Raw genomic sequence first — 144,179 nt, 5'->3', positions numbered from 1 at the left:
CAATATATATATATATATATATATATATATATACAGGTTGAGTATCCCATCCCAATATATATATATATATATATATATATATATATATATATACAGGTTGAGTATCCCATATCCAAATATTCCGAAATACGGAATATTCCGAAATACGGACTTTTTTGAGTGAGAGTGAAATAATGAAACCTTTGTTTTTTGATGGCTCAATGTACACAAACTTTGTTTAATACACAGTTATTAAAAATATTGTATTAAATGACCTTCAGGCTGTGTGTATAAGGTGTATATGAAACATAAATGAATTGTGTGAATGTACACACACTTTGTTTAATGCACAAAGTTATAAAAAATATTGGCTAAAATTACCTTCAGGCTGTGTGTATAAGGTGTATATGTAACATAAATGCATTCTGTGCTTAGCTTTAGGTCCCATCACCATGATATCTCATTGTGGTATGCAATTATTCCAAAATACGGAAAAATCTGATATCCAAAATACCTCTGGTCCCAAGCATTTTGTATAAGGGAGACTCAACCTGTATATATATATATATATATAGCTGGTTCAGGCGGCACTCGTAGGAGTTTTTCAAAGGAAAAAAATACTCAGACTATGCAGTCACTGCATAGTCTGAGTATTTTTTTCCTTTGAAAAATTCCTACGAGTGCCGCCTGAACCAGCTATATACTATTACTTTTGGAGGGCGCCAAGGTGGATGTTGTCTGTAACGTTGAGTGCCGGGCATTTGTCTGCATATATATATATATATATATATATATATATATATAAAAGAAATCCAGAGGTCTTGGTTATATATATCTGCAGAAATATGGCAAAGCCAACAGGCCTCGACAAGGCTCCCCTGATGCTGGTGGTCCCTAGTACTATATCTGAACCCAGGGTGCAGAACCACACAAACCGACACAGGCCAGCCACCCCAGGGCAGCACACATATAAGAGGGTAAAGTGTTACTATGTGTTAATTAAAGGGAAAGCAGAATCTATATACAAAAAGTGATACATTAGTGTCGGCGTAATTAAAAGAAATAAAGGATTAATAAAAGTGTTAAAGGGGGTGCTAAATAAATATTATAGTGTGCTACCCCACAGCAGCCTGGCCAGTCCAATCCAGAGGGAACCACACCCTAGAACCATCCTCAGTCCTACTACTACTACTACTACTACTACTACTACTACTAATAATAATAATAACAACAGCCCTTATGGGTCATATAATATAATGCCATAAGATAATGGCACATAACAAATATATCCAAATTGAGAGCTAACTTACCTGGAGCCACCCCTAGGATCTCCACGTGGCACTGTAAGAACCAGCATGCCCTCCAAACACTGGTCCCATCTATGCCTCTCATACTAGCAAAACAGAATACAAGTTGCTCATATCAATTTGACAATATACTTCAGGTGCTGGAAAGGGAGTGGTAATTCTAAGCAAGAATCAAAAATAAGAATTTACTTACCGATAATTCTATTTCTCGTAGTCCGTAGTGGATGCTGAGAACTCCGTAAGGACCATGGGGAATAGCGGCTCCGCAGGAGACTGGGCACAAAAGTAAAGCTTTAGGACTACCTGGTGTGCACTGGCTCCTCCCCCTATGACCCTCCTCCAAGCCTCAGTTAGGATACTGTGCCCGGACGAGCGAACACAATAAGGAAGGATTCATGAATCCCGGGTAAGACTCATACCAGCCACACCAATCACACCGTACAACCTGTGATCTGAACCCAGTTAACAGCATGATAACAGAGGAGCCTCTGGAAGATGGCTCACAACAACAATAACCCGATTTAGTTAACAATAACTATGTACAAGTATTGCAGACAATCCGCACTTGGGATGGGCGCCCAGCATCCACTACGGACTACGAGAAATAGAATTATCGGTAAGTAAATTCTTATTTTCTCTGACGTCCTAGTGGATGCTGAGAACTCCGTAAGGACCATGGGGATTATACCAAAGCTCCCAAACGGGCGGGAGAGTGCGGATGACTCTGCAGCACCGAATGAGAGAACTCCAGGTCCTCCTCAGCCAGGGTATCAAATTTGTAGAATTTAGCAAACGTGTTTGCCCCTGACCAAGTAGCTGCTCGGCAAAGCTGCAAAGCCGAGACCCCTCGGGCAGCCGCCCAAGATGAGCCCATCTTCCTTGTGGAATGGGCTTTTACAGATTTTGGCTGTGGCAGGCCTGCCACAGAATGTGCAAGCTGAATTGTACTACAAATCAAACGAGCAATAGTCTGCTTAGAAGCAGGAGCACCCAGCTTGTTGGGTGCATACAGGATAAACAGCGAGTCAGATTTTCTGACTCCAGCCGTCCTGGAAACATATATTTTCAGGGCCCTGACTACGTCCAGCAACTTGGAGTCCTCCAAGTCCCTAGTAGCCGCAGGTACCACAATAGGCTGGTTCAGGTGAAACGCTGAAACCACCTTAGGGAGAAATTGAGGACGAGTCCTCAATTCTGCCCTGTCCGTATGAAAAATAAGGTAAGGGCTTTTATAGGATAAAGCCGCCAATTCTGACACACGCCTGGCCGAAGCCAAGGCCAACAGCATTACCACTTTCCATGTGAGATATTTTAAGTCCACCGTGGTGAGTGGTTCAAACCAATGTGATTTTTGGAACCCCAAAACTACATTGAGATCCCAAGGTGCCACTGGAGGCACAAAAGGAGGCTGTATATGCAGTACCCCCTTGACAAACGTCTGAACTTCAGGAACTGAAGCCAGTTCTTTCTGGAAGAAAATCGACAGGGCCGAAATTTGAACCTTAATGGACCCCAATTTTAGGCCCATAGACACTCCTGTTTGCAGGAAATGCAGGAATCGACCCAGTTGAAATTCCTCTGTAGGGGCCTTCCTGGCCTCGCACCACGCAACATATTTACGCCAAATGCGGTGATAATGCTTTGCGGTTACATCCTTCCTGGCTTTGATCAGGGTAGGGATGACTTCATCCGGAATGCCTTTTTCCTTCAGGATCCGGCGTTCAACCGCCATGCCGTCAAACGCAGCCGCGGTAAGTCTTGGAACAGACAGGGTCCTTGCTGGAGCAGGTCCCTTCTTAGAGGTAGAGGCCACGGGTCCTCTGTGAGCATCTCTTGAAGTTCCGGGTACCAAGTCCTTCTTGGCCAATCCGGAGCCACGAGTATAGTTCTTACTCCTCTCCGTCTTATAATTCTCAGTACCTTGGGTATGAGAGGCAGAGGAGGGAACACATACACTGACTGGTACACCCACGGTGTTACCAGAGCGTCCACAGCTATTGCCTGAGGGTCCCTTGACCTGGCGCAGTACCTGTCTAGTTTTTTGTTGAGGCGGGACGCCATCATGTCCACCTTTGGTTTTTCCCAACGGTTCACAATCATGTGGAAGACTTCTGGGTGAAGTCCCCACTCTCCCGGGTGGAGGTCGTGCCTGCTGAGGAAGTCTGCTTCCCAGTTGTCCACTCCCGGAATGAACACTGCTGACAGTGCTATCACATGATTTTCCGCCCAGCGAAGAATCCTTGCAGCTTCTGCCATTGCCCTCCTGCTTCTTGTGCCGCCCTGTCTGTTTACGTGGGCGACTGCCGTGATGTTGTCTGACTGGATCAGCACCGGCTGACCTTGAAGCAGGGGTCTTGCTAGGCTTAGAGCATTGTAAATGGCCCTTAGCTCCAGGATATTTATGTGAAGTGATGTCTCCAGGCTTGACCACAAGCCCTGGAAATTCCTTCCCTGTGTGACTGCTCCCCAGCCTCGCAGGCTGGCATCCGTGGTCACCAGGACCCAGTCCTGAATGCCGAATCTGCGGCCCTCTAGAAGATGAGCACTCTGTAACCACCACAGGAGAGACACCCTTGTCTTTGGTGACAGGGTTATCCGCTGATGCATCTGAAGATGCGATCCGGACCATTTGTCCAGCAGGTCCCACTGGAAAGTTCTTGCGTGGAATCTGCCGAATGGGATTGCTTCGTAGGAAGCCACCATTTTCCCCAGGACCCTTGTGCATTGATGCACTGAGACTTGGCCTGGTTTTAGGAGGTTTCTGACTAGCTCGGATAACTCCCTGGCTTTCTCCTCCGGGAGAAACACCTTTTTCTGGACTGTGTCCAGGATCATCCCTAGGAATAGAAGACGTGTCGTCGGGAACAGCTGCGATTTTGGAATATTGAGAATCCAACCGTGCTGCCGCAACACTACCTGAGATAGTGCTACCCCGACTTCCAACTGTTCCCTGGATCTTGCCCTTATCAGGAGATCGTCCAAGTAAGGGATAACTAAAACTCCCTTCCTTCGAAGGAGTATCATCATTTCGGCCATTACTTTGGTAAAGACCCGGGGTGCCGTGGACAATCCAAACGGCAGCGTCTGAAACTGATAGTGACAGTTCTGTACCACAAACCTGAGGTACCGTTGGTGAGAAGGGTAAATTGGGACATGGAGGTAAGCATCCTTGATGTCCAGAGACACCATATAATCCCCTTCTTCCAGGTTCGCAATCACTGCTCTGAGTGACTCCATCTTGAATTTGAACCTCTGTATGTAAGTGTTCAAGGATTTTAGATTTAAAATAGGTCACACCGAGCCGTCCGGCTTCGGTACCACAAACAGCGTGGAATAATACCCCTTTCCCTGTTGCAGGAGGGGTACCTTGATTATCACCTGCTGGGTGAAGGATCCAGGGGTCCACTTGTGAGTGAGCCCACTGCGCGCTGAAATTCTTGAGACGGGCCCCCACCGTGCCTGAGTCCGCTTGTAAAGCCCCAGCGTCATGCTGAGGACTTGGCAGAGGCGGGAGAGGGCTTCTGTTCCTGGGAACTGGCTGTTTGCTGCAGCCTTTTCCCTCTCCCTCTGCCACGGGGCAGAAATGAGGAGCCTTTTGCTCGCTTGCCCTTATGGGGCCGAAAGGATTGCGCCTGATAATACGGCGTCTTCTTATGTTGAGAGGCTACCTGGGGTAAAAATGTGGATTTTCCAGCAGTTGCCGTGGACACCAGGTCTGATAGACCTACCCCAAATAACTCTTCCCCTTTATAAGGCAATAGTTCCATATGCCTTTTGGAATCCGCATCACCTGACCACTGCGGCGTCCATAACCCTCTTCTGGCAGAAATGGACAGCGCACTTGCTCTTGATGCCAGTCAGCAGATATCCCTCTGTGCATCACGCATATATAGAAATGCATCTTTTAAATGCTCTATAGTCAGTAATATACTGTCCCTGTCTAGGGTATCAATATTGTCCGTCAGGGAATCCGACCAAGCCTCCCCAGCACTGCACATCCATGCTGAGGCGATTGCTGGTCGCAGTATAACTCCCGTGTGAGTGTATATACATTTTAGGATATTCTCCTGCTTTCTGTCAGCAGGTTCCTTAAGGGCGGCCGTCTCAGGAGAGGGTAGTGCCACCTGTTTAGACAAGCGTGTGAGCGCTTATCCACCCTAGGGGGTGTTTCCCAACGTGCCCTATCCTCTGGCGGGAAAGGGTATGATGCCAATAACCTTTTAGGAATTATCAGTTTTTTATCGGGGGAAACCCACGCTTCATCACACACTTCATTTAATTCCTCAGATGCAGGAAAAACTACAGGCAGTTTTTTCTCACCAAACATAATACCCTTTTTAGTGGTACTTGTATTATCAGAAATATGTAAAACATTTTTCATTGCCTCAATCATGTAACGTGTGGCCCTACTGGAAGTCACATTCGTCTCTTCATCGTCGACACTGGAGTCCGTATCCGTGTCGGCGTCTGTGTCTGCCATCTGAGGTAGCGGGCGTTTTAGAGCCCCTGATGGCCTTTGAGACGCCTGGACAGGCACAAGCTGAGTAGCCGGCTGCCTCATGTCATCAACCGTCTTTTGTAAAGAGCTGACACTGTCACGTAATTCCTTCCATAAGCCCATCCACTCAGGTGTCGACTCCCTAGGGGGTGACATCTCTATTACAGGCAATTGCTCCGCCTCCACATCATTTTCCTCCTCAAACATGTCGACAACATCGTACCGACACACAGCACACACACAGGGAATGCTCTGATAGAGGACAGGACCCCACTAGCCCTTTGGGGAAACAGAGGGAGAGTATGCCAGCACACACCAGAGCGCTATATATATATATAGGGATACCACTATATAATGTGTTTTCCCCTTATAGCTGCTGATATTATCAAACTGCGCCAAATTAGTGCCCCCCCTCTCTTTTTTACCCTTTTCTGTAGTGCAGGACTGCAGGGGAGAGTCAGGGAGACGTCCTTCCAGCGGAGCTGTGAGGGAAAATGGCGCCCGTGTGCTGAGGAGATAGGCTCCGCCCCCTTCTCGGCGGACTTTTCTCCCGCGTTTTGCTATATTCTGGCAGGGGTTAAAATACATCCATATAGCCCTGGGGGTTATATGTGATGTATTTTCGCCAGCCAAGGTGTTTTTATTGCTGCTCAGGGCGCCCCCCCCTAGCGCCCTGCACCCTCAGTGACCGGAGTGTGAAGTGTGCCTGAGGAGCAATGGCGCACAGCTGCAGTGCTGTGCGCTACCTTGTTGAAGACTGATGTCTTCTGCCGCCGATTTTCCGGACCTCTTCTTGCTTCTGGCTCTGTAAGGGGGCCGGCGGCGCGGCTCTGGGACCGGACTCCGAGGCTGGGCCTGTGTTCGGTCCCTCTGGAGCTAATGGTGTCCAGTAGCCTAAGAAGCCCAAGCTGGCTGCAAGCAGGCAGGTTCGCTTCTTCTCCCCTTAGTCCCTCGATGCAGTGAGCCTGTTGCCAGCAGGTCTCACTGAAAATAAGAAACCTAAAACTAACTTTTTCTAAGAAGATCAGGAGAGCCCCCTAGATTGCACCCTGCTCGGTCGGGCACAAAAATCTAACTGAGGCTTGGAGGAGGGTCATAGGGGGAGGAGCCAGTGCACACCAGGTAGTCCTAAAGCTTTACTTTTGTGCCCAGTCTCCTGCGGAGCCGCTATTCCCCATGGTCCTTACGGAGTTCCCAGCATCCACTAGGACGTCAGAGAAATGGGGATTAACACCCGGTGCCCCCAGCACACCAAACTATACTGGTAACATGACTTGAAAAACTATATCTATATAATAGAAATCCAGAGGTCTTAGTTACATATATCTGCAGAAATATGGCAAAGCCACCAGACCTCAACAAGGCTCCTCTGATGTTGGTGGTCTCTTTTAGATTTTAATATTACCCAATAAGGTCATATGTTATATTTACTCTTGAGGTGAGTACCTACGATACAATGTGCACCCACCGATGCGTCAGACACTCCTCGGGCCGACATATTGGGCAGCCATACACAAGGAGGGATCCGGTGCACGACCGCCTCCCCCCCTGCATAGCCACTTCCCCTGATCTTCTGAACATGCAGTAAGCAACAGGTGACCCCACGGGAACGTACCATGCACGATATCGTGTATACACATGGAACAATTGGTAGTCCTAGCGACTGAGAACCCCCCGATCGTTGGACAAATTGCTCCACGTGTATGCACCTTTAATGAGACAACAAAGAGACAATCCCTTTCTTTCTTCTTTAATTTTAATTATATCTATTGCCTCAGGCAGCACCCCTACATTAATTATAGTTATGTGTCTCATAACTACTGTCCTGGAAACATTGAAGTGGTACCTACTGGTGCAGAAGTATTGTGTCCCTTCCTCCTTACCCTTATTTGATTACTCTATGGCTGAGAAAGAATGTCTTGCTATAAAATGTGCATCAGACACACTTCAGTATTACTTATCTGTAGTGTTCTTTATGCTCTCTTGAGTGATTACATTCCATGAAAGATGGGAATCCAAGACTTGTGAGATGGTTCCTGACCCTCCAGATCATTTTTTATTTTTTTTCAAATCCGACACCGGCTGGGATGACTTAACGCAGACTTTTTTTATCCTGAGGAAACTCACTAGCGCACACAGAGAGTGGGATTCTCAGTACCCAGAAACCACCTAACAGACAATTTAGAAAAAAAAAAATTGCCCTGCCCCACAGACGGCATTTGAAACCCCTGCCCCTGACAGCTGTATGCCATGATTCGCGGGTTGGTGGTGAGGGGGCGGCCAATATGACATGATTGTCATATAACTGCGTCATATAGCCTCACCCCCTTACCACAGACCCGCAAATTGCGGCATAATGTCATGGGGCGGGGCCTAATGATGAAACGTGCCTGTGCATCAATGACTTCCTGCTGCTGCAGCATGCTCCCTCATCCCTCAAAATGTATGTGTAACACCCTGAGGTATTTAAAATATACAGTACACTCCTGTTAATTGTAATGCATATAACAAGCTAATGCTAATTATTCAAGATGTTTATGTACAGCTGACGATTCCTCACAGAGCGAAACATGACGTTAGTTCCCTCACAGAGGGATCTATAATTGATAAACTGTTCCCCATCACAAGGGGAAGTTGGAGCTAGCCACTGCGCTGGGACTGTCTGGAGAGCATGTTTCAGCACGCGGCAGGCAGTTAGACCAAGCCGCAGACAGGGGAGCTAAAGGACAAGAGGGGACAGCCTGGCGGCGCGGACAGGGACGGAGCGGTGGGACTGCTCACGGCTGGACGTCGAGAAGAGACACGCGGTGGCTGCTGGGAGAAGAAAATATACGTTATGGTAAGAACTTACCGTTGATAACGGTATTTCTCCTATGTTCACAGGTTTCCACAGGATAACATTGGGATATGATGAAGCGACAGTGGATTGGCACCAAACGATCACAAGCTTTCTGGCCTCCCAGAACGCACCGGGCTCATCCATATAATCCCGCCCACTGACTCAGTCAAATCAGTTGTTTCCAAAGCATTTAGGCAGGAGCATTATGTAGAACCCTATTCAGGCGAAAAACACACATGCACGCTCTTCCATGCAAAAGGGAAGAGTTTAGTGACTATAAAGATTCTCAGATCAGGTGCGTCAGGGTGGGATCCCTGTGGAAACCTGTGGACAAAGGAGAAATACCGTTATCAACGGTAAGTTCTTACCATAACGTATATTTCTACGGCAAGGTCCACAGGTTATCCACAGGATAACATTGGGACTTCCCAAAGCAATTTTTAGTGGTGGGGACGCTCCTGATTATTAGGAGAACCTTACACCCAAATTGAGCATCATGAGAGGCAAAGATATCCCAGTCATAATGTCTGATCGAATGTGTTTATTGGAAGCCATGTGGCTGCCTTACATATCTGTTCTGCTCAAGCACAATATTGTGCTACCCATGAAAGACCTTCCTTACATGTAGAGTGAGCAGAGACATTAGCCGGGGCAGGGAGATCAGCTTAAGAATATGATTCTGAAATCGTCATTCGAAGCCATCTTGCTAGCGTAGGTTTAGTAGCAGTCCATTTCCTCTTGCGAAAACCGTAAAGGATGAAAAGAGAATTTGTCTTTCGAATGGCACTGGTACGATCCATGTAGATACTGTACTTAATGCTCGGACTACGTCCAGCAACGCATCTCCCGCAGAAAATCCAGATTCCTGAAAACCGGGACCCTAATATCTTCATTAAGGTGGAATATAGATCACCCCTTAGGAAGATATCCAGACCTAGTTCTGAGAACTACTTTATCTGGATAACATCAGAAAAGGAGATTAACATGACAGTACTCCTAAATCTGACACTCTTCTAGCTGATGCCATAGTCAGACGAACGAGAACTTTAGCTGTCAACCATTTAAAATCCACTTCACTTAGTTGTTTAAACAGAGCAACTTGACATGCTTTGAGGACTAAATTTAGATTCCCTGATCCTGTAGTAGGAAAAAGGGAAGGTTGAATGCGCAGCATTCCCTGAGAAAAAGTGCGCACATCCTGCAATTTGGCCTTTTTCTTTCGGAACCATACAGTCAAAGCTGACACTTGTATTTCCAAGGAAGCCACCGTTAAACCTTTATCTATTCCTGGAAAACAAATAAGGTCAGTGCGCTACTTCCCTCCACATTCAATAAAGTACATAGTGGTAGAAATTTCTTTGATCTGTTGAAAAGTGCACACAATTTCCACAAGTAGACCTGGGGATGGCTGCTCAGTCCTTCAAGGTGCCACTAGGTTTAGTGACAAGAAAATCTGGAAAAAAGGAAAGGGGACAAGCGCCTGATGGTGCAACAACTTCACACTTAGTTTAGTGACTCGACAACACTTATATAAGTAATCTGCGTACCAGATGAGGGATTTTCTAAGATAGACACTCCTGAGGAAGCCTTGTAAGGTGGAACGCATAGAGGACCTTTCCTAATTACCTCCAGACGTGGGCACTCACTGTGGACATACCCCGGACTGCCTTACACACTGCCTATTTGTTCAGATAAGCTTTTTTTATTCTTTGTTTATTTTACCTTCTTGGTTTTTATACAAAAAATTAAACACCTTTTCAATAAGTTGGCACTATCCTCGCTTTTATTGTGGGAATTGTGAATACTCGTGAAATACACCACAACCGAGGTCAGCTGCACCTGGAAAAGACCCCTTATATGCTTGATTATTTCCTTTGTCTGGTACGCATATTACAAATTGAAGTACGAAATCAGGGCCAGTTCTGGCGCTCTGTGCGCCCCGGGCGGCAATAGGGGGCGTGGCTTCGCACGGGGGGCGTGGTCATTTACGCCCCCTGTACAGACTGAAATGATGTGAGGTGCGCGATGACGTCATCGCGCACCGCACAGCAAAGGTACTCTCCACGAAGGAAGTGTCTAGTTCCCTTCGTGGAGAGGACCTTTGCTGTGCGGTGCACGATGACGTCATCGCGCACCGCACAGTAAAGGCCCTCTCCACGAAGGGAAACTAGACGCATACGCGTCTAGTTTCCCTTCACAGCGGCAGCGGGGGGGCAGCAGGGGGCACACAGCAGCAGCGGATCTTGCCCTGGAAGGCGGCGCCCCGGGCAAAAGTCCTGCTTGCCCGTGGCAAGATCCGCTACTGTACGAAATATCTGCTGTATTGCACAAGTTGATAATGCACTATGTGGAGTGTATTTTATGCTTGTTGATTTCAGATCCCTTTGTGCTGTAAACAACAAATTGGAGGATAAAGACCCCTTGTGATATGCTTGACTATCTCAACTATTTGGTACGCATAATACCTATTGAGGTGTTGAATATCCATTGAATTTAACACGCTAATACTGCACTATGAGAGGCGTATGTTATGTTTGCTGACCTTAGATCCCTTATGCTGTGAGCAACAGACTGAAGACCAAAGTTACAGTATTTGATGTGCATAATAGAAAATCCCTCATCTGGTACGCAGATTACCTATATAAGTGTTGTCGAGTCACTAAACTAAGTGTGAAGTTATTGCACCATCAGGCGCTTGTCCCCTTTCCTTTTTTCTTTATCTATTCCTGTTTGAAGGAATGCTAAACCCCTGGAAACTCTGCAAGATTTCGGGTCCATACCTCTTTAATTGCACCAATGCATATAAACTTGCCATATTTGGTGAAAAATACAAGTCAAGTGTAGCCCCTACTTAATTAATTGCTAAAAGTATGTGTATTTACTGTATATTAATTAATAATATAGCTGCATGTATTAGAATATGCATAATGTGTGTGTATTTATGGTGTTTAACGAAAATAAGAATTTACTCACCGGTAATTCTATTTCTCATAGTCCGTAGTGGATGCTGGGAACTCCGTAAGGACCATGGGGAATAGCGGGCTCCGAAGGAGGCTGGGCACTCTAGAAAGAATTATGACTACCTGGTGTGCACTGGCTCCTCCCACTATGACCCTCCTCCAAGCCTCAGTTAGGACACTGTGCCCGGACGAGCTGACATAATAAGGAAGGATTTTGAATCCCGGGTAAGACTCATACCAGCCACACCCATCACACCGTACAACTCGTGATACTATATCCAGTTTTACAGCATGAAAACAACAGAGCCTCTCAACAGATGGCTCAACAATAACCCTTTAGTTAACAATAACTATTTACAAGTATTGCAGACAATCCGCACTTGGGATGGGCGCCCAGCATCCACTACGGACTACGAGAAATAGAATTACCGGTGAGTAAATTCTTATTTTCTCTGACGTCCTAGTGGATGCTGGGAACTCCGTAAGGACCATGGGGATTATACCAAAACTCCCAAACGGGCGGGAGAGTGCGGGTGACTCTGCAGCACCGAATGAGAGAACTCCAGGTCCTCCTCAGCCAGGGTATCAAATTTGTAAAATTTTGCAAACGTGTTTGCCCCTGACCAAGTAGCAGCTCGGCAAAGTTGTAAAGCCGAGACCCCTCGGGCAGCCGCCCAAGATGAGCCCACCTTCCTTGTGGAATGGGCATTTACAGATTTTGGCTGTGGCAGGCCTGCCACAGAATGTGCAAGCTGAATTGTACTACAAATTCCGCGAGCAATAGTCTGCTTAGAAGCAGGAGCACCCAGCTTGTTGGGTGCATACAGGATAAACAGCGAGTCAGATTTTCTGACTCCAGCCGTCCTGGAAACATGTATTTTCAGGGCCCTGACAACGTCTAGCAACTTGGAGTCCTCCAAATCCCTAGTAGCCGCAGGCACCACAATAGGCTGGTTCAGGTGAAACGCTGACACCACCTTAGGGAGAAACTGGGGACGAGTCCTCAATTCTGCCCTATCCATATGGAAAATCAGATAAGGGCTTTTACATGATAAAGCCGCCAATTCTGACACTCGCCTGGCTGAAGCCAAGGCCAATAACATGACCACTTTCCACGTGAGATATTTCAGATCCACGGTTTTTAGTGGCTCAAACCAATGTGATTTTAAGAAACTCAACACCACGTTGAGATCCCAAGGTGCCACAGGAGGCACAAACGGGGGCTGAATATGCAGCACTCCTTTCACAAATGTCTGAACTTCAGGTACTGAAGCTAGTTCTTTTTGAAAGAAAATCGACAGAGCCGAGATCTGTACTTTAATGGAGCCTAGTTTTAGGCCCATATTCACTCCTGCTTGCAGGAAATGCAGAAATCGACCTAGTTGAAATTCCTCTGTTGGGGCCTTTTGGCCTCGCACCATGCAACATATTTCCGCCATATGCGGTGATAATGATTTGCCGTAACATCTTTCCTGGCTTTAATAAGCGTAGGAATGACTTCCTCCGGAATGCCCTTTTCCTTCAGGATCCGGCGTTCAACCGCCATGCCGTCAAACGCAGCCGCGGTAAGTCTTGGAACAGACAGGGCCCCTGCTGTAGCAGGTCTTGTCTGAGCGGCAGAGGCCACGGGTCCTCTGAGATCATCTCTTGAAGTTCCGGGTACCACGCTCGTCTTGGCCAATCCGGAACCACGAGAATTGTGTTTACTCCTCGCTTTCTTATTATTCTCAATACCTTTGGTATGAGAGGCAGAGGAGGGAACACATAAACCGACTGGTACACCCACGGTGTCACTAGAGCGTCCACAGCTATCGCCTGAGGGTCCCTTGACCTGGCGCAATATCTTTTTAACTTTTTGTTGAGGCGGGACGCCATCATGTCCACCTGTGGTTTTTCCCAACGATTTACCAGCATCTGGAAGACTTCTGGATGAAGTCCCCACTCTCCCGGGTGGAGGTCGTGTCTGCTGAGGAAGTCTGCTTCCCAGTTGTCCACTCCCGGAATGAACACTGCTGACAGTGCTAGTACATGATTCTCCGCCCATCGGAGAATTCTTGTGGCTTCTGCCATTGCCATCCTGCTTCTTGTGCCGCCCTGTCGATTTACATGGGCGACTGCCGTGATGTTGTCTGACTGGATCAGCACCGGCTGGTGTAGGAGCAGGGATTTTGCTTGACTTAGGGCATTGTAAATGGCCCTTAGTTCCAGAATATTTATGTGAAGGGAAGTCTCCTGACTCGACCATAGTCCTTGGAAGTTTCTTCCCCGTGTGACTGCCCCCCAGCCTCGAAGGCTGGCATCCGTGGTCACCAGGACCCAGTCCTGTATGCCGAACCTGCGGCCCTCTAGAAGATGGGCACTCTGCAGCCACCACAGTAGAGACACCCTGGTTCTTGGAGACAGGGTTATTAAGCGATGCATCTGAAGATGCGATCCGGACCATTTGTCCAACAGGTCCCACTGAAAGATTCTGGCATGGAACCTGCCGAAGGGAATTGCTTCGTAAGAAGCTACCATCTTTCCCAGGACTCGCGTGCAGTGATGCACCGATACCTGTTTTGGTTTCAGGAGGTCTCTGACTAGAGATGACAACTCCCTGGCTTTCTCCTCCGGGAGAAACACTTTTTTCTGGACTGTATCCAGAATCATACCCAGGAACAGTAGACGTGTCGTCGGAACCAGCTGTGACTTTGGGATATTCAGAATCCAGCCGTGCTGGTGCAGCACTTCCTGAGATAGTGCTACTCCCACCAACAACTGTTCCTTGGACCTCGCCTTTATTAGGAGATCGTCCAAGTATGGGATAATTAAAACTCCCTTTTTTCGAAGGAGTATCATCATGTCCGCCATAACCTTGGTAAATACCCTCGGTGCCGTGGACAGTCCAAACGGCAGCGTCTGGAATTGGTAATGGCAATCCTGTACCACAAATCTGAGGTACTCCTGGTGAGGATGGTAAATGGGGACATGCAGGTAAGCATCCTTGATGTCCAGGGATACCATGTAATCCCCCTCGTCCAGGCTTGCAATAACCGCCCTGAGCGATTCCATCTTGAACTTGAATTTTTTTATGAATGTGTTCAAGGATTTCAAATTTAGAATGGGTCTCACCGAACCGTCTGGTTTCGGCACCACAAATAGTGTGGAATAGTAACCCCGGCCTTGTTGAAGTAGGGGTACCTTGATTATCACCTGCTGGGAATACAGCTTGTGAATTGCCGTTAGCACCGCCTCCCTGTCTGAGGGAGCAATCGGCAAGGCAGATTTTAGGAACCGGTGGGGTGGAGACGCCTCGAATTCCAGTTTGTACCCTTGAGATACTATTTGAAGGATCCAGGGATCCACCTGTGAGCGAGCCCACTGATCGCTGAAATTCTTGAGGCGGCCCCCCACCGTACCTGGCTCCGCCTGTGGAGCCCCACCGTCATGCGGCGGACTTGGAAGAAGAAGCGGGGGAGGACTTTTGCTCCTGGGAACCTGCTGTTTGTTGCAGCCTTTTTCCCCTACCTCTGCCTCTGGACAGAAAAGACCCGCCTTTTCCACGCTTGTTTTTCTGGGTCCGAAAGGACTGAACCTGATAAAACGGCGCCTTCTTAGGCTGTGAGGGGACATGGGGTAAAAATGCTGACTTCCCAGACGTTGCTGTGGAAACTAGGTCCGAGAGACCATCCCCAAATAATTCCTCACCCTTATAAGGCAAAATTTCCATGTGCCTTTTAGAATCTGCATCTCCTGTCCACTGGCGAGTCCATAAGCCTCTCCTAGCAGAAATGGACAATGTACTTACTTTTGATGCCAGCCGGCAGATTTCCCTCTGTGCATCTCTCATATATAAGACTGAGTCTTTGATATGGTCTATGGTTAACAGGATCGTGTCTCTGTCTAGTGTGTCAATATTCTCTGACAGTTTATCTGACCACGCAGCGGCAGCACTGCACATCCAAGCTGACGCAATAGCTGGCCTAAGTATAATGCCTGAGTGTGTATATACAGACTTCAGGATCGCCTCCTGCTTTCTATCAGCAGGTTCCTTGAGGGCGGCCGTATCCGGAGACGGTAGTGCCACCTTTTTAGACAAACGTGTGAGCGCTTTATCCACCCTAGGGGGTTTCCCAACGTGACCTATCCTCTGGCGGGAAAGGGAACGCCATTAGTACCTTCTTAGGAATTACCAATTTTTTATCAGGGAAAGCCCACGCTTCCTCACACACTTCGTTTAATTCATCTGATGGGGGAAAAACTACGGGTAGTTTTTTCTCCCCAAACATAATACTCTTTTTAGTGGTACCTGTATTTATCTCAGAAATGTGTAACACCTCTTTCATTGCCTCAATCATGCAGTGAATGGCCTTAGTGGGCATCAGGTTAGACTCATCGTCGACACTGGTGTCAGTATCCGTGTCGACATCTGCGTCTACGGTCTGAGGTAGCGTGCGTTTCAGAGCCCCTGATGACCTTTGAGACGCCTGGACAGGCACGAGCTGAGAAGTCGGCTGTCCCACATTTGGCATGTCGTCAAATTTCTTATGTAAAGAGTCTATACGTGCACTCATTTCTTTCCATAAGCTCATCCACTCAGGTGTCTGCCCCGCAGGGGGTGACATCCCTCCTAAAGGCATCTGCTCCGTCTCCACATCATTATCCTTATCAAACATGTCGACACAGCCGTACCGACACACCGCACACACACTGGGAATGCTCTAACAGAGGACAGGACCCACAAAAGCCCTTTGGGGGGACAGAGTGAGAGTATGCCAGCACACACCAGAGCGCTATATAATGCAGGGACTAACTGAGTTATGTCCCCTATAGCTGCTTTTTCTATAATAACTGTATACTGCGCCTAAATTTAGTGCCCCCCCCTCTCTTTTTTACCCTTTTCTGTAGTGTAGACTGCAGGGGAGAGTCAGGGAGCTTCCTTCCAGCGGAGCTGTGAGGGAGAAATGGCGCCAGTGTGCTGAGGGAGATAGCTCCGCCCCTTTTCGCCGGACTATTCTCCCGCTTTTTCCTATATTCTGGCAGGGGTATTTTCCACATATATAGCCTCTGGGGCTATATATTGTGGTATTTTTGCCAGCCAAGGTGTTATTGTTGCTTCTCAGGGCGCCCCCCCCCCCAGCGCCCTGCACCCTCAGTGACCGGAGTGTGAAGTGTGTGTGAGGAGCAATGGCGCACAGCTGCAGTGCTGTGCGCTACCTTGGTGAAGACTGATGTCTTCTGCCGCCGACTTTCCGGACCTCTTCTTGCTTCTGGCTCTGTAAGGGGGACGGCGGCGCGGCTCCGGGACCGAACACCAAGCACTGGGCCTGCGGTCGATCCCTCTGGAGCTAATGGTGTCCAGTAGCCTAAGAAGCCCAATCCGGCTGCAAGCAGGTGAGTTCGCTTCTTCTCCCCTTAGTCCCTCGCTGCAGTGAGCCTGTTGCCAGCAGGTCTCACTGAAAATAAAAAACCTAATTTCTATACTTTCTCTCTAAAGGCTCAGGAGAGCCCCAAGTGTGCATCCAACCTCGGCCGGGCACAAAATCTAACTGAGGCTTGGAGGAGGGTCATAGTGGGAGGAGCCAGTGCACACCAGGTAGTCATAATTCTTTCTAGAGTGCCCAGCCTCCTTCGGAGCCCGCTATTCCCCATGGTCCTTACGGAGTTCCCAGCATCCACTAGGACGTCAGAGAAATAGCAGTTTGTAGATTATATTTATTGAGGACTAAAGTGGTTGTCACTGGGAGATAATAAGGAGAAGCTTCTGGAGCACCGCGCGGGGAAGAGGACCAAGTGCAAGGGGAGAAACGTCTGGATCACCGCACGGGGAGAGAAGAACCGCGGTCCAAGCCGAGGTGACCAGTAAGCAGGAGAGCGAGCTGGAGCGCGAGTGGCAGAGGGGATAAAAGAGAGCCGGCGGCGGGTAAGGAGGACGGTTGACCCCTGCTGGTGAAGAGGACGGAGAGTCCGCGGCTGACGGAAAAAAGGACGAGCGGCAACGGGACACAGAGCTCGTCAGCGGCAGATAGAAATATAGCCGCTAGGTCTGGAGGAGAGAGGGACGGACTGGCCACAGGTCTGTGTGTGGCTAGTGTGCAGCCAACGTCGGAGGAGAGGGACAAGCAGCGAGGCGACGGGGAGATCAGTAACCTAACCCTGAGGTTGTCGCCTTTAAAGTAAAGCTGAGAGCCCTCACCTTGTAGACAGCGTGGAAAAACAGGTCAGCCAAAGTATCCTTCTCCCGAAACAGGTCAGCCAAAGTATCCTCCTCCCGTAGTGTGGAGCCCCTGCTGAGTGACAAGTGCAGACACATTGAGGGGCGGAGAGGCAGCATAAGGAGGCGGGGTACTATAGTTAAATGATGATGTCACCAGCCTTAGCCTTCCTTTCTTCATATAAAAGACTAATGATCCACACTTGAACTGCTGCAAGTAATAGACTAGAGAGCTGGGGGAGTATATTGGGGGAAGCACTTCCCGATAATATTAATAAGCAGAAGAAGTGAAGAGAGAGTGCGAGGTTCACCTGTGTTACATATTACCCAGCACTTCTAGACCCTGCAGAGCAGATTGCAATTGACTGAGTAATGTCGCCGGTTAGTGACCCCCAATAGTAACATATTGATAAGAGAGTAGAATAAGACTGTATGGTGGAGAGTGGAGCCTTTTATTGTAGCGCTAGACATTAAGCTCCAAAGATCAGACTTTCGGGCATATAAATATGTAGCCTTGCCAGAAGTAGTTATCCAAGGTCAATAATATATATTGAGGAGTTGAGCTATAAAGCACTGGCAATTAAGGAAAGGAAGATTTATCGTGGGGGAGTTTGAGTCTACTGTGGTTCGTCAACTCTGTTGCTTTATAGCCATATTAGTATATGTATATCGTTTATTGTGCTGCTGCAAGGAGAAACATTTGAACTTATCTTATACATATAAGTCTAGAAGAGTGAGCGGAGAGACCCGGATTGTTTGCAGTGAGAGAAGGAATAACATCAGAGGATCGGAAAAGGCGTAACCTCTACTGGATGTAAAGTATATTCATCTGTTTGCTGCAGTTTCACATTACCTTCAACTTATTCAACTTACTGTGTGAAATAATCTAGGAACTATCATTTCATTGCTAGTATTGCATTGCTACTCATGTATGTTCAAGAGGTACTCGAACACCACCACCGCCCTTTTCTCAACTAACTGTTCAAATGGAATAAAGGGAACAATACAAACTGCTGGCAATATTTCATATCAATTAGTTAGGAAGAGACATAACTAATTATAATTCTCGTTGTTCATTATTCTTGAAGTAAGGGAATATTAATTAATACTAGAAGTGCACTACTTTATTGAGAGTACCCGGGTCACTCTGGCGCTCAGAAGCGTCAATTTTTTGGAAATAACTTTTTGTGTCTTGTATGTGTCCTGTATATGCTGCAGAGTCCTGTATATGCTGCAAGACAACATCCACCCTAGATAAGGACTCTAACCCCTCAATTAGGTTACCTGACCATGTAGCAATGGCTTTAGTGATCCACGCACATGCAATAGTGGGTCTTTGGGCCACCCCAGCAGCTGTATACAATGATTTGAGTGTAGTCTCAATTTTACGATCAGCCGTGTCTTTCAGGGAGGCTGCACCAGGAACAGGCAATACAATTTTACGTGACAGTCTAGAGACTGATGCGTCCACTATCGGTGGAGTTTCCCATTTTTTCCTATCCTCCAGAGGAAAAGGAAAAGATGAGAATAACCTTTTAGGGATCTGAAACTTCTTATCAGGATTAACCCACGGTTCTTCAAACAGGGTATTCAATTCCTTTGACACAGGAAAAGTAACTGAGGACTCCTGTTTTATATTAAAATAAGACTCCTCACACTCCTCTGACACCTTATCAGGAATATGCAGAACATCTCTGATAACCTCTATGAGTACCTCTATTCCCTGTGACAGAGCTGCTTCCACCCCTTCCCCTCTGAATCCACCTCCCCCTCCTCCATGTCTGATCTGTCAGTGTCAGAGTCAGACTGTAGGATATGGGCCAGAGATCGCTTTTGTGGACAAATGGGAGGGGATTGAGACGCTGTTTTGGGGACTGAGGGGGACATGTACTAAGCAGTGATAAAAGTGGAGAAGTGAGCCAGTGGAGAAGTTACCCATGGCAACCAATCAGCTGCTCTGTATGTGTTTATAGTATGCAAATTATAAATGTTACGTCAATGCTGATTGGTTGTCATGGGCAACTTCTCCACTGGCTCACTTCTCCACTTTTATCACTGCTTAGTACATGTCCCCCTGAGTCTCTTTTCATAAACTCATTCACAGTCTGTTTTAAGTATTGCGTCTCTCATTGCAGACCAATTTTGTAGAAAGAGTGGAGATCATTCTTTTAAGAGAATTAACCCACTCCGGTTCAGCCCCGCTACTCTGTGAACCCTGAGTACCCAGTAGTGAGAGCTCTGGCGAAGAGGAACACTCCGCTGTACAAGAAACACACTCTTTGCCTGACATAAAGTAAATGTGACAGCACACACACAGAGGAAAAGGTTAAGCACAAGTAACCCACAAAGAGCCCTTCAGGAAGACACAGAGTTGTTTGGAGCCAGCCCCCACTGCACCCTTACTGCTAATGCCAAGTTTAGCCGGGTCGCAGACTAAGTACCCCGATAGGGGACTAAGGGGTACATTTATTAAGCAGTGATAAGAGTGGAGAAGTGAGCCAGTGGAGAAGTTGCCCATGGCAACCAATCAGCACTGAAGTAACATCTATAATTTGCATACTATGAAATGATACAGAGCTGCTGATTGGTTGATGGGGAAATTTCTTCACTGGCTCACATCTCCACTCTTATCACTGCTTAGTAAATGTTCCCCTTAGTACACTAATAGTCCACCTGGTACCGCTGAGGAAACTTGGGAGTCACACCGGAGGAGCTGCGCGTCCCTGTCAGTCAGTGTCTGTGTCCACTGCAGAGGGAAAATGGCGCTGGGGAGCTACTGGATCCTCTCATAGTGAAGCCCCGCCCCTTCAATGGCGCGCTGTCTTCCCGCTTTTTTATACTGGCTGATGTCATTCTTGTGCTTAAATTGGAGTAGAATTGTTTTAAGGCTGTGTTGCCAGTATGGGTACTGTGTAAGTGTACTGAGACGCAGTTGTGTACTGTATCTGGAGATGCATTCCGCTCCAGTTAGAAGCCGTGCATCTCCGTGCCCTCATGCCGCCATAATGGCCGGCGACCCGCTAACCAGGACGACGGCTCAGTACTCACCACTCTTCATTCTTTTGGCTCTGTTAGGGGTGGTGGCGTGCTGTGGTAATGTACACTCGCCATGGTGGGGCTTGCGAATAGTTCCCTCAGGAGCTCAGTGTCCTGTAAGCGGGGAACAGGACCATTAACCCTTCAAAAGGTTGGGCCGTTCCCCCCACCCTGAGTCTCACGAAGCAAGCAGGCTGGTGCCAACCAGCCCTGCCTGAAAATAACAAACATAGAAAATAAATGCAGAAAACTCTTCAGGAGCTTCCTTCAGCGTGACCGGCTCCTCCGGGCACATTTTCTAAACTGAGTCTGGTAGGAGGGGCAGTAGAGGGAGGAGCCAGCGCACACTACCAATTTCTTAATGTGCCCAAGGCTCCTAGTGGACGCGGTTATACCCCATGGTACTAAATGGACCCCAGTATCCTCTAGGACGTAAGAGAAAATAGCTTTAGGTCCACCATAAATCATAGGGTTCTCCATTTGGTTCCTTATTGGACTCCATATTAGTAACTGCTGGTGCCTACACACACTGAAAGATATGAACGTTATCTCGTTCATTAATGAACGAGATCGTTCATATCTTTCACTGGTATAGACCAGTATATAGGGCCCATTACTCCTACAGTGCAATGAGAATAGGCTGATCATGCCGGAGCTGACGTCACACACCCTCCCTGAAAATGCTTGGGAACGCCTGAAACAGGCAGTAACCATCCCCAAATGCTCACTTCCTGTCAATCAGCCTGCGTTCGCCTAGCGATCAGAAAGACGCAGGATTTTTTTAGTTTGGCATCGCGCCTGCGCATTACGATCCGTTCGTATGCGCAGTCGTTTGATTATCATCTGCTGTGTGAATTCGTACAACAGCGATCAGGTGTGAATCAGGCCCATTGTCACTTGCGCCCAATGTCTTACTTGCATCCACCATAAATTAGTTACAGTACAGTAGCTTTCATGAACTAAAGCTGGGTACACACGGTGCGATTTCTTGCATTATATCACACACTATCTGGCCAGAGTGCGATATAGTGCTCTATATGCTATATCTTATGGTGGGTACACACGGTGCGATTTCTTGCATTATATCACACACTATCTGGCCAGAGTGCGATATAGTGCTCTATATGCTATATCTTATGGTGGGTACACACGGTGCGATTTCTTGCATTATATCACACACTATCTGGCCAGAGTGCGATATAGTGCTCTATATGCTATATCTTATGGTGGGTACACACGGTGCGATTTCTTGCATTATATCACACACTATCTGGCCAGAGTGCGATATAGTGCTCTATATGCTATATCTTATGGTGGGTGCACACGGTGCGATTTCTTGCATTATATCACACACTATCTGGCCAGAGTGCGATATAGTGCTCTATATGCTATATCTTATGGTGGGTACACACGGTGCGATTTCTTGCATTATATCACACACTATCTGGCCAGAGTGCGATATAGTGCTCTATATGCTATATCTTATGGTGGGTGCACACGGTGCGATTTCTTGCATTATATCACACACTATCTGGCCAGAGTGCGATATAGTGCTCTATATGCTATATCTTATGGTGGGTACACACGGTGCGAATTCTTGCATTATATCGCACACTATCTGGCCAGAGTGCGATATAGTGCTCTATATGCTATATCTTATGGTGGGTACACACGGTGCAATTTTTTGCACTATATTGCACACTATCTGGCCAGAGTGCGATATAATGCACTATATCGCACCGTGTGTATGCACTATATTGTACGCTATATTGCGCTATGCGTGCTCCCGCGGGTCGTATCCAATGTTCTATGTCGGATGAATATGCAGCTCAATTTTGGCTAGATAGTACACCATCTAGTGCATATCGTACCGTGTGTATGTAACGTACGATATTGTATCTGTTTCGCGTCATCACAGTTACTCAGACCACCCTAAAGCCCCCCCAAGCCCTGCCCATTATGCAAATAAAGTAAGAAGCCATATCTTATGCTATATCTTATGGTGGGTACACACTAGGTGATTTTGAAAACAATATTGCTAATTTTTACCCACCTTAGCGATACTGTTTACAATATCGTCCAGTGTGTATGCTGCTACGATGGCCGATGCGCGCTACCGGGGGTCGTTAACGACCCCCTGCTGTCGCCAGTACTTAATCGTCCGTTGCTGCATGTTCGGGTCGGCTGCAGCATGATGTCACTATTCGATATTGTGTGTATGCACTATGTCAGCGGCCTGACCCGGGAGGGGAAAACTATGTGATATTGCTCATGGAGCGTATTGCATAGTGTGTACCCACCATTATGCTAAATCCTTTTGTGATAAATCTTATGCTATATCTTACCGTGTGTATGCACTATTTTGATTGTTCAGAAGCTCAGAGAATTTCAAGAGTAATGGTGGGTACACACGGAACGATTAGAGCCATGATGTGGGCGTTCCCGATCATTTGGAACAATACATCGTGTACATCGTTCTGTGTGTATGCCCGATACCGATGGCAATGAGCGCAGCCGCGGGTCGCGAACGACAGCCCCAGATCTTTTGAACATGCAAGAAGATCTGGGGCTGTCATTAGCGATGCCATGCTGCCGAAAGCAGCATGGTCCCCGATGTGCCCCCCCCTCGCTGTTAGACGCTGCCAGCATCAGCAAGTGTCTATGCACTTGCAGAAGCTGGCCCCCCACTGGGCACGATGTGTCATTCAGTGACACATCGTGGGGTGTGTATGGACTTTATTAGTGTAAGATATCTTGACATAGCCAAAATCTTACATAAGATTGTAATGCACAGTAGTGTCCACAAGGTGGCAAAATAGCATCAGAATTATGAACTTCATGCGTCTACCAAATAAAACTTATCAGAGAGATGTTTCCTTTTTGTTTTGTTAGTGATTTATTATTTATTTATTACCAGTTATTTATATAGCGCACACATATTTTGCAGCGCTTTTCAGAGAATGTTTGGCCATTCACATCGGTCTCTGCCCCAGTGGAGCTTACAATCCAAGGGTTAAAGTGAGCCAGAACGGGGCGGAACTGCGTTCCGTCAGTTCCACTCTGAGACGGAACGCAGTTCCGCCTCCTACGGCTCACCTAACCCGCTGTGTGCTGCCGCCGCAGGGAGATGCCGGGCATCCGCTGAGATTGTGTTACCAGCGGGCGCCCGGCTCTCTCTCCACAGTGGCAGCCGGAGGCAGGAGCTCACTACTACTACTCGGTGCGCGCTATGGGAGAGACGTCATAACGTCACAGCGGTCGGACGCGGGAGCGGGTCTTGGTGAGTATGGTGTTTTGTTTTGTTTTTAACTTATGTGTGTGTATCTACTGGGGACAAGCTACAGGGGGGCAAGCTACTGGGGGTTAACTACAAGGGGGCAAGCTACTGGGGGTCTAACTACTGGGGGCAAGCTACTGAGGGAAAACTACAAGTGGGCAAGCTACTGGGGGGCTAACTACTGGGGGGCACATTACTACCAGGGACACAATACTACTGGGGGCATAACTACAGGGAGAATATACAAACTCCGCACAGTTAGGGCCATGGTGGGAATCAAACCCATGACCTCAGTGTTGTAAGGCAGTAATACTAACCATTACACCATCCCTACTGCCCCAGATTCTCAGTTGCCAATAACTTTGGTGGTAATTCAGTTGATCGCAGCAGCAAATTTGTTAGTAGTTGGGCAAAACCATGTGCACTGCAGGGGAGGCAGATATAACATGTGCAGAGAGAGTTAGATTTGGGTGGGTTATATTGTTTCTGTGCAGTGTAAATACTGTCTGTTTATTTTTACACTGCAATTTAGATTTCAGTTTGAACACACCACACCCAAATCTAACTCTCTCTGCACATGTTACATCTAGCAGCTTTGCACACGCTAAATTGCGAACGAAAGATTCGCAATATTGCGAAAAGACTTCTCTGTGCAGTTTCTGAGTAGCTCGAGACTTACTCTTCCAGTGCGATCAGTTCAGTGCTTGTCGTTCCTGGTTTGACGTCACAAACACACACAGCGTTCGCCCAGACACTCCTCCGTTTCTCCAGCCACTCCCGCATTTTTCCCAGAAACGGTAGCGTTTTTTCAAACACTCCCATAAGACGGCCTGTTTCCGCCCAGAAACACCAACTTCCTGTCAATCACATTACGATCACCAGAACGAAGAAAAAACCTCGTAATGCCGTGAGTAAAATACCTAACTGCATAGCAAATTTACTTGGCGCAGTCGCAGTGCGAACATTGCGCATGCGCAGTTAGCGGAAAATCGCTGCGATGCGAAGAAAATTACAGAGTGAACAACTCGGAATGACCACCATGGTTTTGGCCAACTGCTAACAAATTTGCTGCTGTGATCAACTCTGAATTACCCCCTTTGTGTGGATTAAACAGCACGCTGGTCAGATAATGGGGATATGGTTGGGTATGAGAAGTACAGGGTTGTGTGATTCAATAGTAATAGGTCTGTGTATAGTGATAAGCATAGGTGCTTAGGCATATATAGAAATGAATAATGGAAATATTTATTGAAATGGTGATTAGTAAAATAAAATAAAGACAATGGCAGAAAAATAAAACAAGGACATAACAATTCTAAAACTCAGCGATGTTATCTACTAATCATCTGCAGGCCTCTAACTGAAAGTAAAAGTAAAATGTTAAAGACAACAAATATATCACAAAACAGTAAGAAAATGTTGAGGAACCCAGAACTTAATTATTAAGTAATTAAAAAAAGAAAAAATAAGATTTTACTTACCGGTAAATCTATTTCTCGTAGTCCGTAGTGGATGCTGGGGACTCCGTAAGGACCATGGGGATAGACGGGCTCCGCAGGAGACATGGGCACTTTAAGAAAGAATTTAGGTTCTGGTGTGCACTGGCTCCTCCCTCTATGCCCCTCCTCGAGTCCTCAGTTAGAGAAACTGTGCCCAGAAGAGCTGATAGTACAAGGAAAGGATTTTGGTAATCCAGGGCAAGATTCATACCAGCCACACCAATCACACCGTATAACAAGTGAAAACAACCAGTTAACAGTATGATAAACAACAGAGCATCAGGTCAACACTGATGCAACCATAACATAACCCTTATTGAAGCAATAACTATATACAAGTATTGCAGAAGAATTCCGCACTTGGGACGGGCGCCCAGCATCCACTACGGACTACGAGAAACAGATTTACCGGTAAGTAAAATCTTATTTTCTCTAACGTCCTAGTGGATGCTGGGGACTCCGTAAGGACCATGGGGATTATACCAAAGCTCCCAAACGGGCGGGAGAGTGCGGATGACTCTGCAGCACCGATTGAGCAAACACAAGGTCCTCCTCAGCTAGGGTATCAAACTTGTAGAACTTTGCAAAAGTGTTTGAACCAAGTAGCCGCACGGCAAAGCTGTAATGCCGAGACCCCTCGGGCAGCCGCCCAAGAAGAGCCCACCTTCCTAGTGGAATGGGCCTTAACTGATTTTGGCAGCGGCAATCCAGCCGCAGAATGAGCCTGCTGAATCGTGTTACAGATCCAGTGAGCAATAGTTTGCTTTGAAGCAGGAGCACCAAGCTTGTTGGAAGCATACAGGATAAACAACGACTCTGTTTTTCTGACCCTAGCCATTCTGGCTACATAAACCTTCAAAGCCCTGACCACATCAAGTAACTCGGAATCCTCCAAGTCAGTAGTAGCCACAGGCACCACAATAGGTTGGTTTATATGAAAAGATGAAACCACTTTCGGCAGAAATTGTGGACGAGTCCGCAATTGTGCTCTATCCGCATGGAAAACCAGATAGGGGCTTTTATGTGACAAAACCGCCAACTCTGACACACGCCTAGCCGAAGCCAAGGCTAATAGCATGTTCCACGTGAGATATTTCAACTCCACCGTTTTGAGTGGTTCATACCAGTGGGATTTCAGGAAACTCAACACCACGTTAAGATCCCAAGGTGCCACTGGAGGCACAAAAGGGGGCTGAATATGCAGCACTCCCTTTACAAACGTCTGAACTTCAAACTTCAGGTAGAGAAGCCAACTCTTTTTGAAAGAAAATGGATAGGGCTGAAATCTGTACCTTAATGGAACCCAATTTTAGGCCCAAATTCACTCCAGACTGTAGGAAGTGAAGGCAACGGCCCAGCTGGAATTCCTCCGTAGGAGCACTCCTGGCCTCACACCAAGCAACATATTTTCGCCATATACGATGATAATGTTGAGCTGTCACGTCCTTCCTAGCCTTTATCAGCGTAGGAATGACCTCATCCGGAATGCCTTTCTCTGCTAGGATCCGGCGTTCAACCGCCATGCCGTCAAACGCAGCCGCGGTAAGTCTTGGAACAGACAGGGCCCCTGTTGCAACAAGTCCTGTCTTAGAGGAAGAGGCCACGGGTCCTCTGTGAGCATTTCTTGCAGATCTGGATACCTTCTTGGCCAATCTGGAACAATGAGTATTGTTCTCACTCCTCTTTTTCTTATTATCCTCAGCACCTTGGGTATGAGAGGAAGAGCAGGAAATACATAGACCGACTGGAACACCCACGGTTTCACCAGGGCGTCTACAGCTATCGCCTGAGGGTCTCTTGACCTGGCGCAATACCTCTGTAGCTTTTTGTTGAGGCGGGATGCCATCATGTCCACCTGTGGCAGTTCCCACCGACTTGTAATCTGTGCGAAGACTTCCTGATGAAGTCCCCACTCTCCCGAGTGGAGGTCGTGTCTGCTGAGGAAGTCTGATTCCCAGTTGTCCACTCCCGGGATGAACACTGCTGACAGTGCGCTTACGTGATTCTCCGCCCAGCGAAGAATTCTGGTGGCTTCCGCCATCGCCACTCTGCTCCTTGTGCCGCCTTGGCGGTTTACATGAGCCACTGCGGTGATGTTGTCTGACTGAATCAGAACCGGTTGGTCACGAAGCAGGGTCTCCGCTTGACGTAGGGCGTTGTATATGGCCCTTAGTTCCAGGATGTTGATGTGAAGGCAAGTCTCTTGACTTGACCACAGACCTTGGAAATTTCTTCCCTGTGTGACTGCACCCCAACCTCGGAGGCTAGCGTCCGTGGTCACCAGGACCCAGTCCTGAATGCCGAATCTGCGGCCCTCGAGAAGGTGAGCGCTCTGCAGCCACCACAGGAGTGATACCCTGGCCCTAGGGGATAGGGTGATTAACCGATGCATCTGAAGATGTGATCCGGACCATTTGTCCAGTAAGTCCCATTGAAAAGTCCTCGCATGGAACCTGCCGAAGGGAATGGCCTCGTATGATGCCACCATCTTTCCCAGGACACGAGTGCAGTGATGCACTGACACCTGTTTTGGTTTTAATAGGTTCCTGACCAGTGTCATGAGTTCCTGAGCTTTCTCCATCGGGAGATAAACCCTTTTCTGGTCTGTGTCTAGAATCATGCCCAGGAAAGGCAGACGAGTCGTAGGAACCAACTGCGACTTTGGAATATTTAGAATCCAGCCGTGTTGCCGTCACACTTCCAGAGAAAGTGCTACGCTGATCAGCAACTGCTCTCTTGATCTCGCTTTTATGAGGAGATCGTCCAAGTATGGGATAATTGTGACTCCTTGCTTCCGCAGGAGTACCATCATCTCCGCCATTACCTTGGTAAATATTCTCGGTGCCGTGGAGAGACCAAACGGCAACGTCTAAAATTGGTAATGACAATCCTGTACCACAAATCTGAGGTACGCCTGATGAGGTGGATAAATGGGGACATGAAGGTAGGCATCCTTTATGTCCAGAGACACCATAAAATCCCCCCCTTCCAGGCTTGCGATGACCGCTCTCAGCGATTCCATCTTGAACTTGAACCTTTTCAGGTATATGTTCAGGGATTTTAAATTCAATATGGGTCTGACCGAACCGTCCGGTTTCGGGACTACAAACATGGTCGAATAATAACCCCTTCCTTGTTGAAGGAGGGGAACCTTGACCACCACTTGTTGAAGATACAATTTGTGAATTGCAGTTAACACTATTTCCCTCTCGTGGGGGGAAGCTGGCAGGGCCGATTTGAGGTATCGGTGCGGGGGCATCTCCTCGAATTCCAGCTTGTATCCCTGAGACACAATATCTATTGCCCAGGGATCCAACTGGGAGTGAACCCACTTGTGGCTGAAATTTCGAAGACGTGCCCCCACCGGGCCTAGCTCCGCTTGTGGAGCCCCAGCGTCATGCGGTGGATTTTGTAGAGGCCGGGGAGGACTTCTGTTCCTGGGAACTAGCTGTGTTGTGCAGCTTCTTTCCTCTGCCCCTGCCTCTGGAAAGAAAGGACGCACCTCGGACTTTCTTGTTTTTCTGTGATCGAAAGGACTGCATTTGATAATACGGTGCTCTCTTAGGCTGTGAGGAAACATATGGCAAAAATTTTTACTTTCCAGCAGTAGCTGTGGAGACCAGGTCCGAGAGACCCTCCCCAAACAATTCCTCACCCTTGTAAGGTAAAACCTCCATATGCCTTTTTGAGTCGGCATCACCTGTCCATTGCCGAGTCCACAGGACCCTTCTGGCAGAAATCGACATAGCATTTATTCTAGAACCCAGTAGACTAATGTCTCTTTGAGCATCTCTCATATATAGGACAGCGTCTTTAATATGCCCCAGGGTCAATAATATAGTATCCTTGTCTAAGGTATCAAGTTCCTCAGACAGGGTGTCCGTCCACGCTGCTACAGCACTACACACCCAGGCCGACGCGATCGCCGGCCTCAGTAAGGTACCTGAATGTGTATAAATGGACTTCAGGGTACCCTCCTGTTTTCTATCTGCAGCATCTTTGAGGGTAGCCGTATCCTGTGACGGCAGGGCTACCTTCTTGGATAAGCGTGTTAAAGCTTTGTCCACCCTAGGGGAGGATTCCCAGCGTAACCTGAACGTTGGCGGGAAAGGATACGCCATATGAATCCTTTTGAAAATCTGCAGTTTTTTATCTGGAGATTCCCAGATTTATCTGGAGATTCCCAAGCCTTTTCACATTTAGCTCGTGTGAGGGGGGAAAGGTTACCTCCGGCTTCTTTTCCCCATACATATGCACCCTCTTGTCAGGGACTGGGGTTTCCTCTGTGATGTGCAACACATCCTTAATTGCTATAATCATATAATGGATGGATTTAGCCAATTTTGGCTGTAATTTTGCATCATCGTAATCGACACTGGAGTCAGAATCCATGTCGGTATCTGTGTCAACAATTTGGGATAGTGGGCGCTTCTGAGACCCTGTCGGCCTCTGCTATATAGGATCAGGCATGGGTTGGGACCCTGACTGTCCTGAGGCTTCAGCTTTTTCTAACCTTTTATGTAAGGAATTAACATTATCATTTAAAACCTTCCACATATCCATCCAATCAGGTGTCGGCGCCGTCGGCGGAGACACCACATTCATTTGCTCCCGCTCTGCTTCCACATAGCCTTCCTCATCAGACATGTCGACACACAAGCGTACCGACACACCACACACACAGGGAATGCCCTTTTTGAAGACAGTTCCCCCACAAGGCCCTTTGGAGAGACAGAGAGAGAGTATGCCAGCACACACCCCAGCGCTATAACCCAGGAATAACACAGTAACTTAATGTTAACCCAGTAGCTGCTGTTTATATTGTTTTTGCGCCTAATTTATGTGCCCCCCCTCTCTTTTTACCCTCTTCTACCGTGAATCTGCAGGGGAGAGCCCGGGGAGCTTCCTCTCAGCGGAGCTGTGGAGAAAAAATGGCGCTGGTGAGTGCTGAGGAAGAAGCCCCGCCCCCTCGACGGCGGGCTTCTGTCCCGCTTAAATATGCATTTTCTTGGCGGGGGCTCATACATATATACAGTGCCCAACTGTATATATGTTTACTTTTGCCAAAAAGAGGTCCCAAATGCTGCCCAGGGCGCAACCCCCCCGCGCCCTGCACCCTTACAGTGACCGGGGTATGTGAGGTGTGGGAGCAATGGCGCACAGCTGCAGTGCTGTGCGTTACCTCAGTGAAGAACGGAGTCTTCTGCCGCCGATTTGAAGTCTGCTTGCTTCTCATACTCACCCGGCTTCTGTCTTCCGGCTCTGCGAGGGGGACGGCGGCGCGGCTCTGGGATCGGACGGCGAGGGTGAGATCCTGCGTACGATCCCTCTGGAGCTAATGGTGTCCAGTAGCCTAAGAAGCAGGACCTAGCTTCAGAGAGTAGGGCTGCTTCTCTCCCCTCTGTCCCACGATGCAGGGAGTCTGTTGCCAGCAGAGCTCCCTGAAAATAAAAAACCTAACAAAATACTTTCTCTCAGCGAACTCAGGAGAACTCACTGAAAAGCACCCAGCTCGTCTGGGCACAGTATCAAACTGAGGTCTGGAGGAGGGACATAGAGGGAGGAGCCAGTGCACACCAGAACCTAAATTCTTTCTTAAAGTGCCCATGTCTCCTGTGGAGCCCGTCTATCCCCATGGTCCTTACGGAGTCCCCAGCATCCACTAGGACGTTAGAGAAACCAATAAAATGATAAGAAAATCTGAGATAAAAACAGAAACTGGGAAGAAGTTGTGTAAAGGTGGTGAGAATGAGGTCTCGCCACAGCAGGTCACATGACTTCAGTGGAAGTAAGTAAATTTTAGTAGATTATGGCCTAGATTTATCAAGCCTTGGAGAGGAATAAATAGCACGGTGATAAAGTACCAACCAATCAGCTCCTAACTGCCATGTCACATGCTGTGTTTGAAAAATGACAGGAGCTGATTGGTTGGTACTTTATCACCGTGTTATATATCACTATCCAAGGCTTGATAAATCTGGGCCTTGTTATTGTACAAAAAAGTACCAAACCTAAGGGAAAGTCTCTTGGCCTGATTCAACGATGGACGCAGGAGACACATTGCTGTGTGTAAATATGCTAATGCTGTAGGAGCATTGGCGTTTCTATAATGGGTGCAATGTGTGTGGTGCACACGGGCGCCTGGGTCCAGGGGGGGCCCCACACCGCACACATTGCACCCATATTTTAGTACTCACCTCTCCGGAGTCCAGCAGCCGCCTCCGTCCAGCACAAAATCGACTCCAAAATGGCCACGGCGCATGCACACTTTAAATTTTTGTCTCCGGAACATGGCGGATGCCATGTTTGCGGAGACCTGCGCATGCGCAGTAGGCTCCGGCGCAGTGTTGGAGCCTACAGCGCCGTGGAGAGGAGGGGGCCCACCCGGAGTCTGCACACGGGCCCCCTCCTCGCTGTAGACGCCCCTGTGTAGGAGGTGTTTTATGTAAATAGACGCTGCCTGCTGGCTTCTATGATCTGCTGCTGCGTCCGAGGATGCAGCATTGGATCACTACACAAACACATCCGCCATCTGAGTGACCCTCAGCTTACTCAGAATGACCGGTGTTTTCACACTACTGGGGCCAGTGACGCTGCATCGGAAGACGCAGACCCTGGCTAAGGCACACATACAAAACAGGGCTGACACCACCCCCTCCCCGATCCCAAATGGCAGCAGACTGTCACTCATCTGACATCTGCAGCCTCACTGCATCCGACTACTCAGAACCCATTCTGCACATGCACAGTACGGGTCCTGCACAGTAAAACAAACCTCTGGGATGTATGGAAACTATTGGGCGGCCATTGCTGGGGAGGCTACAGCAGCACAACGGCATCTACAGATGGCATTAGCTGCAGAAGCTTGGTAAATCTGACAGCATCGCATCCCCTATAGAAACCTATGAGGGTGGTGGCTGCTGCAGATTCTCCTCCATATATGGGGGTGATACTAAATATTTGCGGATATCCAAACAGGTGTTTTTCAGGGAATATGTCACAAATATTTTAGACATTGGGGGTGATTCTGAGTTGATCGCAGCAGGAACTTTGTTAGCAGTTGGGCAAAACCATGTGCACTGCAGGGGGGGGGGGGCAGATATAGCATGTGCAGAGAGAGTTAGATTTGGGTGGGTTATTTTGTTTCTGTGCAGGGTAAATACTGGCTGCTTTATTTTTACACTGCAATTTAGATTGCAGATTGAACACACCCCACCCAAATCTAACTCTCTCTGCACATGTTATATCTGCCCCACCTGCAGTGCACATGGTTTTGCCCAACTGCTAACAAAGTTCCTGCTGCGATCAACTCAGAATTACCCCCATTGTGCGATGGGAGAAAAAAACTTGGTACATAGGGGGTAATTCTGAGTTGATCGCAGCAGGAACTTTGTTAGCAGTTGGGCAAAACCATGTGCACTGCAGGGGAGGCAGATATAACATGTGCAGAGAGAGTTAGATTTGGGTGGGTTATATTGTTTCTGTGCAGGGTAAATACTGGCTGCTTTATTTTTATGATGCAATTTGGATTGCAGATTGAACACACCCCACCCAAATCTAACTCTCACTGCACATGTTATATCTGGGGGGGGGGGGGGGGTGTTAAGAAGCACACAGGCTTCTATTCGGCAATTCTATCTAAAGACATGCTGCCCACCGCATCTAAGCCATACTTGCCTACCTGACCCCCTCCATGAGGGAGAAAATGCTCTGTTCCTGGACTTTCCTGGTAATGTATGATTGCCATCACCTGTGGTGAGCTGGGTAAGACCCCTTTTCCACTAGCTCAAAAAACACGGGTAAATGCACGGGGGCGCGCATTTACCCGTGTTTTTGGCAAGTGGAAAAGGGTAAACCCGGATCAAGTGACCCGTGAATCCTACCCGGCTATTTACCTGGGTAGGACACGGGAATGATCCGGGTAGGGTGTAGTGTAAACGGGAGCCGTGTCGATGCGACACGGCTCCCGTTTACACTGTATGGATGGGCGGCGCTGGGAGATCATGTGATCTCCCTGCGCCGCCCCTGCCGTGTAGCTAGAAGCGTCACCAACCCGGCATATGCCGGGTTGTGACTGCTAATGGGAAAGGGACCGAGCACGGGTCGCAGCAGGGGGCAGCTCCCGTGTCAGGCTCCCGGCTGCGACCCGTGCTCGTAGGTGTAAAAGGGGTATAATTGATAAGAAAGGTGTTTCACCACAGGTGATGGCAATCATACATTACCAGGAAAGTCCAGGAACAGAGCATTTTCTCCCTCATGGAGGGGGTCAGGTAGGCAAGTATGATTCTAAGCCCTGGAATGTATCGCATTCCCGGAACTTGGTGCATATGCGGTAAGTGTCCAAACTTTGAAAAAACTGCATTTTCAGAGGTTTAACTACAAAATAAACTGTATAACCTTATATAACAGCTAGATGCAGGCTTATGGGAAGAAGCCCGGGTCCAGGTGGTATATAACACAGTATATCCATTCCTAGTGGGGAGATGCTCAGCGTGAGAGTGCCCATAAGCTGCTGACACTTGTATAAATATTTAGGTTTCCTCTCTGCTACCCCCAGCGCGGAGCCCGGAGGAGAGAGTGCAACCCGCGGCCAGCTGCCAAGTGCTAGTTGTGACTGCTGCTGCCCGGCTGCTGGGAGAGGGCTGCAGCCTGTGAGCGCCCAGCACACCACACCGGCCATGTGCAGCAGCCTGTGAGCGCCCACCACACCGTCCATATGCATGTGCCCCCCGTGCAGCAGCCTGTGAGCGCCCACCACACCGGCCATGTGCATGTGGCCCCCATGCAACTGGGAGAGGGCTGCAGTAACCCCTGAGCTGCCTGTGCACTGTGCGACAGAGTAATGCTGCCAGTGAGACCAGCATCAGCAGACGGCTTTGTGATGGGGCTGCTGTATATAATGCACGTTCTATATACCCCGGCTGCATGTGTGCCCAGCGTGAGTGTGGGTGCCCCGGTGGGCGCAGGACGTGGGCTCCGGCGGTGCAGGGGTTACAGCTCACCACTATCACACATTACTGCACTTTCTTTGTACGTTTCCGCATTGTCACCATTTCCGCTCCCCCTTCCTTTTCCAAAAAGCACAAACTTTGCTGCTGCGCCTAGCCCTCCGACCATGGATGACCCCGAAGCGGCGGAGCAGCCCCGGGCACCCCAGTCCGCCCTCAGAGCCATCATCCCGGGGAAGGAGTTCCTGAGCTCTCGCAAAGGGCAGCTGCTGCTGGCAGAGTGGGTAAGAGCACAATCATCAGAGGTGGTCCTGCGTCCCTCACATGATGGTTATAGCCTATGGATGATCTGTACTGTAGGAGCCCTATACTGTCCCTCACCCCTACACCCTGTCCTTTCATCCAGGTATCCTCTCCCTTACACTCTGTCCCTTTATCCAGTGACCCCCTACCCCTACAGCCTTCATCTGGAGAGACTCACACCTCTACACTGTCCTTTCATCCAAAGCCCCTCACCCATATAACCTGTCCCTCCATCCAGAGACCTCCACTGCTACACCCTGTCCCTTCATCTAGGGACCACGACCCTACATCCCATCCTTTTATCCAGAGACTCCAACCCTTACACCCTGTCCCTTCATCCAGGACCTCTTATTCCTAAACTCTATCCCTTAATTCAGTGAGCCTCACCCCTACACCCTGTCTATTCATCCATGTGTACTCTCCCTTATACTCCTTTCACATCCCAAAAATAACCTGGTATCGACCTGGCATATTGCCGGGTTGACGCGGGTCAGTGTGCAATGTGAAAGGGGCCTTGGAGAATTCCCTGGTCGCCTGACCCGGTAATTCAACCTGGGTTATAAGAAGGGTTATTCCCGGGTTGCATATCTGTGTCAGTGGCAGTGTAAATGGGTTCCTGGGTTGAATGCGACCCGTGACCCGTTCACCACGTAGGGAGAGGTGGAGCGGAGAAGAGCTCATTTCCCAGCGCCCGCTTCCGGCTCTGCCCCCCGCCGCTATGGCAACCGACCCGGCATATTGCCGGGTCGGGAAGCCTGCCGTTAGGGTCCAATGCTGGATCCCACCCGGAAAGGACCCATTTTCAATTCCCGGGTGGGATCCGACACTGGAGATATGAAAGAGGCACTACACTCTATCCATTTATCCAGTGACCCCCCCACCCCAACAGCACGTCTCTTCATCCGGAGACTCCTACCTCTACCCTGTCCTTTCATCCAAAGCCCCTCACCCCTATACCCTGTCCCTTCATCCAGGGTCCTACTCTGTGACCCTATCCCTTCATCCAGAGACCCCCACAGTGGGCCTGCGCACTGCAGTAAGTGGAGTTTACAGTAGAGTCAGTGGGCTGGAGAGGCGCAGCTACTTACTATTGCTGCGCCCGTCAAACTATGTGACAGGCAGGCTGAGGAAGCGCAGCAGCTGGCGTTAAAGAGGACAGCATCACCCAATGCATCTCCTACTGCCTGTCACTCACTGCCTCTCCCCAGCATCCACTACTGCCTGTCACTGCCTCTCCCCAATGTCACCCACTGCCTTTCCCCAGCATCACCTACTTCCCATCACCCACTGGCTCTCTCCAGTGTCTCCTACTGCCTGTCGCCAATTGACTGTCACCCACTGCCTCTCCCCAGTGTCACCTACTACTTTTCCCCAGCGTCACCCACTGCCTCTCTCCAGCGTCACCCACTGCCTCTCCTCAGCGTCACCCATGACCCATCACCACTGCCTGTCACCCACTGCCTCTCATTAGTGTCTCCTACTGCCTGACACCCACTGCCTCGCTTCCGCATATCACCCACTGCCTCTGCCCTGTGTTTCTCCAGTGTCACCCACTGCCTTTCCCCAGCATCACCTAGTGTGTATCACCCACTTCCCATCACACACTGCCTCTCCCCAGCATCACCTACCGCTTGTCACCTGCTGCCTCTCCCCTAGTGCTGGCACTGCCCCCACCCTGCACCCTGTCCCTTCATCAATAGACCCCACCACTTCTCCCAACCGTGTATCCAGGAACCCCCACCCTACATCTTGAGACCCTAAACCTTCACCCTGGCCCTGTACCCAGGAACCCCGACCCAAACACCTTGTGACCCTGTCCCTTCATCCAGCCCCCCCCCCCCCGCTATACTCTCTCCATCTAGAGACCCTCAGTCCTACATCCTGTCCTTTTATCCAGGTACCCTCCCCACTACACCTTGTCCTTTCTTCCAGATACCCTCACCAATACACCCTGTCCCTTCAACAAGTGACCCCCACACCCTACTCCCTGTGCCTTCATGGAGACCTGCACCCCTACACCCTGTCCCATCATCCAGGGATCATCGCCCCTACACCTTGTGCCTTTATTTAGGGAGTCTCAATCCTACATCCTGTTCGTTCATTTATTCAGGGACCCTCACCCCTATACCTTGTCCTGTCATCTAGGGACCCTCTCCCATACACTTTATCCCTTCATCCAGATATTCTCACCTCTGCACCGTGATCCTGCATCCAGTTACACCCCATTCCTTGTCTTAGAGACCCTCACCTCATGGTTGAGGCTAGATCCAAGTGGCCTAAGGGACCTTTTCCATCAGGGGGAGGAGCCACTACACAAGGGGGAGGAGCTAGGCCAGCGGGACAGTTGCTCTACTATCCCCGCCACCAACTATTACCTTTAGTAATTAGGTGACGAGCGAAGTGGAGCGCAGCGAGTCACCGAGCCCGAAGCGTGGCAAGCCCGCGAGGGTACTTTTCGGGTACCCTGTTCGGCCGTAGCTCCTCCCCCTTGTTACGTGTCTCCTCCCCTAGGTACGTCACAAGGTCCCTTCTCCCACTCCGATATAGAACCAACCCTCACCTCATCCCTACACAATGTTCCTTCATCCAGAGACCCTCACCTCATCCCTACACCCTGTTTCTTCATCCAGAGACCCTCACCTCATCCCTACACCGTTTCTTCATCCAGAAACACGCTCACACTCATAGCAGTACCCAGTCTGGCAATCTCCTTTCCTCACTCTCCTGAGTTCTCACATTCCTGCATCCTCAGAATCATTTGCCCTCACTTTTACCCCGCACCGTCCTGTGTCAATCTCATTAACCTTTTGTAGCTTCTCCTCTGCTGTCCTGTCTCTTCAATCCCTATATCCCCTTCATCCTGACGGCATCAGGTATATGCTGTATCCCCTTATCAATGATCTGTAGTCCTCTCTTCCCTGCAACTGCCTAGCACCTAGCCTCATTTTACCCCCCAGCCATAATACAATCACCAAGTGACCGGGGGAGGGGGTGATTACTCCTTCAAGATGGAAAATAGTGCATTTCCCTTTTATGATGCGTGGTTAACTTCAAGACTCCAGGGATAGGGGACTAGATAATGAATAACCACACCCAGTGCTGTTATAAAAATCCAGATGTTAAATTTAAAGGGACAGCAGGCATAATTATTATGAGATTGTGATCTACTGCATGGGCACCTTTTAGCAATAGGTATCTGTGTTTACTGCTGAAGAGTATGTAGTCTTGTCCAGTTGTTTACAGTTGGGGCAGGATTTAGTGCAGCGTATGGTTTGTATGAGTAGCCTGGGATATGTGAATAAATTGTATAATACGTTCTGTGCCACAGAGTGCAATTCACAGATGGATGGTTCTGCAGAGCAGCTGCAGCTGTTCTGCAAAAATATGCTAATGCCTGGTAGGGACGTTAGAAGGGAACAGGCCTCCTGTCGGCACCACAGATCTAAAGTGCTGCGTCTTAGGACACAGCATCAGATCAGCTGCAAAACCATCAGCCATAAGCCAACCCTGAGATCACTCAGATTGGCCCTTGCGAGTCTGTAGTTGTGGCCAGGAAGACACAGACCCTGGCGTTGCCATCCCAGAAAATTGGGCAATTTTTGGCAAGGTTATCCAGTGCCGACCCCAAACCGCCAATTAATCAGGCTGCAGCTCAAAAGCCACGTGCGCTTTTGAAGGACTCGTTCTGCTCATGTGCAGTCCCACAAACATCGGAGATGTGCATAAACCATCGGGTTTACGTGTATCTCTGAATCCGTCAAACAGTGCGCTGTTTCTGCATCTGTAAAACCATGCACCTTAATCAATAAGCAGAATTGTACTTCTTTCACATGTATGGTAACAGCTGACTGCATGCAGCTGGCTAATGATGTGTCCGGTCGGTTTTAAAAGGCAGCTATTATCAACTGTGGATGTGTGGTTTTTTTTGGTTAAAATATCAATTCCGCTCAGACTGCATATTTTTTTTGTGTAAAATCATAACTAAAATCTTATCCCAAAACTTTTTTTCCAGGCACATCCAAGATATGCAAAAGTCCCCTAATGTCTTTCTTCATATGGAACATGCAGGGGAACGGAGACCAACAATTTGCATGTACAGAGTATACAAGACCCAAGTTATTCTGGACTGGGTCTTAGGCTGGGTGGAGAGCATAGTTGCCTACCCTCCTTCTACAGGAGACTCCCTGAAATATCAGCAATCTCCATGAATAGATCAGCAATCTCCTTGCTTACACCTTACCCCCATTATATAGCTGTTACATTCTTGGGGAAAAATGAAAAAAGAGATACATACATTCAGATGGGTTCATCAGTGCCATTTCTCTGCATTATAAGGCACAAAGATCCCTATGGCTACATGCATTTTAAATAAGGTTTCTCGTGGCCACTTACAGTATATGGAACCTCTTGCAAAACTCAATACACTAAAAAATCCTGAAAATATCAGGGTCTTTCAACCAGGGTCTTTCAACCAGCACACGTCCGAGCGGATAGGTGTTACTTTCACAATCTCCCTGAAAGGCTTTTTCAAAAGTAGGCAGGAATAGTACAGATTATGCAATATATTGTTTATACAGCTGGAGAACAATATATAGCCAAGTGCAGCGGCGGGTGTGTACAGTAAGAGGGCCTTATTCAATTAAATTGTTTCCTGCACCCCTTGCTGGTCGTTTATGCTAAAGAGTGTCTAGTGGAGCGATTCAATTGTTGCTTGGATCAGACGCCGGGAGGAAAAGTGACATTCAGCAGAGAGCAGACAGGATAACTCCCCCAAACTTAAAAAACTAATACTGATTTTAGACAACAGCACAGCTACAAGTTTGTAAAAGGCATTTATTTATTTTTCACTTATGTGCTGTGTGTGTCAGCCTTGGCTACAGGCCACAGGACCCGCAGTGATTAAGGGTGCTGATGTATCATTGGTTCCGCCAATTGCTTAGGCCAGTGAGGAGCTCGTCAGGGATGGCGTCACACAATGGGTTCGTGACCTGAATCAACAGCGACCAATGTACAGTATTTGTGTATTTATCTCCCATCCATTCCACAAATCATTTTATGGAATTATCATTGCAATTGGAAGCAAAACTCACAATTCTAGCTCGTTCCTATTTCATTTTGTTGGATGATTTCATTGTGCTGCATGGTTTAAGCTAGAGAGAGTTTTTCAGAATACAAAATCAAATCTCATTAAAGACCTTCTCTGTAAAATAATAATGATGGCAGACGTCTAAGGGGTATATTTACTAAGGTGCAAGTTTTTTTTAGACGTGGAGATGTTGCTCGTACCAACCAATCATATTCTAGCTATTATCTTCTAGAAGCATCTGGATAAATGTTAAGTGGAATCTGATTGGCTGCTATGGGTAACATCTCTTCTAAAAAACCCTCACACCTTAGTAAATATACCCGAGTGGTATTCAAAAATACTTCATTTGATATAAGCCTCTAGAATAATAGATGCAGAACTCTTTGCTGTATGCAACTAAAACTTCTGCTTTTATTAGTATTTTAGAGGATGGTTTTAATCCTTTGTCTGGCAGCTGAGCGTGGGGAGAGGGGTGGGGAACCTTGCTCCTAGTTACTCACATATTGCAACACTTGTAGGCTGGCCTGGAAATGTTTAGGGTGGTAACACCATCTGGGACCCTCAGTATTTAGCCTGATGTGATGTCAGATTACAAAAAGTACATTTGCAAGTGTGTATCGTGTGTGTTGTTTGCTGCTGGGAAAAATAGATTTGCAAACATTTCCGGTATTGTTTGCAGGTGGTTTCCTTCCTGACGTTCATCTGTTACGTTGCATCGTCCGCCGTGAGCCTCATGACGGTGCCCCTCATAGAGTTCCTGTGGGGTCTCTTCACATTTTTTGCCTATTCCACTAAACTGAATGAGCAGCTGAAGGGGATTTTGTGGCCTCTGCTGGTAAGTGGCGAAGTCATTAAGGACATCTAGGAGTTCCCATAATGCAATCTGATTTTGTTTTCTCAAACACAACACAAGTCTGAGGTAATTGAACGCACTAGGAACTATAGCACACACGGGATACGGTCGTTAGGTCGACCACTATTGGTCGAGATGCAGTAGGTCGACAGGGTTGCTAGGTCGACATGATATATAGGTCGACATGAGTTTTAAATAAAAAAAATACAACTTTTTCATACTTTACGATCTACGTGGACTACAATTGGGAACGTAATCTGTGCCGAGCGCAACGGTAGCGGAGCGAGGCACCTTGCCGGATCGCTCGCCATGTGAGGGGACATGGTGCACTAATTGGGCTTCCCGGTCACTCTACGAAGAAAACGACACCAAAAAAATGAAAAAAAACTCATGACGACCTTTTTTCATGTTGACCTATCACATGTCGACCTAGCAACCCTGTCGACCTACTGCATGTCGACCAATAGTGGTCAACCTAATGACTGTCGACCTAAGTGTGGTCGACCCAATGACCCATACCTGCACACGCCACATTAGCTTCCGTATCTGTGTCTACCCCCTAAAAACACTCCCAGGTTGGACGCGTGCATGGCACCCACTTACTGCGTACAATTGACCAGCAGACAGTAACTCCTCCAGATTATTCCAGAAGTACCTCAGATAGGTCACTGGATAATGCAGCAATCCTTTAAAAGCAAAGCCAGGTTGGTTTTGCTTTTTAAATGATTGCCTCTTTAAAAATTGGGGCTAATTCGCTAGACTCATGCTATGAAATAAGGCCCTAAATGTTACAGCTAGTGTTTATTAGATGTGACATACTTTGGGAGTGATGTTCCCTATAGAACAGCCCCATCTTTAAATTAAAATGCAGTTGTAACTAACATTTTTGTCTCTCTCCTAGGACTTCATTCGCTGTGTCTCTGCTGCCATTATATATTTTGTAATATCACTTGTGGCTTTGTCAAAGTATTCCTGTGGCGCGTCCAAAGCAGCTGCGGTGAGTGATAAATCCACCCTTCTTCTGGAGTTTTGTGTTCGGTATGTGGCCATATATTACACAGGGTCTGATCCAAACAGAATACATGTGATTTGTAAGATATATAACTGAGTAAAGGGAAACTTGATTTTGCACGTTCTGGGGGTTTTAAAAATCTGTGTCGTTCGTATCTCATATTCCATGCAATTCATATGGTTCAACTGGCAAACAGGACAAACATCCACCAGAGCGCTTATGTAGTGTAATACACAGTATCTAAGCAACTACAGGAGCTGCACAAAAACAGGCACTGCAAAATCTTGATCTGTGCATGACCTGAGCATTTTAAATAACAGAAATAACCCTCTTCTGTGTCATATGTATATTTTTTAAACAAGCCCTTGTGGAAAAATGGTTACATAAAGTAATTCATAATAAGTTGCTCACTGCATGCTGCCATATATTACTGGAAAAGTCCAAGTCACTGACTTATATCAATAAATTATTATTACCATGTACATACAACTATCAGATTCCACCACTTGATCACTCATATAAGTAAGTGGATTCATTGCGGTCAAACAAGTACCATAAAGACAGAGTTGAACTAAACTGGCCTTAAATACGCCTGCATTGCATGCACAAAACAGAATGCAGATTTACACCTGTATGCTGTATATGTTGTGGCATCTCTCCGGTCAGATTATCACTAGCCATAGGCTTACATTACCAGGGCGCATGCACACTGATCCCGGGTGCTGATGATCTGTCTGAAATCAGGTGGAATTATGCATACGTGTGAAGCTGCCCGCTTTGCACATGCAATCTTTAGCAATGCAAATGCAGGAGAAGGTGCATAGCACCTCCTTCCTGCATTTGCGATCTGTGCACTGCGATCGCATCGAAGTTCTGGATGAACATTGCGACGACATAAGCAATCCTTACTGAATTAGGCCCTATGTCTGGATACGACTCGGCATGGCATATTTTTGTGTGCGTTTGGCTCCTGCGCAGCACATTGGGAAAACACGGTAGATTAACCTGCAAACTAACTCGCACTGAACTCTGCATAAAAAACCCCATCAGTCCCAATCAGAACAACAAACACAGTTATTACGGCTGATAATAACAGATTCCATGAAATAAAACCTTTTAGAAATGCTTTGTGTTGACCCAGAGAAAGGACACACAACCGTCCAGCATATGTGACTAGGTGAGGCAAAGAGGCTCCAGCTATCATCATCCGACAAAGCCCTAAAGAGGAAATATATACTGTATGTTTATTCCAGCCTATGGTTCTCCTGTAGCAATACATCTTATGTTACCCTCTCTCTGTTCCTCAGGTGCTAGGATTTATTGCAACCATTGTGTATGCCATAGATTTCTACCTGATCTTCAATGACCTCATAAAGTTTCTAAAGAAGGGGGAATCAGAAGAGACTGAACCTCAACAACAGAAGTCAGATGGTACGTATGAGGGCTTAGGGCAAATCGCGCCCCCCCCCACCCCTTCAGTTTCAGCCCGCAGCTCCACAGAGCCTAAATGTACTCCTCTAATGGGTCCTACACACTGGCCGCTTACACTGAAAGATATGAACGAGATATCGTTCATATATTTGTGTATCCACCAACGAAGAACGATGTGCAGCCCCGCACTCGTTCATCGTTGGTGCCGGCTCGTTTATGCATGCAAGTCATTATGGACAATCTCGTCCATATTAGCATGCAGGGCCACGGGGGCCCACGTCACCCCCGCCGCCGCCAGTTTGGCTGTCAACCGTATTGGCCATCATGCACCTTGGCCGCCAATCGGCCTGTGTGTAGAGCTCTTAAGTTATCCAGCCCCATTGTATTCCTATGCAGGCAGCTGTGGGCACGGGGGCAGCAGATCCTCAGGAAGAGGACAATTCCTCATGAGGGTTGTCTGTATAAGTCAGGGGTGGCCAGACTTTATGAGTCGGTGATCTACTTTGAAAGCTGAAAAGCTTTTGTTATCTACCCATGTGGGATAATTGCTCACGCTGCAGGCGTGCGCCCCAAAAAGGGGGCGTAGCCTTGCTACATAGGGTGAAATCACACATTGGCCCCCACAGGTATAAACCTCAAACACATATCTCCATTGGCCCGCACAGGTAAAAACCTCAAACACATATGTGCCAGATACACATATGCCCCCAGTGCCAGATATGCCCCCACAGTGCCATGTGCCCACAGTGCCAGATATACTTACTTTAGCTGGCTGGATCCCCGCTGGCTGGATCCTGCTCCCGTGCCTGCTTCTGTCCTGCTGCCGCCGGTGCTGACTGGATCAAACCAGATCCAGCAGGCGCACAGGCTCCTCACATCGCGTTCCCAATCATGCATTGCGCGGGTGCGCGGCTGACGTCATGACGTCACCTGCGCAATGCATCATTGGGAACGCTCCGGACTCAGGCGGCAAGTCACATTTGGATCACGATCTACCGGCGAGAGCTCCGCGATCTAAGGGTAGATCACGATCGACGGTTTGACCGCCTCTGGTATAAGTATTACACTATGTATATAGGGAAGGCAGCACCCTATCCTAATGGTAGGGGGTCTCTGTTCTGAACAGATTTTGTTTCTGCCTTTATAGGTCACAGAACCCCTTGATGACTTGTAATATCACCCTTACATACATCTAGAACTACATTGCCCCATATTTAAAGTGGAAGTGTCGCTACAACCGCTTAATTAAAAACTCCTCTTTCTCTCTCTCACATACAAAGCTCTCACCCTCACCCTTCGCCTTACATCTTCAGCCTCATTTCCTCACGCACTCCCTCCGCCCATCTTGGCATTGCTCCTCCCTGATCACCACTTCCCATTCTGGAGATACTCCTGGCTGCTCCTAGCAACTGGAGTGCCCTTTTTCCTTGCACCATTACACTTTCATCCTGCCTCCCACCCATCAAGTGTGGTATTACACCTGTTTTCTCCAACGTCCTAGTGGATACTGGGGTGACATTAGTACCATCGTGGAGTGTAGATCAGGTCCATTGGAGCCTGGCACTTTAAGAAATCATTAGTGTGTGCTGGCTCCTCCCCTCTATGCCCCTCCTAGCAGACTCAGTTTAGAAAAATGTGCCCAAGGAGCCAGGTGCATTCTCTGGAGCTCCAGAGAGTTTTCTTCATACTTTATGTTAGTTAGTTTATTATTTTCAGACCGCACTGGTTGGCAACCAGTCTGCCTGCATCGTGGGACATAGGGGGGGGGACCGAACCAACTTAATATAGAGTTAATGGTTCGTATCCCCGCTGACCGGACACTGAGCTCCTGAGGCGCTATTTCTCATGCCCCAGGGTGTGAGCCCACGCCGATATCTCAGGCGACAGCAGGTAAGTCTACCTATCTGCCGTCTGCTGCACCTCCTGCTGGACGTCCCTACCCTGGGACCTCCCTGCAGTCCTTTCGTGTGGCAAAATTCAGAGGCAGAGCCAGAGGTGCGTCCAATGCTGCTAAAGGAACTCGCGGTAAGTCCCGTGCACCAGCAGCTGCTGGAGCTCTGGACCAGGCCTCCGGCTCCTCATCCACAAAGCCCTCCGCGTGATGGTTGGCCTCAGCAGCAAGAAGACTTCCAGGTAGGTGCTCACCTTCAGCACTTCGCCCAAATGTGGGCAAAGTTCTGCCGGGATCCTTGGGTGAGGGAGCTCATATCCCAAGGAGACCAACTGGAATTTCAGGAACTACCTCCTCTCAGATTCTTCAAGCTGGCCTTACCAGCTTCACCTGTAGCAAGAGTTACCTTGCAAAAAGCAATTCAAAAACTGCTATCCACAGGAGTTATTGTTCCAGTACCTCCTCCGCTGCAAACAAAGGGATTTTACTCAAGTCTCTTTGTGGTTCCGAAGCCGGACAGCTCGGCACGGCCGATCTTGAACCTCAGATCCCTGAACCCATATCTTCGAGTGTTCAAATTCAAGATGGTATCCCTAAGGGCAGTGATCTCCGGTCTGGAGGAGAGGGAGTTCCTGGTATCTCTGGATATCAAGGATGCATATCTTCATATCGCAATATGGCCACCCCATCAGGCTTACCTTCGGTTCGCTGTACTGGATCAACACTTCCAGTTCCAGGCCTTACCCTTTGGTCTCTCCACAGCACCAAAGTTATTCACAAAAGTCATGGCGGAGATGATGCTGCAATTGCGCAAGATGGGAGTGAACTTAGTCCCATACGTGGACGATCTCCTGACTAAGGCGATATCCAGGGAACAACTGCTACACAGCATCGACTTGACAACTCGTCTGCTTACGGATCACGGATGGATCTTAAATTTCCAGAAATCTCACCTGGAACCATCTCAGAGAATTTAATTCCTGGGAATGATCCTGGACACGGTATCTCAGAAGGGGGTGTAGTATGGTATGCCGGCAGTCGGGCTCCCGGCGACCAGCATACCGGCGCCGGGAGCCCGACCGCCGGCATACCGACAGTGTGGCGAGCGCAAATGAGCCCCTTGCGGGCTCGCCACGCTGCGGGCACGGTGGCGCGCTATGCTATGCGCGCCACGCTATTGTATTCTCCCTCCAGGGGGATCATGGACCCCCACAAGGGAGAATAAGTGTCGGCATGCCGGCTGTCGGGATCCCGGCGCCGGTATACTGTGCGCCGGGATCCCGACAGCCGGCATACTGAAGACCACTCCTCAGAAGGTATTCCTTCCAATGGACAAAGTCTTGACTGTCCAGGCTATGATCCGCTCGGTGCTCAGGCCCCCCAAAATCTTGATTAATCTTTGCATTCGATTGCTGGGCAAGATGGTAGCCTCCTACGAGGCAATACAGTACAGCAGGTTTCATGCGCATCCGTTCCAGCTTGATCTGCTGGACAAGTGGTCAGGTTCTCACCTGCACATGCACCAGAGTATAACTCTCTTACCAAAAGCACGGATCTCCCTGTTGTGGTGGATACAAGTCTCTCACCTTGTGGAGGGTCGGTCTTTCAGCACCCAGTCTTAGACCATACTGACAACGGATGCCAGACTCAGGGGTTAGGGTGCTGTGACCCAGGGGGCCCAGGTCCAGGGGAAGTGGTTGAGTCATGAATCTGCTCTTCCCATAAATGTACTGGAACTCAGGGCAATTTACAATTCTCTTCTGCAAGCCGCCTATCTCCTTCGGAATCAAGTCATCCAGGTGCAGTCGGACAACGCCACGGCGGTGGCGTACATCAACCGACAGGGAGGAACAAGAAGGGCCGCCATGCGAGAGGTGTCAAGAATACTCCTCTGGGCAGAAGCCAATGCAAGCACCATCTCAGCCATATTCATTCCAGGAGTGGACAACTGGGAAGCGGACTTCCTCAGCAGGCACAGCCTCCATCCGGGGAAATGGGGCCTTCACCCTCAGGTGTTCCAACAACTGGTGGGGCTGTCCGCAGATAGACCTGATGGCTTCTCGTCTCAACAAGAAGCTCCTTTGTTACTGTTCCAGAACGAGGGATACGCAGGCTGCAGCAGTGGACACTCTGATAGCGCAGTGGAACTACCAGTTTGTATACCTGTTCCCTCCAATCTCTCTCATTCCAAGAGTTCTAAAAAGACTCAAAAGGGAAAGAGTTCAGGCAATTCTAATTGCCCCGGATTGGCCTCCTGACCATGTCTCTGGAGGAATACTGGCCTCTGCCGCTACTCAAGGACCGTTCATCTATCCAGACTTACTGCTGCCACGTTTGACGGCTTGGAAGTTGAGAGGGAGATCTTAATTAGAAAAGGTCTCCCATCCAAGGTTATTTCCACTATGGTCCAGGCCCGTAAGGTGGTCACATCCAAACATTACCACCGTATCTGGAAGAAATAGGTCTCGTGGTGCGAGGGTAGAAAATATCCTCCCGCGGAATTTCAACGTGGCCATTTTCTGCTTTTCCTGCAAGCAGATGTGTATAAGGGCCTCCGGTTAGGCTCCATCAGAGTTCAGATTTTGTCTCTCTCTATCTTCTTCCAGGAACAACTAGCTGTAGTACCAGAAGTACAGACTTTCCTAAAGGATGTTCTTCACATTCAGCCACCCTTTGTCCCTCCCACGGCTCCGTGGGATCTCAATGTGATCTTGACCTTTCTCCAGTCGGACTGGTTTGAACCCTTACACAGGTAGACTTGAAATATCTAACGTGGAAGACAGTCACATTGCCGGCTTTAGCCTCTACAAGACATGCATCAAAATTGGGGGCCTTATCCTGTAAGAGCCCATATTTGATATTTCATGAGGATAGGGCGGAGCTCAGGACTCACCCGCAGTTTTTGCCAAAAGTGGTATCGGCTTTTCACATTAATCAACAGATAGTGGTTCCGGTACTATCTGAGACATGGGTTGCTCCAAAGTCCTTGGACGTTGTGAGGGCTTTGAGGATTTACGAGAGGACAGCTCGTCACAGGAAGTCTGACTCCCTTTTTGTCCTTTATGATGCTACCAAAATTGGTCGTCCTGCTTCTAAGCCAGTCCATTGCTCGTTGTCTCAGGTTGACCATTCAACAAGCCTATTCTCTGGCAGCATTACCATTGCCGAATTCTACCCAGGCCCACTCCACAAAGGTCAGTGGGTGCTTCCTGGGCGGCTGCCCAGGGGGTTTCGGCCTTACAGTTATGCCGTGCAGCTACCTGGTCTGGTTCGAACACGTTCGTAAAGTTATATAGGTTCGACACCTTGGCCAGAGATGACCTTCATTTTAGTCAGGCGGTTTTACAGGGGTCTCAGCACTCTCCCACCCGTTCTGGGAGCTTTGGGACTTCCCCATGGTACTAATGTCACTCTGTATCCACTATGACGTTAGAGAAAATAGAAAATGTAATACCTACCGGTAATTCCTTTTCTCGTAGTCCGTAGTGGATACTGTGCACCCGCCTCAGTGCTTCGAGTTCCTGCTTACCTGGTTGTGTTTTTGGTTGGGTCTGCTGTCCCTGTTCCATGTTTGGTTAGCGTTGCTATCCTTTATTATAGTTAGCGTTGCTTTCCTCTGTTATGGTTAGCTCTGCTATCTTTGTTATTGTTGTGTGTTGGTTCGTTACCTCACCGCTTTTTGTGTTTTTATATCCTTCTCTCAAAGTATGTCCATCGCCTCGGGCACAGTTTTCCTAGACCGAGTCTGCTAGGAGGGGCACAGAGGGGAGGAGCCAGCACACACTAATTGATTACTTAAAGTGCCAGGCTCCAATGGACCCAATCTATACCCCCTCCCCCCACCGTACTAATGTCACCCCAGAATCCACTACAGACTGCAAGAAAAGGAATTACCGCAGGTATTAAATTCCTATTTTTCTCCCTTCTAGTTTACCAAACCCCCTGCTAATTTTGCAGTCAATGCTATCTTCTCCCTATTGTGTACACCCATATCTGCTACAGAGTGTAAAGGCCCGTATTCACGGGCAGATGTGGGAGACATGTGTGCTGAGCGAACCGCTCAGCACACATCTCTCCCTCCGCTCAGCGTGGTGTGTGCGGAACGTGCGGGGGGGGGGGGGCGCTCATTTCACCCAGCGGGTGAAATGAGCGACTTGCTAGATTGGCCTGCATGCAGGCAAGTCTAGCACCAGCGATAGTGATGCGCGGGGCTGCGCATCGCTATCACTGTGGGGAGTACACACGGAGCGATCTTGCTTAAAATCTAAGCAATCTAGTCAGATTGCTTAGATTATCGCTCCGTGAGTACCCCCCTTAAGCTCCTATGAATAAGGACATCTCCCCCTTGATTTCGCTACAGAATTATTTCACTTTAAATATGTATCTATGTGAATTTATATACTGTCTGTATTAGTTTGCACTTCTGAATCCGGGTGGTCTTCAGTATGCCGGCGGTCGGGCTCCCGGCGACCAGCATACCGGCGCCGGGAGCCCGACAGCCGGCATACCGACACTTATTCTCCCTCGTGGGGGTCCACGACCTCCCTGGAGGGAGAATAAAATAGTGTAGCGCGCCACCGTGCCCGTAGCGTGGCGAGCGAGCCCGCAAGGGGCTCATTTGCGCTCGCCACACTGTCGGTAAGCCGGCGGTCATGCTCCCGGCACCGGTATGTTGGTCGCCGGGAGCCCGACCGCCGGTATATCGTAGTGAACCCCTGTATCCTGTTGTCAGTTTTATCCCCTTCTGTGGCGCAACAGAACCCTTGTGGTACCTTGTAAATTAAAAAAATTAGAATATGGGAAAATGGTTGTAATACAAGTCATCCCGCAGCAGCATGTAATAATTTACAGTAGTGGGCAAGTGGAATCCTAATGTACGTTGTAGTAATGACATCAGAACTCACTGCTTATATGTGTTTATTTACATCACTGTATACTGTAAGTAGAATTTACAACAACTGCAGTCTTATACTAAGGAGGTACTAATCTTATGGGAGCAGAGTAATACTCCTGTACTAAATATAACCAGTAATGTGGAATCCTCTCCAGTCTGTGCCACATTTTGCTAATGTGAGGGCAGCAGGCTACATAGAGGAAATGATGTCAGGATGAAGCCACTGCAGAGCCTACAGCATAACAGGAAGTATTACAAAGATGGGCTGTGTCAGCATTTATCTATTCTCTGTGGACTATTCATAAATACTGGCTGCTTTTGCTTGCAGCCCATACATGCTGGGCAGTTTTATTGTTACACTGCAATTTAAATTTGTGTTGATACTTGCACATCTAAATCTATCTGCACGTTACATCTGCCCAACCTGCAGTGCATGGAATCACCAAGGTGCAAAGTTACAGGCCCTGCTTGAGCGGGTGTAGGATGATTGATAGACACCACATGTTAGACAGACATTAGGTCAACAGGTCGATATGAAAAATGGTAGACACCATTTGTTTTTTGTATTTTTGTGGTTTGTGTGGATAGTTTTGTCATCTGCAACCCCCAATTGGAGAAAGGCGTCGCACACCACACTTCGGGGTCAGTGGCTCGCTGCATTTGCCACAAAGTTTTTAACCAACTCTATGCCGACATGGATAGAGAAGGTATAAAGTCCAAAAACATGTAAAAAAACAAACAAAAAAACCCTGTCTACCTTTATGTCGACCATTTTCATGTCGACCTTTTTACCCTGTCTACCTAATGTCTGTCTAACATATAGGGCGGTATTCAAATGATATATCACGCCCAGTCTCCCATCTAAAGTGATCCCCGTTGTAGCACATGTAACGCAGCTAAATCTGAATACTATGGGCGCAATGCCCATAGTATTCAGGTTTAGCTGCGTAATGGGGTTGGGTGCCCTCGCTAGCGCAGGGGTAGCAAGCTGAAATGATTATACCACGCCCGTCAGCCGAAACAGAACAGGTGTGTAAGGCGGTGAAAAGAATTGAATACCGCCTATGGTGTCTATCTAACTAGACACGGTCTATCATCCAGATACCGCTTGAGCACCTTAGGAATAATATAGAACATATTACTCAGCAGCGGAGAAGCTATTCTGGTATATTGCTGTAGAATACATGTTAGTCACTATTGCACTTTTTTTATTTTGTGCGTGTCCAGACCTCAGCATAGATGATACCATTAAGAATGTGTTGCAGTGAACTAGACAAGTTGTGTTGGGGACAACTTCTTGCCCTAGAGGCACATATCTCATTATACAGTAAAAGCTTTGGCAAAGAATATGCATAGAGTATGATAAAGCGAGTGTCCCTTAAATATTTTTGGCCTTAAATATTTTTGGCTCCAGCCATTAGTCCTGTATCAAATCAGACAGATCACTTTTTTTTTTTCTTTTAACAATCATGTGACTCACCCAACGACTAACTTTGTATTTCTTCCCCAGATGAGGATTTTGACTCAGATTCTGACTGATGGGTTTTGTTTGTAACTCACCATTGAGAAGACAGTGACCATTCTCCAGGACAACAGGTGAACATCTTTCCATCATGACTACCCCTGTGGATACTTGCGGTCAAGACAAAAGCGCAAAGTAACCTATTATACCCATTGAGGGAAGAGTGGATAAACTTTATATAACATTTTATAAAATTAAGAGGAGACCCAATCTATCATTAGACTGTGGATGTCATTCATTGCTATTTCTGCAGATGAGCTTCCAGTAAGGTGTTATAGTCTGTACTTTATTAGGTAGTACAGTAATTCCAATGCCATCCTCAGCAGCTGATTCAGATACAAGATGCTTAGAGAACGGATTAGAACAGTAACAGCGCCCTCTTGTGGCAAATGTGCAGAAAAGCAGTACATACTCCTCTCCAATACCTTGTATATGTTGGCTAGGCATTTTTTGGTTATAAAGGATGAGAAAAGGTGGACTCTTATTATTCAGGATCGTTAAGTGGGGAGTTTTTAAATAAAATATCAGTTACCAAACGTGTTATACTAAGGATTCTAAAAAGATTCTCTACACTACGGATAACAATTGTGCTGACACGCAAGTAGTGATCCAAACATATATAGGAAAGTTCACGTCGGACAACAAGTGCATTTTGGAGATCAGTAAATAAATCACTTGGGATTGGAATACTCCGAAACCTCTTAGGAATGAATCTTCACGGAGGTCAGGAAAAATGAGGCAACGCGAAGGTGTCGTAGCGTGTTCCAGGGATAGAACGTCGTGACAACACAAATTCCAGGCGGAAAGCATTGCCGATCCGAGATGGGACCAATAACTTTTATTTTTTATTTGCAGAGCATCTCTCTACTTAGCAATAAAGTGCCTTGTGTTTACTTACATTGTTTGAGGCGATTATTGCATGTAAATAAATATGTACAATAAAAGAAAACCCTTCACACAATTTTACTATATCCATTTATTAAACAATATGCACTTGGAAAACAAGAAAAGCCTGTAAATATTGGTGATTCCATAAGGAAGATCTCATTAGATACAAAAATACAGCTTTTAAACACTTAAATCGAAAGAAAGTCATCTATAAGACGAAAGTGCCATCAGATGTTACTAGTGCTATTAAGATCATTCACACTCGAGGAGGTTAGGACAACAGAGGAATAGAAGCCAGAAAATTGTTACGTTGGGCGTACATACAGGTTACTAGTACACAGAAGTGGCTCTTCCTAAGCTGCCCACACGCTGCCATATCTGCAGCAGGTGGAACCCAGATACAGGTTAATGATCAGATTAAAAAAAAAACACAAAATGGTTGTCTGTGTTTGGTCACCATGTAACCACATTACTAGGCCCCAAGAGTTCTGTGGCTACTCGTACACAGTTCCTAACAATTGCATCTTCGTTTGCTCACCCATGTGTGGTCACTTGTCATTCTGCTCTCTGGGCAATGGAGCAGGATACAATATAGGAGCCTATGTAGCTGCTTTTCACGGCATTAACATTCGCAGGAACGTACCATCACATGCACGGATAGGGGCTCTGAAAGGAGCTCGTCCCTGTGATGTGTAAAGAAGTGATCGCAAAAGCCTCATTTCACTTCAATATTGTGAGCCAGGACCGTCTGTGGACCACACGTGTTATGTGCTGTGCAATTCCGGAGCTTGGTAAATCAGTGAGCACTGCAGCCCCCATAGAAATCTACAGGAGCTGCATTTGCGGGCAGAGAATGGAGAAAGATATTGAAGATGTGTGCTGCGATACCCCAATAGTACATCTGGGGGATACTTAATATTTGCAGGTAGCCCCTGTCAACTGGTGTTTATGGGGAATAACCCACAAATATTTAATAAATAGGCCCCATAAAGAGCAAAAACGAATGTACTAAATCCAGAATTATAAACACTCTAAATTTAGTAAAATAATAGAAAAAGCAAATCAATTTATCTTATCACCACTTGTGAGGGTGGGGCAGGGGCATCAGGTGACATCACAAGAAACATAAGGGACAATGAGGGGCTCAGGCCTAAACTGTGGCGTACAACTGTATTCATTTCATAGAAACAGAAGATCAAACCCAAACCTCTGGCCAATCAGTATTACCATTGTAAGATTACACATTATAAAAAAGCCTAATAAACACCCAGCAAATCTGTCAGCATTTTCACAGGAAAAGATGCATTTGATCTTTTATTACATATTATTGTTACAAGTCTCTCACTATTGTAGCACACAGAACAGTACACACATCCGGTCTTACTTAATGTACAACACATACACAAATGTGTGATGACTGACAAGTGCAGGTCGAGACGAAGGCACACAAGGTGAGACAATTACAAAACACGCAAGAGAAGACGACGACCACAGCCGACACGGAGCATAAGGACTACAACCCAAGAGACACGTACCTTCATAGACACAAAGGCCCTCATTCCGAGTTGTTCGCTCGCAAGGCGATTATAGCAGAGTTACACACGCTAAGCCGCCGCCTACTGGGAGTGAATCTAAACATCTTAAATGTGCGACCGATGTATTCGCAATATTGCGATCAAAACCGAGTTAGCAGTTTCTGAGTAACTCCAGACTTACTCTGCCTGTGCGATCAATTCAGTGCTTTTCGGTCCCGGCTGACGTCATAAACACACCCAGCGTTCGCCCAAGCACTCCCACCGTTTCTCCAGACACGCCTGCGTTTTTTCCGGAAACGGTAGCGTTTCCTGCCACACGCCCCTAAAACGCCGTACATCCGCCCAGTAACACCCATTTCCTGTCAATCACAATGCGTTCTCCGGAGCGACGAAAAAGCCGTGAGTAAAATTACTTTCTTCTTAGTAAAGTTACTTGACGCATGCGCAGTGCGAACATTACGCATGCGCACTAAGAGTATTCTCACTGCGATGCGATGAAAAATACCGAGCGAACAACTCGGAATGAGGGCCAAAGTCCGATTAATAATTGCCTTCATGTAAGCACCATGTAACATGCGGCTGTGTCTGTGTTAGCGCTTCCCCCAATCTAGTCTTGGTAGAAGTAGACACGTCTACTGTAAAGAGAGTACCGATTCACTATTACTGGTAATGCTGGAATGGAAGATAAAAGGGATGGAACTAGTGACTTGTTACAGACAGACACGCTTCCTAGAAAGTACTGTATTATTGCTAGACCAGCGTGGTGTCACTACACACAGGCTCCTCCCCACTGTGCACGGATTGCAGCAAGGACACGCCTAATATGGATCATTGATCCCTGCGACGACCTGCATGCAACCCCATTGGCTGAATTTAACAGTCTGTCAATGGTATAAAAACAATACATCATATTTCTATACTGGTTAATGGGCAGCATGCTGTCTACATGTAAAAAGCAGGAGGGTTCCCAGTATTTGCCATATGTCAGTAAAGCTCTGCTCATTCCTACCAAGGTCAGCTCTTTCCATTCAAGTAGTGTATGTCCCAATACATGGCCGGCTGCCGGCATGAGAGAGTAAAGCATAGCTGAATCCAGGCGGTTAATGAATGAAAGACCAGAATCCAAACGATTCCTAGTCTGGAACAATGTTCAGTTCATCAGCTTCCGACAGACAGAATTTTCAGTTTTGCGCAGAAAGACTCTTTCATTCTGGTGAAGTACCTGCAGCTATGACGTTCTACTACTCAGGGATAGGCAACTATTCTAGAATTGCTGACGGAGGCTTTCAGAGCTTCTCCGGTAGCAAAGCCAATGACTTCAACTGAAATACAATGATTAGGTCCATAAGTCCTCATCTAGGGGGTTTATTTACGAAGCAACCCAGCACCTCCAATCATGCTTATGCCGGATATTAAAAAGGACCAAGCTTTTACCGGGATGCGGTTACGTTGCCAGTGGCCGGGAGCCCAGTGATTAGCATACCAACGCCGGGATTCCGAACACTCGCAATACCGCCAGCCGGAATCACGGCTATTTCCTCTCATGGGTGTCCACGACACCCATAGAGTGGGTGTAGAACCTGTGGCGAGTGCAGCGACCACTGAGCCCGCAAGGAGCTTTCGTTGCGCTCAGCCCCCTGCCGGCATTCTGGGAATCCGGCGCCTGTATGCCGACGGCCAGTATCCTGGCCACCGGCAACGTATACCCAACGCCATTTACCACCAAGACACAGCTAGTAAAAGCACTGCCCTTTTAAACATTGGGAATAAACCTGATCTGAAGCATAGGGCTTTATTTATTTATCAGGTTTTTTTTCTTATAGTGCAGCAAATTCCGTTGCACTTTACAATACCTTACAGTCCAACACTTTGTAAATAAACTCCCTAATCTGTGTTACTTGCACCCTCATGCTCAGACTACATACGTATTACCAGAAATAAAAGGGAGAAGTAGAACTTCAGTTTCCACATTACTGGCATATTATATATTAGTCAGTGATTGATTTAGTTTCCGGTGGCTCAGAAAGAACCATAATTCACTCCCAAAAAATAGCTGTAAATGTTATTATTGCATTTATATAACGTCAGAGAAACTCTATGGGAGTTATATAAGACATAATAAAACAATTGTGTGGACCCAGCAGATGGAATGTGTAGTGTTAAAGGGGGGGGGGGGGGGGGGGGGGGGAGGTGTGGCAGGATACGGGGGCAGTGAGGATGCTGAATGGTTAGTGTTATGAGGGAGGAAGAGAAGGGTGAACGTGGTAATACATGACAGGACAATATGAGCAGGTAGAGGTTAGTGTGGATGAAGTTAGTTTTAGTGTTAGAACAAGAGTGGGTAATGCAAGATTTAATACAATGTCATACACCTAAGATGCACAATAATGCTCCATTGACAGAAAGTAGATTTACGGCTGAAATGGTTTTCTACATGTGCGTCAAACATCCATTGGACAGATCAAGTACAGGTCGAGTATCTCATATCCAAATATTCCGAAATACGGAATATTCCGAAATACGGACTTTTTTGAGTGAGAGATGGTGAAACCTTTGTTTTCTGATGGCTCAATGTACACAAACTTTGTTTAATACACAAAGTTCTTAAAAATATTGTATTAAATGACCTTCAGGCTGTGTGTATAAGGTGTATATGAAACATAATTGAATTGTGTGAATGTACACACACTTTTTTTAGTGCACAAAGTTATTAAAAATATTGGCTAAAATGACCTTCAGGCTGTGTGTATAAGGTGTATATGTAACATAAATGCATTCTGTGCTTAGACTTGGGTCCCATCACCATAATATCTCATTATGGTATGCAATTATTCCAAAATACGGAAAAATCCGATATCCAAAATACCCCTGGTCCCAAGCATTTTGGATAAGGGATACTCAACCTGTAAATGCAAATGCATACATGTCTCCAATACCAGGGATTGAGGTTAGCTAATTTAATACCCCTTTCAAGCCAAAATCCCAGTTCCGAGATAGAATAATAAACACTGCTGCTTCAACCCATGTTGATACCCCTTTCACACCGAGGCAAGGACCCCTTATTGGGGCAGATTCATTTGTTTATGTGCCCCCTGTTGGGCATCTTTAGCAATGGGAGTCTATCAGAGCTGTTCAAAAGTTGCTCCGATTAGACGCCTATTGCTAGTCTGCTGCAGGTAATGGGCATCTATCGGAGCAACAATTGAATAGCTCCGATAGATGCCCATTCCTTTACACGGCCAGCAGGTGGTGCAAGCCACAACTAAATTGAGCTCCTTTTAACATAACCCAGGAATTTCCCTTTCATACTGCAACGTATCCATCTCAAACCCAGGAACAAACAAACAATGGTCAAGACCAGGGCCACAGAGCCTCGGCACAAAACCTAGGTTCACACCGACACATGACCTGGGGTTTTCCCGGGTCCATGCTCGGCCTGAAAGGGGTATAAGAATACGCACCCCAACAATCAGTATCTACAGACCAATATCAGAATATGTCACCAAATGTCCAAGGTCACCTTGTTACAGGTACCAGCAGCTGCTAGTTTTACCACGTTCTCTGTTTTCATTCTTACAAGACGCAAGTAAAATACCCATTTAAATCAAAGTTCTGATTCTAGGGTAACAGATTGTATAAAATGCTGATTTTTCATTACAGATTATTCCACTGTAGACATCACTCTTATCCAGAAAGGTACCAGAGAGTATGTTGTGTATGGTAAGCTGATGTACAGGAGACTGAGGCAGGGTTATCTATGGAAAAGAGTGCAGCAGGGACTGTAGCCTGCCTGTTACATTCTACATTAGGGGCAACTCACTAGCTATTTAGTGAGTACGGAAACTGCTTATACTGTAGATGCTAAATACAAACAAAAACCAAGTTGCGCTCAACAATCAGAATGGATGCATTTATTATAAAATTTGTAAAATACAGCAATTCTCCCGGGAGTACAATAATTATAAATGAACAGTCATAAAATATATACGGTACAGAATCACTGTGTCCTAATGTATTTAATTTTGCAAATATTATGAAATAATTATAACAATATGGCCACAAACAGTATGATGTATTGAGCAGTAGTGGTAGTAATTACACTCTTTTAAACACCATATAGGTCTGTATGCTGGTAACAACTCACTTGTTGTATAAAGGTCCCCAGACAGTCCTTATTCCATGCGAGCATATATTGGTTTCCAAATTTTTTTATATAGAAAAAGGTTATCCTTGTGAAAAATGTTAGGCACTCGGGTGCATATAAAAGGTTGAAAGATGAATATTGTCCACTGAAACACAGATCGCTGTAGCGGTGTTTGGCAGGTGTACCCTTCTATTCATTGAAGTCCAGATTATTCTGAGCCCACACAGGAGATTGGTTCCTGACGGCCGCTACACTGCACAGCTACATCACCGTGCTGACGCTCAGGTGTCGGGGTTCCGGTGCCTTTCTGACACAGCCGGTGGATTATCAAAGCGAGTCCGTATTGAAGCTGGGCCAGGAGACGCAACTCCGACATCACCATTCAAAGTGGCGCTGCTTTTCACACACGGCCAGGGGAACATATCTGTGGCTCCAACAGTCCCGTGTCTACATCAGGTGAATTGGAGGGAGGCTCAGTCGGAGCTGCCCGTGGGAGGCAAGCACATCCTTTTTTGGGTGAGAACACATGCACACCGTGTCACAGAGTTCACATCTAGCCATCTGGGTCTTACAGCCTGTGCACGGCTATATTCCACTCTAAACCCGACGGCTATCTCAGACACCGCTCTCCCCTCCCCCGTGCGGGGGTAAAAACGGCTGGCTGTAGAAACATCACTCCGGGCTCTCCCTGCCAAACACCGCTACAGCGATCTGTGTTTCAGTGGACAATATTCATCTTTCAACCTTTTATATGCACCTGAGTGCCTAACATTTTTCACAAGGATAACCTTTTTCTATATAAAAAAATTTGGAAACCAATATATGCTCGCATGGAATAAGGACTGTCTGGGGACCTTTATACAACAAGTGAGTTGTTACCAGCATACAGACCTATATGGTGTTTAAAAGAGTGTAATTACTACCACTACTGCTCAATACATCATACTGTTTGTGGCCATATTGTTATAATTATTTCATAATATTTGCAAAATTAAATACATTAGGACACAGTGATTCTGTACCGTATATATTTTATGACTGTTCATTTATAATTATTGTACTCCCGGGAGAATTGCTGTATTTTACAAATTTTATAATAAATGCATCCATTCTGATTGTTGAGCGCAACTTGGTTTTTGTTTGTATTTAGTGCTTTTTGGAGGGATTGGCATTCCCTCTCCAAGTCGCTGCTGACAGTCATATACATCACTACTCACCGAGCGCACAGCTTTATTACCTTTGTTATACTGTAGATGCGGCTGTATACTGCATGGAACAAAAGTTTAAAGCACAGCATTTAAAATAAATAAAAGAAAAAAAAATAAGACGGTGATACTACGATAATAAGGCTGCCTATCAAACATAAGGGATCATGATAACATATGGGACAGTATGGGCAATCCTTGGACTGTACCTGTACAAACGGTTCTGTGCACAATGCCTGGAAACGCAGCAGGAGCGGATGCAATGCGAGTAGTTGGCGTTGCATCATCTTGCATGAAATCATAACTATGCACGCTCAGCAGATGGGCCAGGTCTACGCACACGTGCACACTTACTCCTGCATAGGTGTTCGAACACCAGCTGAGCACAGTAAGAACATGTTCACAGACCGCGGCAAAGATGCTGTATTGCTTGCAAGTCGTTTATTTGCACGAAGCTGCATCTTAGTCGCAAGGCGACGCACAAAACAGATTCACAGTACTGCACTGATTCATTTAATTTGAAACGCTTTTATATCTGTGTCTCTGAATCTGAATACGAAGTGCTACGTTGCAGCAGCAGCTACAACTTTTCTGCATGCCCAGTTCCGTTGTGCTTTGTATGCAGACTCAGTCACATACAGATGTGGCACATATGAAATTAATCCGTGAAGTGGCTTTGTCGCATTGCTTAGTGATTAAGACGCACACCGGCATCACAAACATGCCCAGCGTGGCTCACTCTCGCAAAGGCATGTCATGCTGGATGGCATATTGAGTCTAGATGTACGAGGACACATCTGTAGGTCAGTCCCCATCGCTAGGAAACAGCTTGTTTGTGAACGCTTCACTGACACTGCTGAGCGTTGCTTGGTCATGTACACATATTATACCTTGTCTTCATGTCCCCCCCCCCCCCCTTTAAGTGAAAGGAAGCAGTTTCTAACATCGTGGGAGGTTAATGCCATTTTGGAAAGTGTGTGTGGGGGGGGGGGTTGGAGTGAAGTTAAAAATAAGTGGTACATGAGCATATGCTACATTTACCTGGCATAACTCTGGTGCACGGCACTTCAATTGGGACTGGCGTGTAATTGTGGAATATTTGTTTTTCTTTCTTTTTTAAATAAATGCAGTTTGTGCCTTACCCCTTAGATGGAAATTAGAGCATAAAATGTAGATGGACAGTACGAGTATGGCAGCCATACTGCAATTAGAAACATATTTACAGATAGCAGAAATTTGCAGTGTTTTCAGTATTGCAACATCCGACATGCTGCAGAACACCTGTGATGGGCAACTGCCGGCGCGCTGCAGGACACCTGTGATATGCAAACAGCTGGCGCGCTGCTGGACACCTGTGATATGCAAACACTGGAAAAGGGACGGCTTGACAACCAAGTGAGCCAAGTATGCACTCGCAGCTGTCCATATAAAGAGGAGCTCAGCGGCATCAATGTTCCCTCCGTAGGGGGCGCCGGCAGTAGATTATATGCTTGGGAGTCTTTTAAATGAGCTGCTATTGGTTTGGATTCTGTATACTTAAAGATATGGCAGAGTATATGGAATGGTGCTGGGATATTCGGTTCAATAAACTGCCAAAAGAAAAACTAGGAGCTATGTGCAACTACAGATATACTGCACAAGAGAAATTATATTGTTAATCATATGCACTTCCCAAGAAATACAGATATTGCGCTTTGTGCAGGGAATACTCCACACACTGTAACTGTAGTGAAGTGAACAGCGCATGTCATCTTTACATCCCGTATATATATCAACTTCTCACTGTTAGATTTGATTATTCTTCATAGGCAGACCATGGGGTCTATTCAATTATTGTCTGATCCTCTCCAACGGAGAGGATCCGACACTTCAGTATTCAATCTGCGGGCATTTCCGACAGGTTTTTGCCCGTTTCCGACAATGGCGATCCAACTTTTTTAAAGTCGTATCGGCATTGTCAGAAACGGGACAAAAACCTGTCAGAAACGCCCACAAGTTATCCGCGACTAATCCGCCGATCCACGTGTTTTCCGACAAGTCAGAATTCTGACTTGTCGGGAAAAACTTCACTGGACTTGAATAGGTCGAATCCAGATTCGACCTAAAAAAAAAAAAAAGTCGGGAAGTGCAGTTTTTCCGACAAGTCGGGAATTCCGACAAGAATTGAATAGACCCCTATGGGGGAAATTCAATTAGTCATGCTAATTTACTGCAGGCTTACTGATCCCCCGGGGCTATCCAATTAATTCTGAATGCTGCCCGCCGACAACAGTTATCAAGGATTTTTTTTCAGGACCTCCGCAATCTCAAAAAAAAAAAAAAAAAAAAAAAATCCGTTAACAATCATGTTTTCATGATGCCAACAGTGTTAACACCTAGGTAAGTGAACTTATCACGGATTCTGCGCGTTAACGCACGAAAACAGAGAATTTAACGGGTGCAAAAAATGGGCTTTAATTGAATAAGCTGAAGCTAAAAAGTCCCAACAAGCTGGAGGCTACCCCCGTTTTCGAACAGGTAAAATTTTTGTGGATAATTGAATTCCCCCTAAGTATTATTTCAGCAATTAATTCCCTTCAGCAAAGTTAAAACTTAGTTAAAATATTGCTTCAAAACTCAGAACTAGCGTTAGATTCTCAGTCCATAGTGTTACATATTGCATACGTATAGTGGCGTCATATTGCTTACATCACTGTTACAAGAATGACATCAGATGTGAATACAATTACATTTCCATTAACTAAAACAAAAAGGAAAAATACATTTCAATATTATACACAAGCTACTTAGGACTTTCAAATTAAAAATAATTTAAATATTAAATGTGGAAAATTACCAGAGGTAACCGTTTTTACTTCATAACCCAAATTTCTTAGCCCAAAGAGACTGCCAAAACAATTTCTGCCACATTTATAAAATATCCAAAATCTTATTAGATGAAAAAAAAAAATATATCAATTAAGAAAATCCAAAATGATTAAATTTAAATAGTAGAAGACAGACGATTAAAATGAATGATTAAAACATTTTTTAAATAAGAATTGTACAAACCTCAAGACAGTTAACATTTTTCCTCTGGGGGTAATTAATGTGCTAGGCAATGCTCTCTTCATAGAACCAAGGCCACAGTCACTTCATAAATCCTATTTGATCCCACGTAGTTTTTTGTGTGTGTTTTTTTGGTCAATTGTCTATTAAAAACATTCCATAGCAGGTTATATAGGACACTAACTTCCTGATGTGGCTCCTCCGCAGAAGTTTGTGACCCTACTCTCCCTTACAGAAAGAAATATGGAATGTGAAGAACGGTACAGGAATGTTGGGACATTTCAAGGTTCTGAAATCCCATTTCTCTTCTAACCCACTTGGAATGAGCTAAAACATTGCTCTGCCTTCCTGCCACCTTACAGGTCAAGCAGTTTCCAAATCAAGCCCAGCCACGTAAAAAGGAAAATCCCTATTTTCTCTGAGCTGCTCAAGCATCCAAACGCTGAATCTCAGGGCGGCTGTCTACGTCGCGAGACTCGCTGCGCGCTCTCATGTAGTCACTGGACTGACGCATGTTCTGGGATCGCCTGCCAAACTTCCATTTCCTGAGCGCCAAGTAGGTGTTCACAGAATAGGAAATGGTGGACAAAAAGCCGAAAACCTACAAATAGAAAAGGAAAATCTGTAATTAGAAAAGGGTGCTAGAATTCAGGTATCCCTCTATTTCTCGCCATCTGCAACACCCCTAAACATACTTAGTATGCCACATGTTTAATGCTACACACTACCAAATTGCCTGCTTCTAGAAAAAGCCCACTTCTGGCACCAATAGTTCCATTATGTAAAAATAAGATTTTAAACCTACCGGTAAATCTATTTCTCCTAGCCCGTAGAGGATGCTGGGGACTCCTAAGGACCATGGGGTATAGACGGGCTCCGCAGGAGATAGGGCACTTAAAAAGAACTTTGACTATGGGTGTGCACTGGCTCCTCCCTCTATGCCCCTCCTCCAGACCTCAGAGAACTGTGCACAGAGGAGATGGACAATACAAGGCAGGATTTAGCAATCCAAGGGCAAGATTCATACCAGCCCACACAAATCATACCATGTAACCTGGAACATACATAACCAGTTAACAGTATGAACAAACGACAGTAACAGTCCAAGACCGATGTCAACTGTAAAATAACAACTATATACAAGTCTTGCAGAGTTTCCGCACTGGGACGGGTGCCCAGCATCCTCTACGGACTAGGAGAAATAGATTTACCGGTAGGTTTAAAATCTTATTTTCTCTTACGTCCTAGAGGATGCTGGGGACTCCGTAAGGACCATGGGGTTTATACCAAAGCATCCAATCGGGCGGGAGAGTGCGTATGACTCTGCAGCACCGACTGAGCAAACGCTAGGTCCTCATCAGCCAGGGCATCAAACTTGTAGATTTTAGCAAAAGTGTTTGACCCCGACCAAGTCGCCGCTCGGCAAAGTTGTAATGCCGAGACGCCTCGGGCAGCCGCCCAAGAAGAGCCCACCTTCCTAGTGGAATGGGCCTTAACCGAATTTGGTAACGGCAATCCAGCCGTAGAGTGAGCCTGCTGAATCGTATTACAGATCCAGCGAGCAATAGTCTGCTTCGAAGCAGGAGCGCCAATCTTATTGGCCGCATACAGGACAAACAGAGCCTCTGTTTTCCTAATTCTAGCCGTCCTGGCTACATAAATTTTTAAGGCCCTGACTACGTCCAGGGATCTGGAATCCTCCAGGTCACTTGTAGCCACAGGCACCACAATAGGTTGATTCATATGGAACGAAGAAACCACTTTAGGCAAAAATTGCGGACGTGTCCTCAATTCAGCTCGATCCACATGAAAAATCAAGTAGGGGCTCGTGTGACAAAGCCGCCAATTCTGACACCCGCCTTGCTGATGCTAAGGCCAACAACATGACCACCTTCCAGGTAAGAAATTTTAACTCAACCTTGTTAAGCGGTTCAAACCAGTGTGATTTTAGGAACTGCAACACCACGTTGAGGTCCCATGGTGCCACTGGAGGCACAAAAGGGGGCTGGATGTGCATCACTCCCTTTACAAACGTCTGGACTTCTGGAAGAGAAGCCAATTCCTTTTGAAAGAGAATTGAGAGGGCCGAAATCTGTACCTTAACAGAGCCTAATTTCAGGCCCATATCCACTCCTGTCTGTAGGAAGTGGAGAAGACGACCCAGATGAAAATCTTCCGTAGGTGCATTCTTGGTCTCACACCAAGACACATACTTTCGCCAGATACGGTGATAATGTTTTATCGTCACCTCCTTCCTAGCCTTTATTAAAGTAGGGATGACCTCTTCCGGAATCCCCTTTTTCGCTAGGATTCGGCGTTCAACCGCCATGCCGTCAAACGTAACCGCGGTAAGTCTTGAAATACACAGGGCCCCTGCTGCAACAGGTCTTCCCTCAGAGGAAGAGGCCAGGGATCTCCTGTGAGCATCTCTTGTAGATCCGAGTACCAGGCCCTTCGAGGCCAGTCTGGGACAACGAGTATCGTTCGTACTTTTCTTCGTCTTATGATCCTCAACACTTTTGTGATGAGAGGAAGAGGAGGAAACACGTAGACCAATTTGAACACCCACGGTGTTACCAGAGAGTCTACTGCTACTGCCTGAGGGTCCCGAGACCTGGCGCAATACCTCCGAAGTTTTTTGTTGAAGCGTGACTCCATCATGTCTATTTGAGGAGTTCCCCAAAGATGCGTTACGTCTGCAAAGACTTCTTGATGAAGTCCCCACTCTCCTGGATGGAGATCGTGTCTGCTGAGGAAGTCTGCTTCCCAGTTGTCCACTCCCGGAATGAAGACAGCTGATAGAGCACTTACATGATTTTCCGCCCAGCGAAGGATCCTTGTGGCTTCCGCCATCGCGACTCTGCTTCTTGTCCCGCCTTGGCGGTTCACATGAGCCACTGCTGTGACATTGTCTGATTGAATCAGAACCGGTAGGTTTTGAAGAAAACTCTCCGCTTGTCGAAGGCCGTTGTAAATGGCCCTGAGTTCCAACACATTGATGTGTAGACAGGACTCCTGGTCTGACCAAAGACCCTGAAATTTTTTTCCCTGTGTGACCGCTCCCCATCCTCGAAGGCTCGCGTCCGTGGTAACCAGGATCCAATCCTGAATTCCGAACCTGCGACCCTCCAGGAGGTGAGCACTTTGCAACCACCACAGGAGGGACACTCTGGTCCCTGGGGACAGAGTTATTTTCCGATGTAAGTGCAGATGAGACCCGGACCACTTGTCCAGAAGGTCCCATTGAAAAGTCCTTGCATGGAACCTTCTGAAGGGAATGGCCTCGTAGGCCGCCACCATTTTCCCCAGAACTCGAGTGCATTGGTGAACTGACACCCTTTTCGGTTTTAGCAGGTCTCTGACCATGTTCTGGATGTCTTGGGCTCTCTCTATTGGGAGGAAGACCTTCATTTGTTCCGTATCCAGTATCATACCTAGGAACGGTAGTCGAGTTGTCGGAATCAACTGCGACTTCGGTAGATTTAGAATCCAACCGTGTTGCTGGAGCACTCTCAGAGAGAGCGCCACACTGCTCAGCAATTTCTCCCTTGATCTCGCTTTTATAAGGAGATCGTCCAAGTATCGGATAATTGTGACTCCATTGTTGCGCAGAACCACCATCATTTCCGCCATTATCTTGGTGAAAATCCTCGGGGCCGTGGAGAGTCCAAACGGCAACGTCTGAAATTGGTAATGACAATCCTGTACAGCGAATCTCAGGTATTCCTGATGGGGGGCATATATGGGGACATGAAGGTACGCATCCTTTATGTCCAGAGACACCATAAACTCCCCTCCTCCATGTTGGCTATTATCGCTCTGAGAGATTCCATTTTGAATTTGAATCTTTTTATGTACAGGTTTAGGGATTTCAGATTCAAAATAGGTCTGGCCGAACCATCCGGTTTCGGGACCACAAATAGGGTTGAGTAGTAACCTCTTCCCTGCTGGTGCAGGGGAACCTTGATTATCACTTGCTGTATACACAGCGTTTGAATTGCAGCTAACACTATATCCCTTTCCGATGTGGAAGCTGGTAGGGCCGATTTGAAAAATCGGCGCGGGGGCACCTCCTTGAATTCCAATTTGTAGCCCTGGGAAACTATTTCCAACACCCAGGGATTCAGGTCCGAACTGACCCAGGTCTGACTGAAAAGTCGAAGACGTGCCCCCACCGGTGCGGACTCCCTCAGGGGAGCCCCAGCGTCATGCTGTGGGTTTTGGAGCAGCCGGAGAGGGTTTTTGTTCCAAGGCACCTGCCGAAGCAGGTGCTCTCTTGCCTCTGCCCTTACCTCTTGCGAGGAAAGAGGATCCCCGACCTCTTTTGGACTTGTGCGACCGAAAGGACTGCATTTGATAGGGTGTTACTTTCTTTTGCTGTTGGGGAATAGATGGTAAAAAATTAGATTTACCTACTGTAGCTGTGGAAACCAGGTCCGTCAGCCCATCCCCAAACAATACATCACCCTTATAGGGTAGTACTTCCATATGTTTTTTTGAATCCGCATCACCCGTCCTTTGGAGAGTCCATAAGGATATTCTCGCTGAGATAGACATGGCATTGGCCCTAGAAGCCAGCAATCCAATGTCCCTTTGAGCATCCCTCATAAATAAGACTGCGTCTTTAATATGGGCTAGAGTTAGGAATATAGTATCCTTATCCATATTATCAAATTGATCTGTCAGCTCATCTGTCCAAGCTGCAATTGCGCTACACACCCATGCCGACGCAATTGTCGGTCTTAGCACAGCACCCGTATGAGAATAAATACACTTTAAGGTAGTTTCTTGCCTGCGATCTGCAGGGTCCTTAAGGGCTGCTGTGTCAGGAGACGGTAGCGGCCATTTCTTGGACAAGCACGTCAGGGCCTTGTCCACAGTGGGGGGTGATTCCCAAATCTCCCTGTCCTGCTTAGGGAAGGGGTATGCCATATAAATTCTTTTGGGGATCTGCGGTCTCTTATCCGGAGTCTCCCAAGCTTTTCCAAAGAATTCATTTAATTCATGAGATGTGGGAAAGTGAATAATCTGTTTCTTTTCCTTAAACATGTGTACCCTTGTGTCGGGGACCGAGGGTTCATCCACAATATGCAACACATCCCTTATTGCCACAATCATACACTGAATGGTTTTAGTCACCCTAGGGTGCAATTTTACTTCGTCATAGTCGACACTGGAATCAGAATCCGTGTCGGTAGTATTGTCTTGTGTTAGGGGATGCTTTTGAGACCCCGACGGGCCCTGTGAGTCGGTCCAATCCGAGGATTGACCCCCTGATGTCCCCCCTAATTCAGCCTTATCAAGCCTTTTATGTAAAGATGCCACCCTTGCATTCAACATATGCCACATGTCCATCCAATCTGGAGTCGGCACAACCGACGGGGACACACCACTCATTTGCTCCACCTCCTCCTTGGAGAAGCCTTCCGCCTCAGACATGTCGACACACGTACCGACCCCCCCCCCCCCCCCCCCCCCCCCCACACACACACACACACACACACACACACACAGGGATTAACCTATAAGGGGACAAAACCCCAACCAGGTCCTAAGGAGAGACATAGAGAGAGTATGCCAGCACACACCAGCGCTTAAAAACACTGGAAAAAATATGTCCAGATAGCGCTTTTTTATATATAATATGCCAATTCCCACTCACTGCGTCGCTAATGTGCCCCCCTCCTCTTTTTCCAAGCCTGTGAAGTTCAGCAGGGCAGAGACCAGGGAGCCAGCGTTTTCCTCATACAGCTTCTGTGGAGAAAATGGCGCTGGTTAGTGCTGATGATCGAGCCCCGCCCACCCGACGGCGGGCTTCGGTCCCAGTGATTTTTCAATAAAATGGCGGGGGATCATAGATTTACTGCCCCCGCAGCCTAATCAAACTGTATTTGGCCAAATGTGAGGTTTATTGCTGCCCAGATCGCCCCCCCCCCTGCGCCCTGCACCCTTCAGTGCTGCTGTGTGTGTGTGTGTGTGTGACTGGGAGCAATGGCGCGCAGCTTACCGCTGCGCGCCTTACCTCATGAAGATCTGATGTCTTCTGCCGCCTAAGATGTCTTCTGCCTTCTCTATCCGGCTTCTATCTTCGGCATCTGTGAGGAGGACGGCGGCGCGGCTCCGGAACGAACCCCAGGTGAGACCTGTGTTCTGACTCCCTCTGGAGCTAATGGTGTCCAGTAGCCTTAGAAGCAGTGCCCAACTTGACAAGCCAGCTCTGCTTCTCTCTCCTCGGTCCCACGATGCAGGGAGCCTGTTGCCAACAGGACTCCCTGAAAATAAAAAACCTAACAAAATTCTTTTTCAGCAGAAAACTCTTTGGAGAGCTCTCTGCAGTGCACCCATTCTCCTCTGGGCACAAGATCTAACTGAGGTCTGGAGGAGGGGCATAGAGGGAGGAGCCAGTGCACACCCATAGTCAAAGGTTTTTTTAGGTGCCCTATCTCTTGCGGAGCCCGTCTATACCCCATGGTCCTTACAGAGTCCCCAGCATCCTCTAGGATGTAAGAGAAAGGTGTGGTTTCACTATAAAACGGAGTGCATATCATGTACGGCAACTTGGTCTTCCTGGCTAGATCATTAAGGTGCTTCTTCTCTAGTCACCCAAGTGCATATATCTTCCATGACGTGAAACACACATAGCCAAAGTCTGTTGGACACAAGTTTAAATTTTGCACGTAATTTGTTTTTGCACAGTCACGACCAGACAAATGGCAGGTCCAAAATGCTAATTTTTAGATAATGCACAGAAATACCAGATGTGACTTAACATATTAATCATGCATAACTTAATTCTAATAATGCAACATCAGATTGAAAGAAATCACTAGCAGGGTCCCCTCATTAATCACCTCCTACCCACTACCAACAGCGGCACCAAACAGTGCTTCTTATTGGGTATTGTGACTGTTGATGCAGCAATGGTAATAAACCTTGTAGCCCATGTTCTGCAATGTTTTATACTGTAAACATTCATGTTTCTTTCATAGTTTATGTACTTTATAAGTTGCTGCGAAACCCTTGTGGCGGATATAAATGGATAATACTATTAGTATTAATAAAATAAAATATGTATTTTTTTATTCATATTCAATACACTAAACAGCCACTAGATGGCAGCAGAGATCACTGTATACAACACATTAGAATGCAGCTGTTACACCGGAAATCTCACTGCAGCTGTTGCCAAGTAACAGAACACTTCCAGAGAGTCTAATTAACTCTTTAAGCACTGAACTCCTCAAATATAAAAGTCACAATGTTTGAAATGAGAAATCCATTTTAATACCTAGATAGCAATCTGGGGTAAGACAAACAGCAGCAGATGATGATGGGTGCTATGATTTGGGAAAAGCTGGATGACAGAAAAGTGCTGTAATCTACAAATTGTACAGCAAAGAACGAAAGGACAATAACAAAAATAAAACGGGGTGGGTTTGGTCAGAAGACGACACAAGATGGGTTAAACAAGAATTCCACTTTCTCTTTTCATTGGAAAAAATACAAAAAGAGCGATTTTCTTACCGCTGCAGAAATTTCCGCCCCAGATTGGTGGTTCAGCGAGGCCAAAATTACAGAGGCAATGAAGAAAAACAGAGCGCTCAGCCCAGTGTTCACCAGATCCTAAAAACACAAGCACATAACAGACAGATGACAATCATTTATCCAGCGCAGCAGAACTTGTGCAGCCCATTGGCCAGGCCTGCGTTACAGCGTTCCCCGTTAACGTGGCAGTACTGGGATAGAGCCGCCTCAGGCTGGAAGCGTATTCGGACAGCGTTAAAAGACATTTGTACCTCCCACTGGGTAACCCAAAGTAGTACAGTTACAGTTCTGTGCACTTCTGCAGATTATGACGTGACAGGTACAGACTGCAGCCAGCAAATGTAAGTGGCAAGTACCTTCTAAAGGACATGCCTCTTTTAAAACCAGTAGCTTCCATTAAATATATGAGCACTTGCCCATGTGACCTGGTAGGCGCAAGCTTTAGTTTAGAAGATACAGCACGGGCTGTCTTCCTGTGGAGTCATCCTGCCTATAGTCCAACACCCAGGGTAACACAACTGAGCTATCAGGCGCAGAGAAGCCAATACAAGCCGGCAGCCTGGGGATGATGTTACTATGGAGACAGATGCTGTAGATAATGTACGCATAGGATGAGGGGCAAAATATGAAATACTTCTTAATCATGCACAGGTGACTGGGTACACACCAGGTCAGATGTAGAATCGTCCCATTGGCTGTGCAGCACATCCAATGTGATGATTCGATGAACGACATCTTGGGGGCACACACTATACAACGTGGATGAGAGATCGTTCCGATCCTCATCAGGACGATATATCGTACAATTCATCTTATAGGGCATGATTCAATTTAGTGAGAGTTGAATAGCGCTGAGAATTAGGTCCAGGCGCTATTCAATACAGCGCAGTGGTAAGTCGGAGAATGCCCATTCTCTCGGACTAAACAGGGTGTTTTAATCGGAAGAACGCACACATTCTCCAATTTAAGTGCCCGGCACGATGCTGTTTTCGGCACGCTAAGGGCAGAAATCAGCATCGCGCCGGCACTTTTGTCGGATTTCTGCTCGCACCCCCCGAGGATGCAAGAACTCCAGCCGTTGGGTGTCACATGGAGCCATATTGAATAGCGCCGGGAGCTAATTCCCGGCGCTATTCAGCTGTCACTGAATTGAATTGTGCCCAATGTGTGTACCCAGCTTGAGGGCAGAGCTGCACTTGTAAAACCAGCAACTGACATGTCCTGTACAGTACGCATGGAGCCAGCTACAATACGGAAGTATATCGCAGCTTACAGAGACTTTGATGGATCTCACTTTATTTTATGAGAGCTCGCACCCAGCAACGGGTGCACAAGAGAGATATGGACAGCTATTAACTATGTGGAGGAGATGGGTCTGCTTTGAATAATGACTGTTCTTAAAGTAACATTGTCAACTAACTTGACTTGGATGCACTGCAGCCACTTCGAAAGTTTATAAACTCCTCATTTTAAGAATATGCAGAATTTACAAAACAGATTATGCGGAGGGAACAGGAGTCAGAGTGGGAACGAGACTATTGCACAATGCCAGCAGTTTCACACGTCATTAAATTCCCCACTACACACAGCAGTTTACGGTCAGCTCCTGTGTAACGTTATCTGAAAGGCAGGCCCCCAGTGGAATGAGGACAGATGTCTTCCATTACCCTCATTAATAAGCAGGGACTATAAACTCCGCCAGGCCTACAACAAACCCAGCAACGGTATTTATAGGGTGCAAAGTTTAAATGAAAAAATAGTACTGCACCCACATGCCTGCATATTATACAGAAGAGGGGTGCATCAATGCATGGGGTTTTAAGAGAGCTCTAAATTGCCACAATTCACCCATAAGTGACAGGGGTGTAAATCTCAGCAGAAGACTCTAAATACAGCCCAATATCAAAGGAGCGCCTCACCTGAGCGAATGTGTGGCATAGGGCAGCGCCAGTGATGTCACGGCAACTGAATGACACAGGCACTGAACTGTAACGCTAGCTAAATCAATGACCTTCTACAGCGCACTCTCTTTAAACAGAGTGCGTTCAAGTCTGGAAACAGTCCCTGTTACGCCAAGCATCCCTGTAATATAGTATGCTATGTACTGTATGAGCGTACAAACAGGACTCCACGGTGTTTCCACAGAGCATTAACTGCTCTCAGCACTGAAGGCCCCAGTATTGATGCAAAAGGAATGCTTGTAAAGAGTGTGTAACCCGTCACTTACATTATTCTTGGACTATCAGCATTAAAATGCAGTAAGACACTTGGTTAGTGGGCATTAAAACAATGCCCATGTGCATTACACGATTAGATTTTATACACTGCACGGACGTCAGTGTAACATTGAACAAAGCACCTTGCCTACATGCTTAATTTCTGAAGACTTTCTTCCCTTCCAGTTCCTTGCGCATAGCACATGTGTGAGCCGGTCAGTCTGGCCAGATTCGGACTACGCAAGTGTGGTCTTACCTGCTCGCACCTACGCGAAAGGCCAACCATCCAATTTGGGACTGTACATGTTTGTAAGTAAAGCTTTGTTTGTGCTGTAGTGCCAGGTCCGGGCAGCTGGTAAAGGCACATAACACCATCAAGAGATGCTATTATGTAACAGATTACCAATCCCGCACAGCCCCCATTGCTACGTAATGGGGGTTGCAGGAATAGGACAGCCAAAATTTAAAAGGCTCTGTGCTTTTCAGCTTACTAGACAGGGAGAAAGGAAAATTCTTCCCGTCTCCAGCAAAAATGTGCAGAAAAAAAATGGAGCCACAATCACAAACCTCTGTAAGGAGTAACGTCAGGGCAGAGGTGACAAATATCATGTGATTGTTCCAACAGAATTTCCTCAAAAGTAAACATCACAGGCACATGTGACTGATAATCTCAGCGTATCGTAATCCCCCTGGGAGTGTAGTGAGAGCGCTCCAAACACATTACAGAACATACCAATGCTCTGGTGAGTATTACTACCGATTGCACTGCTTCCTCATCACAGTGGATGCACCTCTGGTCCTGTGCTCCCCACATTCACTCTGTATCTAATGCATGTTACACACTGTATACTGGGCCGGGTTCAAATGTGCGCTCCGCCCTCCCGGCCGCGATTGTGCCCGCTGGCGGTATTACATAGTTACATAGTCAGTGAGGTTGAAAAGATGCAAAATGCCCATCGGGTTCAACCTGTATTCTGCATTAATCTGTTTATTTTATAATGTGCATGCTGAAGTAATGGTTTAGTACAGATTTACAGCAATGATTCCTACCACTCCCAGATAATTTTAATGTCAATATGCTAAAGCCCTTGATACGTTTTCCTGTTAGAAATTTGTCCAATCCGTTTTTAAATGCATTTATAGAGTCTACCATTACTACTTCCTCCGGCAGTGAGTTCCAAATCTTTATTCCCCTTACAGAGAAGAACCCTTTCCTACGTTGCGTACGGAATTTTCTCTCTTCTAGCCTCAGTGAGTGCCCACGCGTCCTATACAGAGTTTTTTTAATTAATAAATCAGTTGCTAGCTCCGTGTAATGACCCTTTACATATTTGAAGATATTAATAATGTCTCCTCTTTTCTAGTGAATACATATTCTAATGTTACTGCTGACGAGCGCGACAAGATCATTTCAGCTCGCTACCCCCGGAGGTAGCGAGCTGAAATGCGTGTAAAGAGACCAGTTTGTTTAGCCGGATTTAGGTGCTTTGCGCGCCTAAACCAGACTGTACTGGGCGCAATAGGACAAAAACGGCGGACATTTGAATATCACCTCCCTATCTCCAGTCACTTTAGACGGGAGATAGGGGGTGAATTAACATTTGAATCCGGCCCACTGTTTCTATGACACCTATCCAGAACTCACATCTCTCACTCATGACACTGCAAAGACTTTAATCCAAACATTCCTTATTTCCAGCACAGATTATGGCAATAGGCTCCTCACTAGTCTTCCCCTAATCGGACTAAGGGTGTATGAATTAGCTCCGTTATTTTCGCCTAGGCAAAAATCTGATCTATTCGTTATTTTCAGGGCAAATGGGGACTCGCCCTATGCAATAGCAGTATCGGATTTTCACCTAGGTGAAAAATGCAGCAGGGGCGGTAAACACGTGGATTGGCGAATCCACAGGTTTTCTGTCGAAAACACGGCCCATTTTTTGCCAATGCCACTTAAAAATAATAAGAATTTACTTACCGATAATTCTATTTCTCGGAGTCCATAGTGGATGCTGGGGTTCCTGAAAGGACCATGGGGAATAGCGGCTCCGCAGGAGACAGGGCACAAAAAGTAAAGCTTTAGGATCAGGTGGTGTGCACTGGCTCCTCCCCCTATGACCCTCCTCCAAGCCTCAGTTAGGTACTGTGCCCGGACGAGCGTACACAATAAGGAAGGATTTATGAATCCCGGGTAAGACTCATACCAGCCACACCAATCACACTGTACAACCTGTGATCTGAACCCAGTTAACAGTATGATAACAGCGGAGCCTCTGAAAAGATGGCTCACAACAATAATAACCCGATTTTTGTAACTATGTACAAGTAATGCAGATAATCCGCACTTGGGATGGGCGCCCAGCATCCACTACGGACTCCGAGAAATAGAATTATCGGTAAGTAAATTCTTATTTTCTCTATCGTCCTAGTGGATGCTGGGGTTCCTGAAAGGACCATGGGGATTATACCAAAGCTCCCAAACGGGCGGGAGAGTGCGGATGACTCTGCAGCACCGAATGAGAGAACTCCAGGTCCTCCTTAGCCAGGGTATCAAATTTGTAGGATTTTACAAACGTGTTTGCCCCTGACTAAATAGCCGCTCGGCAAAGTTGTAAAGCCGAGACCCCTCGGGCAGCCAGTTTGTTGGGTGCATACAGGATAACAGCAAGTCAGTTTTCCTGACTCCAGCCGTCCTGGAACCTATATTTTCAGGGCCCTGACCTCATCTAGCAACTTGGAGTCCTCCAAGTCCCTAGTAGGCGCAAGACACCACAATAAGCTGGTTCAGGTGAAACACTGACACCACCTTAGGGAGAGAACTGGGGACGAGTCCGCAGCTCTGCCCTGTCCGAATGGACAAACAGATATGGGCTTTTTTGAGAAAAAAACCACCAATTTGACACTCGCCTGGTCCAGGCCAGGTCCAAGAGCATGTTCACTTTTCATGTGAGATGCTTCAAATCCACAGATTTGACTGGTTTTAAACCAATGTGTTTTGAGGAATCCCAGAACTACGTTGAGATCCCACAGTGCCACTGGAGGCACAAAAGGGGGTTGTATATGCAATACTCCCTTGACAAACTTCTGGACTTCAGGAACTGAAGCCAATTCTTTCTGGAAGAAAAATCGACAGGGCCGAAATTTGAACCTTAATGGACCCCAATTTGAGGCCCATAGACACTCCTGTTTGCAAGAAATGCAGGAATCGACCGAGTTGAAATTTCTTCGTGGGGCCTTCCTGGCCTCACACCACGCAACATATTTTCGCCACATGTGGTGATAATGTTGTGCGGTCACCTCCTTTCTGGCTTTGACCAGGGTAGGAATGACCTCTTCCTGAATGCCTTTTCCCTTAGGATCCGGCGTTCCACCGCCATGCCGTCAAACGCAGCTGCGGTAAGTCTTGGAACAGACATGGTACTTGCTGAAACAAGTCCCTTCTTAGCGGCAGAGGCCATAAGTCCTCTGTGAGCATCTCTTGAAGTTCCGGGTACCAAGTCCTTCTTGGCCAATCCGGAGCCATGAGTATAGTTCTTACTCCTCTACGTCTTATAATTCTCAGTACCGTAGGTATGAAAAGCAGAGGATGGAACACATACACCGACTGGTACACCCACGGTGTTACCAGAACGTCCACAGCTATTGCCTGAGGGTCTCTTAACCTGGCGCAATACCTGTCCCGTTTTTTGTTCAGACGGGACGCCATCATGTCCACCTTTGGTAATTCCCAACGGTTTACAATTATGTGGAAAACTTCCCCATGAAGTTCCCACTCTGCCGGGTGGAGGTCGTGCCTACTGAGGAAGTCTGCTTCCCAGTTTCCATTCCCGGAATGAAACACTGCTGACAGTGTTATCACATGATTTTCCGCCCAGCGAAAAGTCCTTGCAGTTTTTGCCACTGCCCTCCTGCTTCTTGTGCCGCCCTGTCTATTTACGTGGGCGACTGCCGTGATGTTTTATCCCACTGGATCAATACCGGCTGACCTTGAAGCAGAGGTCTTGCTAAGCTTAGAGCATTATAAATTTACCCTTAGCTATATTTATGTGGAGAAAAATCTCCAGACTTGATCACACTCCCTGGAAATTTTTTCCTTGTGTGACTGCTCCCCAGCCTCTCGGGCTGGCCTCCGTGGTCACCAACATCCAAAACTGAATGCCGAATCTGCGGCCCTCTAGAAGATGAGCACTCTGTAACCACCACAGGAGAGACACCCTTGTCCTTGGATATAGGGTTATCCGCTGATGCATCTGAAGATGCGATCCGGACCATTTGTCCAGCAGATCCCACTGAAAAGTTCTTGCATGAAATCTGCCGACTGGAATTGCTTCGAAGGAAGTCACCATTTTTTTTTACCATGGCCCTTGTGCAATGATGCACTGATTTTAGGAGGTTCCTGACTAGCTCGGATAACTCCCTGGCTTTCTCTTCCGGGAGAAACACCTTTTTCTGGACTGTGTCCAGAATCATCCCTAAGCACAGGAGACTTGTTGTCGGGATCAGCTGCGATTTTGGAATATTTAGAATCCACTCCTGCTGTTGTAACAGTATCCGAGATAGTGCTACTCCGACCTCCAACTGTTCCCTGGACTTTGCCCTTATCAGGAGATCGTCCAAGTAAGGGATAATTAAGACGCCTTTTCTTCGAAGAAGAACCATCATTTCGGCCATTACCTTGGTAAAGACCCGGGGTGCCGTAGACAATCCAAACGGCAGCGTCTGAAACTGATAGTGACAGTTCTGTACCACGAACCTGAGGTACCCTTAGTGATAAGGGCAAATTTGGGACATGGAGGTAAGCATCCCTGATGTCTCGGGACACCAGATAGTCCCCTTCTTCCCGGTTCGTTATCACTGCTCTGAGTGACTCCATCTTGATTTGAACCTTTGTAAGTGTTCAAATTTTTTTAGATTTAGAATAGGTCTCACCTAGCCTTCTGGCTTCAGTACCACAATATAGTGTGGAATAATACCCCCTTTTCTTGTTGTAGGAGGGGTAATTTAATTATCACCTGCTGGGAATACAGCTCGTGAATTTTTTCCCATACTGCCTCCTTGTCGGAGGGAGACCTTGGTAAAGCAGACTTCAGGAGCCTGCGCAGGGGAAACGTCTCGACATTCCAAACTGTACCCCTGGGATACTACTTGTAGGATCCAGGGGTCCTGTACGGTCTCAGCGTCATGCTGAGAGCTTGTCAGAAGCGGTGGAACGCTTCTGTTCCTGGGAATGGGCTGCCTGCTGCAGTCTTCTTCCCTTTCCTCTATCCCTGGGCAGATATGACTCTTATAGGGACGAAAGGACTGAAGCTGAAAAGACGGTGTCTTTTTCTGCAGAGATGTGACTTAGGGTAAAAACGGTGGATTTTCCAGCAGTTGCCGTGGCCACCAGGTCCGATGGACCGACCCCAAATAACTCCTCTTCCTTTATACGGCAATACACCCTTGTGCCGTTTGGAATCTGCATCACCTGACCACTGTCGTGTCCATAAACATCTTCTGGCAGATATGGACATCGCACTTACTCTTGATGCCAGAGTGCAAATATCCCTCTGTGCATCTCGCATATATAGAAATACATCCTTTAAATGCTCTATAGTCAATAAAATACTGTCCCTGTCAAGGGTATCAATATTTTTAGTCAGGGAATCCGACCAAGCCACCCCAGCTCTGCACATCCAGGCTGAGGCGATCGCTGGTCGCAGTATAACACCAGTATGTGTGTATATACTTTTTATGATATTTTTCCAGCCTCCTGTCAGCTGGCTCCTTGAGGACGGCCCTATCTATAGACGGTACCGCCACTTGTTCTGATAAGCGTGTGAGCGCCTTATCCACCCTAAGGGGTGTTTCCCAACGCGCCCTAACTTCTGGCGGGAAAGGGTATACCGCCCATATTTTCTATCGGGGGGAACCCACGCATCATCACACACTTCATTTAATTTATCTGATTCAGGAAAAACTACGGTAGTTTTTTCACATCCCACATAATACCCTCTTTTGTGGTACTTGTAGTATCAGAAATATGTAACACCTCCTTCATTGCCCTTAACGTGTGGCCCTAATAAGGAATACGTTTGTTTATTCACCGTCGACACTGGATTCAGTGTCCCTGTCTGTGTCTGTGTCGACCGACTAAAGTAAACGGGCGTTTTAAAAACCCCTGACGGTGTTTTTGAGACGTCTGGACCGGTACTAATTGTTTGTCGGCCGTCTCATGTCGTCAACCGACCTTGGCGCGTGTTGACATTATTACGTAATTCCCTAAATAAGCCATCCATTCCGGTGTCGACTCCCTAGAGAGTGACATCACCATTACAGGCAATTGCTCCGCCTCCTCACCAACATCGTCCTCATACATGTCGACACACACGTACCGACACACAGCACACACACAGGGAATGCTCTGATAGAGGACAGGACCCACTAGCCCTTTGGAGAGACAGAGGGAGAGTTTGCCAGCACACACCAAAAACGCTATAATTATATAGGGACAACCTTATATAAGTGTTTTCCCTTATAGCATCTTTTTTATATATTTCTAACGCCAAATTAGTGCCCCCCCTCTCTGTTTTAACCCTGTTTCTGTAGTGCAGTGCAGGGGAGAGCCTGGGAGCCTTCCCTCCAGCCTTTCTGTGAGGGAAAATGGCGCTGTGTGCTGAGGAGATAGGCCCCGCCCCTTTTTCGGCGGCCTCGTCTCCCGCTCTTAACGGATTCTGGCAGGGGTTAAATATCTCCATATAGCCCCCGGAGGGTATATGTGAGGTATTTTTAGCCAAAAAAGGTTTTCATTTGCCTCCCAGGGCGCCCCCCTCCCAGCGCCCTGCACCCTCAGTGACTGCCGTGTGAAGTGTGCTGAGAGGAAAATGGCGCACAGCTGCAGTGCTGTGCGCTACCTTAAGAAGACTGAGGAGTCTTCTGCCGCCGATTCTGGACCTCTTCTCGTTTCAGCATCTGCAAGGGGGCCGGCGGCGAGGCTCCGGTGACCATCCAGGCTGTACCTGTGATCGTCCCTCTGGAGCTAATGTCCAGTAGCCAAGAAGCCAATCCATCCTGCACGCAGGTGAGTTCACTTCTTCTCCCCTAAGTCCCTCGTTGCAGTGATCCTGTTGCCAGCAGGACTCACTGTAAAATAAAAAACCTAAGCTAAACTTTTCTAAGCAGCTCTTTAGGAGAGCCACCTAGATTGCACCCTTCTCGGCCGGGCACAAAAATCTAACTGAGGCATGGAGGAGGGTCATAGGGGGAGGAGCCAGTGCACACCACCTGATCCTAAAGCTTTACTTTTTGTGCCCTGTCTCCTGCGGAGCCGCTATTCCCCATGGTCCTTTCAGGAACCCCAGCATCCACTAGGACGATAGAGAAAACAAGGTGAAAAGGCATTGGCGAAAATGCCTTCAAACCGGACGAAAAACGGCCCTAATTGAATATTCAGTGGGGCATTAGCTCCAAAATGATATGAACCAACTGCATACCCCCCTAAACAGCTAAACAGATCGTGTACAAAACGTTCTACTGCTGCGCCGCGCTGTAAATCACCACATTGTTATCTTTATTGTACCAAGCTGAATATTAAATACACAAAAGTACACCAACATACAGTATAGCTCTTCTCACTTTATCTACCAGCACAGATCTGCGTCACAGCCACACCCATCACCTGCTCTAATTAATGGTTACAGGACATTTTCCAGACTGCACTGGCTCTGTGGAAATCGCTCCCTCACACAATAACCCATTCCTCTGGTCTCCAAGCCTTCCCTGAACACTCACCTCTACAGGCAGATCCCCAAATAAACTATTTTAACCATTTATCTCCCCTATACACAGTCCACACAACTATATGCATGTTCTCTTTCTACACTCACATCCTGCTGACCTCAGGCCAACGGGTTCACTACGATATGCCGGCGGTCGTGCTCCCGGCGACCAGCGCCGGGAGCCCGACCGCCGGCTTACCGACATTGTGGCGAGCGCAAATGAGCCCCTTGCGGGCTCGCTACGCGCACCAAGCTATTTTATTCTCCCTCCAGGGGGGGTCGTGGACCCCCACGAGGGAGAATAAGTGTCGGTATGCCGGCTGTCGGGATCCCGGCGCCGGTATACTGTGCGCCGGGATCCCGTCAGTCGGCATACTGAAGACCACCCCAGGCGAACAATGCAGCTGTAAGAGACAGGTCTGTAGTGTATGTAGCAGTGCCCTGTATGCTGGGACGTATGGTTAATTGTATGTATAAGCCAGCAAATGGCACTGTCAGGTGCTGTGTATTTTCACTTGTAGCCTCATTTAAATATAAATATGGAATTCTCTTTCTCCACATGGCACTAGGAAATGATGGGGGTAGGGGGGACGACACTGTTTTCGAGCTGCTTGACTAAAAACCTTGAGGACGAATTGATGCATGGGTGATTCTAGGCAATTCCTCACAATTCCTCCTCAATTAATTATAGGTGATTCCCTAACAGCAGAACGATGTAAGCGAGTTAGGGTGTAAGGAGTCCGGAGCTTCTCCAGGTACCCTTATCTTGGTGATGTACAGCTTTGTAAGTCAGTAGGCCATTCTCGCAACGGGACAGGTTAGGCAACAGCCTGGCTATACAATGGTACTGCTGGGAGACCCAGGCAGAGGGCGCTGCAGTAGTTCATGCATAAGGCTTTACAAATACATGCCCCTGCACAAACCTGGAAACAGCCCCCAAATTACAGCACATTGCACTCTGCTAACAATGGCAGCCTGTATAACAGTGGCAGAAACACATGGAAAGGAGGCCACACGATAAAAGGAAAGTGGTGAAAGTTACACCAATACTGACATGGGCAAACGCTTGTGTGTAAGTCACTGCATGAAACACGGTTCAGAATTAGAAAGCATTGTTCAAAGTAGATATATGCACACCGGGCGTGAGTAAAATACTGGGAAGACAGGGGAAAAAAAAAAAAAAAAAGATGAACTAGGGAATAAACGAATGGCAGATGCTCCACACAGCGGACAAGGATGCTCAGACACTCACCGTCAGGATCCAGTTGATGTGAGGGACTCTCTCATGCAGGGACAGGCTGAACATAAGCAGTAGGACGCCGGTCACCACAAATGCGCTACAGCTGACAAACTCGAAGAAGTACAAGCCCTCACAGGGCGAGCACTCCATTATGGTCTCAATGCAGATGAAAGCCAGCAGAGCTAGGATCTGTAGTAGATAAAACAAGATATACAGCTGTTATGGAGGACTTATAACATAAGAGCTAAAGAGAATAGAGGGTCACTGTTAACAAATGGAGTTTGTAGGTTATATACACACAGGTACATGTGTGGAAGTATTTGTGATCAATGCGACAAAGTTGAAGTAATTCGCACAGTGGATGGCGCCCCTACCTCACACCTGCTACAGTAACTCACACTATCCTGCACCATACAGGTGAAAGTAACACAGTGGATGGCGCCCCTACCTCACACCTGCTACAGTAACTCACACTATCCTGCACCATACAGGTGAAAGTAACACAGTGGATGGCGCCCCTACCTCACACCTGCTACAGTAACTCACACTATCCTGCACCATACAGGTGAAAGTAACACAGTGGATGGCGCCCCTACCTCACACCTGCTACAGTAACTCACACTATCCTGCACCATACAGGTGAAAGTAACACAGTGGATGGCGCCCCTACCTCACACCTGCTACAGTAACTCACACTATCCTGCACCATACAGGTGAAAGTAACACAGTGGATGGCGCCCCTACCTCACACCTGCTACAGTAACTCACACTATCCTGCACCATACAGGTGAAAGTAACACAGTGGATGGCGCCCCTACCTCACACCTGCTACAGTATGGAGCAGCGAGGGGGGGGGGGGGACACAACACTAGGGGACCCGGACGGGTGCAGCCTAGTGCTTTTGCCAACCCTGGTGATATGCACCTTAAGAAGACAAAAAACCAAAACAAAAACAAAAAAAACAACAACTAGAAAATATAGGATTTTAATACCTACCGGTAAATCCTTTTTTCTTAGTCTGTAGAGGATGCTGGGGAAGCTTCAAGAACCATGGGGGGATAGACGGAATCCGCAGGAGACATGGGCACACTATAAGACTTTGAATGGGTGCGAACTGGTTCCTCCCTCTATGCCCCTCCTCCAGACTCCAGTTATAGGAACTATGCCCAGGGAGACGGACATTTCGAGGAAAAGGATTTATTTAATTATTTTAAACTAAGGTGAGATGCATACCAGCTCACACCACTAACACACCGTACAACATGGCATTCAACAACGCATGCAACGGCATGACCAACAACAGTCACAGATTGACTAAACAACGCAACATGAGCGTAACAATAAGCAAACTGCAGATACAGCCCGCACTGGGACGGGCGCCCAGCATCCTCTACGGACTAAGAGAAAAGGATTTACCGGTAGGTATTAAAATCCTATTTTCTCATACGTCCTGGAGGATGCTGGGGATGCTTCAAGAACCATGGGGTTTATACCAAAGCTCTAGAACTGACGGGAGAGTGCGGATGACTCTGCAGCACCGATTGACCACACAAGTAGTCCTCCTCAGCCAGGGTATCAAACTTGTAAAACTTCGCAAAGGTGTTTGAACCCGACCAAGTAGCAGCTCGGCAAAGTTGTAACGCCGAGACTCCCTGGGCAGCCGCCCAGGATGAGCCCACCTTCCTGGTAGAATGGGCTTTCACAGATTTCGGTAACGGCAATCCTGCCGTAGAATGAGCCTGCTGAATCGTATTACAAATCCAGCGCGCAATAGTCTGCTTAGAAGCAGGAGCCCCAATCTTGTTGGGAGTCCACAGGACAAACAGAGCCTCTGTTTTCCTAATCTGCGCCGTTCTGGCGACATAGATCTTCAAAGCTCTGACCACATCAAGAGACTTTGACTCCGCCAAGGCGTCAGTAGCCACTGGCACCACAATTGGCTGGTTAACATGAAATGATGAAACCACTTTTGGCAGAAATTGCTGACGAGTTCTCAACTCCGCTCTATCAGCATGGAAAATCAAATTGGGGCTTTTGTGAAACAAAGCCGCCAACTCAGACACTCACCTTGCAGACGCCAAGGCCAACAACATGACCACTTTCCAAGTAAGGAATTTTAACTCAACCTTGCGCAAAGGTTCTAACCAATGTGATTGCAAGAATTGCAACACCACATTAAGGTCCCATGGTGCCACTGGGGGCACAAAGGGAGGTTGAATGTGCAGCACGCCTTTTACGAAGGTCTGAACTTCTGGAAGGGAGGCCAATTATTTTTGAAAAAAGATCGACAAGGCCGAAATCTGTACTTCAATAGAGCCTAACTTTAGGCCAGCATCCACACCTGCTTGTAGGAAATGGAGCAACCGCCGCAGGTGAAATTCTTCCGTAGGAGCCTTCTTGGATTCACACCAAGACACATATTTTCTCCAAATACGGTGGTAATGCTTTGCCGTTACTTCTTTTCTAGCCTGAAGAAGTGTAGGAATTACTTCACTGGGAATACCCTTTCAGGCTAGGATTTGGCGCTCAACCGCCACGCCGTAAAACGCAGCCGTGGTAAGTCCTGATACACGCACGGCCCCTGTTGCAACAGGTCCTCCCGAAGAGGAAGAGGCCAGGGATCTTCTATGAGCAACTCCTGCAGATCTGGATACCAGGCCCTTTTTGGCCAATCTGGAACAATGAGGATCGCCTAAACCCTTATTCTTCTGATCACCTTTGGAATGAGTGGAAGTGGAGGGAACACATAGACCGACTGAAACACCAACGGTGTCACTAGGGCGTCCACCGCTATCGCCTGAGGGTCCCTTGACCTGGAACAATATCTCTGAAGTTTCTTGTTGAGGCGGGACGCCATCATGTCCACCTGAGGAACTCCCCAAAGACTTGTCACTTCTGCATAGACCTCTTGAGGAAGACCCCACTCTCCTGGATGGAGATCGTGTCTGCTGAGGAAGTCTGCTTCCACAGTTGTCCACTCCTGGAATGAAGACCGCTGCCAGAGCGCTGGCATGTCTTTCCGCCCAGCGTAGAATCTTCGTGGCCTCGGCCATCGCCGCTCTGCTCTTTGTTCCGCCTTGGCGGTTTATGTACGCCACTGCTGTCACGTTGTCTGACTGAATCAAGACCGGCAGACCTCGAAGATGTTGTTCCGCTTGCAGTATGCCGTTGTGGATGGCTCTTAATTCCAGAATGTTTATGTGTAGACAAGCTTCCTGACTTGACCAATTTCCCTGAAAGTTTCTTCCCTGTGTGACTGCTCCCCAGCCTCGGAGGCTTGCATCCGTGGTCACCAGGATCCAATCCTGATTCCCGAACCTGCGTCCCTACAGAAGGTGAGAACTGTGCAGCCACCACAGAAGGGAAATTCTTGTACTGGGAGATAGAATTATTTTCTGGTGCATGTCCAGGTGAGACCCGGACCACTGGTCCAGCAGGTTCCACTGAAACATATGGAACCTGCCATACAAAATGGCCTCGTAGGCCGCCACCATCTTCCCCAGCAACCGAGTGCAGTGAAGAACTGACACCTTTGCTAGTTTCAGAATCTGCTTTACCATGTTCTGTATTTCCGGAGCTTTTTCCACTGGAAGAAAAACTCTGCAATTCTGTATCCAGAATCATACCCAGGAACGACAGCCATGTCGTTGGATCCAACTGTGATTTTGGCAAATTTAGGAGCCAGTGTTGTTGCAGAATAGTCAGTGAAAGAGCAACATTCTTCAACAATTTCTCCTTGGACCTCGCCTTTATGAGGAGATCGTCCAAGTACGGGATAATTGTGATTCCCTGCTTTCGCAGGAGAACCATAATTTCCGCTATTACTTTGGTGAAAATCCTCGGAGCCGTGGACAGACCAAACGGCAACGTCTGAAATTCGTAATGACAATCCTGCACAGCAAATCTCAGGTAAGCCTGATGTGGATGATATATGGGGACATGTAAGTAGGCATCTTTTATGTCGACCGACACCATAAAATCCCCCTTCTTCAGACTGGAGATCACTGCTCGTAGAGACTCCATCTTGAACTTGAATTTTTTTTAGAAAGAAATTGAGGGATTTTAGGTTTAGAATCGGTCTGACTGAGCCATCCGGCTTCGGAACCATGAACAGGCTCGAATAAAAACCTTCCCCCTGTTGAGACGGGGGTACCGTGACAATCACTTGATTTTGACACAACTTTAGTATCACAGCGCTTACTATCTCCCTTTCTGGAAGAGAAGCTGGCAAGGCCGATTTGAAAAATCGGTGAGGGGGCACGTCTTGAAACTCTAACTTGTACCCTTGGGTTACTATGTCTACTATCCAAGGATCCAGGTCCGAGTGCACCCAGAACTGACTGAAGAGTTGGAGACGTGCCCCCACTGGAGCGGACTCCCACAGAGGAGCCCCAGCATCATGCGGTGGATTTGGTAGAAGCCGGAGAGGACTTCTGCTCCTGGGAACTTGCCACAGCCTGTGACCTCTTTCCCCTTCCTCTTCCTCTCGCAGCAAGGAAGGAGGACCCACGTCCTTTTTTGAATTTGTTGGGCCAAAGGACTGCATCTGATAGTGAGGCGATTTCTTCTGCTGTGCATGAACATAAGGTAAAAAAGATGACTTACCCGCGGTGGCCTTAGAGACTAGGTCAGTGAGGCCGTCACCAAACAAGACCTTACCGTTAAACGGTAGAGACTCCATCGCCTTCTTAGAGTCAGCATCAGCATTCCATTGATGAATCCACCATGCTCTCCTTGCTGAGACTGCCATGGCATTGGCCCTTGATCCCAAAAGACCAATATCCCTTACAGCTTCTTTCAAATATGCTGCAGCGTCCTTGATGTGACCCAAAGTCAAAATCACACTATCCCTGTCTAGGGTATCTACCTCAGAGGACAAGTTATCTGCCCACTTTTCAATAGCGCTACTCACCCATGCCGAAGCAACGGCCGGCCTGAGTAGCGACCCTGTAGGGACATAAATGGATTTCAGGGTATTTTCCTGCTTACGATCCGCCGGAACCTTTAGGGCTGCCGTGTCAGGGGACGGAAGCACTACCTTTTTGGATAGATGCGATAAAGCTTTGTCTACCGTGGGAATTGACTCCCACCTTTTCCTGTCCCCAGAGGGGAACGGATATGCCATTGGAATCTTTTGGAAACATGTATCTTTTTGTCAGGATTTTCCCAAGCTTTTTTAAAAAGTGCGTTCAGTTCATGAGAGGGAGGAAACGTTACCTCTACCTTTTTTCCTTTAAACATACAGACCAGGGTATCAGGAACTGCAGGGTCCTCAGTGATATGTAATACGTCTTTTATCGCCACAATCATGTACTGAATACTCTTAGCCAGTTTCGGATGTAATCTGGCATCACTATAGTCGACACTGAAATCAGAGTCCGTGTCGGTATCTGTATCTGCTATCTGGGTAAATGCACGTTTCTGTGACCCCGAAGGGGTCTGGGCCTGTGACAAAGCATCTTCCATGGATTTCCTCCATGTCTGGTTCTTAGACTCAGATTTATCAAATCTCTTAGCCAACTTAGTCACATTTGCGTTTAAAACACTTAACATATTGACCCAATCATCCGTCGGCGGTGCCGACACTGTCACTCTCACAGAACTGTCTGTCCCCACACCAGCCTCCTCCTGGGAAGAGCATTCAGCCTCAGACATGTCGAGACACACACGTACCGACAGCCACAACCACACTGGGGCTATAGGAGACAGACCCACAATAAAGCCTGCCAGAGAGACACAGAGAGAGATCTGCCAGCTCACACCCAGCGCCTATCCCGGTACTGAAGTCAGTAACAAGACTGCCCAGACCTGCTAGCGCTTTTTACATATATAATAAATCACCAATCACTAGTGCCCCCCCCCTTTTGCACCCAGTTACTTGTACAGCAGTGTGGAGGTCAGGGCCAGCGTCTCTGCAGCCTTCTGTGAAGAGAAAAATGGCGCGGGTCAGAGCTGTGCGGCTAAGCCCCGCCCACTATATGGCGCGATTCAGTCCCGCTCAAAAAATCTTTATACTGGCGGGGTCCCTTAACAAGTGCCTGGGCACTGTTATATCCTATGCCAGTGCTGTTTGAGGTCCCCTTGCGCCCTGCACCCTGCAGTGCCGTGATCAGTGTGGGATCATGGTGTGCAGCGCGGCAGCTGCGCTGTACCAAAAACACCGTCTTCTGCCGTCACTGAAGTCTTCTGATCTTCTCATACTCACCCGGCTTCAATCTTCTGGCTCTGTGAGGGGGGGTGACGGTGCGGCTCCGGGAACAAGCAGCTAGGCGTACCAAATGATCGAACCCTCTGGAGCTTATGGTGTCCAGTAGCCTAAGAAGCAGAGCCCTTGAACTCTTAAGAAGTAGGTCTGCTTCTCTCCCCTCAGTCCCACGATGCAGGGAGCCTGTTGCCAGCAGGTCTCCCTGAAAATAATAAACCTAACAAAGTATTTTCCCTGAGAAACTCTGGAGAGCTCCCCAGTGTGCATCCAGTCTCGCTGGGCACAGAATCTAACTGGAGGAGGGGCATAGAGGGAGGAGCCAGTTCTCACCCATTCAAAGTCTTATAGTGTGCCCATGTCTCCTGCGGATCCCGTCTACACCCCCCATGGTTCTTGAATCATCCCCAGCATCCTCTAGGACGTATAAGAAATGTCTTGCGCAGAGCTATTCAATTCAACGCAATTGCTGTCCCAGACTAGAAGATATATCCTCACACCCCTCCAGGGGTGCAAGCAGAAAATCAGACTAAACTAGATCCACAATACAGTTTGGTGATCTAGCCCTGCACAAACAGCATCGCGACGAGGCAGTTTAGTCAGAGAATGCCCGTACTCGTGACTAAACACCCTGTTTAGTCCGGGCATTCTCTGACTTAGCATTGCGCTGAATTGAATAGCTGCAGGAGCTCCCTCCCTGCACTATTCAATCCACGATAAATTGTATTGACCCGAATGACTTTCTGCACACTTTCTAAGGACATACTGAAAACCATACTAGTGACACTCTCCACTATAAACCACACTGCAATCCTTGTCAGAAAGGTCATCATATCCAACAAGGTATCTTCCAGTCATATCAATAAGCACAAAAATAAAAAGGAGATTTTTCACATGGCTGAGTAATAACTGTGGCAACAGAGAATGTGAAAACCTAAAAGGGGCAGATTCAATTGTGGCACGTGCCCCTCCCCCTTGCTGTCTAAACAGATGTGCGTCTGGAGCTATTCAGACACCAATTAGCATTTAATGTGACTGAGACTCTAAAATGCCCAAATGAGAGCTTTAAAGTCTGGGCGGATTTCTGCTCTTCATCTCAGGAAGGCGCAAACAGAAATAATGGGCCACTGCGGAACTGGCACAAATAACTGAATAGGTCACTTTAGATGGGAGCTGCGGACACAGTCTGTAAATGGCACTTAGTAGCCTATTAACTGCTACGGGCAACTTCACTTCATCTCTCTCCAAGACTTGATAAATCTCCCCCTTAGTTACTACACAACGTTCAGCTGGCCCCTCATTTAAATAATATGCTCCAATTGAGGCACGTGGGCTGAACCAATGACGGCACTGGCTAACATTCACTAGGATCCAGCGCCTTGTGTATTAGGAAGAGGCTACAGTCTCAAAGGTTAGCTCAGCTCATAAGATGACTGCCTCCAGCACAACTTCCTGTGGCAACCGCTCTCTACCAGCATCACTATCCAAAATGATAGGGGAGTGATAAATTGCACAGTGATAAAGCACCAATCAGCCCCTAACTGACATGTTTCAAACACAGCCTGTAGCATGGCAGTTAGGAGCTGATTGGCTGGTACTTTATCACTGTGCAATTTATCACTCCAAGGCTTGATAAATCTGGGCCTGTATGTGCAGCGATAATTAAATCTATATTATGCAATAAAGTCAAAACTTACATGCAAACCCACACGTGGAAGATCTTGTACGACACATTGGTTTATTTTACCAGGTAAACACCATACAGTTTGAACGCAATACATTCTGTATACATTGGTGGCATTTATGACTGCAGTATATGCAATTGGGATTTCAGGCAACCATGCCACAGAACTAGTCTCGAACATTTATTTTTATAAAATAAAAAGGTTCCTCACTTGTGCGTTTCCACTGATCTGAGCCCCACGCAACCCAGCCTTTTTTTCACAGTGGACAGGGAAATAAAGACCTGTGTCATTTAGCTGAACGCCACAGGTGAAGGATCTGTGTCCCAAAGCCCTCGCGTGCCCACTGCTGTTGTAAAGCACGTACACCAGGCATGTCAAAACTACGGCCCTCCATCTGTTGTGAAACTACATATCCCAGCATGCCCTGACACAGTTTTGCTGTCAGAGAATGCTAAAGCGGTGTCAGGGCATGCTGGGATGTGTAGTTTCAGCTGGAGGGCCGCAGTTTGGACATGCCTGACATACACACTTCTAATGGGCTCCAGATGAAGGTTACCCCAATATTGTGAAAACAGCAAATTTCTACTGAAAAATGGAATGAATAGAAACCTAATGACTTGTATTAGAACAGAATTAATCAGTTAATTGGTAGTAAGTTTGCATAAAGTATTATTAATATCCACATGAAATGGCGTGGGATGTAGTTATGACCCCGGTGATCAGGATCCAGACAGTGAGCATACATACCCCGGTATCCCAGCCGACAGAACGCAGCCAGGGGACCCTGGACAATTCCCACTCGTGGGTGTCCACGACATCCATAGAGTGGGAATAAAACCTGCAGCGAGCACAGCAATCCACTGAATCCGCCAGGGGCTTCATTGCGCTCTGCATTCTGTCGGCTGGTATCCCAGCGTCGGTATGCTGACTGCTGGGAACCCGACCACCGGTCACTCATACCCAACCCGTCAAATTTAAATGAATGCAAAATCGAATACTCCAATGTCGCTTTAACAAGTGCACCCAGCGCCCACACACACAGGGGGGAGCCATTTTCATGACAATGCAGCCAATCAGCTCACTGGGTGCTAGCCCGCACAGTAGCGTCCTTCGTTCCTGAGGAATGGAAATGGCTGCACCCTGTGCGAGCTGGCGACAGATGCACTTTGAGGATGAATCTGAGAAAAGCACATCTTCTGCAAACTGGATGTCACGAGCCCAGCCTACCCACAAATGTATTTTTAGCTCCAATAAACATTTCCAGCCTAAGCATCAAACACAAGACAAAAATGCACATTTGCCTCACGAGGCGTCCGGCATAAACATGCTGACACTTCACAACTGCTGCTGAGGCAGCCATACAAGCACCCTATGTAAGAGACAGTACCTGCTCAGACTTTGGGGCGCTACAAAACGCAAACTGCTATGGATTTTAAATACTCCCCTTCAATAAGTGTTAACTTATGAAGCACTGGGCATGAATCAATTTGAAGAGAGTTGAATAGCGCCGGAATTAGTTGCCGGGGCTACATAATACAATGCAGTGGCAAGTCAGAGAATGCCCGCTCTCCCAAACTAAAGAGTGTGTTTTGTCGGGAGAACTGTCATTCTCCCCTTTAAGTGCCTGGTGCGACGCTGTTTCTGCTGCCCTAAGGGCAGAAATCAGCATTGCGCCACCGCTTTTGTCAGATCTCGGCTCGCACCCCTGCGGGGTGCAAGAAGAAATCCTATCATCGGGTGTCACAAGGCGCTGTATTGAATAGCCCCGGGAGCTAATTCCCAGCGCTATTCAACTCTCTTCTAATTGAATCATGACCTGGTAAGTAATGAAAGAAATAATTATGTAACCAGCAGCATATGGGTGATTGTAAGGGATCCGGTCTGAAGATCGACACTGCCTAGGTCGACAATGTTTAGGTCAACCACCATAGGTCGACAGTCACTAGGCCGACAGGGTCTGAAGGTCAATAGGGTTTCTAGGTCGACAGGTCAAAAGGTTGACATGAGTTTCACATTATTTTATTATTTTTTTGAACTTTTTCATACTTAACGATCCACGTGGACTACGATTGGAACGGTAATCCGTGCCGAGCGAAGCGGCAGCGGAGCAAGGCAACTTGCCCGAAGCATGACGAGCGAAGCGAGCCATGTGAGGGGACATGGTGCACTAATTGGGCTTCCCGGTCACTGTACGGAGGAAACTATACAAAAAAAAAAAAAAACCCATGAAAAACTCATGTCGACCTTTTGATCTGTCGACCTAGAAACCCTGTCGTCCTAGTGACTGTCGACCTATAGTGGTCGACCTAGACACTCTCGATTTGATGATCCACACCTGATTGTAACACATATTTACTCAACACTGAAAAATAGGTACATTTACAGGGACTGATCATTACCACCTCAGACTGACTTCAAAATTAGGGACAGTCGACAACTACACAATAGGAAGAGGATTAACCACCACCACTAAAGGGCCGTATGTACGAAGTTACGCAGCGCCGCAGCCCCTGGTGCCGTATTCAGTTATCACAAAGGAGCAGAATGGACCTCTGCCACCCCAGCAACCCCTCCCACCAGGCTGCCTATACAAACACAAGCCAAACAGCTTCACAGTCATTCTTAGGAACAAAAGTCTCTGTGGTTTTCTAACAATTATTCTATCTGCGGTCATGTCAGGAGACATCCGAGAACCCACAGCTCTGAACTCTCTCCCAGGTGTGTCACCATCTAGTCCCTCTGTGGTGAAACCACTCCAGAGACGTTCTTTCACTCCACTCACTGTTACATTAACCCCTTCCTTCCATGACTTTCAGGAATCACAGCGATCCAGAGTATCAGGATTTTTTTATTTTTTTTTACAGCAATGCTAGCCAATAAGTTTCTTTTTGAGAAATCCAGACAAAACAAACTGGTGCTAGCCGGTCATCCTTCAGGTCAGTTATGTGGAGGAGGACAGAGTTGCGCTGCTGTTTGTCCACATAGTTAATGATTGGCAGCAGCCAGCAACCTGGAAAAGCTGAAAAGGTTTCGATCTGTGGTCAAGACATTTTTCAGCTAAAACTAAAGTGATTTTAGCACCTTTCCAAAAGCAACAGAGATACAGATGCTCCCATACCTCAAACTGGTTTATGTATCCTGTTTAAGGAGAGAAAGGCATGGGGGGGGGGGGGGGGGGGTTCACTCAGTAAGACTTTCTTTAACATTAAAAGGCCGTAGCCCTCTCCTCTCCCCAGCATCACATTATACCGCAGATAATGGTGACTGAATGTGGCATGGTAAAACTCCCACTCATTAACAGCTCAATATTCTTAGGATCTAAGGGCCTAATTCAGACCTGATCGCTGGGCAGCGATTTTTGCTATCCTGTGATCAGGTAGTCGCCGCCTACAGAGGGAGGGTTTTTTGTATGTGCTGGTGTAGTTTGTGCAGTCTCTGCACAGGCCAAGACTTACTCTCCCGCTGCGATGATCAGGGCCCGAGCTGACATCATGAATCCTCCCACAAAACGCCGTGTCCCTCCTGCGTTTTTTCCGGACACTCCCTAGAAACGGTCAGTTGCCACCCACAAACGCCCTCTTCCTGTCAATCTTCTTGCGTTCGCCGGTGCGATCGGATTTCTTGCACCATCCCGTCGCTCCCCATCGCACCTGCGCATTGCGGTGCATACGCAGTTCAGACCTGATCGCCCGCTGTGCAAAAATGCACAGCAGCGATCAGGTCTGAATTACCCCCTAAATTGTGGAGCATTGTCTGAAATGGAAAATCCTGGACTCCCATGTTGCAACGGCATTCAGATATAAGCATATATAGCATACTCCTGTAAGAAGCTGAATGTGTCATACCTTTGAGATGTTGGTTACGAGGGGGCTCCGACTGTATATGTAAAGGGAGCCGGGAAAAGATATCTCTTAACGCCGGTTTGAATTCATGTTATACCCGTTATACAGCCCAAATAACCCTGCTGAGATATCCTGGATCGTGGTACAGAGTAAAGGGGTCAACCCGGGTGGAGCGCCTGGCCGGTTAGCGAGCAGTGTCGGAAAGGAGATGGGGCAAGCTGCAGTTTTAATGGTCCAAACCCAGGTTTTAGGACCCAGATCACCACAAAAGCCGCTGACTGGAGCTTCCTGGGTGCTGGCAGATGATATCACCAGAAAGCAGCCAGAGCAGCACCCAAACCACTATACCAAGTGCACAATGCTGTCCTTCCTCACCCCTGCCGATTGCAGATGACTTAACCAATTCAGGCGATAAGGAAAGCTTCCGCGTTGATGACACTGTATACCTGACCATTATGACACCACTCAGGAGGCTGGTGCCGGAACACAGACAGCCGACATCTTGAAGATTAGTATCAGGGTTAGGGCCCGAGGGAGGGGGGAATTAGCCGTAGCCGCTAACCCCCAGAAAGTTAGCCCTAGCCGCCATCCCCGGAAGGTTAGGGTAGGGTAAGAATACAGGATCTCAGGAGCAACAAATAGCTTTCCTGGAACACCCTGCACAGCCACCAGCCCTACCCTACCCTACCAAGATCACACTTCTAACCAAACCCCTAACCCTTATTACCTATACAATAGAGGGCCTTACTATGACCCCAGTGCATCTCCAGCAAGCCCACAAAGCGCAGAATACACTGTTTATTTCCTTAATGTAGCCTTTTCTTAATGGGCCAAAGGTACAGTATCATGTTTTAATTGTTTGGCATTCTTGAAACAATTTTTGTAAACCTGCTGGAAAGCGGAATTTGCATGGCTTTTACGAAGCCTTTGTTATTTTATGTGCAAGTACTTTCTTAGAAATATAACACACAATTGCCCTTATTTATCAATTAGTGATAAATTTCACTGTGAGTGACAAATTGCACCAGCCAATCTGCTCCTAACTGTCATTTTTCAAACCCAGCCTGTGACATGGAAGTTAGGAGCGGATTGGCTGGTGCAATTTATCACTCACAGTGAAATTTATCACTCATTGATAAAATAAGAATTTACTTACCGATAATTCTATTTCTCGGAGTCCGTAGTGGATGCTGGGGTTCCTGAAAGGACCATGGGGAATAGCGGCTCCGCAGGAGACAGGGCACAAAAAGTAAAGCTTTAGGATCAGGTGGTGTGCACTGGCTCCTCCCCCTATGACCCTCCTCCAAGCCTCAGTTAGGTACTGTGCCCGGACGAGCGTACACAATAAGGAAGGATTTATGAATCCCGGGTAAGACTCATACCAGCCACACCAATCACACTGTACAACCTGTGATCTGAACCCAGTTAACAGTATGATAACAGCGGAGCCTCTGAAAGGATGGCTCACAACAATAATAACCCGATTTTTGTAACTATGTACAAGTAATGCAGATAATCCGCACTTGGGATGGGCGCCCAGCATCCACTACGGACTCCGAGAAATAGAATTATCGGTAAGTAAATTCTTATTTTCTCTATCGTCCTAGTGGATGCTGGGGTTCCTGAAAGGACCATGGGGATTATACCAAAGCTCCCAAACGGGCGGGAGAGTGCGGATGACTCTGCAGCACCGAATGAGAGAACTCCAGGTCCTCCTTAGCCAGGGTATCAAATTTGTAGGATTTTACAAACGTGTTTGCCCCTGACTAAATAGCCGCTCGGCAAAGTTGTAAAGCCGAGACCCCTCGGGCAGCCGCCCAAGATGAGCCCACCTTCCTTGTGGAATGGGCATTTACATATTTTGGCTGTGGCAGGCCTGCCACAGAATGTGCAAGCTGAATTGTATTACACATCCAACTAGCAAAAGTCTGCTTAAAAGCAAGAGCACCCAGTTTGTTGGGTGCATACAGGATAACAGCAAGTCAGTTTTCCTGACTCCAGCCGTCCTGGAACCTATATTTTCAGGGCCCTGACCACATCTAGCAACTTGGAGTCCTCCAAGTCCCTAGTAGGCGCAAGACACCCCAATAAGCTGGTTCAGGTGAAACACTGACACCACCTTAGGGAGAGAACTGGGGACGAGTCCGCAGCTCTGCCCTGTCCGAATGGACAAACAGATATGGGCTTTTTTGAGAAAAAAAACCACCAATTTGACACTCGCCTGGTCCAGGCCAGGTCCAAGAGCATGTTCACTTTTCATGTGAGATGCTTCAAATCCACAGATTTGACTGGTTTTAAACCAATGTGTTTTGAGGAATCCCAGAACTACGTTGAGATCCCACAGTGCCACTGGAGGCACAAAAGGGGGTTGTATATGCAATACTCCCTTGACAAACTTCTGGACTTCAGGAACTGAAGCCAATTCTTTCTGGAAGAAAAATCGACAGGGCCGAAATTTGAACCTTAATGGACCCCAATTTGAGGCCCATAGACACTCCTGTTTGCAAGAAATGCAGGAATCGACCGAGTTGAAATTTCTTCGTGGGGCCTTCCTGGCCTCACACCACGCAACATATTTTCGCCACATGTGGTGATAATGTTGTGCGGTCACCTCCTTTCTGGCTTTGACCAGGGTAGGAATGACCTCTTCCTGAATGCCTTTTCCCTTAGGATCCGGCGTTCCACCGCCATGCCGTCAAACGCAGCTGCGGTAAGTCTTGGAACAGACATGGTACTTGCTGAAACAAGTCCCTTCTTAGCGGCAGAGGCCATAAGTCCTCTGTGAGCATCTCTTGAAGTTCCGGGTACCAAGTCCTTCTTGGCCAATCCGGAGCCATGAGTATAGTTCTTACTCCTCTACGTCTTATAATTCTCAGTACCTTAGGTATGAAAAGCAGAGGATGGAACACATACACCGACTGGTACACCCACGGTGTTACCAGAACGTCCACAGCTATTGCCTGAGGGTCTCTTAACCTGGCGCAATACCTGTCCCGTTTTTTGTTCAGACGGGACGCCATCATGTCCACCTTTGGTAATTCCCAACGGTTTACAATTATGTGGAAAACTTCCCCATGAAGTTCCCACTCTGCCGGGTGGAGGTCGTGCCTACTGAGGAAGTCTGCTTCCCAGTTTCCATTCCCGGAATGAAACACTGCTGACAGTGCTATCACATGATTTTCCGCCCAGCGAAAAGTCCTTGCAGTTTTTGCCACTGCCCTCCTGCTTCTTGTGCCGCCCTGTCTATTTACGTGGGCGACTGCCGTGATGTTTTATCCCACTGGATCAATACCGGCTGACCTTGAAGCAGAGGTCTTGCTAAGCTTAGAGCATTATAATTTTACCCTTAGCTATATTTATGTGGAGAAAAATCTCCAGACTTGATCACACTCCCTGGAAATTTTTTCCTTGTGTGACTGCTCCCCAGCCTCTCGGGCTGGCCTCCGTGGTCACCAACATCCAAAACTGAATGCCGAATCTGCGGCCCTCTAGAAGATGAGCACTCTGTAACCACCACAGGAGAGACACCCTTGTCCTTGGATATAGGGTTATCCGCTGATGCATCTGAAGATGCGATCCGGACCATTTGTCCAGCAGATCCCACTGAAAAGTTCTTGCATGAAATCTGCCGACTGGAATTGCTTCGAAGGAAGTCACCATTTTTTTACCATGGCCCTTGTGCAATGATGCACTGATTTTAGGAGGTTCCTGACTAGCTCGGATAACTCCCTGGCTTTCTCTTCCGGGAGAAACACCTTTTTCTGGACTGTGTCCAGAATCATCCCTAAGCACAGGAGACTTGTTGTCGGGATCAGCTGCGATTTTGGAATATTTAGAATCCACCCGTGCTGTTGTAGCAGTATCCGAGATAGTGCTACTCCGACCTCCAACTGTTCCCTGGACTTTGCCCTTATCAGGAGATCGTCCAAGTAAGGGATAATTAAGACGCCTTTTCTTCGAAGAAGAACCATCATTTCGGCCATTACCTTGGTAAAGACCCGGGGTGCCGTAGACAATCCAAACGGCAGCGTCTGAAACTGATAGTGACAGTTCTGTACCACGAACCTGAGGTACCCTTAGTGATAAGAGCAAATTTGGGACATGGAGGTAAGCATCCCTGATGTCTCGGGACACCAGATAGTCCCCTTCTTCCCGGTTCGTTATCACTGCTCTGAGTGACTCCATCTTGATTTGAACCTTTGTAAGTGTTCAAATTTTTTTAGATTTAGAATAGGTCTCACCTAGCCTTCTGGCTTCAGTACTACAATATAGTGTGGAATAATACCCCTTTTCTTGTTGTAGGAGGGGTAATTTAATTATCACCTGCTGGGAATACAGCTCGTGAATTTTTTCCCATACTGCCTCCTTGTCGGAGGGAGACCTTGGTAAAGCAGACTTCAGGAGCCTGCGCAGGGGAAACGTCTCGACATTCCAATCTGTACCCCTGGGATACTACTTGTAGGATCCAGGGGTCCTGTACGGTCTCAGCGTCATGCTGAGAGCTTGTCAGAAGCGGTGGAACGCTTCTGTTCCTGGGAATGGGCTGCCTGCTGCAGTCTTCTTCCCTTTCCTCTATCCCTGGGCAGATATGACTCTTATAGGGACGAAAGGACTGAAGCTGAAAAGACGGTGTCTTTTTCTGCAGAGATGTGACTTAGGGTAAAAACGGTGGATTTTCCAGCAGTTGCCGTGGCCACCAGGTCCGATGGACCGACCCCAAATAACTCCTCTTCCTTTATACGGCAATACACCTTTGTGCCGTTTGGAATCTGCATCACCTGACCACTGTCGTGTCCATAAACATCTTCTGGCAGATATGGACATCGCACTTACTCTTGATGCCAGAGTGCAAATATCCCTCTGTGCATCTCGCATATATAGAAATACATCCTTTAAATGCTCTATAGTCAATAAAATACTGTCCCTGTCAAGGGTATCAATATTTTTAGTCAGGGAATCCGACCAAGCCACCCCAGCTCTGCACATCCAGGCTGAGGCGATCGCTGGTCGCAGTATAACACCAGTATGTGTGTATATACTTTTTATGATATTTTTCCAGCCTCCTGTCAGCTGGCTCCTTGAGGACGGCCCTATCTATAGACGGTACCGCCACTTGTTCTGATAAGCGTGTGAGCGCCTTATCCACCCTAAGGGGTGTTTCCCAACGCGCCCTAACTTCTGGCGGGAAAGGGTATACCGCCCATATTTTCTATCGGGGGGAACCCACGCATCATCACACACTTCATTTAATTTATCTGATTCAGGAAAAACTACGGTAGTTTTTTCACATCCCACATAATACCCTCTTTTGTGGTACTTGTAGTATCAGAAATATGTAACACCTCCTTCATTGCCCTTAACGTGTGGCCCTAATAAGGAATACGTTTGTTTATTCACCGTCGACACTGGATTCAGTGTCCCTGTCTGTGTCTGTGTCGACCGACTAAAGTAAACGGGCGTTTTAAAACCCCTGACGGTGTTTTTGAGACGTCTGGACCGGTACTAATTGTTTGTCGGCCGTCTCATGTCGTCAACCGACCTTGGCGCGTGTTGACATTATCACGTAATTCCCTAAATAAGCCATCCATTCCGGTGTCGACTCCCTAGAGAGTGACATCACCATTACAGGCAATTGCTCCGCCTCCTCACCAACATCGTCCTCATACATGTCGACACACACGTACCGACACACAGCACACACACAGGGAATGCTCTGATAGAGGACAGGACCTACTAGCCCTTTGGAGAGACAGAGGGAGAGTTTGCCAGCACACACCAAAAACGCTATAATTATATAGGGACAACCTTATATAAGTGTTTTCCCTTATAGCATCTTTTTTATATATTTCTAACGCCAAATTAGTGCCCCCCCTCTCTGTTTTAACCCTGTTTCTGTAGTGCAGTGCAGGGGAGAGCCTGGGAGCCTTCCCTCCAGCCTTTCTGTGAGGGAAAATGGCGCTGTGTGCTGAGGAGATAGGCCCCGCCCCTTTTTCGGCGGCCTCGTCTCCCGCTCTTAACGGATTCTGGCAGGGGTTAAATATCTCCATATAGCCTCCGGAGGCTATATGTGAGGTATTTTTAGCCAAAATAGGTATTCATTTGCCTCCCAGGGCGCCCCCCTCCCAGCGCCCTGCACCCTCAGTGACTGCCGTGTGAAGTGTGCTGAGAGGAAAATGGCGCACAGCTGCAGTGCTGTGCGCTACCTTAAGAAGACTGAGGAGTCTTCTGCCGCCGATTCTGGACCTTCTTCTCGTTTCAGCATCTGCAAGGGGGCCGGCGGCGAGGCTCCGGTGACCATCCAGGCTGTACCTGTGATCGTCCCTCTGGAGCTAATGTCCAGTAGCCAAAGAAGCCAATCCATCCTGCACGCAGGTGAGTTCACTTCTTCTCCCCTAAGTCCCTCGTTGCAGTGATCCTGTTGCCAGCAGGACTCACTGTAAAATAAAAAACCTAAAACTAAACTTTTCTAAGCAGCTCTTTAGGAGAGCCACCTAGATTGCACCCTTCTCGGCCGGGCACAAAAATCTAACTGAGGCTTGGAGGAGGGTCATAGGGGGAGGAGCCAGTGCACACCACCTGATCCTAAAGCTTTACTTTTTGTGCCCTGTCTCCTGCGGAGCCGCTATTCCCCATGGTCCTTTCAGGAACCCCAGCATCCACTAGGACGATAGAGAAATAAGGGCAATTATATGATACCCTAGACCTACTACAGCCACCTCAGAATGATACATAAATACCCTCATGGCAACTCCATCACACACACATTCACAGCCCTGTCCTAGGCACCTCCCTCTCACACAAAGCTACTGTTGCACTGTCTCGCCATTGTCAGCCAGAATCAGGGTAGATGCTAGATCCAAGTTTTCCCAGTGTCATTTTTATCTCCTCCATGGCACTGGCCATTTTGTTGAGGACACTTCTATGAAGATCCTTGTTTGCAGCCACACAGGCAGTCCCCTCTCTGTCTGGGCCTGGTACCGCAGTCCCCCCCTGAATTACCGTACATTGGGGGGGGGAATTACAATGTGCACGACGGACACAGAATAAGATGGCACCAAGTCAGGAACCACTCTCTGCCCGATCTAAAGACTTAAGGGGTCAAAGAGCCAGCAGAACACCTAAATGCCCTGGATGAAAATGGAAAGTATTTGAGCCATTCCTGTAAGTACATAACAGCAGAGAGAGGAGGGAAGGCAACTGTGCTGTAAACAAGCTAGCATAAACAACGGTCCAAAGCTTCTCTGGCCAGTACTTGTCACGTGACTGTGGTTGTCAAGCAAAGTCACATGACACTTTGTAATATGAGCAGCCACTGAACGAGAGCTTGTACATCATCGGCCAATATAGGAGCTGTGAAAAAAAGTGCATATGTGCCATGGTGTTTTATTGACATAAGCAGTAAAATAATAAATGGATTGCAGCGCGAAATTAAAGTGTGTGTTTAGAATCAACTTAGGAAACCATTTTTTTAAATGCAAAGTTTCTTCTTTTTTTCACATCCAAGCTGCCAAACTTCTGGAAACAGCAGCAGTTTCTATAAATGTGCCCCAGTATATATAGACTAGCCGCAGATGGACAGACAAGCGGAGGTCTGTTCACAAGGAAACAAGTGTGAAGATTATGACAACATAATTACAGGTTTCCTTCCTACACCGATAAGAACATATGCTGTATATGGTAATAGCTTGATCTAGCAAAGATGTCCATAACTAGGCTCCTCAGATACACACATGGGGCATAAGTAGAGATAGAAGAAAATAAGGGAGTCATGTACACCTGGAACCAACCATGTTGCAATCAAAGGGGTGTCAACGCATTTATTATTTACTGCATACATACAGACTGCTTTTACATGCAGTTAACAAATACTGGGCTACTTTGCTGCTACTCTGAAATTTAGAATTAAGCCAGGACATGCCCTTTCCAAATAAAATCTGCACCTTACCCACAGTGCAACATGTTTTTCCAAAGGTGCACAGTTGCTCCTAACCAGGCATAAGCCCCTTTATACGCAGGGTTTATGCACACAATCAGTTCGCCGACACAAATTAGCAGAGATGACCTCTGAGATTAGTGATCCCTATAGTGACCCGCCATATGCACGAACTCTCAGCATGTACAGTTTACGTAGGTGAAATTTGTATAGTTTGAGGAACGTTAATATTTATTTTACGTCCATTGCATACAAAACGCAGACTTTTCATGCGTTGCCCAACAGCGCATCTAGTCAACAGAAACCGCTAGTCAAGATTTTAGGAAAATTAAGCTTTTGGGTCTATTAAATCAAGTTAGGTATATTGGGGGGGGGGGGGGGGGGGTATGAGATTGGGGAATTATTTTTTAATAGACCAGACAAGTTGCTTAATTTTCTCATATTCTGGTAGATATTCCTCAGCAGAGTTTACGAAAGGGCAGTGAAGGTTAATTACAAGGCCCACGCCTCTTAACGCCAATGTAAACTTGCCAGTGATGTTGAAATAGAGGGTTTGCATTTATGAGACCAAATAGTTTTTTTGCTGTAACAAAACTCTCTCTAGATTTTCAGACTCCAAAGTAAACAAATCTTTGAGGCAAGAAAGATATTTGCCGACTATCCGGCTGCTCCTGGTCATTCTTACTATAAAATATGTCATATTGTTCCAAGAATGGGAACCGATCACGCTGGCTCCTGAATTCTATATTATTATGTCTTGCCCTGACCTACCCTCTAATCTAACAGAGAAATTATAGCATGGAGCTGCGTGAAACACTTAAAGTGTCCCCATTTAGCACACAAAGCAGAGGCAGCCATCTTTCAGGAGAACGCAGCATTTCCATTCACCAGGAAATTGTGACACGTTTCTCCTCAGGCCTCAATGATATCCCCAACTGGTGAACGAATGGTCGGTGTCTCATGTACGCTCAGCCCACAAAACATCTGCACTTTTAGTGTTGAAGTGAAAGGTAAAAATGTCACTTTATCTTTAAAGCAATTAATTATTTGCCTATAGAACAAAGACATGTCCCCTCCCACTCCACTACTAATGCTACATATATTGGCCCAGATTTATCAAGCTTTGGAGAGTGATAAATTGCACGGTGATATAGTACCAACGAATCAGCTCCTAACTGTCATATTTTAAACACAGCCTGTAACATGGCGGTTAGGAGCTGATTTATCACCGTGCAATTTATCACTCTCCAAGGCTTGATAAATCTGGGCCTAAGGACGGCCCGAGATGTATTTAGTACATTTACGGGGGAGGATTCAATTCAGCTCGTGTTGGCGCAGGATGGGGAGCGAGTGATCCAATAGAGGCGTGTCTGGACCGTTTGTGTGGAGGGCCACGGCAGCTGTGTGACGTCACAGGCAGCCACTGTGACCCAAAATATTATAATCAGTGGCGTAACTACTGCCCCCGCAGTCCTCGCGGTGGCTTGGGGGCGAGGGGCTGCGGGGGCGCCACTGACTTTGCACAGATTGACATGCGGACGAGTGTCCGCATGTCAATCTGCGGTCTCCTTCCCTCCGCTGCTGTAAGGAGGGACACGGAGCGCACAGCGCGCGCCTCTCCCGTGTCCCTCCTGGCTCTCCGGCCGGTCTAATAAAGGAAGTGCCATTCGTGAGCTCCGATTGGCTCACGAACCGGCACTTCCTTTATTAGACCGGCCGGAGAGCCAGGAGGGACACGGGAGAGGCGCGCGCTGTGCGCTCCGTGTCCCTCCAACACAAAGGAGCGGGGGGTGGGGGGTTTTGGGGGGTGGAGCAGGCACTGTGGGGGAATATCTGGCACTGGGGGCATATACCTGGCACTGGGGGGAGCAGGCACTGAGGGGGCATATGTGGCACTGTGGGGGAATATTTGGCACTGCGGGGAGCAGGCACTGAGGGGGCATATGTGGCACTGGGGGGGGGGGTATATTTGGCACTGGGGGCATGTACCTGGCACTGTGGGGAAATATCTGGCACTGGGGGCATATACCTGGCACTGTGGGGGAATATCTGGCACTGGGGGCATATGTGGCACTGGGAGCACGGCCCTAGCAACAAGCACTACCCCCTAGCAACGAGCATGACACCCAGTGCATGAAACCCCTGGCAACGAGCATGACACCCAGTGCATGAAACCCCTGGCAACGAGCATGACACCCTGAGCATGAAAACCCCTGGCACCATGCATGGAACCAAGAGCATGAAACCGCTGGCAACGAGCATGACACCCAGTGCATGAAACCCCTGGCAACGAGCATGACACCCTGAGCATGAAAACCCCTGGCACCGTGCATGGAACCAAGAGCATGAAACCCCTGGCAACGAGCAGGTAATTTAAAAGTAATTAGAAGCCTTACTGTAGAACTTAATGTGTAATGGGCATTACGGTGTGTGGCATAATGTATCACGGACATTGCGGTGTGTGTCATAATGTGTCAGGCATTACGGTGTGTTGTATACTATATCACGGGCATTGTGGTATGTGGTATAATGTCTCAGGATCATTGTGGTGTGTGTCATACTGTGTCACAGACATTGTATGTGCTATAATGTATCAGGGGCATTGCAGTGTGTAGCATAATGTATAACGGGCATTGCGATTCCTGTCATAATGTGTCACAGGCATTACGGTGTGTGGCATAGTGTGTCGGGGGCATTACAGTGTGTGCATATTGTGTCATGTGCATTATTGTGTGTGGCATAATGGCTAAGGCCATTGCATTATGTGGAATAATGTATACTGGGCATTACTATAAGGAGGAAAAATGACAAATAATGTAAGGGGCATGAATCAGGATTATTTTTCTTTCCTGTGGTGGCCAACGTCTGGGCGTGCAGGTTGCAAAACTGGGGTATAAGGTAGTCTTTTCCTGCAATGCCACGCCCATTTCAACGAAGCCACACACCCTTTTTGGTGGCGCGCGCATATTTGTCCCTTTACTAGTGCCAATTATGGGGGGTATGGGGGGGGGGGGGGGGTGCGCCAAAGAATTTTTTGGCTTGGGGGAGAAAAATTTCTAGTTACGCCACTGATTATGGTCCACCGTCTGCCTCGGAAGGGGGATAATATTATCAAGCAAGCACTTTGCTGCTTAGCTTGATAATATTTGCACATTAGCAGGGGATGGGGGGGGGGCTTGCATGTTAGTGTAATGAGTTGTAATTGTGCAAATAGTCGTACAACTAATTCTGAATTAGGGCCAAATTATCTTAGTCTCATCTTTGTCTGAATTCCCAGGAATTGCACATGGATGGGGTTGACATTATCCAGGGTTCTTGCCTATTAATATATGTAGACATATTCTGGAAATTCAGCACAAGATTAGTCCATGGTTCGTCAGGAAGAGAAGGAAACCGGGCGCTCGCTCAAAGATGGATCCAACAACACATTCCTCAGTCTGGGCTGCTCTTCCCCTCGTTCAACCACAAGCCCATGTATTCCTGGAACGTTGGGCCTGTGTCTCTCCTCCAGCTGCTGGAGCACTTAGGTCAGACTTGTCTATATGTGCAGTGTGCAGGCAGCGACTTCCTGTCACAGCAGCGATGGACAAGTGGTTCAGTGGCAACTGCCATGATTATACTAGCTTAATTGCAACATTTACTTAATGCATTTTGGCACAGAAGCAACTGGCAAGAGGCATGTTTGCTCCTGGTGTAATTACATGTTGATACGTCTTGTGGCTGTGTAAAGACATGCACTTGTCACACACCTGAATTACAATTACTATTTATAGCTTACTTAATAAACACTAGTCAGTGGTAAATATAGTTTAATGCACTATTATGGGCTAGATGCATCATCGATTAGAGAGTGATAAAGTTGACAGTGAAAAAGTACCAGCCAATCAGGTCCTAACTGCCATGTCACAGACTGTGTTTGCAAAATGGCAGTTAGGAGCTGATTGGCTGGCACTTTTTCACTTTCCATTTTATCACTTCCCAAGCGATGATGCATCTAGCCCTAAATCTATTATATATATATATATATATATATATATATATATATATATTGTGACAAGAACACTGGGATAGTGTTTGAGGGCAGGTATATTTGTCCCAGGTTCTTGTCTTACATGTTTTAGAAAATGTTAACTTCTAGGAAAAATGCTTTTTGTTTTGTCTGAACCTTTTCAGTTTGCTGTAAAAGCTGGGTAAAGGCTCTGAGAGAGAGATAAGGCGAGTTCTAGACATTGGGCCCAGTTCGGGTCTTTGGCCTCACAGAGGGCTAATCAGGGTTTCAGCTGTGTAAGAGTGTTATAGTGCTTCTAACCTGATTAGTATGGGCAGACTGCCTGGGAAGGCTGCAGGATCTGTGTGTGAGAGACACGTTTTCTGATGCAAGTAAGCTATACAGTATGTACTGAAGAACTCTGTGTTTTGTTTAGTGACAGTTAGGAATATCTTATGTTTAGTTAGTGCCGGACAGGCAAGGTATTTTTATTTTGGGGTTTGTTTTATTTTCTGTTTCAATAAAACTGGCCGGGGTCAGTTGTACCAGAAACTGGACTTGTGTTGTTCCTCAGCTGCTGCATGCGGCCATATTCCCCAGGAAAAGGCGCCTTGCACCCCTACAGTGTTACAACTTGGTGGAGAATGCGAGCACACCGTTCTGCGCATAAGTGAAAGCAGCAGCTTTGTGAGGCCTGCAGAAAACGGTGGTTTATGCAGATACAGCCCAGTGTGAAGTTACTGAGACTCACCCCTGAGGGTTTGATATATGTCCTGGGTGAAAGCAGCTACAAAGCCGCCTGAAAAATCTGTCGACATGGAGGATCTGCTTAAAGCCTTGCTGCAAGCTACAGCGGCTCAGCAGGAGGCCAACCGACAGCAGCAGGTGGCAATGGAGGAAAATAGGAGACAACAGCAGGTGGCAATGGAGGAAAATTGGAGACTACAGCAGGAGGCCAACAGACAGCAGCAGGTGGCAATGGAGGAAAATAAGAGACAACAGCAGGCAGTTGTTGATGAACTTTACAGGCAACAGCGTCAGGATAGAGAGGCCTTAGCAGAAGTGGTGCAGAGACTTGCAGCTCGGGTTGGAGATGTGGCCGTCAGTGCTCCAACCAGCTCTAGTTCTATACGGGCCAGTCACTTCCTGCAGAAAATGACAGAGGCTGATGATGTGGAGGCCTATCTGACCACGTTTGAAAGGACTGCCGAGCGTGAGAACTGGCCGAAAACACAGTGGGCCAGTCTGCTGGCACCTTTCCTGTCAGGTGAGCCCCAAAAAGCTTACTTTGATTTAAGCCCTGCTGAGGCTCGGGACTATGATAAACTAAAGACTGAGATCCTGACCCGCCTGGGAGTCACGCTGTCAGTACGAGCACAACGGGTGCACCGTTGGCTGTACGCCATGGAGAAGCCTCCGCGCTCCCAGATGCACGACCTTATTCAGCTAACAAAAAAATGGCTACAGCCAGAGACATTAACTGGTCCCCAGATGGTGGAAAGAGTCGTCATGGACCGCTACTTGAGATCTTTGCCCATGGTCCTGCGCAAGTGGGTGAGCCATGGAAACCCGGGTACTGCTGACCAATTAGTGGACATGGTAGAGAGGTATTTGGCAGCAGAGGAACTACTGATGACCACCCAGCAACCCATAGATCCTCGACAGCGCCCTTCAGTAAAGACTGGTAAGACTGTTCCGTGGGAAAACGTTGCTGGGCGGTTAAGAGAACGCAAGGCTGGAGAGACTGTAAACACTGGCCCTGGAAACAGGCCAATGGGGCTAGAACGGTCTATGCTGCCCAAACGGGTTGATAATCGTGTGATTAAATGTTTTAGGTGTGGTATGCCAGGTCATGTTATTGCCAATTGCCCAGTCACGCAAGAACCCATGCAATGTGATGCTGCCTTTGAATGTCGCAGAATGTCTTTCTTTGCTAGGTTAGCCTGTACTGTGGTACCTTCACCTGAGCTGGAAAAACAAATGTGTGATGTGTTCTTAGAGGGTAACCGGGTAGAGGCCTTGCTAGATTCAGGAAGTTTAGTTACCCTCGTGAAAGCTGGGTTAGTGAACCCCTTAAAGGTCCAGCAAATACCTATTGGGGTAACTTGCATACATGGGGATACCCAACATTATGCCACTGCTGAGGTGAATATAGAAACTTGTTGTGGGTCAGCAATGGTTAAAGTGGGACTGGTCCCTACCTTGGTGCATGAGGCCATAATAGGGAGGGATTTTCCTCATTTTTGGAAACTGTGGGAATCACGGTTATCAACAGATGTGAGAAGTAAAAAGCCAGTTGATAATACCGGTGATTTTATGGATGTACGTGGGTCTTCGGAACTTTCTGGCCCTTTGCCTTTTGCTAGTTTGGCTGGGGAAGTGACAGATGGGGAGTCCAGTGAGGACCCTCTTGCCGGGAACAGAGACATAGTAGTTAGAACTGAAAGCGTGCCTGACCTGGAGGTAAAGAAGGATCTGTTTGCGTCTGAACAGTTAAAGGATCCTACCTTAATAAAGGCTAGAGAGAATGTTAAGATTGTTAATGGGGAACCTGTGGTACCAGGTGACAGGGTTACGTATCCCCACATGGCCATCTGTAATGAGCTCTTGTACCACATTGTCAAAAGGGGTGAGGATGTGGTGGAACAGTTGGTAGTTCCCCAGCCTTATCGGAGAACGGTACTAGATTTAGCTCATAGTCACGTTACCGCAGGACATTTAGGGGCAGAAAAAACCACTGAAAGAGTTTTACAAAGGTTCTTTTGGCCAGGGGTTTATAAAGAAGTGTCTGAATATTGTTCTTCCTGTCCTGAATGCCAGTATCATGCCCCTAGACCCCATTTCAGGAGCCCACTAGTTCCCATGCCTATTATAGAGGTCCCGTTTGACAGAATAGCCATGGATCTCGTGGGGCCCTTGTTAAAGTCTGCTCGGGGCCATCAGTATATCCTGGTAATTATGGACTATGCCACTCGATATCCTGAGGCTGTCCCTTTACGCACTATCACAACCAAGGCGATAGCTAGGGAGCTGGTGCAGGTATTTAGTAGAGTGGGAATACCAAAAGAAATTTTGACTGACCAAGGTACTCCATTTATGTCAAGGATCATGAAAGAATTGTGCAAGTTATTTAAGGTCACTCACCTCAGGACGTCCATCTACCATCCCCAAACTGACGGGTTGGTGGAAAGGTTTAATAAAACATTAAAAAGTATGTTAAAAAAGGTTGTTGAGAGAGATGGGAAAAACTGGGATTGTTTGTTGCCCTACTTGTTAATGGCCATCAGAGAAGTTCCTCAGTCCTCTACGGGGTTTTCTCCATTTGATTTGTTGTATGGTAGACACCCCAGAGGGCTGTTGGATATTGCCAAAGAGACGTGGGAAGGACAGCCCACTCCTTATAGAAGCGTTATTGAGCATGTAACACAAATGCAGGATAGGATTGCAGCCGTGGTACCTGTTGTCAGAGAGCACATGGAACAGGCCCAAAGTGCTCAACAGAGGGTCTATAACCGGAGTGCCAAGATACGGGAATTTGCTCCTGGAGATAGAGTTCTTGTTTTGGTACCCACTGTGGAAAGCAAATTCCTAGCTAAATGGCAGGGTCCATTTGAGATTAGGGAAAAAGTGAATGAGGTTAATTACAAAGTATACCAGCCGGGAAAGAGAAAACCCGAACAGATCTACCATGTTAACTTAATCAAACCCTGGAAAGATAGGTTGTCTCTGTCAGCGGAGCCTTGCCCTTCGGTGTCTTCACCCCGGTTGCTTCCCGCAGTGAAGGTGTCAGAGACATTATCAGCTGATCAGAACAATCAGGTTAAAGAATTTCTCATCCAAAATAGGGAGGTATTTTCAGAGCTGCCTGGCCGAACGACCATAATAAAACATGACATTGTCACAGAACCAGGGGTCAGGGTTCATTTAAAGCCATATAGGATTCCTGAAGCTCAGCGAGAAGCTATTTCTAAAGAAGTTAAAACCATGTTAGAACTTGGAGTCATAGAGGAGTCTAACAGTGAGTGGTCCAGTCCCATAGTGCTCATCCCGAAGCCCGACGGTAGCATACGCTTCTGTAATGACTTTCGTAAGTTAAATGAGGTGTCCAAGTTTGACGCATACCCCATGCCCCGTGTGGATGAGCTTGTAGAAAGGCTGGGAACAGCCAGGTTTCTCACCACATTGGACCTGACCAAAGGTTACTGGCAAATACCTTTATCTGATAGCGCCAAAGAAAAAACAGCCTTTTCGGTTCCGGAGGGGCTGTACCAGTATAAGATGTTACCCTTTGGGTTGCATGGGGCTCCAGCAACCTTTCAACGGGCGATGGATAAAATTTTGAGGCCCCATAGAAAATATGCAGCTGCCTATTTGGATGATGTGGTAATTCACAGTAAAGACTGGGGGTCCCATTTGGTTAAAGTACAAGCAGTACTGGACTCAATCAGAGAGGCAGGGTTTACTGCTAACCCAAAGAAGTGCTGCCTCGCAATGGAGGAGGTCAAATACTTGGGCTTCACCATAGGCAGAGGTCTGATTAGGCCCCAATTGAATAAAGTTGATGCTATTCAAAACTGGCCTCGTCCAGTGAATAAAAAACAGGTAAGGGCTTTTTTGGGAATTACTGGGTACTATAGACGGTTTATTCCCAATTTTGCGACCACAGCGGTGCCGTTGTCAGACCTTACCAAAGGGAAGCAGTCAAATGTGGTGAAATGGAACCCTGATGCAGAAAAGGCGTTCCAAGCGTTAAAAGTGGCTTTGTGTTCACAACCGGTGTTGATAACACCAGATTTTTCAAAAGAATTTGTGGTACAGACAGATGCCTCAGAGGTAGGGATAGGTGCTGTGCTGTCCCAAACCAGAGATGGGGACGAACACCCTATCATTTATTTGAGTAGGAAACTCAATGAGCATGAAAAAAGGTATGCCATTGTGGAAAAGGAGGCTTTGGCCATTAAGTGGGCACTAGATACCTTGAGATATTACCTCTTGGGTAGACAATTCAGACTAGTGACAGACCATGCCCCTTTAAAATGGATGTATGTAAATAGAGGCAAGAATGCTCGTGTAACTAGATGGTTTCTAGCGTTGCAGGACTTTAAGTTTACTGTCGAACATAGACCGGGAACACAATTGGCCAACGCAGATGCATTGTCTCGCATCTTCTGTTTGGGGGCTACAAGTGTTCCGGCCCCTAGGTCGAAACAGGGGAGGGGGATATGTGACAAGAACACTGGGATAGTGTTTGAGGGCAGGTATATTTGTCCCAGGTTCTTGTCTTACATGTTTTAGAAAATGTTAACTTCTAGGAAAAATGCTTTTTGTTTTGTCTGAACCTTTTCAGTTTGCTGTAAAAGCTGGGTAAAGGCTCTGAGAGAGAGATAAGGCGAGTTCTAGACATTGGGCCCAGTTCGGGTCTTTGGCCTCACAGAGGGCTAATCAGGGTTTCAGCTGTGTAAGAGTGTTATAGTGCTTCTAACCTGATTAGTATGGGCAGACTGCCTGGGAAGGCTGCAGGATCTGTGTGTGAGAGACACGTTTTCTGATGCAAGTAAGCTATACAGTATGTACTGAAGAACTCTGTGTTTTGTTTAGTGACAGTTAGGAATATCTTATGTTTAGTTAGTGCCGGACAGGCAAGGTATTTTTATTTTGGGGTTTGTTTTATTTTCTGTTTCAATAAAACTGGCCGGGGTCAGTTGTACCAGAAACTGGACTTGTGTTGTTCCTCAGCTGCTGCATGCGGCCATATTCCCCAGGAAAAGGCGCCTTGCACCCCTACAGTGTTACTATATATATATATATATATATATATATATATATATATATATATATATATATATATATATATATATATATATATACATACACACATACATACATACATACATACATACATACATACATACATACATACACACACATACACAGGATAGGTATGTACACAGGATAAAGGAATGTAATTGTAAGAAAGCACCCTGGCAAAAATATGAATTTCAGGGTCATCATTCGCATGCTAGATACTGTTGGACTACACATCCCAGAATGCCCTGCCAATGTTTACAAGTTAGGGCATGCTAAAGACTGTGGAGAATGCTGGGATATGTAGTCCCACACATTGACAGTCACTGACATATACAACATGACAAGATAATCAGCCACCTGTGGGTTTGTGATCCCCCTGTAAAGGGCCCCATACACTAGAACGATTTTGCTCAATTTCAGCTCAATTTGGTCACTCGGGACTATATATTTGGTGAAATCGCACATTTTTGCTGTGTATCTGATCCAATCCGATGCGCGGCCCTGTGAGCGTCAGGTCAACTCTTCAAGGTTGTTGGCGCTGCACTTGTTATTTGTCATGATCAAGTGGAATTGTATGGAATCGAACGGTGGTTTTTGTGCTCGCGATATATCGCTTGTGATCTACAGTAGGAAGTTTGAAGCACCCTAATCCAGCCCATCAGATGTATCTGATGGTACCTGTGAATACATGCTATACATCCCATGCGATATGTAGGCGCTTGACATATCCTATGTGATGTATAGCATGCTCCAAAAAGTCACATTGTACAAAATCGTTTGGAATCGTATGTAAACACTCTCGGGAAGCTCCCGGGAGAGTTCAAGGGAAATTGGCCCGACTTCAGCCTCTAGACATATCGTTCTAGTGCATGGGGCCCTTAAGAAGCAGCAGTTTGTTGGTTTCTTGTTCCATTGCTTTTTAGGCATGAAGCGCTTCCAATTACAAACCACCAATATCCTCATATTCAGAAAGTAGAGTGAGAATGTCACATGGGTTTTTAGCCGCTTCAAGCAGCAAAACCTAAATAATGGGCGCAATGCGAAAAGTCCTGTCTGGGTGCCCAAACAGGTCACTTTTTGCGCATTTCAGCTCCCTATCCCCAGGGGTAGCGAGCTGAAATTAAGGTCTCTCGCCATCAGCAAAGCAAAGTATTGCTTCTAATAGTAGTATTACTTATAGTCAATGTCTCTCCCTGGCCTATAGCAAAGATGGTAATCTTCAAGAAAACCAGTACCATGCATGAAAGGGGAAAGACATAGGGCCCCCATGTATAAGTCTTATTACCAGCGGCATATTTTGTTTAGGTGCGCAATGATGCTACTGTATATGCAGTTGGTATTTAACATTACTTACCTCTCCAGCGAAGTCCAGCTGTGTTCTATTGCTGCCAGGCTACCACTGCTGGTAAGGGTGCTCTGTAATGCGCATACGTGATGGCTAGTCTGCGCAGGATTACACTTCCGCCCACCGGGGATAGGGCAATGCCTGGAAGACTTTGCTGAAGCTGGAAAGGCTATGCTGGATATCCATTGCTGGCAAAGGCGATCGTATGGCTCCCGCCATCTATAGATGGCGCAAGACGTACAGGAGCAAACAGCTGTAATCTTAGTTTAACGCTATTTGTTAAACACTGAAAGGGGGCCATAACCCTTTTAGCATTCACTGAAGGGGTTATGTCTTGTTGTTAAATGGGGCCCATTGACTGACACCGTCACCATCTACCCATCCTGCAGCTTATCGCTACAGAATTCCACAACCACAGTCTGCGACAGGCAGGGAATTTGCTGCTTAAAGAGGTCACTCTAAATCAATTTTTTGCTACCTTCAAATTGACTTCTCTCTGGTTTACTGTGGCCTCGCCCACTGCTGTGCAGTGTGTACTCTAATCCTGACTGCAAGAGGGACCCAGTGACCAAACTACTTTCCAGACACATCCTCTGATGCAGAAAGGAATTTGCTCTCTACATAAATTAATTGTTTTCTTCATATTTTGTAACCAGGGAACCACTGGGCTTAATCCGCAGTATATTTATTCATTATCAGACATGAGCAGGAATTAGTGCAGTAAGCCTCTGCGCAGGAAGGACCTTTCAGCAGGGCAATGACTAAATAAGAACACAAAGTGCCATCGGATAAATCAACTTATTTCCAGTGGTAACAGAGTTAAATTAAAAAGCTAGTAGTAACACATTCTGCTTCATGTACAAGGTGATCCACATACATGGGGGTATGTTCCCTGTAAAATGGCCAAAGCTGTGGCGTTGTCTGGGCACGAATAGTCTCTGCAGCACACATTTCAGCACGCAGACACCCAAAGGTGGAGAAATGAAACGTGTGAAAAGTCTGCTGTTTGGGCACCCAAACACTTTTCCTGTCGTGCTTAATTGGGCGTGATTACCGGATGCCCAAAACAATTGAATCTTGGGCGCTCAGTAATTATCGCAACTTAAAAAACCATGGAATTTCCCCCTACAGATGTGTTTACCTACATCTAGCCTCCCTGCAAGTTAAACAGCCCTTCTAGTTACGCCATGCCGTGACTCGTAGTGCAGAGCGTCTTTACTTGCGACTTTCTTGAAAAACAAAGTGAAAAGGACGAACAAGCAGCTTTTGCCGATTAAAATTACATCCGCATTATATTGTGTGTGTGACCGCGGCTGTATCTGCATATGAAATGGTACGTTGCAGTATTTTCCTATAAAACACTGTGACGCACCATTTTGTATGCAAATATAGCCGCAGATGCACATAGAATATACGCATGCTACATAGGGGTATATGCAATTGCGGTCGAATTCCCGAATTTCGAAGGTCATTTTCGACCAAAAAAAAAAATTGCCTATGCAATTCAGTGCTTTCCGACCAAAAAACGGACTTTCAAAATTCGACTTTTTGAAATTCGAATTTTTGCAAATTCGACTTTTCTGCAATGATACAAGTGCTGCAATTCGACCAAAGCATATTCAATTCAAGTTTGGAAATTCGACAGCAGGGCTTTTAGACAGCAAATTCGTCATTTTCAATCCGCCACACTTTGGAGGGTGAAAACAAATAAAAAAATTTTAAACATGTTTTTTTTGGTGTTTTTTTTTTTGGGAATAGCAGATCTATTTATATTAGAAGGGATTAGGTACTTTTTTTTTTTTTTTGGGAGGCACAAATATTATTTATATATTTTTTAAAATATTATTATTATTTTTTTTTTTTATGCTGGAACGGTAAAATCTAAAAAAAAAAAATGGCGTGGGGTCCCCCCTCCAAAGCATAACCAGCCTCGGGCTCATTGAGCTGGTCCTGGTTCTAAAAATGCGGGGGGAAAATTGACAGGGGATCCCCCGTATTTTTAAAACCAGCACCGGGCTCTGCGCCTGGTGCTGGTGCCAAAAATACGGGGGACAAAAAGAGTAGGGGTCCCCCGTATTTTTAACACCAGCATCGGGCTCCACTAGCTGGACAGATAATGCCACAGCCGGGGGTCACTTTTATGCCGTGCCCTGCGGCCGTGGCATTAAATATCCAACTAGTCACCCCTGGCCGGGGTACCCTGGGGGAGTGGGGACCCCTTCAATCAAGGGGTCCCCCCCCCCAGCCACCCAAGGGCCAGGGGTGAAGCCAGAGGCTGTCCCCCCCCCATCCAATGGGCTGCGGATGGGGGGGCTGATAGCCTTTTGTGATAATAAAAAGATATTGTTTTTTCCAGTAGTACTACAAGTCCCAGCAAGCCTCCCCCGCAAGCTGGTACTTGGAGAACCACAAGTACCAGCATGCGGGAGAAAAACGGGCCCGCTGGTACCTGTAGTACTACTGGGAAAAAAATACCCAAATAAAAACAGGACACACACACCGTCGACAGTAAAACTTTTATTTCATACGTCGACACACACATACTTACCTATGTTCACCGACATCGGTCCTCTTCTCCATGTAGAATCCACGGATACCTGAAAAGAAAAGTTCAATATACTCACCTCAGCCATGGTCCAGAGATACATCCACGTACTTGGCAAAAAAACAAACCGCAAATACCCGACCACCGGACTGAAAGGGGTCCTATGCTGACACATGGGACACCTTTCCACGAATGAGACCTGTCAGTGACAGCTGTCACAGACAGGTCTCTAAGCCAATCAGGAAGCGCAACTTCGTTGCGCTCACCTGATTGGCTGAGCGCTGTCTGTACTGTGACAGCGCATCGCACAGCTCCCTCCATTATATTCAATGGTGGGAACTTAGCGGCTAGCGGTAAGGTCACCCGCCGGTCAGCGGCTGACCGGCGGGTGACCCCACCGCTACCCGCAAAGTTCCCACCATTGAAAGTAATGGAGCGGCTTTGCGAGGCGCTGTCACAGTACAGACAGCGCTCAGCCAATCAGGTGAGCGCCACGGCAGTAGCGCTTCCTGATTGGCTGAAGGGACATCAGTGACAGGAGTCACGTGATGTCCCGGCATTCGGGGAAAGGGGTCTAATGTGAAAGCATTGGACCCCTTTCATTAGTCCGCTGGATGGGTGTTCGTTTTTTTTTTTGCCAAGTACGTGGATTATCTCTCTGGACCTGGATGTACCTCTGGACGCTGGAAGGTGAGTATAATTTTTTTACAGGTACCTCGGATCGTCGGAGACCGTGGCAGTCGGCGTGTCAACATAGGTAAGTATGTGTGTGTCGGTAGTGTGTAATAAAGTTTTACTGTCAAGGTGTCTGTGTCCTGTTTTTATTTGGGTATTTTTTCCCCAGTAGTACTACAGGTACCAGCGGACCCGTTTTACTCCCGCATGCTGGTACTTGTGGTTCTCCAAGTACCAGCTTGCGGGGGAGGCTTGCTGGGACTTGTAGTACTACTGGAAAAAACAATATCTTTTTATTATCACAAAAGGCTATCAGCCCTCCCATCCGCAGCCCATTGGATGGGGGGGGGGGAGACAGCCTCGGGCTTCACCCCTGGCCCTTGGGTGGCTGGGGGGGGGGGGGACCCCTTGATTGAAGGGGTCCCCACTCCCCCAGGGTACCCCGGCCAGGGGTGACTAGTTGGATATTTGATGCCACGGCCGCAGGGCACGGCATAAAAGTGACCCCCGGCTGTGGCATTATCTGTCCAGCTAGTGGAGCCCGATGCTGGTGTTAAAAATACGGGGGACCCCTACTCTTTTTGTCCCCCGTATTTTTGGCACCAGCATCAGGCGCAGAGCCCGGTGCTGGTTTTAAAAATACGGGGGATCCCTGGCCAATTTTTCCCCGGATTTTTAGAACCAGGACCAGCTCGATGAGCCCGAGGCTGGTTATGCTTTGGAGGGGGGACCCCACGCCATTTTTTTTTCCGGGTTTTTCCTGTTTTTTAAAATCGCGGTAAAATCCGCCAAATCGGCCGATTTTCGCCCGCGATTCTGGCGAATCCGTTTTTCATTGAATATGGTGAATTCCGGAAGCCACCTTCCGGAATTCACCTGGCGAATTTGGTCGAATTAAAAAACGGCGAAAATTGCCGCGAATTCGACCGCAATTGCATATACCCCATAGCATTTTAATCAGCAGAGTCTGCTTGTGTGTCCTATATGAATAGTGATGCAAATAAGACCTTTTTGGCAAAAAAAAAAAAAAAAGATGCCCGACACTAACGAAGCTGCACTGCATCTGTCAGCTCACTCACACCAGGAATCTCCCGCTACATGACGTATTGAGGCAAGATGTATCAGGACACATCTGTATATGTTTCTACTTGAAAATGCTATTGGCAGAGTCATTGTTTGCATTTGGCTGCCACTGGATTGAAGCTATGGGAGGTCAGGCATAAGCTGGTCCAATGTGGCCTCATGACTACGGAAGAATCAGACAAAGCAAAATGTGCCTGCACTGTGATAGGTGTAGTAACTGCAGACTGCTCACACACTCAGATTTTTGGTTGGTCAATCTGACTATATACATAAAAAGATTATCCAATGACCCCATTTCTGCATGCGAGATGTCATGTTTAGGCAAGGGAAACATAAGACACTATGGGCCCCGATTCACAGATGGACACAGGACGTACAGCAGATTGGTCTTTGGACGAAGCTGCCGTTTCGAAAATACGCAAATAACAAAGGGAGGTGTCTTGTGTAAATAGGCAAAGCAGACGACGCAGCATCGGATCACTCTGCGTGAACATCGGCCATCTGAGTGACCCTCAGGCTACTCAGGATGGGCCGGGAATTCACACTGCCGGGACCCCCGTTTTGTAAAATGGTCTCTGTCGGCCATATCACTATGTGTGATGGTGCAGGAGCGGCCATGGGGGTCAGTCCTACCCATGCGCACGCTGCCGTTTTTCACAGCGATGCGAATGGGTCAGTTCTGCGCATGCGCAGCGGACGCAATGCGCAGGCGTGCCGTTACCCAGCACGCAACAAGACAACCGAAGAAAGCGATCGCAAGAAGATTGACAGGAGGAAGGCGTTCCGGGCGTCATCTGACCGTTTTCTGGGAGTGGTGCGGCGAGCGCAGGCGTGTCCAGCCGTTTGGAGAGCGGATGTCTGACGTCAATTCCGGGATCTGCAATGCTGGAATTATCGCACAGGGTAAGTAACTCTTACCCTGGTCTAGTTGTACACAAAACTTGTTTTGCATAGCAGGGTTGTACAAGCGATCGCAGCCTAGCTATGCAAAAAAAAAACCTCCCCCATAGGCGGCATCAAGTTGATCGCACGGGCAGCAAAAAGTTGCTAGGTGCGATCAACTCGGAATGACCCCCCATATGCATTACTACACACACCGGAGATGCACCATCGGGATTGCGTACATCTCAGAATTAGGCCCTATGATCTGTGGGTGCAACAAATATGGGTAAAGCAACCTATGAGATTTTGAGGGAGGTGATACAATCATTGGGGTCGATTCTATTCGGCAACTTAAGAATAGCGCCGGGAATTAGCTCCCGACGCTATTCAATTCAGCTGCTAGTGACCCGTAATTGTCGGAAATTCTTCTCTCACCCCCGGGGGATGAGAGAAGAAACCCGCCAAAAGTGCTGCCTCGCGGCCGGCGCGAGGCTGATTCTGTCGGGAATCAGCATCGCCGCGGGTAGTTAAGTCGGAGAATGCCCGTTCTCCCGACAAAACTACCTGTTAAGTCGGCGAGAACGGGACATCGCCGACTTAACTGGAGCTGAATTGAATAGCGTCGGGAGCTAATTCCCGGCGCTATTCTTAAGTTGCCGAATAGAATCGACCCCCTTGTTTCTTGGATGAAACCTAGAATCTACTCCCCTAATAATGACAACACAAAATCTGTTACACATTTTGTAATTTACGGTTCAAATTGCATTTACCTCTGTAGTGACGGCTACATACCCCCCATCCCACAACTGGGTGTTCTTTAATTATCACACATACAGCAGCACATCAAACATATTGCACAACACTATAAACTGTGAAGGAATTCTGAGAACCAGATGTCTCATACTACACAGCCACACCAGACTTGAAGGAGACGCCGACTTTGGGCAGTCAGCTAAGGGCACCATCCCAGTAACACTTGCACCACTTCCTGGGCACATGCTGGTGTGTGTTCTTCTGCCTGGGGTCAGTGACCAGTGAAGGGCAGAGCAGTGTGCACAATACCTGCTGGCAGTAATGGGCCACACCTATACCCACTGCTATCCCAGCATCTGGCCGAGTTCCCACGCACACATCATGCTGATTATTACTAGGTGCAAGGCTGGGGAGGGGCGCCCTGCACTGACAGAGTGCAAGCTCTGCAGCCTAGCACTACTCACCACTTGGCTGCATTTCAGGATCCCATAGACCGAGCGGATGTAGTCCATGTCACAGCAAATGCCCCGCCAACTTAGATTCTGCCTCACCGGCTCCGTGGTGGGCTGGTACGGGCTGCTGGCACCGGAGACCATGGAGGCTGTGGACGCTTCTGCCTCGAACCCATCCATGTCCTCGGCGGCTCTCATGCCTGCGGGGGGCCCCGGCGCTCAGATCAGCAGGGATGGGGGGCCACAGTCTGCACGAAGCTTCATGGCCCCGGCCGCCTCTGCAAAGGGGGCGGTTTGCAGGCTTCTCCTGCCCCGTAGTCGGTGACTTGATGCCCGGTTGGAGCCACTGGGATCACCCGCACCTCCTACACCCTAGCAATCCCCCATCACTCCTCAGCGAGCTGGGCCCCTGCTCCGGGGGATCCAGGTAACCAGCACGGTCCCCGCTGCCGCGAATCGTAGATGCCGCCCTGGGCCCCGGTGCCGTGCACACACACAGCGCGCTCTGCCAGCGGCGGGACGGACGCGCTCGGTCTGCGGCGACTCGCTGCGTCTCTCCGTCCGCACCAATCGCACAGCCGGCTCTTTGTGACTTCACGCGCAAGGTCGCAGCAGCGGCATCGTCTCCTCCCCACACGCCCTGACTGGGCTGCATCTGCTGCTGCTTAACTCGTGCCTCCCCCTATGCCCGTGTTGTTGTGCCCGCTTCCCACACGGTCCTGTGCCGCTTTATGTAGCTGTTGTAGAACCACGAGTCCCAACATGCCTTGCCAGGTGTGGTGGGACTTGTATTCCAACAGGTAGCTCAAGAATGTAAGCTCTCACGAGCAGGGCCCTCTTCCTTCATGTGCTTATCCTTTTTTACTTTAATATTCTTCGACTGCACCAAATCCAGCAGTCTTCTGCCACCTGATACTTATTCCAGTGTCATCTGCTGATGTAACTATGTTTATTTACCCTGTACTTGTCCTATACTGTCATCAACTGTAAGTTGCTGTTTTCATGTTTGATTATTCGTTTATGTACTCTGTAATTGGGCGCTGCAGAACCCTTGTGGCGCCATATAAATAAAGGATACTAATAATATTAACAGTCATAATACGTTTACTGGGATGTAGGGGCGAATGCAAAAAGCACTAATAATAACCCTTTGGTTTTTTTATTTACCACATTCCTTAAAATGTATTAAGAGACTTCACAAGTGATACTTGGCATTAATGCCGTCGCCATACCTTCCACCACTGGCATTAATGCCTCCATACATCCACCGCTGGCATTAATGCCGCCGCTTTCCTTCCACCGCTGGTATTAATGCCGCCGCCATACCTTCCACCGCTGGCATTAATGCCGCCGCCATACCTGCCACCGCTGGCATTAATGCCACCTCCATACCTTCCACCGCTGGCATTAATGCCGCCGCCATACCTTCCACCGCTGGCATTAATGCCGCAGCCATACCTTCCACCGCTGGCATTAATGCCGCCGCCATACCTTCCACCGCTCGCTTTAATGCCAACTCCATACCTTCAACCGCTGGCATTAATGCCGCCTCCATACCTTCCACCGCTGGCATTAATGGCGCCCCCATACCTTCCACCGCTGGCATTAATGCCGCCGCCACACCTTCCACCGCTGGTATTAATGCCGCCGCCATACCTTCCACCGCTGGCATTAATGCCGCCGCCACACCTTCCACCGCTGGTATTAATGCCGCCGCCATACCTTCCACCGCTGGCATTAATGCCGCCTCCATACCTTCCACCGCTGGCATTAATGGCGCAGCCATACATTCCACCGCTGGCATTAATGCCGCCCCCATATCTTCCACCGCTGGCATTAATGCCGCCTCCATACCTTCCACCGCTGGCATTAATGCCGCCACCATACCTTCCACCGCTATCTTTAATGATGCCCCCATATCTTCCACCGCTGGCAATGCCGCCGCCACACCTTCCACCGCTGGCATTAATGCTGCCTCCATGCCTTCCACTGCTGGCATTAATGCCGCCTCCATACCTTCCACCGCTGGCATTAATGGCGCCTCCATATCTTCCACCGCTGGCATTAAGGGGGCCTCCATACCTTCCACCGCTGGCATTAATGCCGCCTCCATACCTTCCACCGCTGGCATTAATGGCGCAGACATACCTTCCACCGCTGGCATTAATGCCGCCCCCATATCTTCCACCGCTGGCATTAATGCCGCCTCCATACCTTCCACCGCTGGCATTAATGCCGCTGCCATACCTTCCACCGCTGGCTTTAATGCCGCCCCCATATCTTCCACTGCTGGCATTAATGCCGCCGCCATACCTTCCACCGCTGGCATTAATGCCGCCCCCATATCTTCCACCGCTGGCATTAATGCCGCCTCCATACCTTCCACCGCTGGCATTAATGCCGCCGCCATACCTTCCACCGCTGGCTTTAATGCCGCCCCCATATCTTCCACCGCTGGCATTAATGCCGCCGCCATACCTTCCACCGCTGGCATTAATGCCGCCTCCACACCTTCCACCGCTGGCATTAATGCCGCCGCCACACCTTCCACCGCTGGCATTAATGCCGCCTCCATACCTTCCACCGCTGGCATTAATGGCGCCTCCATACCTTCCACCGCTGGCATTAAGGGGGCCTCCATACCTTCCACCGCTGGCATTACTGCCGCCGCCATACCTTCTACCGCTGGCATTAATGCCACCCCCATATCTTCCACTGCTGGCATTAATGCCGTCCCCATACCTTCCACCGCTGGCATTAATGCCGCCGCCATACCTTCCACCGCTGGCATTAATGCCGCCGCCATACCTTCCACCGCTGGCTTTAATGCCGCCTCCATACCTTCCACCGCTGGCATTAATGCAACCTCCATATCTTCCACCGCTGGTATTAATGCTGCACCCATACCTTCCACCGCTGGCATTAATGCCACCCCCATACCTTCCACCGCTGGCATTAATGCCGTCCCCATACCTTCCACCGCTGGCATTAATGCCGTCCCCATACCTTCCACCGCTGGCATTAATGCCGCCGCCATACCTTCCACCGCTGGCATTAATGCTGCCGCCATACCTTCCACCGCTGGCTTTAATGCTACCTCCATACCTTCCACCGCTGGCATTAATGCAACCTCCATATCTTCCACCGCTGGTATTAATGCTGCACCCATACCTTCCACCGCTGGCATTAATGCCACCTCCATACCTTCCACCACTGGCATTAATGCCGCCGCCATACCTTCCACCGCTGGCTTTAATGCTGCCTCCATACCTTCCACCGCTGGCATTAATGCTGCCCCCATACCTTCCACCACTAGCATTAATGCCGCCACCATACCTTGCACCGCTGGCATTAATGTCGCTGCCATACCATCCACCACTGGCATTAACTAGTATTAATACCGCCGCCATACCTTCCACCACTGTCATTAATGCCGCCGCCATACCTTCCACCGCTGGCATTAATGTCGCCGCCATAGCTTCCACCACTGATATTAATGATACCGCCATACCTTCCACCACTGTCATTAATGCCACCGCCATACCTTCCACCGCTGGCATTAATGCAGCCGCCATACCTTCCACCGCTGGCATTAATGCAGCCGCCATACCTTCCACCGCTGGCATTAATGCAGCTGCCATACCTTCCACCGCTGGCATTAATGCCGCCTCCATACCTTCCACCGCTGGCATTAATGCAGCTGCCATAGCCACCATTATGGGCAACTTACTAAGGGCGGGATGCATGACACACGACTCATCGCATGCATATCGCTATTTACAAACACCATACACATAAATGTTTCAGCGGGAAGTAGTTAGCTTCCTGACAGACAGGATCCCAAAGAAGGAGGCAATGCCGAACGGCGAGATACCAACGCCGCACAGGATGTCAGCATCACATTACCGACAGCCGGCATCCTGCGCGGGGGGGAGTTTAGGTTTAGGCAGAAGAAGGGGGGTTAGGATTAGCTGCAGGGCCGGGAAGGTTAGGGACTGGGGAGGGAGGGGTAAGGGTAAGGCACATAGAAGGGAAGGTTAGGCTTAGGCATCAAACAGGGAGGATTAGATTTAGGCCAGGGGTGTCCAACCTTTTACCTTCCCTGGGCCACATTAGAAGATGAAAATTTGGTTTGGGCCGCACATTAAATAAAACAACAGTAACGATACCTGATCATCCAAAAAAACCATAGAAAACATAGTTAACATATTAAACTTACTTGTAGCTGTGCCCCTGTAGCTGCATCCCTTGTAGTTGTGCCCCTGTAGCTGCGCCCCTTGTAGCTGTGCCACTATAGCTGCGCCCCTTGTAGTTGTGCCCCTGTAGCTGCGCCCCTTGTACTGTGCCCCTTGCAGTTGTGCCCCTGTAGCTGCGCCCCTTGTACTGTGCCCCTTGTAGTTGTACCCCTTGTAGTTGTGCCCCTGTAGCTGCGCTCCTTGTACTGTGCCCCTAGTAGCTGTGCCCCTGTAGCTGCGTCCCTTGTAGTTGTGCCCCTGTAGCTGCGCCCCTTGTAGCTGTGCCACTATAGCTGCGCCCCTTGTAGTTGTGCCCCTGTAGCTGCCCCCTTGTACTGTGCCCCTTGTAGCTGCCCCCTTGTACTGTGCCCCTTGTAGTTGTGCCCCTGTAGCTGTGCCCCTTGTACTGTGCCCCTTGTAGTTGTGCCCCTGTAGCTGTGCCCCTTATAGTTGTGCCCATGTAGCTGCCCCCTTGTACTGTGCCCCTTGTAGCTGCCCCCTTGTACTGTGCCCCTTGTAGCTGCCCCCTTGTACTGCGCCCCTTGTAGTTGTGCCCCTGTAGCTGCCCCCTTGTACTGTGCCCCTTGTAGTTGTGGCCCTGTAGCTGCCCCCTTGTACTGTGCCCCTTGTAGCTGCCCCTTGTACTGTGCCCCTTGTAGTTGTGGCCCTGTAGCTGCCCCCTTGTACTGTGCCCCTTGTAGCTGCCCCCTTGTACTGCGCCCCTTGTAGTTGTGCCCCTGTAGCTGCCCCCTTGTACTGTACCCCTTGTAGCTGCCCCCTTGTACTGTGCCCCTTGTAGCTGCCCCCTTGTACTGTGCCCCTTGTAGTTGTGCCCCTGTAGCTGTGCCCCTTGTACTGTGCCCCTTCTAGTTGTGCCCCTTGTAGTTGTGGCCCTGTAGCTGCCCCCTTGTACTGTGCCCCTTGTAGTTGTGCCCCTGTAGCTGTGCCCCTTGTACTGTGCCCCTTGTAGTTGTGACCCTGTAGCTGCCCCCTTGTACTGTGCCCCTTGAAGTTGTGGCCCTGTAGCTGCACCCTTGTACTGTGCCCCTTGTAGCTGCCCCCTTGTACTGTGCCCCTTGTAGTTGTGGTCCTGTAGCTGCCCCCTTGTACAGTGCCCCTTGTAGCTGCCCCCTTGTACTGTGCCCCTTGTAGTTGTGGCCCTGTAGCTGCCCCTTGTACTGTGCCCCTTGTAGCTGCCCCCTTGTACTGTGCCCCTTGTAGTTGTGGCCCTGTAGCTGCCCCCTTGTACTGTGCCCCTTGTAGTTGTGGCCCTGTAGCTGCCCCCTTGTACTGTGCCCCTTGTAGCTGCCCCCTTGTACTGTGCCCCTTGTAGTTGTGGCCCTGTAGCTGCCCCCTTGTACTGTGCCCCTTGCAGCTGCGCCCTTGTACTGTGCCTCTTGTAGCTGTAAAAAAACACACACACACGCACAGACACATACTTACCGCTCCTGCAGCGCTGCCTCCGTCTCCGTCCGCCGCTCCACGTGTTCTTGTACAACCAACTTCTCCGCTGGGCTCCTCTACTCTCGCGCTGCTCAGTCACGTGTGCCGCTATGCAGCGGAGGAGGGCTACACTATGACTGACAGCGGAGAGGGCGTGAGCTGGTGCTGGTCCCAGCAGCAGCAATCCAATCAGGATGTGCTGACAGCCTGCTGGGGCCGGCTCAGCCTCACATGTGGTGTCCGTACTCAAAAAAAAAAAAACCTCTGCTGCAGCGCTGCTCCTGGGCCGCATTACTAGCCGACTTGGGCCGCATGCGGCCCGCGGGCCGCGGGTTGGACAAGCCTGATTTAGGCAGTGGGGAAGGGAGGGTTAAGCACCACCGGGAAGTTTAGGGTTAGGCATCCACAAGGGAGGGTTAGGGTAGGAAGCAGAGGAGGGTTAGGGGGCTTACTGGGGGCTGTCGGCAAATCATACCGATCAAGTTTCAGCTAAGGACAGTCCTGGCGAGATCGGTCCTTTACAGTTTAGGGACTATCAGGTTCAGGACCTAGGAGTATGTCTGCACGCGTCACTGGGGAAGGGGTGCTGGGAGGGGAGGGATCCAATTGCTATAGAAGCTCACATGAAGATGGCTTCACACTCTGCATCCAAGCTCAGGAATTTATCGCAGAAAACGTCATTTTCCGAAGTTTGGCCACATTTTCAGCGTTGATGCATACTGCCCTCTGTCACGAAAAGCTTTCTTGTCAACATATAGCATCATCTGAAGATGGCGCTATGGTTACTTAGTAACGCTGCATGCTTGAACAATTGCGAGTAAGATCGCAAAGGAGAGCTCTCCCGATAAGAGCTGTCCTTTGCAATATAAGATTTTCAGGGTTTATGACCCGGGAGTCATCCTGTGTATGAGCGGCAGTCGGACAATCTATGTGCGAGCCACCGGGGGGCACTGAGATGGATCCTGGTGGATCATACTTACCTATTCTCCCGGAAGCTGCGGAAGACTTCCAATTATTCGGGTAGTCCCATGCAAACCCCCCCCCCCTCCCCCCCCCGCCCAAAGAATAGGTGGATTTCCTGGATGCAGAGATAATACTGGGATTTGCCATTGTGTACGGTGCTATGAATTGCAGCGTTTCACTGGTAAGGGGATGTGGCCTACTGATGCAGCCGCCAAGACAAAAAGGCAATGCTGTCCACACGCCAACCCGACACCGTCGAATTTCGGCGGGAACAGCTAGAGCGGAGACCTCCGCAGAGAGCACCAGAGTCCAAATTAAGAGAATAATACGGTCTAGGCCGCAGGGCGTGGCAAAGCCGCTACTCACAACACCGGGAAGAATACACGCAGGTGGAGCGGGAACCCCGAGATCATAGGCAAGGATTCCAACAACTGGAAGGCTGGAAAGACTCCGACACAGGCTTCCGGACACCAGGACTCAGGACCACTGGAACAAGGTTGACTGGATCACAGAACACCGGACAAGGAATATTCCAGAGCAGAAAGCAGCCCACAAGAAGCTATCACCGGCGTCTGTGTCAGGCACTGAGGGAGAATATAACAGGGATCTGCTCCAATGGCTTAAGGGAACCCAAATTAGAAATGTCGTGCAGCTGCTCTGCTGCACGACCCAGTGCTGACAGGTGAATCTTAATTACAGGACAACGGGGAACGCGGTCCGCCTCCGGCGTCCCCGTTGCTAAGGACCCAGCGGCTCTCCGCACACAGCGTGCTCTTGTTGCCAAGCGCTGTGCGGGGAGCAGAGGGAGGCGCAGCAGACGTGGCGCGCCGAGACTGTTGCTTAGCAACGGTCGGGCGCTGGCGAGAGCCGCCGCGCCTAACAGTACCCCCCCTTGAGGAGGAGTTAAGGAACCCCTACACCCGGGTTTATGGGGAAATTCCCAAAAGAACAACCTCTTAAGTCTAGGGGCATGCAAATCCTTGTCCAGGACCCAAGATCCCTCCTCTGGGCCGTACCCCTTCCAATGGACCAAAAAATACAGTAGGCCACGAGAAAATTTTGAAGCCAACACCTTCTCCACTAGGAATTCTTGTTGACCCTGAACAGCCACCGAAGGTCCACCCCGGAAAATTTTCAGAGGAAATTTCCTGGAAAGAACATATGGCTTCAACAGAGAACAATGAAAGGTGTTTGAGATTTTTAGTGATTTAGGCAACTGTAGCCGAAAAGCCACTGATTTAATATTTTTGATAATAAGAAATGGTCCGATAAATCTGAATCCCAATCTAGCCGAAGGTTGTCGGAGCTTGATGTTGCGGGTTGACAACCACACCTTATCTCCTACCTTAAAGGTGCACGGGCGTCGGAACCTATCTGAAAAAAAATTCTTCCGGAAGGTGGCTTTCTTAAGAGCAAGGTGACCTTCTTCCAAATAGCTCTGAGACGGGAGGTTAAGGCCAAAGAAGAAGCTGGACAATGGGGAGTAAAGGAATTGGCTCTAGGATGAAAGCCCAGGAGAGAAAAGAACGGAGACACCTTGGTGGATGAATGGCAGGAGTTATTGTAGGTAAACTCGGCCAGAGGAAGATAATCTGACCAATCGTTCTGAAGTTTGGCAGTATAAAGACGTAAACATTGCTTCAGTGATTGATTCACACATTCCGTCTGCCCGTTAGACTGTGGATGGTATACAGAGGTTAAACAGAGTTTCATGTTTAACGAGGCACAAAAACGCTTCCAAAAACGGGCAATAAACTGTGGTCCCCGGTCCGAGACTATATCCACGGGTAAACCATGAAGCCTGAAAACATGGCGGAGGAACAAGACTGCCAAAACTTGAGCGGACGGTAATCGGGGTAAAGCAATGAAGTGGGCCATCTTGCTAAAACGGTCCACGACCACCCAGATCACCTGAAACCCAGATGAAAGAGGAAGATCTACCACAAAATCCATGGAAATGTGTGACCAAGGCCTGAGTGGAATTGCAAGAGGCATGAGCAGCCCGACAGGCAAGGATCGGGACACTTTGTGCTTAGCACAATCTTGACAGGAGAAAACAAATTCCGTAACATCCTTAGAAAGATTAGGCCACCACACTGAGCGAGAGATTAACTCCAAGGTTTTCGCAACACCAGGATGGCCAGCAACCTTATTATCATGAAACTCTGCGAGGACACTGCCTCTCAAGAATTCGGCAACGAAGAGACGACCAACAGGCGTATTACTGGGAGCCTGCTGCTGAACCTGGACAAGCTGTGTGAGTAAATCCTGTGCGAGGCCGGCCTGGATAACAGATGTTGGGATAATGGGAGTTGCGGAAGAGTGGTTATGGTGAGCCGGAAGAAAACAGCGTGGCAGGGCATCGGCCTTGGTGTTTTTAGAACCGGGCCTGTAGGTGATGATGAACTTGAACCGTGTAAAGAACAGCGCCCAACGCGCCTGCCGGGAATTAAGCCGTTTTGCTGATTCAATATACTGTAAATTCTTGTGGTCAGTGAATACCGTAATGGTATGCTTAGCTCCTTCAAGCCAGTGCCTCCACTCCTCAAAGGCCCATTTAACTGCCAGCAATTCCCGATTACCAACATCATAGTTGGATTCAGCAGACAAGAATTTCCTGGACATGAAGGCACAAGGGTGTAACCCCAGAGACTTGGGGTCTTCTTGAGATAAGATGGCTCCCACTCCAACCTCTGAGGCGTCCACCTCGACAATAAAGGGAAGGCCAGGGTTGGGGTGTCTGAGGGCAGGAGCCGAGACAAAGGCCTGTTTCAGAGCCTGGAAGGCAGATTCAGCTTGAGGCAACCAGTTGGAAGGATCAGCTCCCTTTCTTGTTAACGCCACAATAGGAGCAACCAAATCAGAAAAGGGATGAATAAGACGTCTATAATAATTCACAAAACCCAAAAATCTCTGGATAGCCTTCAAGTTAGTGGGTTGCGCCCAACTTAAGCTAGCCTGGAGTTTCTTAGGTTCCATATAAAACCCCTTTGGAGAAATAATATATAGGACACCTCAGTGATGTGGAAATCACATTTCTCCAATTTAGCGTACAAATGGTTCTCCCGTATCCTTTGAAGCACTTGCCGCACATGGACAACATGCTGTTCAGGAGACTTAGAGTAAATTAAAATGTCATCCAAATAGACAACCACGAACTTCCCTAGAAAGTCGCGGAGGACATCGTTAATAAGATCCTAGAACACCGCAGGAGCGTTAGATAGACCGAACGGCATCACAAGATATTCGTAATGTCCGGACTGAGTACTAAAAGCCGTCTTCCACTCATCCCCAGATCTTATTCGGATGAGGTTATATGCTCCTCTAAGATCGATCTTAGAAAAAATAACCGCAGTGCGGAGCTGATCAAACAACACAGAAATTAAAGGTAAGGGGTAGGTGTTCTTAATAGAGATCTTATTCAGGGCTCAGTAGTCTATGCACAGCCTTAGAGATCCGTCTTTCTTTTCAACAAAGAAAAACCCTGCACTTAAGGGAGATTTAGAGGGCCTAATAAACCCCTTTTTCAGGCTTTCCTGCACATAATCATCCATGGCCTTAGTCTCGGGGCCAGATAGAGCATAAAGTCTCCCTTTTGGCAGAGTGGGCACCAGGAACGAGGTCAATGGTGCAGTCATAAGACCGGTGGGGTGGCAGGATATAAGCATTACCCTTGGAGAAAACATCAGCATAGTCATGATATACCGAAGGTAAGAGTTCCGGAGTGGCGGCTGCGACCCGGACCGGACGAGAAATACATCCCCTAGCACAGTAGGAACCCCACCGAGAAATCTCCCCAGACTGCCAATCTATGGTTGGATTATGAAGGACGAGCAAGGGGTGACCTAAGACCACAGGCACGGCCAGACAATGGGTGAGAAGGAACTCAATCCGTTCGGAATGTTAAACCCCTACTGTCAATCGTACTGGTGAGGTCCGATGGGTAATTACCCCGTTAGAGAGTGGACCACCGTCTAGTCCGTGCATAGTAATAGGTCTATCTAGTTGAAGCTGCGGAACTCCCAGAGCCTGAGCCCAAGCAAGATCCATAAAGTTCCCGGCAACTCCACTATCGATGAAGGCTGAAACAAAAGAACTGAGGCTTCCTGAAGAAATTTCAACAGGCACTAGCAAGGAATCATGTGAGGAGACTAACTGCAGACCCAAGTGAACCCCCTCACAATTTACTTGGTCAGAGCGTTTCCCTGTTTATTAGTGCAGCTGCGCACAAAATGTCCCTTGCCACTACAATATAAGCAGAGCCCTAAATGTAGCCTTCTGGCTCTCTCTTCTGGAGACAGCCGGGAAAGACCCACTTGCATGGGCTCCTCGACGTCCTCAGGGAGAGCATACACACATGGATTAGACCTGAAACTAGCCCCTCTTTCAGCCCTCCGCTCTCAAAGACGGCGATCAATCTTGATAGCAAGCTCCATGAGCTTATCCAAAGTCTCCAGAGCTGGATACTGAATGAGACTATCCTTGATTACTTCTGACAGACCGAGGCGAAACTGACTTCGCAGGGCAGGATCATTCCAGCCACAGTCGTTCGACCAACGGCCAAACTCTGTACAATACGCCTCAGCAGGATTTTTACCCTGTTTTAGTGCACGTAAGTGGCTCTCAGCCGATGCTTCCCTGTCAGGGTCGTCATACAAAAGGCCTAAGGACTTGAAAAAAGCATCTACTGTGAGTAAGGCTGCGTCATCGGGTTTTATCCCAAAGGCCCAGGTTTGTGGATCCCCTTGAAGTAAGGACATCACTATACCCACCCACTGGGACTCAGTACCTGAAGACCGGGGCCTTAAACGAAAATAAAGTTTACAGCCTTCCTGAAAGTTAAAGAAATCTTAGGTTCAGGAGACATACTCGGGGAGGCTCGTAAAAGGTCCTCCTGCGACCTCACCTGAAGGGTAAGATCCTGCACTATCTGAGTGAGTTCCTGGATCTGATTGGCCAAAACCTGGCTGGGATTCTGTCCTAGTACTGACGGGTTCATGAGGACAGAATTTCAAGGCCACCCTGGTTTAAATATCAGGTCAAATTTTTTGGGCCGGTGATAATGTTACGTTCACTGTGCTCAGAACGAAAGGGACTGGGTGGATAAGCCCCAAGCACAGGAACGTGACGCTGCAAGAAGGGCGAAGTTTAGCAGCAACCCCCAGGAACCCTGACTCCGTTGTCTCACCCACGTGGTCAGTCTACACCTGCGAGACTATGTTTGCTTGGGCCCACGGCAGCCGCGTTTGAAGGGCGGATTATGTCTGCCCAACTCCGATGCCCCCCCGGTCTTAGTTGGAGACAAGGCGTAAACTGGGATGGGGCGAGAACAAGGGCAACCTCTAACTAAACAATACACCGAGCTAGGGGCTACTACAGAACTTTAACCAAAAGTATGTGCGGTGCGGCCGCCAAGACAAAAAGGCAAAAAAGGCAACGCTGTCCACACGCCAACCCGACACCGTCGAATCCCGGCGGGAACAGCTAGAGCGGAGACCTCCGCAGAGAACACCAGAGTCCAAATTAAGAGAATAATATGGTCTAGGCCTCAGGGCACGGCAAAGCCGCTACTCACAACACCGGGGAGAATACATGCAGGTGGAGCGGGAACCCCGAGATCATAGGCAAGGATTCCAACGACTGGAAGGATGGAAAGACTCCGACACAGGCTTCCGGACACCAGGACTCAGGACCACTGGAACAAGGTTGACTGGATCACAGAACACCGGACAAGGAATATTCCAGTGCAGGAAGCAGTCCACAAGAAGCTATCACCGGCGTCTGTGCCAGGCACTGAGGGAGAATATAACAGGGATCTGCTCCAATGGCTGAAGGGAACCCAAATTAGAAATGTCGTGCAGCTGATCTGCTGCACGACCCAGCGCTGACAGGTGAATCTTAATTACAGGACAACGGGGAACGCGTCCCCATTGCTAAGGACCCGGCTGCTCTCCGCGCACAGCGTCCACTTGTTGCCAAGCGCTGTGCGGGGAGCAGAGGGAGGCGTGGCGGACGTGACGCGCCGGGACTGTTGCTTAGCAACGGTCGGGCGCCGACGAGAGCCACCGCGCCTAACATATATATTGTACACTGGAAGGCAAGGCTTCCTTCCTCTGGTATTGGCACTCCTCCCATTCACCCTCAGGTGTTTTAATTAGCTGGGTTCCCTCATTTCAGATCACACATTGATAAGGCCCTATTTAGAGGTAAGTTCTGAATAAATTTATAGAATGTGATAGTATTAGGAATGTTAGGGACCCATGTGATGAAGTCACCTGGCCGCGGTACATGGGCCCGCATATTTGCGCAAATGTGTGCTAAGAACTTCAATTATACTCCATGTTAATTGTGAGGGTTTATTTAAATTATTTTCTCTGACGTCCTAGTGGATGCTGGGAACTCCGTAAGGACCATGGGGAATAGACGGGCTCCACAGGAGACTGGGCACTCTAAAAGAAAGATAAGGTACTATCTGGTGTGCACTGGCTCCTCCCTCTATGCCCCTCCTCCAGACCTCAGTTAGAATCTGTGCCCGGCCAGAGCTGGGTGCTCCTAGTGGGCTCTCCTGAGCTTGCTAGAAAGAAAGTATTTGTTAGGTTTTTTATTTTCAGTGAGATCTGCTGGCAACAGACTCACTGCTACGTGGGACTGAGGAGAGAGAAGCAAACCTACCTGCTTGCAGCTAGCTTGTGCTTCTTAGGCTACTGGACACCATTAGCTCCAGAGGGTTCGAACACAGGGCCTGACCTCGATCGTCCGTTCCCGGAGCCGCGCCGCCGTCCCCCTTGCAGAGCCAGAAGACAGAAGAGAAGGATGAAATCGGCGGCTGAAGACTCCGGTCTTCATTAAGGTAGCGCACAGCACCCCATTGCTCCCTCTGCACACCACACACTCCGGTCACTGTAGGGTGCAGGGCGCTGGGGGGGGGGGAGCAATAAAAATACCTTTGGCATAAAAATACACATAATACAGTCTGTGACTGTATATGTGTAAAAACCCCGCCATTTTTTAGTCAGAAACAGGACAGAAGCCCGCCGCTGAGGGGGCCGGGCCTTCTTCCTCAGCACACCAGCGCCATTTTCTCTTCACAGCTCCGCTGGAAGGAAGCTCCCCAGGCTCTCCCCTGCAGTATCCTGATACACAAAGGGTGAAAAGAGAGGGGGAGGGGCACATAAATTTAGGCGCAAAATTTGTATATACAGCAGCTACTGGGTAAACACTGAGTTGTAGTGTAATCCCTGGGTTATATAGCGCTGGGGTGTGTGCTGGCATACTCTCTCTCTGTCTCTCCAAAGGGCCTTGTGGGGGAACTGTCCTCAAATAGAGCATCCCCTGTGTGTGTGGTGTGTCGGTACGCGTGTGTCGACATGTCTGAGGTAAAAGGCTCCTCTAAGGAGGTGATAGAGCGGATATGTGTGTGAGAGGGTGTCTCCGTCGACAACGCCGACACCTGTTTGGATATGTGTAAGTGCTAAGGTGAATTTATTGCACAAAAGGTTAGGGAACAGACAGGAAATCTACCCATGTCTGTCCCTATGTCACAGAGACCTTCAGAGTCTCTCAATGCTCACTATCCAAAATAAAAAACACTGGTATCGACACGGAGTTTAACTCCACTGTCGACTACGATAATGCAAAGTTACAGCCAAGATGGCTAAAATGATTATTGTAATAAAACATGATTTGCATATCACTGATGACTCATCTGTCCCTGACACGAGTGTACAAATGTTTAAGGGGAAGAATGCTGAGGTAAATTTCCCTCCTCTCATGAGGAAAAAGAGCGGGAATCTCCAGACAAGAGGCGGCAGCTTCCCACAAGAGAATTCTCAGGCTGTATCCTTTCCCCACTAGGGCCAGGGTGTGTTGAGAATCTTCCCCTAGGGTGTCCTGTTTGCACAGACGGTAGCAATTGCTATTCTCAGGGATCCTGCAGATAGCGTGCACATTCTAGTATACTACCCAGACCGGCGATTGTGTCGGCATGGGTTTATAGCGCTGTGGCAGCGTGGACAGGTACCTTATCAGCAGAGATTGAGACCCTAGTATGCATATAGATATAAATATATTAAAGATGCTGTCTTAAGTGATAGATATATAGTTATAAAGCATGCCCAAAGAGACATGAGTATACTGGGTCCTAGAGTCAAAGCTATGTCGATCTCTGCTTGACGTGTCCTGTAGAATATGCATTGGACAGATGATGCCGACTTAAGAGGCATATGGAAGGCTGAGGATTGTGTGGAGAAGGGTTCTCGGGCCTGGTCTCCACAGCTATAGCTGGTAATTCTGCTAGTTTGCCTTATATTCCTGCACAGCCTAAGAAGGCACGACATTATTAAATGCAGCCTTTCGAATAAAGAAATAAGAAAGTCTGAGGTGCGTCCTTTCTTGTCAGAGCCGGGGACAGAGGAAAGAAGCTGCACAACACAGCTAGTTCCCAGGAACAGAAGTCCTCCCCGGCCTATACAAAAATCCACCAATGTCGCTGGGGCTCCACAGGTGGAGCTAGGCCCGGTGGGGACACGCCTTCGTAAGTTCAGCCACAAGTGGGTTCACTCCCTGTTAGATCCCTGGGCAATAAATTTGTGTCTCAGGGATACAAGCTGGACTGTGAGAAGAGGCCCCCTCACCGACGGCCCTGCGGGCTTTCCCCCCAAGAGAGGGAGCCAGTGTTAACTGCAATTCACAAATTGTATCTTTAACAGGTGGTGGTCAAGGGTCCCCTCCTTCAACAAGAGGGTGTTATTATTCGACCATGTTGTAATCCCGAAACCAGACGGTTCGGTCAGACCCATATTGAATTAAAAATCCCTGAACATATACCTGAGAAGGTTCAAATTCAAGATGGAATCGCTAAGAGCGGTCAGTGCAAGCCTAAAAAGGGGAGACTTATCGTGAATCGGGACATAAGGGATGCATACCTTCATTTATCCACCTCATTAGGCGTACCTCAGAATTGCGGTACGGGATTGTCATTACCAATTTCAGATGTTGCCGTTGGGTCTCTCCACGGCCCCGAGAATATTCACCAAGGTAATGGCGGATATGATTGTGCTCCTGCGGAAGCAAGGTGTCACTATTATCACGTACTTGGACGATCTCCTCATAAAAGCGAGATCAAGAGAGCAGTTGCTGAACAGCGTATCACTTTCTCTGGAAGTGTAACGGCAACACGGCTGGATTCTATATATTCCAAAGTCGCAGTTGGTTCCTACAGCTCATCTGCCTCTCCTAGGCACGATCCGTGACTCAGACGAGAAAAGGGTTTATCTCCCGATAGAGAGAGCTCAGGAGCTCATGACACTGGTCAGGAATCTATTAAAACCAAAACAGGTGTCAGTGCATCACTGCACTCGAGTCCTGGGAAGGATGGTGGCATCATACGAGGCCATCCCCTTAGGCAGGTTCCAGGCGAGGACCTTCCAATGGGACTTACTGGACAAGTGGTCCGGATCACCTCTTCAGATGCATCGGTTAATCACCCTATCCCCCAGGGCCAGGGTGTCTCTCCTGTGGTGGCTGCAGAGTGCTCACCTTCTTGAGGGCCGCAGATTCGGCATTCAGGACTGGGTCCTGGTGACCACGGATGCAAGCCTCCGAGGGTGGAGGGCAGTTACACAGGGAAGAAATTTCCAAGGTCTGTGGTCAAGTCGACAGACTTGCCTTCACATCAATATCCTGGAACTAAGGGCCATATACAACGCCCTAAGTCAAGCGGAGATCCTGGTTCGCGACCAACCGGTTCTGATCCAGTCAGACCGCAGGGGTTCATGTAGACCGCCAAGGCGGCACAAGGAGCAGGGTGGCGAGGGTAGAAGCCACCGGAATTCTTCGCTGGGCGGAGAATCAAGTAAGCGCACTGTCAGCAGTGTTCATTCCGGGAGTGGACAACTGGGAAGCAGACTTCCTCAGCAGGCACGACCTCCACCCGGGAAAGTGGGGACTTCATTAGGAAGTCTTCACGCAGTTTGCAAATTGATGGGAACTGCCACAGGTGGACTAGATGGCGTCCCACCTCAATAAAAAGCTAAAAAAGGTTTTACGCCGGGTCAAGGGACCCTCAGGTGATAGCTGTGGTCGCACTTGTAACACCGTGGGTGTTCCAGTCGGTCTATGTATTCCCTCCTCTTCCTCTCATACCCAAGGGCTGAGAATTGTAATAAAAGGAGGAGTGAGAACAATTTTCTTTGCTCCGAATTGGCCAAGAAGGACTCGGTACCTGGAGCTGCAAGAAATGCTCTCAGAGGACCCATGGCTTCTGCCTCTCAGACAGGACATGTTGCAACAGGGGCCCTGTCTGTTCCAAGACTTACCGCGGCTGCATTTGACGGCATGGCGGTTGAACGCCGGATCCTAGCGGAAAAGGGCATTCCGGGTGCAGTTATTCCTACGCTGATAAAGGCTAGGAAAGACGTGACAGCAAGACTTTTTCACTATATATGGCGAAAATAGGTTGCTTGGTGTGAGGCCGGGAAGGCCCTACAGAGGAATTCCAGCGGGGTCGATTCCTGCACTTCCTACAGTCAGGAGTGACTATGGGCCTAAAATTAGGATCCATAAAGGTCAAGTTTTCGGCCCTATCCATTTTCTCTCAAAAAGAACTGGCTTCACTGCCTGAAGTTCAGACGTTGTTCCGGGGGTGCTGCATATTCAGCCTCCTTTTGTGCCACCGGTGGCACCTTGGGATCTTAACGTTGTGTTGGATTTCCTGAAATCCCACTGGTTTGAGCCACTTAAGACCGTGGAGCTAAAATATCTCACGTGGAAAGTGGTCATGCTATTGGCCTTAGCTTCGGCTAGGCGTGTGTCAGAATTGGCGGTTTTGTCATGTAAAAGCCCCTATCTGATCTTCCATATGGACAGGGCAGAATTGAGGACTCGTCCCCTATTTCTCCCTAAGGTGGTATCATCGTTTCATTTGAACCAGCCTATTGTAGTGCCTGCGGCTACTAGGGACTTGGAGGATTCCAAGTTGCTGGACGTAGTCCGGGCTTTGAAAATTTATGTTTCCAGAACGGCGGGAGTCAGAAAGTCTGACTCGCTGTTTATTCTGTATGCAGCCAACAAGGTTAGCGCTCCTGCTTCGAAGCAGACTATTGCTCGCTGGATCTATAGCACGATTCAGCTGGTTCACTCTGCGGCTGGATTGCCGCATCCAAAATCGGTGAAAGCCCATTCCACAAGGAAGGTGGGCTGTTCTTGGGCGGCTGCCCGAGGGGTCTCGGCTTTACGGCTTTGCCGAGCTGCTAATTGGTCGGGGTCAAACACGTTTGCTAAGTTCTACAAGTTTGATACCCTGGCTGAGGAGGACCTTGAGTTTGCTCATGCGGTGCTGCAGAGTCATCCGCACTTTCCCGCCCGTTTGGGAGCTTTGGTATAATCCCCATGGTCCTTACGGAGTTCCCAGCATCCACTAGGACGTCAGAGAAAATAAGAATTTACTCACCGGTAATTCTATTTCTCGTAGTCCGTAGTGGATGCTGGGCGCCCGTCCGAAGTGCGGACTCTCTGCAATACATGTATATAGTTATTGCTTAACTATAGGGTTATTGTTATGAGCCATCCGTTTAGTGAGGCTCAGTTGTTGTTCATACTGTTAACTGGGTATGGTTATCACAAGTTGTACAGTGTGATTGGTGTGGCTGGTATGAGTCTTACCCTGGATTCCAAATCCTTTCCTTGTAATGTCAGCTCTTCCGGGCATAGTTTCCCTAACTGAGGTCTGGAGGAGGGGCATAGAGGGAGGAGCCAGTGCACACCAGATAGTACCTAATCTTTCTTTTAGAGTGCCCAGTCTCCTGTGGAGCCCGTCTATTCCCCATGGTCCTTACGGAGTTCCCAGCATCCACTACGGACTACGAGAAATAGAATTACCGGTGAGTAAATTCTTATTTTTACTATCATTGTTTTTAGTGCTAAGAGTGTGCATCTGCATCTCTCTTCCTCCAGCATGTACAGTATGTGTTGGATTCCTCTCAGGGAACATTGCGAAGGGAAGTCCATAGGCCTCTATTAGGCAACGCCATATATATTTATTATTTTATTTATTACCAGTTATTTCAACCTCAGTCCTCGAGAACCCCCAAACAGTTCACGTTTTCCAGGTCACCTAGCAGTTGAACAGGTGTATTCATTACTCACTGACACATTTTAAAAGACCCACAGGTGGAGCAAATTATTTCACTTGCAATCCTGTGAGGAAACCTGAAAAACATGGAGTTTACAATCTATATTCCCTATCATATGTACACCCACACACATATTCCTACCAGGGTTAATTTTGTTGGTACCCAATCAACCTATCAGTATATTTTTGGATTGTGGGAGGAAACCGGAGTACCCGGAGGAAACCCACGCAAGTACGGGGAGAATATACAAACTCCACACAGGTAGGGCCATGGTGGGAACTGAACCCACGACCTCAGTGCTGTGAGGCAGTAATGCTAACCATATATATATATATATATATATATATATATTAGTGATGAGCGGGTTCGGTTCCTCGGAATCCGAACCCCCCCGAACTTCACCCATTTTACACGGTTCCGAGGCGGACTCGAATCTTCCCGCCTTGCTCGGTTAACCCGAGCGCGCCGAACGTCATCATCCCGCTGTCGGATTCTCGCGAGATTCGTATTCTATATAAGGAGCCGCGCGTCGCCGCCATTTTCACTCGTGCATTGGAGTTGATAGGGAGAGGACATGTGCAGCGTTCTCTCAGTTGTGTTCAGTGTGCTGCAAATATCTGTGCTCAGTGTGCTGCAAATATCTGTGCTCAGTGTGCTTGCAAATATCTGTGCTCAGTGTGCTGAAAATATCTACGTTCTCTGCCTGAAAAACGCTCCATATCTGTGCTGCATTGTAGTATATAGTAGGAGGACAGTGCAGAATTTTGCTGACCAGTGACCACCAGTATTATATCAGTACGGTATAGTAGTCCACTGCTCTACCTACCTCTGTGTCGTCAAGTATACTATCCATCCGTACCTGTGGTGCATTTAAGTTTTGCGCAGTATATATAGTAGGAGGACAGTGCATAATTTTGATGACCACCAGTATATAATATATAGTAGTACGGTACAGTAGTCCACTGCTCTACCTACCTCTGTGTCATCAAGTATACTATCCATCCATACCTGTGGTGCATTTTAGTTGTTATGCGCAGTATATATAGTAGGAGGAATGTGCATAATTTTGCTGACCACCAGTATATAATATATAGCAGTACGGTACAGTAGTCCACTGCTATACCTACCTCTGTGTCGTCAAGTATACTATCCATCCATACCTGTGGTGCATTTAAGTTTTGCGTAGTATATACAGTAGGAGGACAGTGCATAATTTTGCTGACCACCAGTATATAATATATAGCAGTACAGTACAGTAGTCCACTGCTCTACCTACCTCTGTGTCATCAAGTATACTATCCATCCATACCTGTGGTGCATTTTAGTTGTTGTGTGCAGTATATATAGTAGGAGGACAGTGCATAATTTTGCTGACCACCAGTATATAATATATAGCAGTACGGTACAGTAGTCCACTGCTCTACCTACCTCTGTGTCGTAAAGTATACTATCCATCCATACCTGTGGTGCATTTTAGTTGTTGTGCGCAGTATATATAGTAGGAGGACAGTGCATAATTTTTCTGACCACCAGTATATAATATATAGCAGTACAGTACAGTAGTCCACTGCTCTACCTACCTCTGTGTCGTAAAGTATACTATCCATCCATACCTGTGGTGCATTTAAGTTTTGCGTAGTATATATAGTAGGAGGACAGTGCAGAATTTTGCAGACCACCAGTATATAATATATAGCAGTACGGTACAGTAGGCCATTGCTATTGATATATTACTGGCATATAATTCCACACATTAAAAAATGGAGAACAAAAATGTGGAGGGTAAAATAGGGAAAGATCAAGATCCACTTCCACCTCGTGCTGAAGCTGCTGCCACTTGTCATGGCCGAGAAGTTGAAATGCCATCAACATCGTCTGCCAAGGCCGATGCCCAATGTCATAGTAGAGAGCATGTAAAATCCAAAAAACAAAAGTTCAGTAAAATGACCCAAAAATCAAAATTAACAGCGTCTGATGAGAAGCGTAAACTTGCCAATATGCCATTTACGACACGGAGTGGCAAGGAACGGCTGAGGCCCTGGCCTATGTTCATGGCTAGTGGTTCAGATTCACATGAGGATGGAAGCACTCATCCTCTCGTTAGAAAACTGCAGTGCCACTCCTAGATGGGCCAGGTGTTTGTGTCGGCCACTTGGGTAGCTTAGCTTAGTCACACAGCGACCTTGATGCACCTCTTTTTTTCTTTGCATCATGTGCTGTTTGGGGACTATTTTTTGAAGTGCCATCCTGTCTGACACTGCAGTGCCACTCCTAGATGGGCCAGGTGTTTGTGTCGGCCACTTGGGTCGCTTAGCTTAGTCACACAGCGACCTTGGTGCACCTCTTTTTTTCTTTGCATCATGTGCTGTTTGGGGACTATTTTTTGAAGTGCCATCCTGTCTGACACTGCAGTGCCACTCCTAGATGGGCCAGGTGTTTGTGTCGGCCACTTGGGTCGCTTAGCTTAGTCACACAGCGACCTTGGTGCACCTCTTTTTTTCTTTGCATCATGTGCTGTTTGGGGACTTTTTTTGAAGTGCCATCCTGTCTGACACTGCAGTGCAACTCCTAGATGGGCCAGGTGTTTGTGTCGGCCACTTGGGTCGCTTAGCTTAGTCACACAGCTACCTCATTGCACCTTATTTTTTTCTTTGCATCATGTGCTGTTTGGGGACTATTTTTTAAATCTGCCATCCTGTCTGACACTGCAGTGCCACTCCTAGATGGGCCAGGTGTTTGTGTCGGCCACTTGGGTCGATTAGCTTAGTCACACAGCGACCTTGGTGCACCTCTTTTTTTCTTTGTATCATGTGCTGTTTGGGGACTATTTTTTGAAGTGCCATCCTGTCTGACACTGAAGTGCCACTCCTAGATGGGCCAGGTGTTTGTGTCGGCAACTTGGGTCGTTTAGCTTAGCCACACAGCTACCTCATTGCACCTCTTTTTTTCTTTGCATCATGTGCTGTTTGGGGACTATTTTTTAAATCTGCCATCCTGTCTGACACTGCAGTGCCACTCCTGGATGGGCCAGGTGTTTGTGTCGGCCACTTGGGTCGCTTAGCTTAGTCACACAGCGACCTTGGTGCACCTCTTTTTTTCTTTGCATCATGTGCTGTTTGGGGACTATTTTTTGAAGTGTCATCCTGTCTGACACTGCAGTGCCACTCCTAGATGGGCCAGGTGTTTGTGTCGGCCACTTGGGTCGCTTAGCTTAGTCACTCAGCGACCTCGGTGCAAATTTTAGGACTAAAAATAATATTGTGAGGTGTGAGGTGTTCAGAATAGACTGGAAATGAGTGGAAGGTATGGTTATTGAGGTTAATAATACTATGGGATGAAAATGACCCCCAAATTCTATGATTTAAGCTGTTTTTGAGGGGTTTTTGTAAAAAAAACACTTGAATCCAAAACACACCCGAATCTGACAAAAAAATTTCAGGGAGGTTTTGCCAAAACGCGTCCAAATCCAAAACACGGCCGCGGAACCGAATCCAAAACCAAAACACAAAACCCGAAAACTGTCCGGTGCACATCACTATATATATATATATATATATATATCTATCTATCATTGCCTATTCAGTCCAAGCTCTGGAAAGTTTTGCTCGGTACATATGGGGGAACTGTCCTTAATTGTGTGTAGTTTGTATATTCTCACTGTGCTTGTGTGGTTTTCCTCCGGGTACTCCAGTTTCCTCCCAGAATCGAAAAAATATGCTGGTAGGTTAATTGGCTCCCAACAAAAATTGACCCTAGTGTGTGTGTGCGTGTACTGTACATGTGGTAGAGAACATAGGCCCTCATTCCGAGTTGTTCGCTCGCAAGCTGCTTTTAGCAGCATTGCACACGCTAAGCCGACGCCTACTGGGAGTGAATCTTAGCTTAGCAAAATTGCGAACGAAAGATTCGCAATATTGCAAAAAGACTTCTCTGTGCAGTTTCTGAGTAGCTCGAGACTTACTCTTCCAGTGCGATCAGTTCAGTGCTTGTCGTTCCTGGTTTGACGTCACAAACACACCCAGCGTTCGCCCAGACACTCCTCCGTTTTTCCCGGAAACGGTAGCGTTTTTTCACACACACCCATAAAACGGCCAGTTTCCGCCCAGAAACACCCACTTCCTGTCAATCACATTACGATCACCAGAACGAAGAAAAAACCTCGTAATGCCGTGAGTAAAATACCAAACTTCATAGCAAATTTACTTGGCGCAGTCGCAGTGCGAACATTGCGCATGCGCATTTAGCGGAAAATCGCTGCGATGCGAAGAAAATTACAGAGCGAACAACTCGGAATGACCACCATAGACTGTAAGCTCTACTGGGGCAGGGACTGATGGGAATGGACAAATATTCTCTGTACAGTGCTGCAGAGTATGTGTGTGCTATATAAATAACTGGTAATAAATAATTAAAAAAAACGCATTTTCAGAGTTTTGACTGCATTTTTTACATTAATGCATCCCACCCAGTACGAGATCTCACAGTTTCGCAAGAGGTTGTGAATGCATGATGGGCTGCGTAGAAGCATTTCCCACAACACCCCTCCGGTCACTCTTTTTTTAAAATATATTTTAGATGCGATAAGTGGCAATGTATAATATCTTATAGAACTGATAAAAAAGACATGTTAATAGAATTACCCCTTAGGGCAGCAGTGGCCAACCTGTGGCTCTTGAGCCACATGTGGCTCTTTCTTTATTCAAATGTGGCTCCCAACACTCTAAATCATGTGACCACAACAGATACAGAAACCGCTGCACTCCAGCCAGACACGCAGCAGCACTACAGGGATTGAAAACTGAAGGAGTCAGATACTAGAGGTGAGACACCCACAAGCAAACAGAGGACACATTAGGGACTGCTGCAATGGCACAAGTTGATGGGGAGCTGTAGTGATACATGAGGGTGGGCTAGAGTGACACATGGCAGAGCTGGCTGGAGAGACACAGGAGGGTCCTAGCAGGAGTGACGTGGGACGGTGCTGGAAGTAGTGACACATGGGAGATATGGCTGGAGTGACATAGGAGGGTGGTAGCAAGAGTGACACATGGGGGAGCTGGCTGGAGTGACATAGGAGGGTGGTAGCAAGAGTGACACATGGGGGAGCTGGCTGGAGTGACATAGGAGGGTGGTAGCAAGAGTGACACATGGGGGAGCTGGCTGGAGTGACATAGGAGGGTGGTAGCAAGAGTGACACATGGGGGAGCTGGCTGGAGTGACATAGGAGGGTGGTAGCAAGAGTGACACATGGGGGAGCTGGCTGGAGTGACAGGAGGGTGCTGAAAGTAGTGACACATGGGAGAGCTGGCTGGAGTGATATAGGAGGGTGGTAGCAGGAGTGACACATGGGGGAGCTGGCTGGAGTGATATAGGAGGGTGGTAGCAGGAGTGACACACGGGGGAGCTGGCTGGAGTGACATAGGAGTGTGGTAGCAGGAGTGACACATGGGTAGCTGGCTGGAGGGACAGGAGGGTGCTGGAAGTAGTGACACATGGGAGAGCTGGCTGGAGTGACATAGGAGGGTGGTAGTAGGAGTGACACATGGGGGAGCTGGCTGGAGTGACACAGGAGAGGCTCCTGGCAGGAGTGACGCGGGAGGGTGCTGGAAGTAGTGACACATGGGGGAGCTGGCTGGAGTGATATAGGAGGGTGGTAGTAGGAGTGACACATGGGGGAGCTGGCTGGAGTGACAGGAGGGTGCTGAAAGTAGTGACACATGGGAGAGCTGGCTGGAGTGACACAGGAGAGGGTCCTGGCAGGAGTGATGTGGGAGGGTGCTGGAAGTAGTGACACATGGGAGAGCTGGCTGGAGTGACATAGGAGGGTGGTAGTAGGAGTGACCACTGGGGGAGCTGGCTGGAGTGACACAGCAGGGTCTTGGCAGTAGTGACACATGGGAGACCTGGCTGGAGTGACACAGGAGAATGTCCTGGCTGGAGTGACGCGGGAGGGTGCTGGAAGTAGTGACACATGGGAGAGCTGGCTGGAGTGACATAGGAGGGTGGTAGCAGGAGTGACACATGGGGGAGCTGGCTGGAGTAACACAGCAGGGTCTTGGCAGTAGTGACACACAGGGGAGCTGGCTGGAGTGACATAGGAGCATGCTAGCAGGAGTGACATATGGAGCAGGCTGGAGTGACAGTAGGGTATTGGCTGGAGTGACACATGGAGGAGCTAGCAGGAGTGACACAGGGGAGCTGGCTTGAGTGACACAGCAGGGTCTTGGCAGTAGTGACACATGGGAGAGCTGGCTGGAGTGACATAGGAGGGTGCTAGCAGGAGTGACACATGGAAGAGCTGGCTGGAGTGACACATTGGAGAGCTAGCAGGAGTGACACGGGGGAGCTGGCTGGAGTGACATAGGGTGCTAGCAGGAGTGACACATGGGGGAGCTGGCTGGAGTGACAGGAGGGTGCTGGCTAGAGTGACACATGGGGGAGCTGGCTGGAGTGACACAGCAGGGTTTTGGCAGTAGTGACACATGGGAGAGCTGGCTGGAGTGACACGGGGGAGCTGGCTGGAATGACATAGGAGGGTGCTAGCAGGAGTGACACATGGGGGAGCTGGCTGGAGTGACAGGAGGGTGCTGGCTAGAGTGACACATGGGGGAGCTGGCTGGAGTGACACAGCAGGGTCTTGGCAGTAGTGACACATGGGAGAGCTGGCTGGAGTGACATAGGAGGGTGCTAGCAAGAGTGACACATGGGGGAGCTGGCTGGAATGACATAGGAGGGTGCTAGCAGGAGTGACACATGGGGGAGCTGGCTGGAGTGACAGGAGGGTGCTGGCTGGAGTGACACATGGGGGAGCTGAAGTTTATTATGTGAATCTGGCTTTTTCAATTATTTTTTGTGAAAGTGGCTTTTTCAATGGATCTGGCTTTAAAAAAATTATGTTATGTCGTTCTGGCTTTTTCACTGTATTTTATACCAGGGGTGTGGTCTAGCAGGCACAAGGCCACATTCCATTTTTGCATGTGTGCCATCGGCTCGATGTCGGCTCTTTGACGTACCTAACAAGGTTTTTTGGCTCTTTGTCACTGACTGGTTGGCCACCCCTGCCTTAGGGGGATATCGAATTAGGCAGGTGAAACCAAATTCCCGGAAG

The 144,179-nt window shown here is 48.0% G+C and overlaps 2 protein-coding genes across 3 annotated transcripts; one reads left to right on the top strand and one right to left on the bottom strand.

Moving 5' to 3' along the window:
- Nucleotides 1–34,174: 34,174 nt before the first annotated feature.
- On the top strand, nt 34,175–52,489 carry CMTM3 (CKLF like MARVEL transmembrane domain containing 3). The gene is made up of 5 exons (XM_063945559.1): nt 34,175–34,820; nt 40,605–40,760; nt 41,680–41,775; nt 43,098–43,221; nt 51,517–52,489. Exons 1-5 carry the CDS (start codon nt 34,431–34,433, stop codon nt 51,543–51,545), a joined length of 795 nt encoding a protein of 264 aa, XP_063801629.1. The 5' UTR covers nt 34,175–34,430; the 3' UTR covers nt 51,546–52,489.
- Nucleotides 52,490–61,729: 9,240 nt separating this feature from the next.
- CMTM4 (CKLF like MARVEL transmembrane domain containing 4) lies at nt 61,730–119,011 on the bottom strand. 2 transcript variants are annotated; one of them, XM_063945557.1, is made up of 4 exons: nt 118,312–119,009; nt 81,119–81,295; nt 69,873–69,971; nt 61,730–62,949 (listed from the first exon to the last, which is right to left on the bottom strand). In XM_063945557.1, exons 1-4 carry the CDS (start codon nt 118,495–118,497, stop codon nt 62,776–62,778), a joined length of 636 nt encoding a protein of 211 aa, XP_063801627.1. In that variant the 5' UTR covers nt 118,498–119,009; the 3' UTR covers nt 61,730–62,775. The 2 variants fall into 2 exon arrangements, with proteins under 2 accessions (XP_063801627.1, XP_063801628.1); XM_063945558.1 differs by lacking the exon at nt 69,873–69,971 and having other exon boundaries at nt 118,312–119,011.
- Nucleotides 119,012–144,179: the final 25,168 nt, after the last annotated feature.

This window comes from Pseudophryne corroboree, chromosome 11, assembly GCF_028390025.1.
Source record: "Pseudophryne corroboree isolate aPseCor3 chromosome 11, aPseCor3.hap2, whole genome shotgun sequence".
Taxonomy (NCBI): domain Eukaryota; kingdom Metazoa; phylum Chordata; class Amphibia; order Anura; family Myobatrachidae; genus Pseudophryne; species Pseudophryne corroboree.
The sequence above is the reverse complement of the archived record's forward strand: the minus strand, read 5'-3'. Positions and strand labels throughout refer to the sequence as shown.

Bases quoted from the DNA above. Each gene is read 5' to 3' on its own strand.
- CMTM4 (XM_063945557.1), bottom strand. From the start codon at position 118,497: ATGAGAGCCGCCGAGGACATGGATGGGTTCGAGGCAGAAGCGTCCACA. The intron at 81,296-118,311 runs GTGAGTAGTGCT...TATCTACTACAG, and splicing joins TCCTGAAATGCAGCCAAGTG to ATCCTAGCTCTGCTGGCTTT. The intron at 62,950-69,872 runs GTAAGAAAATCG...TTCTATTTGTAG, and splicing joins GGGCGGAAATTTCTGCAGCG to GTTTTCGGCTTTTTGTCCAC.
- CMTM3 (XM_063945559.1), top strand. From the start codon at position 34,431: ATGCTGCCAGTGAGACCAGCATCAGCAGACGGCTTTGTGATGGGGCTG. The intron at 41,776-43,097 runs GTGAGTGATAAA...TCTGTTCCTCAG, and splicing joins GCGCGTCCAAAGCAGCTGCG to GTGCTAGGATTTATTGCAAC. The intron at 43,222-51,516 runs GTACGTATGAGG...TTTCTTCCCCAG, and splicing joins TCAACAACAGAAGTCAGATG to ATGAGGATTTTGACTCAGAT.